Source organism: Dendrobates tinctorius, unplaced genomic scaffold (genome assembly GCF_039654945.1).
Source record: "Dendrobates tinctorius isolate UK_male_01 unplaced genomic scaffold, ASM3965494v1 ptg000011l, whole genome shotgun sequence".
Lineage (NCBI taxonomy): Eukaryota > Metazoa > Chordata > Amphibia > Anura > Dendrobatidae > Dendrobates > Dendrobates tinctorius.
In genome coordinates this window covers 97,968,219-98,112,397 of record NW_027361679.1, presented here as the reverse complement: position 1 = coordinate 98,112,397, position 144,179 = coordinate 97,968,219, and the positions used below count along the sequence as shown (strand labels likewise).

Here is a 144,179-nt window from a genome sequence, read left to right as displayed (position 1 = left end):
ATCCCCTGAGGAAGAAGTGTAAACTTCGAAACGCGTTGGGAAATTAAAGTACAATTAACACAATCTGGAAGGAGTGATCTGTCAAGCAGCGCATGTGTACTCCATAAACCTTCTCCTTTGTAATCTGATGATTCGTGGTCACGGAGTGGCCCTTTGGATGTGCAGCAGCCTGACTTTCTGCTCCTATATGTCTGAATCTCCCCTGCATAAGGTGAGTTTAATGATTTGATTTATATCAATCTCCACTAGGGTAAGACCCTATTGCGCTTTCTCTCTTTTAGCTGTCTGACTACTTTTTTAACTGAGCTTGGATAGTGTTTTTTTCACTTTTTGACAAATAGAACATAACAGCTAGTCACAGATAAAAAAAAATTCCTACAGTTATAGTTTATGATTATCATTAGCCCAGGCTAAATTACACCAGATGATTTAATGTGGAAGTCAGTGAAGGAAAGAAATTTCAGTCATAACTAAATCAGACGATTTGGCAAGTCAACTTCTCCGAAAAAAGACAATAATGTGTCCCCAGTACATCAATAAATCATTGACATTTAAAAATGTCACTTTTTGATGGCAATAGCACGAAATACCACGGCACTCACTGTCCTTTCTATTTCTTGCTTGCTGACTGTCATGATTCCTCAGTTCAGTGTGTCTTGGACGCAATGACAGCTCAGTTGTCCAGTCTAGTGCAGGGGTGTGCTAAACTAGGTATTTTGGTCAGCCATCCAATCTGAGACTGTGAGGTGCTGAGCTTCCTTCAGGTGCTCCCTATTCTAAGTCATTACCCAGCTATTTAGCTAAGCTTTCACTCCGAGATTTCTGCCATTCATAGCATTTGCTCGGTAGTGCATGCTTGCCTGAATTCCTGTGCTCTGTTGGTTGATCTATTACTGCCTGACCTTGGACCTAGTTCTGACAATCTGTTTGCCTAGCCACTTTGGTGTGATCTGCTATCTGGTATTCTGACATCAGACCATGACCTGACTAAGCCTTTGGCTTTCCTCTTTAGTTTACAGTCTGAATGCACTAACCCTGGAAGGTTTAACTACCCTCATGGCTTGTTTGTGAGTAGTGATTATCGTCACACTGACTTCCTAAAAAAACATAAATCTTAACTGCATATCTGATTGAGTGCCATGGTATTTCACACTATTGTTTGACGGAACATCCCCTACCATGGAACATCACTGTCTCCAAGTCTATGAGTGTCAACCAGAATTCCAAGAATCCCAGTTCTATTAAACAGATCTTTATAGGATTCTTTGGTGATCTAAATTTAGTTCAGTAGAACCACAGAAGGTCCAGTTTTACATACGTAATATTTAGGTGAAAAAAAGCACCAGTATTGTAGCTGGCTGAAAAAGTCCTTGTCATGAAGTCATTAAGAACTGTCGTTTATTGAACATTAATGCGTATATGCTTTTGAGGTTCAGGGGTTAATAATGGAGTCAGAATTTATTCTCCTGAAGGTTTTAGATGTTATCTATCCAAGAATCTTGGAATCTTGCCCAGATTCCTCTATTCTAAAGAAAAAAAAATTCTAACTGTTTCAATATGTGGGAGCATCTGGAGAACATAGACGGGTCCAGCAATGAGATAAATACAATCTAAACTACAGTTATATGTAGAACTGTAGTACATTCCCATAAAAGTTGCAGTCACTTGTAAAATGAATACAGATTTTAATGAACTGTTTTATTATTGTTTTAATAATTTGAAATACTACAATTTAATGCTATACAACGAAAGAACATGAGTAAATTACATTGTAGCAGGAATATGCTTCAAACAAAAGTAGAGTTTATACACTTATACTGTTGACAATTTTGCATGTAATAGTAGGCTTGAACTAAGTTCAGATATATGATATAGAAGATTCATAAATCACTTACTTGAAGCATCATACAACTAGCAAAGCAATATACACAGAGTCATTATGGTGGCACATGCAGTCCATAGAATTCCTCTTACTTTGAGTCAATACCCATGTTACTATCCTTAGATTTTTCTGACAATAGTAGTCTACGAAACTGATACTTGTGCCACCTGAGTATGGCTGATCATGAAAGCAGGTTGAGCTGTTGCATGTGGTATTAGGGCTCCCAGCACAGCAGGTCTACACCGATCCCTCACCCACTTCATCTTAGGCCTGTTTCACACATCCGTTTTTTCCCTTCAGTCAAAATCCGCCAAATTTGTAAAAAAAAAAGGATCCGCCAAAAAAAGGGGCGGATCCTTTTTTTTCCCCCCATAGACTTACATTATTGGCGGATCTTGACTGACGGTCGTCCGTCCCACCCGTTTTTGTACGGATCCGCCAAGATTTTAGCGGCTCCCGGGCGGATGAAACGGACCCTGCAACGTTTCTTTGCTTTGACGGTCTGCTAATTTCAGCATTAACCCATAAATGCCTCTCCGGGAGCCGATAAAATCTCTCTCTCTCTCTCCCCTCACCCGTCCCTCCTGCGATATCACGCTCCTCCAACTCACCCGTCCCTCCCGCGATATCGCGCTCCTCCAACTCACCCGTCCCTCCCGCGATATCGCGCTCCTCCACCTCCCGCGATATCGCGCTCCTCCACTTCACACGATCTACATGCAATTCGCGACCGCGGTCGCTTTAAATTTGGCCGCATCACTTCTCCCACGGATCCTTCATCCTACGTGCTCTGCTGACATCCATCCATCACGGATCCGCTGGTTTCAACCTTTGGCGGATTTCAACTGACCGCCGATGACGGAGGTATGAAACAGGCCTTAATTTAAAGTTCAATTGAAAGCTGTAAATGCTGGCCCAGACCCCGATGCCTCATGCCTGGCTGATTGCTGCAGTGCCATGCTACAATTTATACTGTGAGTGAATTGAGGCCACTTTCCTGGTGTTTGTCCCTCATTTGATTTGTTTTGGCAGCTTTTGGGCCCGTTTGAAGGTGTTGTGTATGCGTTTGTTTTTGCCTCCTATTGACTATAATGGCATTCTGTTATGTTTGGTGAATATTCGACAAATAAATTGGCAAATATTGCAAATTCGGCATTCGTAATCCAAACTGAGCATTGAAATATTCACTCATCTCTAGTCAGGAGCAGCTGTGAGATGGAGCTGTATGTCTCTAACCAGAAAAAATAAAACTACCAAGTTTGAAAAGGAGGTCAATGGAGTGACCAAGCAAAATAGTTGGGAATAAAACAGAATAAAAAGAAGGATAATATTAAAAATACCTTTATTAAAAAGTGTGGCACATAAAGAAAAAATGCAAAAAATGTCTACAAATAAAATTAATGACAAATAATGAAATATATATCAAAAAATATAACCTCAAGGGGCCGCAGCACAGAATGAATAAAAATACTTGCAAATGATTGTATGTAATAAATTAGTAAAATGTAATATAGCACCACCTAGTGGATGAAACCATACGGTGGTATAATAATACAAAATAAAAATAAATACATCCAAAGTTAGCTAAATAGAAACTAATGAATAAACCAGGTGAGAAAAATGGACACAGCCGTGATAGTAGTGAAAAATAGTAGAAATGGATTTAAATAAATCAATAATCACAAGGCAAATGTATGAGTCCAAACTGGGCAAGTGTATAAAGCCAAAAGGGAGAAACCTAATCAAACACGATTACCTGGAATGTTTGTGACGGTCAATTGTGGAGCAGAACACGCCCCAACGTGCGTTTCAGATTGATATCCTTCGTCAGGGGGTGACGAAGGATATCAATATCGGATTGACACCCTGACGAAGGATATCAATCGGAAACGCGCGTCTTTCAAGATGCTGCAAGTTCAGTCAACAAAGTTAACCCCTGATATCCCTAAGTCTACAACAGTACACACAATGGGGGAGGAATACAGGAACATTACCCAGGACATGGCAGACACAGCACAACAATACATAACACCGTGCAATGCAACAGTAACATATTTCACAGTACACGTATGTTGTTCATAGGTACTCCATCCGGGTACCACACAGGGGAGAGATGGAGAGGGGTAGCAATGAGGTTCTCCGCCACCTCCTTACATGATCAGGCCATGTTCCTGCACGGTCAGACACAGCCATTACACAGTACACAGCAGGGGCACATTCATAAGATTATCCCAGCAGTGGAACATTTTTTTAACACATCCAATTGTGGAAATTATTTTTATTCCAAGATCTATTGACTAAAATGTACTTTGCTTGTGGGACAATCCCTTTAATGACTGCAATACATACAAAATTGCTGAATTTAGTTAATGCCCAGTGCATTAATGGTCAGTAAAGAATAAATATAGACAGCAGCAAAGTTTTACTTGCTACATTATTTACAATATTCAAAAACAGTACATATAGAATCAGGATGTCAGCGAAACAATAAGCTCCATGGTAACCCTGGTCATTTGTCTATGCACATAATAAAAGTAAAACTGGAATGAAGTACTAAAAATGGGCATTTTCTTCCTCACTTACTAATTAAACCCATGTGGTAAAGTACTGAAGATGTATAATATTTCAGAGGTTTGAAATGGTTTGAATGCTGTAAAGAAAATATGTGCTAACTTCCAGGTTAACAAATAGTTATTATCATGGAATATGGTACTGTGGTTAGATTTGGAACACTTGTTTGTTATAGCTTTTTAGAAATGCCAAGAATCTAGAGGTAGATTTTTCCAAGGGGTATAATGTAGAAAAGTATTCTTAGTCTAAGGCCTCACTTTATCAAAATACAAGATCACAACCAGATTTTTTTTAGTTTAAGCCACAAAAGAGGAAGACAGAAAGTCATCATGGTCTGCACAGCATTCATTTTTCGAATTGTAACCAATAACGAAGTATACTATGCTTCCACCTTCCGGGATTATATACATCTGCGCGAAAAACGGACTAGTACAATCCGATAAAAAATTGGATTGGATTCTGACTAATGTTATTCTATGATTCTCTACTCATCTGGGATTTTTCTCTCAGCATGCTGCAATTGGACAAGTATGTCAAACAAGACTCACCAATGCAAGTCAAGGGGTGAGAGAAAAAAAAATCGCACGACACATGGACCATTCATGTGCTGTCCAATTTTTATGCAACCATCTCCTAGAAAACCCGATATTTAACTGTGTGACTCCTCAGAATATAATTGATAGAATAGATATATACATTTGTGAGGGTGATCCCTTAAACTGAGATCTATATGATTGCTTGTACCTGACCAAATATAAGCTGAGTGCCAGCTTAGAGGCAAAAAAATGTATCGGATACACAGAGACAGATACAGACTTCCTCTGTCAGCAAGAGATGGCACACAACTGGACTTTAATTTCTCAGAGCAAAGAGGCAGGAAATGGGTGTTGCAAAACTTCTGAACAGCCAGTGTAAGTCTATGATAGGGCCATTGCAACTTCACTTCCATATATGGCATCTTGATGTATCTTGATTCCTTCCAGGGTGTTTCCAGGACATAATCGCGATCTTGATACACCTTATCTGAACTGACTTATATAAGATTTAATAATTGATTTCATTAGCCATTCTTTCCTTCACACATTGAATAGATAGATAAAAATATGTCAGTGACACCAGCAAAGGTTAGTGTTATGGACTGACATGGGTTGGAGTAGTGGTATTGAAAGCAATAGGGGCAGCACCAGCAGGTAGTCTAGTCAGGAATAGCTAGGGGGTCAGTACACAGGAACAGCAATGTAGCTAAAGCATCAGTCGTAGCGTAATCAGGAATAGCCAGGGGTCATCACACATGAAACTGCAGTATAATATTGGAATGAAAGTGCTCAATAATCTTGCAAAAAAGGAAGTGCAATGCCAGGTTAAAGTAGGATGTTCAGTCAGTGTGGAGCCAATCAAGAACTCAGAGTGGAGACAATCAGAAATAACACAGGTACTAGTATCTGGGTTAGAATGAAACTGTCCAGTGAGCTGAATAGCTCATAGGAAAGAGCTGCAGCCTGGTGCACAAGAGCTGCTGGGTTCGAGTCCTGACAGCTACAGGCTATTAATAGGCTAGGAAAGGGTCATGCATATTGGCCCCCTCCCAGACTAAAGTTCTCAGCCCCAAATGCCCCAATTCTGAAGTTTAGCCTCCGTACTTGCCCTGGTGCAGTGGCAAGTGAGATAAAAGTATTGGGATTGATGTCAGTTTTGTATTGGCAGCTAACATCAAGCCAGGGGTTAATAATGGAGAGGCGTCTATGAAATGCCCCATTACTAATGCCATAGTCAAACTGTAAAAAAATCTGAATAAAGTACTTAATTTGAAACAAACACCCCCTTTTACCCATTTATTTTAAAAAATGAAAAATAAAAAAGCAATGTTATACTCACCTGTCCAACGAGAAGATAGTCCATCCATGTCCATGTCTTCTGTAAAAGACAAAAAAATAATAAAAAAAAATATTCCTCCACTGTCTGACAAGAAGATAATCCATTTGGCCAGCGATAAGTCTACCTCTGCTACATCTAGATGCCATGTCAAATGTTGGCATAATGAGAGTCTTCAGCCTGGTATTCGGCAGAGGCATTGATATTTGTTGTATATACAGCAGTTCCAGTGTCTCCTATGTGATGTATAAACTCCAGCCCCAGTGTCTCCTATTTCATGTATATGCTTCAGCCCCAATGTATCCTTTGTGATGTATACAGCAATCTCAGTGTCTCTTTTTGTGATTAATATGCTCCTCCTATGTGTTGTGTATACAGCAGTCTTGGTGTCTCCTAGCTGATGTATTTACAGCAGTCTTGGTGCCTCCTATGTTATGTATACAGCAAGCATAACACTGCTTGAGTTCTATAAATGGGAACAGTGATGAATTTCCCACTGTGAGTTCATTAAGAAACTTATCATCAGAAAGAGATGACTGTGCTCTAAACTGACGCAGACCTGGCACTGTAGTTCTGAGTAGCAACATGATCGATCCCACCTAACAATTAGATGGGAAGGAGAAAAAGGACCAATGCCTATGGGCTGCACACACCTAATGTATGAGAGCAAAGAATAAAATTTTATTAACACCAAAAGAACACACATTGAATAAAAACATTAAAAAGAAGGTAGCAACAATATAACACCACTATGTCCAAATAGGCCTGAGTGTCAAGATATAGGTACAGATACGATAAGGAGAAATGAATACAGCACTCAGTAAATATCTAGTATAACCATCAGGCAAGACTGTCTCAAAATAATAGCTGGTTGTGTCTGTGCAGAGCACATGAGGAAAATAAACAGCCAAGATTGGGCATCCCCAAAATTGGTATTGACAACACATAGGGTGTAGTGGGTCCTAATTCGCAACTCCTATAGCACATGCATATATAGAGTAACTAATATAGGAAAGTACCAGGTAGATGTTAGTGGTATGGTATGAACCACAAGAGGCGGCATAGGTGGAGGGACCTGTGGTGGAATTGCCAGTTGTAGAAAGGTTAGATAAGAGAAACCAAGCAGTTGACAAGGAAGACAGTATAAATACCACAAGTTGCAAAAAATATATCACCGTGAGAGACAGTCAAGTCATCAGACCAAATAGTCAGAGGCTACCATGGTAAGCAGTCATCTCAGAGACCAGTGGTGGGTGGGAAGCCACACACATATTGCTGCCAGTGCAGCTTCGTCAGGGGAAGTATGTGTCAGGAACAAAGGACCTTTGGCCAGTACACGGCTATCACATGTGCAGGGGGCTTATCTTAGTTATCCCTCCGCTGCCACCAAATGTGATGAAAAACAGCAAACAGTCTATTGACCTATCAATTTACCGCAGGGGCTTATTGTAGTTATCCCACTGCTGCCAGCAATATGTCACGAACTTCAGGAATTTATGTATATCCCACTTTCTAGTTCTGCTTTGGAACTTGCAGCTCTCCGGCGCCCCCCCCTTACCCTCAGGTCAGTTAGAGAACTGCACCTAGGATAATGAGTCACTGGTCGGGCCTCTTGGACGTGTACTGGCTATTAGGCACGCTGCGGCGAGGGAATTATAAATGCTCTGGCCGCAGCCAGACAATAAGCTTATAAAACCCGTTCCGTCACTGCCAGCATTACCCAACTAACCTAGAACACACTTCACTGCCACCAGCTCCGATTTCTCTATTAATATTTCTAAATTAATAAGAGGACCGAAGCCAACCCAAATTAGTAGCGTAATTCACTTCAGGCACGTGCAAATTCGGTATAGAGCAAGGAGAAAATGAAACTAGTTGTTTTTTGTTTTTTTCTTTCTTTGTATTTAAGTAATTTTATAGTTTACTCCAAAAAGGTTGGTAGTGTTTACAGAAGCTATAAAAAGATTTTACCATATGAGACAATTAAAGTATGTACAAGGCAATTGCAAAAATAACAGGGATTAAAGAAGAAAAAACACTTGCAATTGCTTAGATCATCTCAGGCAGATCAGGCTGGTGTGAGGAGCCATACATCGCAATGCATCACAGAGTGGCTCTGTATCCCAGTTTTCCCAGACAAGACTGACTGCGGATTGAGTGGCATTAACTTATACTTCTGGGTCATGACATCAATAAAGGGGCTGAGTTACTGGTATCCTTCCCTTTTCTCTGAGTTGCAACTTTGTTAAGAAAACTTCTTGGCTACATAACTGGGCTGGAGAACCTAGCAGAATAACTCCAGAACCATCACTCATCTTGTCTTGGAAATAGCTTCCTTTAATAATATTAATAATAATAATAATAATCTTTATCTATATAGTGCCAACATATTCCGCAGCGCTTTACAGTTTAACAGTTTCAAAACACAAGTCATAAGTATCAACTTTAACAATACAGTCATGGCCAAAAGTTTTGAGAATGACACAAATATTAATTTTTACAAAGTCTACTGCTTCATTTTTTCTAATGGCAATTTGCATATACTCCAGAATGTTATAAAGAGTGATCAGCTTAACAGCAATTACTTGTAATGTCAATATTTGCCTAGAAAATTAACTTTATCCCCCAAAACACATTTCAACATCATTGCAGCCCTGCCTTAAAAGGACCAGCTAACATCGTTTCAGTGATTGCTCCATTAACACAGGTGTGGGTGTTGATGAGGACAGGGCTGGAGATCAATCTGTCATTATTAAGTAAGAATGACACCACTGGACACTTTAAAAGGAGGCTGGTGCTTGGAATCATTGTTTCTCTTCTGTTAACCATGGTTATCTCTAAAGAAACACATGCAGTCGTCATTGCACTGCACAAAAATGGCCTAACAGGGAAGAGTATCACAGCTAGAAAGGTTGCACCTCAGTCAACAATCTATCGCATCATCAAGAACTTCAAGGAGAGAGGTTTCCTTGTTGCCAAAAAGGCTCCAGGACGCCCAAGAAAGACCAGCAAGCGCCAGGACCGTCTCTTAAAAGTGTTTCAGCTGCGAGATCGGGATACCACCAGTGCAGAGCTTGCTCAGGAATGGCAGCAGGCAGGTGTGAGTGCATCTGCACGCACTGTGAGGCGGAGACTCTTGGAGCAAGACCTGGTCTCAAGGAGGGCAGCAAAGAAGCCACTTCTCTCCAGAAAAAACATCATGGACAGACTGATATTCTGCAAGAGGTACAGGGAGTGGACTGCTGAGGACTGGGGTAAAGTCATTTTCTCTGATGAATCCCCTTTTCGATTGTGTGGGACATCTGGAAAACGGCTTATTCGGAGAAGACCAGGTGAGCGCTACCACCAGTCTTGTCTCTTGCCAACTGTCCAGCATCCTGAAACCATTCATGTGTGGGGTGGCTTCTCAGCCAAGGGAATGGGCTCTCTCTCAGTCTTGCCTAAAAACACAGCCATGAATAAAGAATGGTACCAGAATGTCCTCCAAGAGCAACTTCTCCCAACTGTCCAAGAGCAGTTTGGCGCTCAACAATGCCTTTTTCAACATGATGGATCACCTTGCCATAAAGCAAAGGTGATAACTAAATGGCTCAGGGAACAAAACATAGAGATTTTGGGACCATGGCCTGGAAACTCCCCAGATCTTAATCCCATTGAGAACTTGTGGTCAATCATCAAGAGACGGGTGGACAAACAAAAACCTTCAAATTCAGACAAAATAAAAGTATTGATTTTGCAAGAATGGACTGCTATCAGTCAGGATTTGATAAAGAAGTTGATTGAGAGCATGCCAGGGAGAATTGCTGAGGTCCTGAAGAAGAAGGGTCAACACTGCAAATATTGACTTGCTGCATTAACTCATTCTGTCAATATAACCTTTTGTTACTCATAATATGATTGCAATTATATTTCTGTATGTGATAAGAACATCTGACAAACACACATAAAAACCAGAGGGCAGCAGATTATGTGAAAATATAATATTTGTGTCATTCTCAAAACTTTTGGCCATGACTGTACAATAATTACAGCAAAATAAGACGACCCTGCTCGTGAGAGCTTACAATCTACTTTAAACATGGCGTGCCTATTCAACTCGGTTCAGGAGGAATCTGTTTCTCATATTCTGCTGAAGCTGGAGCCTGGAAAAACACAGGCTAAGAGGCTCTGTCGAAGCACGTCCCAAATATGTAATTTTCATATTTATAACATAAACTGGTGTCGAGTTATGGCCTAATGGTTAGATTCTAAATCTATGCTATCTGAAATCCAAAGCACATGATGGGAGAAAAAGGATTGTATTCTGCTAATGACTACATTCCTGAGGGAGGAGGGAGAAGGGAGTATAGTGTTATAGGCTGCGATTGAAGAAGCTCCTTGGGTGCAGGGGGGTCACAGCCACAGCTGCTGACAAGGGGGAAGGAAGGAATCTCTCCGTGCCGCAGATCTCCAGACTGTAGTGGAGGTGTGCGTCGTTCCTATCGCTGATTCTGTCGGCCCCAGCCGCCCGCGACCAATCAGCAACGCAGGATTTCCGTTACAGAGAGAATTAGATGATTATATTATATATATAATATATATATATATATATTATATATAATATAATCATTCCTAACAATCATAATCGCTCATTCCTAATATATATATATATATATATACAGTTGTGGCCAAAAGTATTGACACCCCTGCAATTCTGTCAGATAATGCTCAGTTTCTTCCTGAAAATGATTGCAAACACAAATTCTTTGGTATTATTATCTTCATTTAATTTGTCTTAAATGAAAAAACACAAAAAGAATTGTCCTAAAGCCAAATTGGATATAATTCCACACCAAACATAAAAAAGAGGGTGGACAAAAGTATTGGCACTGTTCAAAAAATCATGTGATGCTTCTCTAATTTGTGTAATTAACAGCACCTGTAACTTACCTGTGGCACCTAACAGGTGTTGGCAATAACTAAATCACACTTGCAGCCAGTTGACATGGATTAAAGTTGACTCAACCTCTGCCTGTGTCCTTGTGTGTACCACATTGAGCATGGAGAAAAGAAAGAAGACCAAAGAACTGTCTGAGGACATGAGAAACCAAATTGTGAGGAAGCATGAGCAATCTCAAGGCTACAAGTCCATCTCCAAAGACCTGAATGTTCCTGTGTCTACCGTGCGCAGTGTCATCAAGAAGTTGCCCATGGCACTGTGGCTAACCTCCCTAGATGTGGACGGAAAAGAAAAATTGACAAGAGATTTCAACGCAAGATTGTGCGGATGTTGGATAAAGAACCTCGACTAACATCCAAGCAACTTCAAGCTGCCCTGCAGTCCGAGGGTACAACAGTGTCAACCCGTACTATCCGTCGGCGTCTGAATGAAAAGGGACTGTATGGTAGGAGACCCAGGAAGCCTCACTTCTTACCCCGAGACATAAAAAAGCCAGGCTGGAGTTTGCCAAAACTTACCTGAAAAATCCTAAAACGTTTTGGAAGAATGTTCTCTGGTCAGATGAGACAAAAGGAGAGCTTTTTGGGCAAAGGCATCAACATAGAGTTTACAGGAGAAAAAAAGAGGCATTCAAAGAAAAGAACACGGTCCCTACAGTCAAACATGGCGGAGGTTCCCTGATGTTTTGGGGTTGCTTTGCTGCCTCTGGCACTGGACTGCTTGACCATGTGCATGGCATTATGAAGTCAGAAGACTACCAACAAATATTGCAGCATAATGTAGGGCCCAGCGTGAGAAAACTGGGTCTCCCTCAGAGGTCATGGGTCTTCCAGCAGGACAATGACCCAAAACACACTTCAAAAAGCACTAGAAAATGGTTTGAGAGAAAGCACTGGAGACTTCTAAGGTGGCCAGCAATGAGTCCAGACCTGAATCCCATAGAACACCTGTGGAGAGATCTAAAAATGGCAGTTTGGAGAAGGCACCCTTCAAATATCAGGGACCTGGAGCAGTTTGCCAAAGAAGAATGGTCTAAAATTCCAGCAGAGCATTGTAAGAAACTCATTGATGGTTACCGGAAGCGGTTGGTCGCAGTTATTTTGGCTTAAGGTTGTGCAACCAAGTATTAGACTGAGGGTGCCAATACTTTTGTCTGGCCTATTTTTGGAGTTTTGTGTGAAATGATCAATGTTTTGCTTTTTGCTTCATTCTCGTTTGTGTTTTTTCATTTAAGACAAATTAAATGAAGATAATAATACCAAGGAATTTGTGTTTGCAATCATTTTCAGGAAGAAACTGAGTATTATCTGACAGAATTGCAGGGGTGTCAATACTTTTGGCCACAACTGTAATATTAAGAATGAGCGAGCACTAAAATGCTCGGATGCTGATTACTCGAGCCAAGCAATTCCTGCTGCTCAAATACTCTTTTGAGTAACAAGTATAATGGAAGTCAATGGGAAATCCAAGTATTTTTACAGCAAACCTTACAAGGAGGTCTGTCGGGCAGGGAGAATGTTGAAATGGATGGAGAAAATGCTGAATGGAAGAACAGTATGGGGAAGACCCCCTGGAATCATCTCTGACTCCCAGATCGCTGCTGAGAACAATGATGTCACACTTTTACTCCCCTTTAAGGACAGATAATTAAGTAGTCAAAGAAAAATTGGAGTTAATATGAAAAAAAAATCTTAATATTGTTTCCTATATAATGACTTGAATATAAGGCAAAATTGAAACAGAATTTAAAAATAAAAAAAAAAATTTAAGTAAACCAACATTGAAATGTAATAATTGTACAGCGGCACTGACGCTTGGCACGCAATTAGATCCCCAGCTGCCTGTTTGGATAGCAATAGCCACATGTTGCTAGGAATGAAGAAAATCTAAAAATGAAAAGCAGATTCTAAATGGCGCTATGGAAAGAATACACAGGAGTTATATTTACAAACTGTTATGTGTATTGTCTAGATACAGTATATTAATGCACAGTATTAAGGTGACTATGGTGCATAAATAAATAAATAAATTCAAATGAATATTTAACAATGAGTAGGGAGAAAAACGTCTTAATAGATGTACGACCACATACAAAGAGAACAATAGTGGTGGAGGATTAGTTTGCTCAGAATTTCTAGGTAAGTATAAAAGTCTTTCATATACAGTATGGTGATACATTAGTACGCGCTGACAATTGTAGTGTCAGTTCTAATACTGGCAGCTAATTGTCTCCATGGCAATGTACGTCGAAGTAGTCAATGGATACAATAGTTCATATGTAGGGATGAGCGAGTATACTCGTCAGGATTCGGTATTCGGCGAGTAATGTGGTACTCGCGGTACTCAAATCCTGGCGAGTATTTCACTTCTCGCCTCGCAATATTCGGCACAGCCCGCACAGTCCCCGCACAGCCCAGTACAGTTCCCTCACAGTCCCCACACAGCCCAGTACAGTCCCACACAGCCCTGCACAGTCCCCGCACAGCCAAGCACAGTCCTGCACAGCCCTGCCCAGTCCCGCACAGCTCGGCACAGTCCCTGCACAGCCCTGCACAGTCCCTGCACAGCCCAGCACAGTCTCGCACAGCCCTGCACAGTCCCGCACAGTACCTGCACAGCCCTGCACAGTCCTGCACAGTCCAGCACAGTCCCGCACAGTCCCCGCACAGCCTGGCACAGTCCCGCACAGTACCTGCACAGCCCAGCACAGTCCCGCACAGACCAGCACAGCCCATCACAGTCCCGCCCAGCACAGTCCCCGCACAGTACCTGCACAGCCCAGCACAGTCCCGGACAGGCCAGCACAGTCCCGCACAGCCCGGCACAGTCTTCTCACAGTCCCCGCCCAGCACACACACAGCCCATTTTTTGCATTTCCCATTGACTTACATTGGACTCACTACTCGTTACGAGTACCCGTTTATTAGGAGGTACTCGAAACGAGTACAGCAAGTCCGAGTATTTCACTACTCTCTCATCCCTATTCATATGAGGTCTGACATTGTTTTCATATCCAAAGTCTCGGTGATTCTTCCTGCTCTATGGGTATAGTAGATGCTACTGTATCGGAGAATGATTGTTCAAGATCCGGACGTTATGGATTTGTTCAAAAGTACTGTATTCACTACTTTCTTAGACAAAATTTGCTGTTCCCCACCATCATCTTCTTGTGACCATGGCTCCTCTAAGTTTTGTGCATCACTAAGCAGCATGTCCTCCTGTTCCTCTTGGAAAATGCAGAGTGAGAGGCCACAGTCAAGAAATGATTATGTAAAGGGCTCCTTGGAATGCCCTAGTGAGGGATCACTGGACTCCTGGGCCTCAACATGGTGGGGGGAAGGAGGATCAGGGTGAGGATTGAGTGATCCAGAATCTAGGCTGGTGAGACTGGACCGTGTGGAAGACTAGGTGATGCTGGCAAGCATTCTGGAAGCATTATCTGCTATCCAACCAACCACGTGTTTGCACTGGTGTGGATTGAGAAGTGGTGTCCTGTGCCTCTCTGCAAAGTGGGACAGGAAGCTATATGTCGGGGATGAATGTGTTTCTTGTGCTCCAGCAACATGCATAGTTGTACCTGCCCCACGTTATTGCTGTCTGCATGCACCATCATCAGCACTTCCACTTCCCTGTCTCTTACCGCATGCCTTTCACATTTTCTAATTGCTAGGTTTCTGGAAACCAAGTTTATTTTTAATTTAAAAAACATTGGTCACCTGCCACAGGCAAAGAGTTTTTTTTAGTTTTAATATACCACTGTAATGAAACATAACGCACATTAAACTGTATGGATGACTAATTCAACCCATAATTTTTTTTTTACTTTTTTTTGGAGTTTAATGTACCACCTTAGTGTAATACTAAAAACACAAAACTGTATGGGTGACAAATTCAATCCAGAAACAAATTTGTAACTATTTTTGGAGTTGTATATACCACCATGATGTCACAGTAAGCATGTTAAACTGTATGGATGACAATATAGTCAATATTTACACCCCCAAAAAGAATGTGGCCACCTGCAGCAGCTATATATTTAGCAAAAGACTGCCAAGCCCTAAGCCCTGCCTAAAGGCTGTATTCAGCCACTCTCCCTGCTCCTGCAGCTATTCCTAGGCTAAATTAAGAATCTCTCTCATACAAACAGCAAAGCACATGCTTAGCCCTTAGAAGGACTAGAAGCATGATATTCAGCATCAGCACCAGTATCTCCACTAGAGGACTCTGATTCGTTAATCTATGTACACACAGGCCTGGACAACTACTCTCTTTCTCTCTTTAATCTGAACTGTCTCTGAGCTGTGGAATGGCATCAATGTGCCAAGCGTGGCAGCACCAGTCCTTTTATAACCTGTGATGAGATAATTCAGCCAGTCAATCACAGTAATGCCACTACCACAGCATTACAGTGACTGGCAGTGCCCCTGAATGTTTGCTTACTGTGTAACAGATGCCAAACATGGGGGGGGGCAGGGGATGTGAGTGATATCCAAGTATTACAGTATATTTATTGTGTATAAATTGCTACACCTTTTTGCTACGGATTCACATTTAGCTAAATTAACATAGGTGATAGAATCTCTGGCACTCAAAGAGCTAATTTACCACCTTGATAAAGTCCCCAGCCAGGAATTAAGCACCTGGAGAGGCCACAACTCGCTAAAGAAATACAGTGAAAAAGAAAAGTATTTAGTCAGCCACCAATTGTGCAAGTTCTCCCACTTAAAAAAGATGAGAAAGGCCTGTAATTGACATCATTGGTAGACCACAACTATGAGAGTCAAAATGAGAAAATAAATCCAGAAAATCACCTTGTCTGATTTGGCAAGATTTATTTTGCAAATTATGGTGGTAAATAAGTATTTGGTCATTAACAAAAGTTCATCTCAATATTTTGTTACATATCCTTGGTTGGCAATGACAGAGGTCAAACGTTTTCTGTAAGTCTTCACAAGGCTGGCACACACTGTTGGTGGTATGTTGGCCCATTCCTCCATGCAGATCTTCTCTAGATCAGTGATGTTTTGGGCCTGTCGCTGGGCAACATGGACTTTCAAATCCCTCCAAAGGTTTTCTATGGGGTTGAGATCTGGAGACTGGCTAGGCCACGCCAGGACCTTCATATGCTTCTTATGAAGCCACTCCTTCGTTGCCCTGGTGGTGTGCTTGGGATCATTATCATACTGAAAGACCCATCTACGTTTCATCTTCAATGTCCTTGTTGATGGAAGGAAGTTTGCACTCAAAAGCTCACGATACATGGCCCTATTAATTCTTTCATGTACACGGATCAGTCGTCCTGGTCCCTTTGCAGAGAAGCAGCTGTAAAGCATGATGTTGCCATCCCATTAGGTATGGTGTTCTTTGGATGCAACTCAGCATTCTGTCTCCTCCAAACACGACAATTTTTTTTCTACAAAACAGTTCTACTTTGTTTTCATCAAATTATATGACATTCTCCCAATACTCTTCTGGATAATCAAAATGCTCTCTAACAAACTCCACATGGGCCCGGACATGTACTGGCTTAAGCTGGGGGACATGTCTGGTACTGCAGGATCTGAGTTCCTGGTGGTGTAGTGTGTTACTGATGGTAACCTTTGCTACGGTGGTCCCAGCTCTATGCAAGTCATTCACTAGGTCTCCCCGTGTGGTTCTGGGATTTTTGCTCACCGTTCTTGTGATCATTTTGACCCCACAGGGAGAGATCTTGCGTGGAGCCCCAGATCGAGGGAGAATATCAGTGGTCTTGTATGTCTTCCATTTTATTACTATTGCTCCCACAGTTGATTTCATCACACCAAGCTGCTTGCCTATTGCAGCTTCAGTCTTCCTAGCCTGGCACAGAGCTACAATTTTGTTTCTGGTGTCCTTCGACAGCTCTTTGGTCTTCACCATAGTGGAGTTTGGAGTGTGACTGTTTGAGGTTGTGGACAGTTATCTTTTATACTGATAACAAGTTTAAACAGGTGCCATTACTACAGTTAATAAGTGGAGGACAGAGAAGCCTCTTAAAGAAGAAGTTACAGGTCTGTGAGAGCCAGAAATCTTGCATGTTTTTGGGTGACCAAATATTTATTTTCCACCATAATTTGCAAAATAAATCTTGTCAAATCAGACAAGGTGATTTTCTGGATTTGTTTTCTCATTTGACTCTCATAGTTGTGGTCCACCTATTATGTGAATTACAGGCCTCTCCTCTTTTTAAGTGGGAGAACTTGCACAATTGGTGGCTGTCTAATTACTTTTTTCCCCACTGTATATAGAAAAGAAAATTATATCTGTGGGATTACGTCTAAAAAAAAGTTCCGACATTTTTTCTGAGGAATTTTTTTCTTAATGGAATACTATTCTTTCCCAGTGTGGAGCTTAGTGTTTCCTTGAAGAACAAAAATTAAATAAGTTAAATACGGATATTGAACAATCTAACATTTCCTGATTTAAATACAGTGACTCCCCAGATCACGCTGCATTTAACCAAATAATTAATGACAATATGAATATCTTGGATGACTTTATTCTCAAGATCAAAAAATGAAATTCCATAAGGGCTCCATAGACTACAAAAATGAAATTTTATGATTGGAAAACAAAGACCCCTCACTTAAGCAGGACTAAACCCATTCTTAAATATCGCAGTCCTGGATATTCACATTGATGAGATGATGGACAATCTAATATCAAAAGAGTTTATTTTTCTTCCTCAGAATATGAGTCTTCAGATTATGGAATGGATGCGTCAAATTACAGCTCTGAATGGAGGAATGAAAGTCCCCATTCCGTCTCACAAACCACATCTGGAAGAAGAGAGGTAGGAGAACTAGAGGGAGAACCTTTATCCTGTTAGAGACAGGAAGAGAAGCTATCATCCCTAGAAAAAAATCTTAATGGTGTTTTAACACCTTCAGCCCCAAGTCTGTATTCACTGCCATGACCAGGCCAAATTTTACAATCCTGACCAGTGTCACTTTATGAGGTAATAATTCTGGAATGCTTCTGTCATGACTCAGTTTCGGAAGTCGATCTGGTTACCTTTTGTTGTGTGGTCTGTTTCCCTTTCTATTGAGCCGTAGCCCAATTCACCTATATCCACTGTCGATGGTTCTTTTGTCCTTGCATTCCTTTTCTTGGTTTGTTTCATTTGATGTGTTTTCCATTTTCTGTTTTGGTTCTGCCCTATCACATTTTGGGATGTGCTTTATATAATCACATCTTACTGACTTTTCTTTGCTGGCTATACTTCTATGTAGGTGGTGCTAGGAGTTCTAGTTCTTCAACTGGGGATTATCTTGCTTAACTAACCCCAGTTGATTTTCCTGTAGTTTAACTGTGATTCCCCCTCCCCAACACCCTTCCGTTTCTTTTACGTTTTGGGGCATAGGAGGTTTTTCACTTAGTTTATTTTTTGGTTGTCTGTATTTTTCCCTGTATATCCTGTGTGAATGTATTTAGTTTCTTACCCTGGGTTCTTGTGTCACCCTATATGCTCTCTTTATCCTTTTGTCAGATTTGTGTTGTGGCCTCCCCTCTGGTTCCTCAGGAGATACGAGAAACACCTTGACGGTAGAGTTGAGCGACTTTTGGTTTTTTATGGTCGAGTTTCGTTTCGTGAAACCCGACTTTTCCAAAAGTCGGGTCGAGCAAGATCGGCCGATTATAGGGAAAAGTCGGGGTTGTCCCGAAACACGAAACCCAATGTAAGTCAATGGGGAATAAAAGTCGGCAGTGAGAGGAGGACAGGAAACACACCTACAGTGCTCATTTGAATGCCAAAAGCATCAATTCTTCTTACTTAAGCTGGTCAACCTTAATTAACTTCATAATACAAGTTACGCACTGAAAAATGGGGGTTATTTGGCTAAAGTTGTGGGGGGGTAGGGCTGGCTCCAGGTTTTCATGTGCCCTGGTCAAAAGAGCTCCCCTTTAACACATAATACCACAACTCATCATGCTCCGATACGGCAGAGAAATAGCGGTATAGTACAATGAAAAATACTTCACTTTTTACATCTCATGACGAGGCCCATCTATTTCTCCATACAGAATCATTGGTCCCATATAATGTTTGAAACAGTATATGATGAGCTCCACATAATGCTACAGTATATGTTGGTCCCCATGGATGAAGCTCCACTGTCTTATGGGCCCAAATAATGCTCCAAACATAATGGGCCCCATTTCTAATGCTCTAGTGTATAATGGGCCCTGTAAATGCTGCTCCAGTGTCTGATGTCCACCTTTGGAATGTTCCAGTGTATGGTGGGCCCCATCTATCATTCTCCAGAGTATAGTGCTCCCCAAAAATTGCTGTCCCAACATTGAAAACAATGAAATAAGTCTCCTCGCTAGGGAATCCCTGTACTAGTCTGGACTCCTCGTCGTCCCCATCTTCCATCTCACTGCACAGTATTTCAACCTTGCAAGTGCTGTGATCCTGAGCAAGCAGGGGGGGCCCACTCGTTGGCGACGGCACTGGCACAGGGCCCCTGATAGTACGGTGGTGTGTCTGACGGCGGGTGGGCCAAACCTGCACTTTCATCTGCAGCTTCCTCTTTGTCACCGTGTAAGATGGAACTGTATATGGGAAGGGTAACCTGAGTTTCATCAGGGTCAGATTCAGGCCGGGTAGCGTGCGAGGGGAATGTAGTGGTCTGGGTCAATGTACCAGCAGATTCATCGAGCAGTGGCTGGGCATCAGTGCACTTGTGTCGCCCCCAGGAGTACGGTCGCCACAGTGGCATTACCTTCCTCCTAGGGAGTGTGATGTCATGCTTGGGAGCAACGAAGGATCTCTCTAGCAGGTTAACTGATTGGGCGGCGTTATTCCCATGAGTCATGACCCTCCAAACAGCGTTCATGAAGGCAAAGTGTTTGTTTTACGTGGGCAGTATGGTTGCAAAGCTGAACCTTAAAGGAATGTCCAGAAGGGCACCACCAGGAGTGGAGCCTATGGCGTAATTTGACTCAACACGGACAACCGCAACCATGCCAGCTACAGAACAGATGCACACATTGCAAGCTTAATTCCGTTAACGAACGAGACTCCGTCATGCCCCGCGGTCCGAGTCCGGCTTACTAGAGGGACACGTGAGGCTCTGGCACATGAGATTGGCCAATAACTGGTGTGTCATGCCCTTACATGTCCGTGGCTGCATGTGCGCTACACTGAAAAGGCCAGCGTTTGTGGCTTACAGGTGCAGATAACCCGCTGAACAACATTAGTGATGGGGATCACTGATTACAATTATTACTCGCGAACGATGATTTCCCAGTAAGTGCAGGTCAACCGCAGTTCCGGAATTAGGCCTAACCGTCATTCCTGAAAAAAATGAAAAACTTACGTGTGCAAACCACAGGTGCAGTAGCTTGCTTAACAGCTCGCCAGCCGTTCTCACGCCCAGTATGGGTTACACGTGATTGCACAAAGGTGAGAAAGGGTACCGTATCCCCAGATAACATGTATGGATAGCGTACACATTCAAAAGATATGTCTATACATCAGGAGGCAGGCTACGACGGTGTTAGGCCCAGTATGGCTTGCACGTGATTGCACAAAGGTGAGAAAGGGTACCGTATCCCCGGATAACATGTATGGATAGCATACACATTCAAAAGATATGTCTATACATCAGGAGGCAGGCTCAGACGGTGGTAGGCCCAGTATGGCTTGCATGTGATTGCACAAAGGTGAGAAAGGGTACCGTATCACCGGATAACATGTATGGATAGCGTACACATTCAAAAGATATGTCTATACATCAGGAGGCAGGCTCAGACGGTGTCAGGCCCAGTATGGCTTGCAAGTGATTGCACAAAGGTGAGAAAGGGTAACGTATCCCCGGATAACATGTATGGATAGAATACACATTCAAAAGATATGTCTATACATCAGGAGGCAGGCTCAGACGGTGTAAGGCCCAGTATGGCTTGCAAGTGATTGCACAAAGGTGAGAAAGGGTACCGTATCCCCGGATAACATGTATGGATAGCGTACACATTCAAAAGATATGTCTATACATCAGGAGGCAGGCTCAGACGGTGTAAGGCCCAGTATGGCTTGCAAGTGATTGCACAAAGGTGAGAAAGGGTACCGTATCCCTGGATAGCATGTATGGATAGCGTACACATTCAAAAGATATGTCTATACATCAGGAGGCAGGCTCAGACGGTGTAAGGCCCAGTATGGCTTGCAAGTGATTGCACAAAGGTGAGAAAGGGTACCGTATCCCCGGATAACATGTATGGATAGCGTACACATTCAAAAGATATGTCTATACATCAGGAGGCAGGCTCAGACGGTGTAAGGCCCAGTATGGCTTGCAAGTGATTGCACAAAGGTGAGAAAGGGTACCGTATCCCCGGATAACATGTATGGATAGCGTACACATTCAAAAGATATGTCTATACATCAGGAGGCAGGCTCAGACGGTGTAAGACCCAGTATGGCTTGCAAGTGATTGCACAAAGGTGAGAAAGGGTACCGTATCCCCGGATAACATGTATGGATAGCGTACACATTCAAAAGATATGTCTATACATCAGGAGGCAGGCTCAGACGGTGTCAGGCACAGTATGGATTTGGCGGCCCAGACTACACAGCGGAGGAGCAGGGAGAGGTAAAGATTGCAAATACTGGGGCCATGCCCAAGCAAGGGGGGCCCACTCGTGGGCGTCGGTACTGGCACTGGGCCCCTCATAGTACGGCGGTGTGTCTGACGGCGGGTGTGCACCACCACCGTCAGAGACACTTGATTGCACTATGAGGGACCCTGTGCCAGTGCCCGCGCCCAAGAGTCGGCCTACCCACCTGTCCAGGGCAACGGCACTCGCACGGTGTCGTGCGCTAGGTGGTGACCCCGGCCATGGGGGGGAGGCAGCACAGTTAGGGAGTTTTAGAAAGTGGCATATGTTGATGTTGGACATTCAGCTGATGCAAAAGGCGAAATAGGTCAAGTCCCAGGAAGAGGTGGACCAAAGCAAGCCATTTTTCTGTCACCCTATGTGTCATCTGGGGAAGGTGGGACAAAATCCTTGGAAACCCATGCATGGTTCATTTTAATGAAGGTTAGATCATCCACATTTTGGGTTGACAGACGGGTCCTTTTTTCTGTCAGGATTGATCCAGCTGCACTGAAGACTCTTTCCGATAGCACACTTGCAGCTGGGCAAGCAAGCTCCTGTAAGGCATATTGTGCCAATTCAGGCCAGGTGTCCAGTTTAGCAGCCCAATAGACAAAGGGGAATGACCTGTGTGGGAGAACATCGATATGGGAGGAAAAGTAGCTTGTAACCATAGTTGACAACTGCTGTCTCCTGTCACTTTACATCGATGCTGTATTACCAGTTGTGTGAGCGGTACTTGAAAAATCAGTCCACAACATTGTCATGAAACCCCTGTCTCCAACGCCACTTCTGCTGTGTGCACCATGAACACCTCTGCCAAGCTGCCCCCGGCCCGTACGGCTCGTGTGAGAACCATCACCGCTGCTGTGTGCTGGGAATGCCTCAAGCAACCGATTTACCAGAGTTGCTTGTTTATTAGCCAATATTAGGTCAAGGTTCTCCTGTGGCATGATGTTTTGTAATTTGCCTTTATAGCGTGGATCCAGGATGCTGGCCAACCAGTAGTCGTCATCGTTCATCATTTTGGCAATGCGGGGGTCCCTTTTTAGCATCTGCAAGGCATAATCTGACATGTGGGCCAATGTTCCCGGTGTCAATGATGCACTGTGAGTGCTGGTTGGAGGAGCACTTTCTGGCAAATCCACATCCCTCCAGTCACGCACAAACCCTGTACCAAACCTTGCCACGCCAACATTTTCACTTGCCCCACGAGATGCATCCTCCTCCCCTAAGTAATCATCCCCATCATCATCCTCCTCCTCCTCTTCTTCCTCCAACTCGTCCAGGAGAGGTCCCTGAGCAGACAATGGCTGAATGTCATCAAGGATTCCCTCCACCTCTTCCTCCTCGTCAACATTGGCTGCAGACGCCTGCTCCTTAAGGTGCGTCAAAGTTTGCATGAGCAGACGCATAAGTGGGATGCTCATGCTTAGGATGGCGTCGTCTGCGCTTACCAGCCGTGTGCATTCCTCAAAACACTGAAGGACTTTACAGAGGTCTTTCAGCTTCGACCACTGCACACCTGTCAACTCCATGTCTGCTCTCAAAGTGCCTGGCCGTGTATCCTCCCACAAATGCATTATGGCCTGCCTCTGCTCGCACAGCCGCTCCACCATGTGCAGGGTGGAGTTCCACCTTGTTGCAATGTCGATAATGAGGCGGTGGTTGGGAAGGTGGAGCAATCGCTGCAGCTTCTGCATACGAACGGAGTGTACAGGCGACCGGCGGATGTGCGCGCACAGTCTTCGCACCTTATGGAGCAGGGCTGTTAACTCCGGATAATTTTTGAGGAAGCACTGCACCACCAGGTTCAAGGTATGAGCCAAGCAAGGCATGTGGCTGAGTTTTGAAAGGGCTATGGCTGCCACAAAATTACTGCCGTTATCACTAGTGTTGAGCATTCCGATACCGCAAGTATCGGGTATCGGCCGATACTTGCTGTATCGGAATTCCGATACCGACTTCCGATATTTTTTCAATATCGGAATTCGGCATCGGAATCGGAAGTTCAGTTGATTGACGGCCTGACGTCATCATGATGCGCGGTGTGTGCGCATCATGATGCGCCGTCATTTCGGGCCTTCCGGGGGTCTCTGCCGGCCTGCCGGGGGGCTGTGCCGGCCTGCCGGGGGGCTGTGTGGACTGCCCGGGGTCTCTGCCGGCCTGCCGGGGGGCTGTGCCGGCCTGCCGGGGGGCTGTGCACCCTGTGGGGGTCTGTACCGGCCTGCCGGGGGGCTGTGCCGGCCTGCCGGGGGGCTGTGCTGATGTCCGGGGGTCTGTGCAAGCATCGTCCGATGGGACTACAAGTCCCATCGGGCGATGCCTGCTACCATGACAGTGATTGACACATTAGCCAATGATGGGACAGTAGTAGTCCCATCATCCGGCTAATTAAATGTTAAAAAAAAAAAAAAAAAAAAATACTACATACATACTACATGCTACATACATACTACATATATACTACATACATACTACATACATACTACATACATACTACATACATACTACATGCATGCTACATACATACTACATATATACTACATACATACTGCATGCTACATACATACTACATACATACTACATACATACTACATGCATGCTACATATATACTACATGCTACATACATACCACATACATACTACATGCATGCTACATATATACTACATGCATGCTACATACATACTACATATATACTACATGCATGCTACATACATACTACATGCTACATGCATGCTACATACATACTACATACATGCTACATATATACTACATACATACTACATATATACTACATGCATGCTACATATATACTACATACATACTACATATATACTACATGCATGCTACATATATACTACATACATACTACATATATACTACATACATGCTACATATATACTACATACATACTACATATATACTACATACATGCTACATACATACTACATACATACTACATATATACTACATGCATGCTACATATATACTACATGCTACATACATACCACATACATACTACATACATGCTACATATATACTACATGCATGCTACATACATACTACATATATACTACATGCATGCTACATACATACTACATGCTACATGCATGCTACATACATACTACATACATACTACATGCTACATACATACCACATATATACTACATACATACAATACATTCATACAATACATACATAGACATACAGTACATATAACATAGAGTAACATACTTACCAATACTTGTCACATTGTTCCCCGAAGCCATTGTCTTTCCGGAATAAATATTAACATAACAAACCACAAAAATACTCACCCACGATCCGAAGCAGTCCACGAGTGTGTCCCACGACGATCTTGGGTAGAGAACTGCAGCATCAGATGATGCTGCCGTTCTCTACGGGCTGCAGGAATCCAATGACGGAAGGTAGGTATCCTTCCGCACTGTATTCCTCCGCCACTTAAAAAAAAAAAAGTCCCTAGTCTCACTTTATGCCATTGCTGTGTGGGAATTTCCCACACAGCAATGGCATAAAGTGAGACTAGGGACTTTTTTTTTTTTAAGTGGCGGAGGAATACAGTGCGGAAGGATACCTACCTTCCGTCATTGGATTCCTGCAGCCCGTAGAGAACGGCAGCATCATCTGATGCTGCAGTTCTCTACCCAAGATCGTCGTGGGACACACTCGTGGACTGCTTCGGATCGTGGGTGAGTATTTTTGTGGTTTGTTATGTTAATATTTATTCCGTAGACGACAATGGCTTCGGGGAACAATGTGACAAGTATTGGTAAGTATGTTACTCTATGTTATATGTACTGTATGTCTATGTATGTATTGTATGAATGTATTGTATGTATGTAGTATATATGTGGTATGTATGTAGCATGTAGTATGTATGTAGCATGCATGTAGCATGTAGTATGTATGTAGCATGCATGTAGTATATATGTAGTATGTATGTAGCATGCATGTAGTATATATGTAGCATGCATGTAGTATGTATGTGGTATGTATGTAGTATATATGTAGTATGTATGTAGTATATATGTAGCATGTATGTAGTATGTATGTAGCATGCATGTAGCATGTAGTATGTATGTAGCATGCATGTAGTATATATGTAGTATGTATGTAGCATGCATGTAGTATATATGTAGTATGTATGTAGTATATATGTAGCATGTATGTAGTATATATGTAGTATGTATGTAGTATATATGTAGCATGTATGTAGTATATATGTAGCATGCATGTAGCATGTAGTATGTATGTAGCATGCATGTAGTATATATGTAGTATGTATGTAGCATGCATGTAGTATATATGTAGCATGCATGTAGTATATATGTAGTATGTATGTAGTATATATGTAGCATGTATGTAGTATGTATGTAGCATGCATGTAGCATGTAGTATGTATGTAGCATGCATGTAGCATGTAGTATGTATGTAGCATGCATGTAGTATATATGTAGTATGTATGTAGCATGCATGTAGTATATATGTAGTATGTATCATGTAGTATGTATGTAGCATGCATGTAGTATATATGTAGCATGCATGTAGTATATATGTAGTATGTATGTTGCATGTAGTATGAATGTAGCATGTATGTAGTATGTAGTATGAATGTAGCATGTATGTAGTATGAATGTAGCATGTAATTTTTTTTTTTTTTTTTTTTTTACATTTAACACATTAGCCGGATGATGGGACTACTACTGTCCCATCATTGGCTAATGTGTCAATCACTGTCATGGTAGCAGGCATCGCCAGATGGGACTTGTAGTCCCATCGGACGATGCCTGCACAGACCCCCGGAGCCTGCACAGACCACCGGCAGGCCGGCACAGCCCCCCGGCAGGCCGGCACAGCCCCCCGGAGCCTGCACAGACCACCGGCAGGCCGGCACAGACCACCGGAGCCTGCACAGACCCCCCGGCAGGCCGGCACAGCCCCCCGGCAGGCCGGCACAGCCCCCCGGCAGGCCGGCACAGCCCCCCGGAGCCTGCACAGACCACCGGCAGGCCGGCACAGACCACCGGAGCCTGCACAGACCCCCTGGCAGGCCGGCACAGCCCCCCGAAAGGCCCGTACAGACCCCAGAGAGGCTGTACAAGGGCAGGAAAGGGTTTTTCTTATTCCGATACCGGAAGTCCCATAGACTTGAATGGGACTTCCGGTATCGGAATCGGCGATACCGATACTTTTTTTAAAGATCGGCCGATACCATCCGATACGATACTTTGAAGTATCGGATGGTATCGCTCAACTCTAGTTATCACTAACTACCCTGCCTGCCTCAAGATGTACACTGCCCAGCCATGACTCAGTTTGTCGCTTCAAGTACTCGGCCAGCACCTCGGCGGTGTGTCTGTCGCCCAAACACATCATCTGCAACACAGCCTGCTGACGCTTTCCACTAGCTGCTCGATAGGGGGACACCTCGTGTGCAACAGTGGCAGCTGCAGATGGCGTGCTCGTACGACTGCGCTCTGTGGACGAGCTTTCGCTTCTGGAGGAGGAGGAGGAGGGTGGAACGCCTACAGCCAACTGTTTCCTATACTGTGGGCTAGGCAGCACTGTCCCACCACCGCTGTCCCCTGTGGACCCTGCATCCACCACATTAACCCAGTGCGCAGTGATGGACACGTAACGGCCCTGGCCATGCCGACTGGACCATGCATCAGTTGTGAGGTGCACCTTTCCACTCACTGACTGCTTGAGTGCATGGACAATGCGGTCTTTCACATGATGGTGGAGGGCTGGGATGGCTTTGCGAGAGAAGAAGTGGCGACTGGGTAGGTCATAGCGTGGTACTGCATAGGCCATGAGTTCGCGGAAAGCTGCGCTTTCCACCAACCGATAGGGCATCATGTCAAACGAGATTAGTTTGGCAATGTGGGCGTTCAAACCCAGTGTACGCGGATGAAAGACTGAGTACTTTCTTGACCTACTCATAGTGTCTGGGAGGGTGAGCTGGACTTGAGAGCTGCATATGGTGGAAGTAGCGGTGGACAGGGCGGAATGAGAGAGGGTTGATGATGGTGATGGAGTTGGTGTTCTTTCTGATGGCCTAGATTCAGTATTTCGTTGATATAACAGTGGGATTCCCTGACTGCTGTGGCCTTGCAACGACACCTCAACATTTGCTGCTGTGCTAACCGGTGGGCTTACAGTGGGGGAAACAATGTAGCATTGCTGACTACCTTCGTTGTGATCAGTTGCACATGTGGCACTTGAGGTTTGGTGTTGTGTCCACGCTTGCAAGTGCATGCTGGTTAAATGTCTAAGCATGCAACTGGTATTCAAATTTTTCAGATTTTTCCCTCGGCTAAAGGTCTTTGCGCACTTCTTACAGATAACCTTGGCCTGATCATGAGGATTTTGTTCAAAAAAGTGCCACACTGCGCCCTTCCTACTTTGGCAGACATTTTGCGGCCTAGCACGCTGTGATGTTTTGACCCTCTGGACAAGCTGTCCAGCAACTCTTTTGATTTTTGGAACCTGTCTTTGGAGTGCTCCGGGCCTGCCAGATAACAGCTGTTGTGATGTTGATGTCTGCTGTGGATGCTCCTCATCTGAGCTATTGGAAGCAGCACCCTCTTCCCCCAATGGATGCCAATCTGGGTCAACAACTGGGTCATCCATCACCTCCTCTTCTATGTCATGTGCACCTTCCTCTGTGTCACCGTGTATGGTGGTATAGTGTGCGGGAAGGGGCACCTGAGTCTCATCAGGGTCAGAATCTGGCTCTGTACACTGCGAGGACAATGTAGTGCTCTGAGTGAATGTACCAGCAGAATCATCTATCAGCGGCTGTGCATCAGTGCACTCCATGTCAGATTCATCTTGGCCTGGGTAATTCACCATTTCACTTGATAATCCAGGCATGGTATGTGAAAACAGCTCCATGGAGTAATCAGTAGTATGGCCTGAGTCATCCTTCAATCTTGGTTGTGGTGAAGGACACAAGGAAAGGTGTGGTTCATGAACATGAGCCTCCAATGACGACTCAGTGCTTTTACTTTTTACAACTTCAGAAGAGGAGGCGATAGAGCTGGAGGCTGAGTCAGCAATGTAAGACAAAACTTTTTCCTGATGCTCTGGCGTTAAAAGCGGTTTGCCAACTCCTAGAAAACTAAGCCTTTGAAGCCTTATGGAGCCAGACGATGACGCAGGCTCAACACATCCTGCATTCGGTCCTATTTTGCTTTTGCAACTACCATCAGATCCACCACCAACACCATCATTACCAGCTGCCAACCCCCGCCCAATTCCACGGCCTCTTCCACCAGCCTTCCTCATTTTTGGTAGAAATGTAGACAAAATCCTACAAACTATATAGTAATGTAAAACAAGGTACAAGGTGTCTATAGGACAGGGGAGATTTAGATTTTCTGCAGACACTTGTGGACACTGGACACTTGGATTGTGTGAGGCCCACTGAATATCACAGCGCTATGTCACAGGCTCGATGGCACAGGTGTGAAAAAAGTGACTACAGGATAAGGGAGATTTTGAATTTCTGGGAGATTTTTAATTTCTGCAGACACTTGTGGACACTGGACACTTGGATTGTGTGAGGCCCACTGACTATCACAGCGCTATGTCACAGGCTCGATGGCACAGGTGTGAAAAAAGTGACTACAGGATAAGGGAGATTTTGATTTTCTGGGAGATTTTGAATTTCTGCAGACACTTGTGGACACTGGACACTTGGATTGTGTGAGGCCCACTGAATATCACAGCGCTATGTCACAGGCTCGATGGCACAGGTGTGAAAAAAGTGACTACAGGATAAGGGAGATTTTGAATTTCTGCAGACACTTGTGGACACTGGACACTTGGATTGTGTGAGGCCCACTGAATATCACAGTGCTATGTCACAGGCTCGATGGCACAGGTGTGAAAAAAGTGACTACAGGATAAGGGAGATTTTGAATTTCTGCAGACACTTGTGGACACTGGACACTTGGATTGTGTGAGGCCCACTGAATATCACAGTGCTATGTCACAGGCTCGATGGCACAGGTGTGAAAAAAGTGACTACAGGATAAGGGAGATTTTGAATTTCTGCAGACACTTGTGGACACTGGACACTTGGATTGTGTGAGGCCCACTGAATATCACAGCGCTATGTCACAGGCTCGATGGCACAGGTGTGAAAAAAGTGACTACAGGATAAGGGAGATTTTGAATTTCTGGGAGATTTTGAATTTCTGCAGACACTTGTGGACACTGGACACTTGGATTGTGTGAGGCCCACTGAATATCACAGTGCTATGTCACAGGCTCGATGGCACAGGTGTGAAAAAAGTGACTACAGGATAAGGGAGATTTTGAATTTCTGCAGACACTTGTGGACACTGGACACTTGGATTGTGTGAGGCCCACTGAATATCACAGCGCTATGTCACAGGCTCGATGGCACAGGTGTAAAAAAATTGACTACAGGATAAGGGAGATTTTGAATTTCTGCAGACACTTGTGGACACTGGACACTTGGATTGTGTGAGGCCCACTGAATATCACAGTGCTATGTCACAGGCTCGATGGCACAGGTGTGAAAAAAGTGACTACAGGATAAGGGAGATTTTGAATTTCTGGGAGATTTTGAATTTCTGCAGACACTTGTGGACACTGGACACTTGGATTGTGTGAGGCCCACTGAATATCACAGCGCTATGTCACAGGCTCGACGGCACAGGTGTGAAAAAAGTGAGTACAGGATAAGGGAGATTTTAAATTTCTGCAGACACTTGTGGACACTGGACACTTGGATTGTGTGAGGCCCACTGAATATCACAGCGCTATGTCACAGGCTCGATGGCACAGGTGTGAAAAAAGTGACTACAGGATAAGGGAGATTTTGAATTTCTGCAGACACTTGTGGACACTGGACACTTTTGGATTGTGTGAGGCCCAATGAATATCAGAGCGCTATGTCACAGGCTCGATGCAGCAGGTGTGAAAAAAGTGACTACAGGATGAGGGAGATTTTGAATTTCTGCAGACACTGGACACTTTTGGATTGTGTGAGGCCCAATGAATATCAGAGCGCTATGTCACAGGCTCGATGGCACAGGTGTGAAAAAAGTGACTACAGGATAAGGGAGATTTTGAATTTCTGCAGACACTTGTGGACACTGGACACTTTTGGATTGTGTGAGGCCCACTGAATATCAGAGCGCTATGTCACAGGCTCGATGGCACAGGTGTGAAAAAAGTGAATTGTAGAATTGGGCAGAATAGGAATCTCCCTAGAGTGTAGGTCTGTAAGAACGGAACAAGTCCTCCACTTATCCTTCCACAGTGACACACAGATAGCTTCACTGTGGCTGTGATAACAGCCGTTACACGGTACTGTGTGAGGAGCGTACACCGCTGTATGGTGTGAATAAATGCACGCTCAGTACCTTAGCAGGACAAAAAAAAAATTGGGATTGCTTTTAAAAAAGCAGTTTGCAGAGCAGTGTGGAAACAGCAATGCAGCTGTCAGGAAGCCTTAGAAGGCAGCCTAACAACCAACACCGCTGATCCACCACAATATAGCCTCCCCTTGCACTGCACACACAGTGACTGGTGTGTTGCACAGGCAAAATCGCTAGCAGCAGAAGCAGTTTTTTTGTCTTCTTCCCTGCCTAACGCTCTCCCTACAGAATCAGCAACCTCTCCCTATGCTAAGATCGGCAGAAGTAAGATGGCGGTCGGCGTGCACGCCCTTTTATAACCCCTGTGACGCCCACCAAAGCAAGCCAATCACTTGCATGCCCTTCTGAAAGATAGTGGCAACCCCTGCCTATGTCATCACGTTGCCCACAGTGTCCGTGGATCCTGATTGGCTGAAAAAGAGAGCTAAACAAACTTTTGAAACGCGACTTTGGCGCGTAAGTCGCCGACCTCGTGGCCGACCTCATCCTAGGGTCGGGTTTCGTTTCATGAAACCCGACTTTGCCAAAAGTCGGCGACTTTTGAAATTGTTCGACCCGTTTCGCTCAACTCTACTTGACGGCCTTTTTAGGGTGCCTGGAAGCATTTTTTAATTGTGTGGTTAAGGTATTTCCTAGTCTGGACAGAGACCAGTTTGGTGCAGGTATGGCATCTCTCTTTGTAAGGCCTTTCCTTCTACCATTACCTGTGTCAGTGTCTGAACATGTTCATAACAGCTTAATCTTATCCCAATGATTCTGAGACTGTTTTTATTTTGTACTTCATGTTAGTGGTAAATTTCCATCAATATGATTTACGTTTATTTCTTAAAATATAAAATTATAACTCTCACTGACAAAGCGCTTCCCATTAGCATCCACCTTCATCTCCTCCCTCATCTCAGTCTACTGTAAGATAGAGCAGGAATGCGGGATGCAGTGAAAAGCAGGAGGCAGAGCAAGAGTTAACGTGTTTATTACAGGGGATACTCCACGCAGGGAGAGTATGTGGGGGGTATAAAGGATAATGCTCAGTATAGTAACAGATATATGTTATATGAACATTATATCTGTAATATATGAATTTATCAGTCTGATGTTTCTAGATGATGAAGGCTTGAAATCCCACGGTGGTGCCGCAAATTATGAGTGAAGTCTCTGGCCTGTTCCTGGAGGAAAATGAGGCACTGTCCCCTGATGGCAGGGACATATCCTGACTTCCCTAGGCGCAGCTGCGTGGTCTCGGGCAGACGCTCACGATGTTGAGTAATCTGTGGCACCGCCGAAGAATGTCTAGGTTCAGAGGAGGGGGCCAGGATTCTGCTACCTGGCTCTGCATGTTCCTCCCAGTCAGAACTAAAGAGCGTGCCAGCAATTGTCAGCAGAACGGCATGGGACATCTTCTCCATATCAAAGGTGAGAGGGCAGACAGTCACAAGTTGTTCACAGTCAGTAGGCACAGAATATAAGAATATTTTACCATTTACCTTTCTTCACAGTCAGTAGGCACAGAATATAAGAATATTTTACCATTTACGGTACCTTTCGTGTCTCCCTTATTTCCCCATAGATTGTAAGCTTGCGAGCAGGGCCCTCACTCATTTTAGTATCCGAGTTATGTTTATTTTGTAATGTCCTTATTGTCTGTACAAATCCCCTGTAAAATTGTAAAATGCTGCGGAATATGTTGGTGCTATAAAAATAAAAATAATTATTATTAATAGAGTGAAAATTTGACAAAAAATTTAGCAATTTTCAAACTTTGAACTTTTATGCCCTTAAACCAAATAGTTATACACAAAATAGTTTCCAAATAACATTTCCCATATGTCTACTTTACATCAGCATAATTTTTTTAAATTTTTTTTCCTTAGGAAGTTAAAAGGGTTAAAAGTTCATCAATTCATTTTTTCAAAATATTCACAAAAAACATTCTTTTTAGGAATTACCGTATATACACGTGTATAAGCCAAGATTTTCAGCCCATTTTTGGGCTGAAAGTCCCCCTCTCGGCTTATACACGAGTCATATACCGGGGGGAGGGAGGGGGAGCGGGGGTGTCAGAGATCATACTCACCTCTCCTTGCACTTCTCTGCAGCCTCTGCGTCTCCCTCTGCCGTCTGCTTCCTGCATTCAGCGGTCACGTGGTACCGCTCATTAAACTCATGAGTATGTGCATATTTATGAGTTTAATGAGCGGTACCACGTGACCAGCTGAATGCAGGAAGCAGACGGCAGAGGGAGAAGCAGGGGCTGCGGCTGCAGAGAAGACCTTGCGCTAGGAGGGGTGAGTATGATGGGGGCAGAGTGATATTCACCTGTCCCCGTTCCAAGCCATGCACCGCTGTGTCTCCGGGTCCTCCTGCTGTGACGGCAGAGGGCGCGTTGACGTAGTCAGTGCGCGCCCTCTGCTGTCAATGCAGAGATCCGGGAGACACAGCGGTGCATGGCTTGGAATTGGGACAGGTGAATATCACCACTGCCAGGGGCTCAGGACACCGGCACGTGGCCCCCAGTGACGGAGAGGTGAGTATGCCATTCTTTTTTATTGCAGCAGCAGCAGCAAATAAGGGGTATTTATGGAACATCTTATGGGGCAGCATTAACCCTTGTGGAGCAGCATATGAGGGGTATTTTTGGGGCAGCATTAACCCTTGTGGAGCAGCATATGGGGGGTATTTATGGGGCAGCATTAACCCTTGTGGAGCAGCATATGGGTGGTATATATGGGGCAGCATTAACCCTTGTGGAGCAGCATATGGGGTATTTATGGGGCAGCATTAACCCTTGTGCAGCAGCATATGGGGGTATTTATGGAGCATCTTCTTGGGCCAGCATTAACCCTTGTGGAGAAGCATATGGGGGTATTTATGGGGCAGCATTAACCCTTGTGCAGCAGCATGGGGGGGTATTTATGGAGCATCTTCTTGGGCCAGCATTAATCCTTGTGGAGCAGCATATGGGGGTATTTATGGGTCAGCATTAACCCTTGTGCAGCAGCATATGGGGGGGTTTATCTATGGAGCATCTTCTTGGACCACCATTTACCCCTAGGCTTATATGCGAGTCAATAAGTTTTCCCATTTTTTGTGGCAAAATTAGGGGGGTCAGCTTATACACAGGTCGGCTTATACACGAGTATATACGGTATATCATATTTGAAGTGACTTTGAGGGGTCTATGCGACAGAAAATACCCAAAAGTGATACCATTTTAAAAACCGCACCCCTCAAAGTGCTGAAAACCGCTGACACCACCCCTTGCTGTGATTGCCAGAGCTCGTCTATCGCTTAAGGGCCCCGTCACACATAGCAACACACCAGCAATCCCGACAACTATATGAACTTGTCAGGATTGCTGGTGTGTCACTACATGATCGCTGGTGAGCTGCCAAATAGGCTGCATCACAAGCGATCAGCACCAGCGACGATTAGCGCTCGTGTTGCTGTGTACCTTAGATACCAGCGCGCTGGTGCAGGGAGCTGATAACCAAGGTAAACAGCAGGTTTCTAAGTGCCGCTCCAGCTCACTGATCGCTGGTCTCCCGCCCGCCACACGCAGCGATGCGTGCTGGCCAGCGGGAGACCAACGATCGAAAAAATGTCCAAGGCTTTCCACAACGATCAGCGATACCCGGCAGGGGGGCCGGTCGCTGATAGGTGTCACACACAGCGATCTCGCTGGTGAGATCGCTGTTGCATCACAAAACTTGTGACTCAGCAGCGATCTCGCTAGTGAGATCGCTTTGTGTGACGGGGGCTTAAGTCGAGCTCCCGGCAGCGATCATGCAGGCTCCACTCCTGTATCCTCACGATCGCCAGGACGTATCAGTACGTCCATTTACAGGGAAGTACTGCAAATTAAGATGATTATGTCATCCAATGTAGGAAAGGGGTTGTCTCCCATTTAGATTAAAGTTATGGCTTAGTGACTTAATTGTGTTCCAAGCCAGAACTTTAACTTTTTTTACACCATCAGTGATGTAAATAAATTTAACCGGTTACTTTTTTTCAGATCTTACATCTGAGCTCGAAATTCAGGAAACTAAACAATGTCATCCTCCGGGAAATCCCATCACAGACTGGGGCGGCTTTGGTGCTCTGAGTTTCCTGGGGGTTCTGCTGATATTTTGCTACACATTCGGCGGTAGAGCAGCAGGGCTCCAAAGGCATTTTGCGACGGGTGCAGTGGTGGTGCTCTTTGGTGCAGCGGGGCTCCGCTGGCATTTTGTGAAAGCCCGGAGGCCCCCACAGATCCATTATTGTGATGCGGTGGCCTCCAGGAAAATGGCCGCAGGGGGCGGCGCATTCTCAGATTGAGATCTCGGCAACGAGATCTCGGCCCGAGATCTCATCTATTGAGATCTCAGGACGAGATATCGTTGCCGAGATCTCAATCTGCTGCGATGCGGTGGCCTCCGGGAAAATAGCCGCTGAGGGTGGCACATGCTCAAATTCAGATCTCGGCAATGAAATCTCGTCCCATAGAGCACCACTGCCGCACCACAGAGCACCACCATTGCACCAGCCTGGAAAGGGAGGCTGCATCGCCCTGCAGCATCGGACCGGGACCGCCACCACAGTATTTTAAAAGTATATTCCGACTATAATACGCATCCCCATTTTCCCCAAAAAAATTTTGGGGAAAAAGTGCGTTTTATAGTCCGAAAAATACGGTATTCTTTTTTTTGCTAAAGAACAACCTGTGCTTCTTACAGTGCAATAGTTACAGAATGCAAGCAACAGGGAATTTCACCTTACGGACAGTGATATTACCATTGCTTAAAAAAAGAAAACAACTATTATTACTCTTTACAGTGCAGGGTACCGGCCTTCAATCTGATTTATACATTAGGTGAATGAGATCTTAAAATATTGCATGAGCAAACCAATAATCAACCTTTTCATAGGAATTTAAGCAGGGATCAATTTTAGGCTATTAATGATTTGCACAATAGACGCAATGTAAGCATTCGACCATCAGATAAAGCAGGTTGTCTAGTATTTGCATACCTGAAGCAGGCTTGGTCTTTTCTACGCAATAATTCCACTTATAAATTATTAACATTTGACCCAACTTTGACTTTTAAATGTACACTCTGCGACTGTCTTAATTTGATAATTAATACTAAATCCAAGGACCATACTATCATTCCTATATTTTATGGGTTATCCAAAATTCATAAAGTAATCTTTCTCCGTCCTTTATGCCCTATAATTTCTGATATTGGGTGTTTCAATGACGGGTTAAGTGAGTGGGTTGACAAATATCTGCATCCTTTAGCACTATAATTCCTGTTTATCTGAAAGATACATCTTTTATTCTAAAAATTCAACTGGAAAGATGATTTCTCGTTTATCAGCTATTTTTAATTTACAGTCATGGCCAAAAGTTTTGAGAATGACACAAATATTATATTTTCACATGATCTGCTGCCCTCTGGTTTTTATGTGTGTTTGTCAGATGTTTTTATCACATACAGAAATATAATTGCAATCATATTATGAGTAACAAAAGGTTATATTGACAGTTAGAATGAGTTAATGCAGCAAGTCAATATTTGCAGTGTTGACCCTTCTTCTTCAGGACCTCAGCAATTCTCCCTGGCATGCTCTCAATCAACTTCTTTATCAAATCCTGACTGATAGCAGTCCATTCTTGCAAAATCAATGCTTTTATTTTGTCTGAATTTGAAGGTTTTTGTTTGTCCACACGTATCTTGATGATTGACCAAAAGTTCTCAATGGGATTAAGATCTGGGGAGTTTCCAGGCCATGGTCCCAAAATCTCTATGTTTTGTTCCCTGAGCCATTTAGTTATCACCTTTGCTTTATGACAAGGTGCTCCATCATGTTGAAAAAGACATTGTTGATCGCCAAACTGCTCTTGGACGGTTGGGAGAAGTTGCTCTTGGAGGACATTCTGGTACCATTGTTTATTCATGGCTGTGTTTTTAGGCAAGACTGAGAGAGAGCCCATTCCCTTGGCTGAGAAGCAACCCCACACATGAATGGTTTCAGGATGCTTGACAGTTGGCATGAGACAAGACTGGTGGTAGTGCTCACCTGGTCTTCTCCGAATAAGCCGTTTTCCAGATGTCCCAAACATTCGAAAAGGGGATTCATCAGAGAAAATGACTTTACCCCAGTCCTCAGCAGTCCACTCCCTGTACCTCTTGCAGAATATCAGTCTGTCCATGATGTTTTTTCTGGAGAGAAGTGGCTTCTTTGCTGCCCTCCTTGAGACCAGGCCTTGCTCCAAGAGTCTCCGCCTCACAGTGCGTGCAGATGCACTCACACCTGCTTGCAGCCATTCCTGAGCAAGCTCTGCACTGCTGGTAGCCCGATCCCGCAGCTGAAACACTTTTAAGAGACGGTCCTGGCGCTTGCTGGTCTTTCTTGGGCGCCCTGGAGCCTTTTTGGCAACAAGGAAACCTCTCTCCTTGAAGTTCTTGATGATGCGATAGATTGTTGACTGAGGTGCAATCTTTCTAGCTGCGATACTCTTCCCTGTTAGGCCATTTTTGTGCAGTGCAATGACGACTGCACGTGTTTCTTTAGAGATAACCATGGTTAACAGAAGAGAAACAATGATTCCAAGCACCAGCCTCCTTTTAAAGTGTCCAGTGGTGTCATTCTTACTTAATCATGACAGATTGATCTCCAGCCCTGTCCTCATCAACACCCACACCTGTGTTAATGGAGCAATCACTGAAACGATGTTAGCTGGTCCTTTTAAGGCAGGGCTGCAATGATGTTGAAATGTGTTTTGGGGGATAAAGTTAATTTTTTAGGCAAATATTGACTTTGCAAGTAATTGCTGTTAAGCTGATCACTCTTTATAACATTCTGGAGTACATGCAAATTGCCATTAGAAAAAATGAAGCAGTAGACTTTGTAAAAATTAATATTTGTGTCATTCTCAAAACTTTTGGCCATGACTGTACATTCAGTTATTCCCCATTTTTTAGCTATTTTAGCCATGCAACATTGTTTAGATGGCTATAACTGGTTTTCTTCTGAGTTGAAATAATTTATTCTCACAGCTTTAGATTATCTTTTTGGGTCATAATTATTTTATGATTTTTTTCTACATTTTTTCCTTCTTTAGCTATTCTTTTTATGGCATGCTGGGAGCAAGTTTTTAATTTTAACACTCACAATCCATTTTTTTCTCATATAGTCTCATACGACCAATATATATACAGTCATATGTTAATTTTATTACATTGTTCCAGGTTGGGACACTACATTTGCATAGGACTGTGTCACATCAGCAATCTGATAGGCAGTGTAGGAGGCTTGCCGGCGCCTGCTCTCAGCAGGCGCTGTCAAGCTACATCACTGAAGGATCCGGAAGTACCCTGCAGCCATCTTGGAGCTGGGGGTCTCCATGGAGACCACAGGAACAACGCAATCGCATCATGTTGTTCCAATGGGAGAGCACAGGGAGCCCTGTTATGATTGAGTCACCGTAGGAGGCAAAAACAGAAATGCTAGCTAAGTCCAGAAAACCAGAGAAGTTGGCAGCTATCGGATTGCAGACCCCTGAACTTATCAACACAACTAGCAGTAGCCGTGGGGGGTTCCTACGATGCCCTAGACCCCTCGATCACAGCCGGAGAATTAAATAGGCCTAAAGAAAGAAAGGGGAAATCTAAACTGCCCCAGAGCAGACCCCAAAGCAATAGGCAGCCCCCAACATATAATGACGGTGAAGCAAGATGAAAACACTAACACAGACAGAAAGATAGACTGAGCAAAGACGGGGCCCAAGCTAACTACATAGGAAAGGACAGGAAGGCTGCTGTCTGCAATCCATGAAAAACCCTATGAAAATAAGAGCCAACAGACTGACAGTGAAAAAGGCCCTGAAGATGCTAGGCTTCAAAAAGCTATGTCAGTACTCAGGAATATTCTGAAGACAGAGCAACAGGCAAAAGGAGATTCAGCTCACCCCAGCAGGGAATGGCAGAATCCAGAAAAGCAAGGAAAACAAAAACAAAACACAAATGCAACAGGCAAAGTAAAAAACTTAGCTTTAGGGGAGAAGGAATCAGACTGGTGTCCTAGAAGTCCACAGAGAAATCACCCGCAGGGCAGAAGGGCGTCGGCAGCCTTATATTCAGTCCGTGACTCCACTCAGCCAGTCATCCTCATTAGACTCAGGTGCCTGATAATCAGGCTCATTACTTTCCTTTACCAGAATAGGGAGTTCACAAGACCTCAGTGACGAAGGGGAAAATGAACTCACAACAGAGCCCCCTCCCTGTGCGATTGTTCTCTATGCTGCTGTCAGTACTGACAGGGGCATCAGAGGGGTTAGATGCTCACGATCGGTGCTAGCACTGATCGTAGGCATTGGTGCGAGGTGTCAACTGTCACATACAACAGACACCCGCACCCGATCAAGCGGGGCTCAGCCTGAGGCCGCAGTGCTCATACCGCTGTACTAGTACTACTGTGGTCGGAAATGCAGTTCCCACAGAGCAGTACTAGTATGGCGAGGGTCAGGAAGGGGTTAAAGGTTGAATTATAGCGTGTGGGCAGGTCACAAATCAGTCCGTGTAGAGGCAAAGCTAGTCCACCGAAAGATGACTTTTGTGCGCTGACATGACGTACCTTGGCAAGTAGGTCTAGCAACTCAGGATATGTTTTTGAATAATGCTGTACAACCAAGTTCAGCATGTGGGCCATGCATGGAACGTGTTTACCAGCTTTAAAGCCGTCACACCCAATATCGCACACAACCAGACCTGGCTGGAGTTTCAGCAGGGAGAGCTACTGTGTTAGGAACGGCAGAACGCACTTAATAAAAATAATAATAAAGTGCGTTCGCCGCTCGGGGTCCACCGTGCAGTAGGTGGTATAACCGCTGCTTAGTGGTGGCAGAAGCAATATGGCGGTATTGTGAACAGGGTTAACCGTCACCCAAGTACACAGAGCAATCTCTGTTAAATCACAGAGATGACTATCAACATAAACAAAAGAGCTGAGCCTGTTAAGGTCACAAGTACTCAGAGTAGTTACACACACGGTATAAGGTCACAGGAGTAGCCAAAGATGGCGGTACTAAGTCCTTCTAGACCTACCGTGTGTGTAGCGTCGCAGCCGCAAACTCTTAAGTGGGCTGCTACTGCAGGGCGGCGAAGGACACTGCCGCTATATGACAATGCTAGACGCAAGCGCAATGTCGGACGCTAGCAGCTGTGGACAATGAAGCAGAGGCGCACTGGCGCTGGCGCTGGTACTGAACTCAATCCCTCACACAAGTGTAATATCAAAGGGTAGGGGTTTCCAATGAGTCATTCACCAGAATCGTGCATCCATCCTCATTCACACAGCAGTGAGTATGACTATACTAGCGCATGGCGGAACAGCCATGCGCGCCTTTTATAGCAGCAGGGACCTTCTGGAAGCTTCCAGATCTCCGAGATGGACCAATGAGATCTGGAGCGGGACCTGAGCACATGACTCCCGATCTCCAATGGGAGATCATCTCATGAGCATGCTCAGAAGGTGGATGGAAGAACTTAGCAGGAGACTGCAGAATGTGAGGGTCTGGATTCCTGCATAGCGACCGCAGAAACCTGACTCCTAACATACTGATCGGTCTGTTCTTTTATCACCTTCAACAGGTTCGCTGCATTGTGAGCTTTATCACCTAAATAGATGCGCTTTAGCAGAGCCTGCTGCCGCTTTGCCATGGCAGTGTTGCAGACCTCCAAGCTGGGGAGTGATGGGGAGGCTACTTTTGGTGAGGAGGAGGAGAGACAGGAACTGTAATCCAAGAAGACTGAAACCCTCATGGAAGTTGGGCCTACTATTCTTGGTGTGAGTAAGATGTGTGATGTCCCAGCCTCTGACTCTGTCCCAGACTCCCCCAGGTTCAGCCAGTGTGCCATAAGGGAAATGTAGAGTCCCTGTCTACAAGAACTTGTCCATGTGTCTGTGGTAAGGTAGACATTCCCTGTGACTGTGCTGGCTAGAGCAAGGCTGATATTGTGTAACACGTGCTTATGTAATGCGCTGTTGGCACACCGGGAAAAATAGTGTCGGATGGTAATTGAATATCGTGGGGCTGCCACCGCCAAGAGGTCACGGAAAGACTCAGTTCCCACAAGTCTAAATGACAACAATTCCAGGGCTACCAAACTGGCTATCTGGGTGTTTAACGTTTTGGCCTGTGGGTGGGTCGATATTTCTACTTTGTGTTGAACACTTCGCTGGAATAACGAAATGGCTGTTGTTGCTGACTGTTGTGTCTGTTGTGAGAATCATGTGGGAATAGTGGATGAGGGCAGGTATATCTCACCCAGATTCCTTTCCTATGTGGCCTAGTCTGGTCAGTATCGCACCTGCTTACTAATGGATAATGGGAGGTGGATATAAAAGGATGCAAGGTGGTTGTGTGAGTGTCTCAGCCTGGGAACACAGAGAGCCTGTCTGTGTGAGAGACACACGTGAGTGGAAGCAGTGCCCACTGCAACTGTGGTTTGGCTGGACGGGAGAAGCCCGCCAGTTGGTAGTTAGGTTGTCCATTGTTTAGTTAGTGCCGGACAGGCAAGGATTTGTTTTATGTTTTATTTCCTTTTGCATTGCTTTCACCGTTAATAAACCTGACCCAGGGTCAGTTATACACGAATCCCAGCTCTGCGCCTGAGTTTCATGCTGAACGCACGTGACCTTTGACCCCAGCAAAGGCGATCCCGGAGTGTTTTATCACATTGTGCAATGGCATGTTGTGGGCAGGAGGCATCAGCACCTGCTTCATGGACAGTAGATTGGGAAGGCTGTAACACAGGGGAAAGGGCAGTGGTTTCACCATCATTGTATTGTCCGGTGACATCAAGCCCATGGCTTAGTAATGGAGAGGCGTCTATAAGACACCTATCCATTACTAATCCTATAGTTTTATGGTAAATAAAGACACAGTCAGAATAAAGTCATTTATTGGAAATAAGACTAAACAACGTTTTCCATTTTTAATGACACCTAATTCCATCAAAGCCCTCGTTCTCCTGTAATGAAAGTAAAATAAAAAAACAATATAACAAACCTGTCTGTTGTTTTGTCCTACGCCGTAATCCATGTCTGGGGGACGCTGCCAAGATGCGTTTGTCCAGGCTGAAAACCACTGGTGACTGAGCGACTGCAAGCACAGCTTCAGAGAGCAGTGGTGACATCATAGAGGTTGAGTCCGGTCACTGAGGCTCCATTCCCAGCCGGGCTGAACTGCCGTGACCTCAGTGACATCCCCGTTAGCACCGTAAGAATTTTTCTGGCATTTTAATTTTTTTTCTAAAAAAAAAATAAAAACCCCACCATTTACACTATTTCATGTTTTGATAGATCGGATCACTGAAATTTTTAGGGGAATGTCAAAAATGTATTTTTGCACATTTTGAGTAGTTTGGTGACTATTCTCACGTTAACAGATGAAAATAAATAATTGGAATGGGAAAATTAACATTTCTCTTTCAGTTACATAATAAATCTGAATAGTAATAGCTGCACACACAAAGATTGTCCTAAAAAGACGAAACCTCACTTTTACGTTCTTAAATATTCAGGTTTTCAGGTTTATTAACCTTTTGGGTTGACAAACAGCATTGTAGTTGTTCAATAATAATATTAAAGTGGTGGTCCTCTACATTGTATAATGTCCCCATTGATTTACAACTCGTAACTATTTAAAAAAAATAAAAATTGCCATTATGCATGCAGTGTATTATATTACTACAGTTTGTACAGTTTTATCCATAGTTCACCAGATGAGATAATTAATGACCCGGCATACAATTTAATTTTTATTTCCTAGAGATGTCAGGTAATTATGGCAACACGTAGGACAATTTATACTATATTAGTAACTAACGCTTTATAGTTTACATTACTAATTACTTTTGTTAAGTCCTTTTATGACTGTTTCACAAAGCACCACTCCATTACTTGGTGTTCCATAGATCTCTTAGGGAAACACATAGGTAAAATATAACTTTTATTGTCTGTTATTGGACCACACATTATGGAAAGTTTAGAAATGTACACATTGTCATTACTGTTCTTGGATTAACTAGACTTTTTTGCATGATTTGTGCAGATTCTGGCAAAATTATAACGATAACCCTTTAAAGGTTTAAACGCAATCCGCTATTGAAATGGAAATGGATGAGTGATGTTTTTATGGCTGGTATTTAGCAAAGCTCCTGCTTAGGAAAAGCTTTCAGGCTTTGAGGCTGATTTTGAAATGATATCAATATCACAACTAGGAACAGACCCAGTGAAAAGTCTAGTACATGGAAAGGCAGACAGGGCATTCACAGGTCAGTTATACAGACATACGCTACAGCCAAAGCAAGTACAACATTGGCTATTTATTAAGACATACTATTTAAACCAGAACAGCTGGACACTTAATACATTTGACAAGTCTAGTGCAAGTTCAATTATTCTGCTTGTAGTTTGAAATTTTCCAAGTTCAAATTTACAAAATGAGGGGAATTTGTGACAATTAGCTGATCTGGGTAAGGTGCACATTACTGTGCGTTTTAGGCAGGTGTTAAAAAAACGAATGCTTTCAAAAATACAAATTTTAAAGGGTTTTATCTGGGACTATTTTATTTTTTCACAAGGGGTTAAGGTAATTACTAATTACTTAGCTGTTCTGTCCAGCACCGCCCTCTACCGATTCAGAGAGATCACAAATTGCGCCTTCTGGTGATTCTGCGTCTTCCGCTGACGTATGATAGACCTCCGGCTATGGACTAAATGTGGATCAGGGAGCCAGTGGCTCTCTGATCTGCAATAGCTTTCATGGGGCCCATCACAGTTGCACCCATGAAACCTTGATCATTATGCCCTTGGAAGTCAGGAGTAGCAAAAGATTATCTGGAACCTGACTGCAGCTTGAACTAAGTAACTTCAAACAAGCACATAATTGCTGAGTAGAGATGAGCGAACCTTAAAGATTCAATTCAGTTTGATTCGCCGAACAGTTCGACCAACATACCCCAACTCAATGGCAAGCCAAACCAAACATATACGCAACACCTTAAGAGTTGACAAAAAGCTTCCCAAATAAATAAAATTAGTGGCAACACCATGAAAAGAGGTATCAAGTGACAGACAGTAGGAATTTGCAAATGGCACAGCAGCAGTCAGTCGTTGGCCATACATGAAGTATCAGGGTCTGGGCCAGCATTTAACAGCTTTAAATCGAAGATTTAATGAGGACCTGGTGGTTAAGGGAGCGGTGTAAACCTTTTTATCTGTATGCCCTGATACCTCATGCAACACCTCCAATTTTTTATTTTTTTTTCCAGCCACACTCAGATGGTACAAACATCAGTCTCGTACAGTACCATTAGTAGAAAAATGTAAGGAAAGTAACAAAGGTAGTTGAATGATCAATTGACCCACACTAGAACCTTTTATAATGGCACAGAAGAAATCAGCCATGGGTCATGCATGAGGTATCAAAGTCTGGACCAGCATTTACAGCTTTGAATTGAAGTTTCAATGAGGACCTGGTGGTTAAAAGAGCAGTGTAAGCCTTTTTACCTAGGATCCAAGGTACAGTTTGGTTGGAATTCAGAGAACAGACCAATGTTCGCCGAACGATTTGTCAAAAGTATCCGAGCCTCATTAAATTCAATGGGAGGCAAAACCAAATGCACAGACAACACCTTTTGGGAGAGGGAGGTAAAAAGCTTCCCAAAAAGCTCATATTAGGGGCAGACACCCAGAAAAGTGGCATCAATTGACCTACAGTACAAATTTGATAATGGCACAGCAAAAGTCAGCCATGGGCCATGCATGAAGTATCAGGGTCTGGTTCAGCATTTACAGCTTTGAATTTAAGTTTAAATTAAGACGAGGTACGCGAGGGACCGGTGTAAGCCTGATCTGCTGGGAACCCTGATATCTCATGCAACAGTTTAAACGTGATTTTTGATTAGCCACACTCAGCTGGCATAAATATCAACTTGGTATACCACAAATGTGATAAAAAAATTAAGGATATTAAAACAGGTAGAAAGTAATTGCAGGCCTGCTATCTGGGAGCCTTACTGCTACAGGCAACGCAACACACATGAAGGAGACCCAACTTACATGTGCAAACATTTCACAAAATTATTGACACACACCACTAAAGTGTCATCAATTTCCCAGAGTAGAAATATTATCCCACAATTGTTCAGTTTTTTAAAACTTCAGTAAATGTATGGTCTATTCGACTCCCTTTCTTTGGCAGTCGCACAGCGGTATTATTATTATTTATTGTTAGAGCACTATTTTTAGGAAAAGGAGTATACATAATAAAAACAAGTACAATAATTTTAAACAATACAAGTCACCAATTGCTACTGGAGGAGAGAGGACCCTGCCCGTGAGTGATCACAATCTACAAAGGATAAGTGAGGATACAATAGGTAAAGGTAGAGCTGCTTGTACAGGCCGATGGTGGAGGGATGCTTACTATAAGTTGTAGGCTTGTCAGAAGAGGTATTTGTTCAGGTTCCTTTTGAAGCTTCCCATGGTAGGCGAGAGTATGATATGTTGGGGTACACAGTTCCAGAGTAGAGGGGATCTATGTCAGAAATCTAGTATGTGATTGTGGGAAGAGGAGATAAAAGGGGAGTAGAGAAGGGGATCTTATGACGATCAAAGGCTGGGTCCAGGTAAGTACCAGGAGACTAGATCACAGATGTATGGAGGAAACAGGTTTTGGATATATTTGTATGCCAAACTTAGTATTTTGAACAGGAGTCTCTGAGGAAAGGGGAGCCAGTTCAGGGATTGACAGAGGAGAGAAGCCATAGTGGTGTGACAGAGGTTAGGAAAGATTGGATGGGTGCTATATTGTTAGAAGGGATGAAACAGAGCAGGAAGTTGCAGTAGTTGAGGTAGGAGATGATGAAGGCATGGCACTAGTGTTTTTGCAGACTCATGGTTTTACAGACCCCTCTGCGGATTCGGGAGTTATTTTAAAGTTGGAGTCGGCCGGAAGTGGAAAGGTTTTGGATCTCAGATTTGAAGAAGAGATCAGAGTCAAGCCATTGATTTTGATGGATAGGTCAGTTGAGGTGGTTGAATGAGATGGTGGAAAGATGATGAATTCGGTTTTATCCATGTTAAGTTTTAGAAATGTAGCAGAAAAGACAGATGAAAAAGATCACTGACATTGTGGGATTCTGGTTAGTAAGGAGGTGATATAAGATCCATGTGGTTAATCACATCAGAGCGATGGCGTCTAATCCGGACTTTTAATGGACATGTCATACAACCTGTATATTGAATTTTACATTTAGTGCACTCTATTAAATATACAACATTTGTTGTGCTGCAATTAATAAAATCATGAATTGAAAAAAAGGATGAATTATGATAAGAATGAAAAAATTCAGTTTGTTGTACATACAGTATTCATATGTTTTGCAGTGGTACGCTCCACACTTAAAAAAACTTTTATATTGAACCATGTTCCTTGGTTATGTGAATTGCCTGTATTGCTATCAAAAAGGCTCGGAGACTATATTGAGCCCAAGGTGGGTGCTCTTTTAGCTGCAAAGCGTATATCATTTTTTAGTATATGTTTTAATTTGTCATCTTGGTTGAGAAAGGGTGTGTATTTTTTACAATTGAAATAATGTTTTTGTATTGGGGACAATAGTTTGTGGTGAATGCAACTGTAGAGTTATTGATTTTCTCTTCTTCACTATTCTTTTCTTTCGGTTTTGTACCCCAATAGGTTTCTGCGATCTATGTTTGATACAGTTTTGTGTGCTTTTTTAAGGGCCACTTAGGATATCCTCATTGAGAGAGTCTTTGACAAGTGTTTTCTGATTCTTCCAAAAATGTGTGTTCATCTGAACAGTTTTTCTTAATCCTAATTAATTCACCAAATGGGATATTATTTATAATATGAGGTGGATGACATGATTTTGCTGTCAGAATAGTGTTGCTGGCTGTAAGTTTTCTATAGCTCATTATTTTTACTCCATGGTTGACGTAGTCCACAATGAGTTTAAAAAATGAATACTATCTTTTTGGAAAGAATAGGTAAATTTAAGATTAAAGTTGTTGTCTCCTCTTTGCCCCCACTCCACACCAGGAAGAGATCGTCAATGAAACATCCATACCAGATAATATTTTTACTGTAAATGTTGTCATTATACAAAAAGAGCTCTTCCCTCCTTGACATGACAATATGTGTCAAAGATGGTGAGAATTTAGCACCCATGCTTAGTCCAGTTTTTTGCAGGAAATATCTGTCAAAACTAAAATGGCTATGGTTAAGAAGAAAATCTACAGCAGAAATTATAAACTCTTTTGTTTCAATGTTGTAAGTACTGAAGGTGTCTAAGTCGTATGACAAACATGTGAGGGCAATGGAATGTGGGATGCACGAATAAAGCCCTACTACATCGCAAGAAAGCCATGCATAATTTCCTAACCAAGTAAAATTATCAAAGACAGTACTAACAAATTTTGTATACTTGATGTAACTAGAGGTGTCCTGGACTAGAGGTTGTAGGTAGTGATCCACCCAAGCACCTATTCTTTCTCCTATAGATCTTATACTCACTACTGGATTTTAATACAGGAAAGATGTATATCTTTGTACCATGTTAGCCAGTAGATAGAAAAATATTCAGAATTGAGAGTCCTCAGTGGTTGATACCTTTTAATGGCTAACTGAAAAGATAGTAAAACATTGCAAGCTTTCGAGACTACTCAGGTCTCTTCATCAGGCATAGACTAATACAAAATCTGAAGAGTCATATATTTATGCACAATACAGCACAGAAAAAATGCAATAGATGAGACAACTGACGTGAAGCAGAACTATCATTATGGGAGAGGGAGAAACATAAATATTGCTCCAGTTCATAGATAAGGGCAAAACATTTTTGTACGCCTCATCACAGCAACATGGATATGAAATTACTGGTATTGAAAGTTAACTTCACATCTCAGAGAGAGAGAAGAGTCTGTGAGTATAAATTTATGACGTCCTTTGACACTCTCAATGCTGGAGTGAATGTGTCGCATGGATTTATGTCTTTTTACATCAATTAAGGAATTTGCTCCTAAGACCGTGTGGGGGCATCACAACACATTAGGAGACCTGAATCAGAGGACAATAAAACATCCGGACACCTTATCTATGAACTGGAGCAATATTTATGTTTCTCCCTCTCCCATAATGATAGTTCTGCTTCACATCACTTGTCTCATCTATTGCATTTTTTCTGTGCTGTATTGTGCATAAATATGTGACTCTTCAGATTTTGTATTAGTCTATGCCTGATGAAGAGACCTGTGTAGTCTCGAAAGCTTACCATCTTTTCAGTTAGCTATTAAAAGGTATCAACCACTGAGGACTCTCAATTCTAAATATTTTTCTACTGGATTTTAGGAAGTGAGTTTATATATGGGTGTAACTTGATGTTCTGTATAAATATATTACGGTAAGCCAATTTTTTATTTATGGCTCCCTTGTGTACTCCTTCCTGTATAAGATTATTTAAAATGGAGTTCTATTTATTAGTGGGATATGCAATTCACTATAGACGTCCACGTTTTCCAAATCAATAAGCTTAAGTTTTTTAGAAAATCCAGCATTTAAGATGACAATAGTGCCGCCTTTATCGGCTGGACGTACTATAAGATCATGGTTGTTCTTGATTTTCATAAGTGCATTTTTTTCCGCATGCGTCAAATTTGAGTCCTGTTTTTTTTCCGCAAGGTTTGTCTTTTTAATTCTGCTAGTTCCTCTTCTATCAAATCCTGGAAACTATCCAGTACTGGAGGCCGTGACTGCAGAGGATGAAAGAAGTGGTTACCCATAGTAAATTGTTTGTTTAGAGACACTGTGACTTCAAGTGACTCTGTTTCAGTTAGTTTAAGATTTAATAATGTATGTTGTTCTTCAAATGTTCTGACAGTATTAGGCCTGTTTCACATTTCCATATCTTGACGGAAGGCCAAATCCGCCAGAGCTGATAAAAACAGATCCGCTGCCGTTGTGGGCCAAACGGTCGTCACTGGATCCGTGTTGTGTACGGATCCGCTGGAGTCGGCATGTGGGTGAAATTTAAAGGAACCACGGTCCGGAAAAAGGAGAGAGAGGGAGAGATTTTTCAGCGCTTCCAGACCGGTATTTAGGGTTAATATGCTCGTCAGGGGAAATCTGCCGGGCATGCGTACTATAAAATAGCGGACCGTCGCTGCAAAAAAAGTTGCATCGTCCGTCTCTTCCGCACGGGAGACGCTAAAATTTTCACGGATCTGTCAAAAAACGGATCTGACGGACGAACATCAGTCAAAATCCGCCGCTAATGCAAGGCTAAAAGTGGCGGATTTTGACTGACGTCAAAAAACTCAAGTGTGAAACAGGCCTTAGATGTTGTGCCAACGTTTGTTATCGATGTTGCAATATTCTCATTTTTCATTTTTGGGTGTAGAAATTGATGGTAAGGTTACGTGCTAATTTATTAACATCCAAGACAGATAGAAAAATATCAAATTCGCTGGTAGGTGAGAAACCCAGTCCTTTATTTAGTAGAGAAATTTGTTCTTCTGAAACAATATAGCCAGATGGATTCCATATAGGTGTTTCTAATAGCGACGATTTTTGTTGCGCGTTTGATATCTATTTCCTCCTATGCTTTCTGCCTGCCTACCTCCTCCGTTTTTTTTATATGACTCCTGATTGATTGAAGGTAGTATTTTTCTTGTGTTGTGGACATATTATACTGTTGGTCGAGCCTAATGAAGAATCGGAATAGTCATCTGAGGTGGAAAAAGCAGGAGTGTCCAATAGCTTATCCATGTGTTTGAAGCTAACTTTCCCTGATGTATGTCAGCGTTTATGGTAGCATTTTTTCAAAATAGAATGTGGTTTTCTGTTCCAATCATATACTCTGTTCAGGGTGTATTCTTCAGTACCTCATTTAAATTTGTTTTTTTTATATATATATCTATTATGAAGTTTTCCAGTTTAGCTAAGTTAGATTTCAATCTGTCATTATAAAAATTAAAATCTTTATACAAAGTGTGTTCCACCAGAGAGTGTTGTAAGGATGTAATTTCTTGTCGGACTTTAACCCATTTGAGACAAAGCCTGTTTTCACCTTAATGACCAGGCCAATTTTTACAATTCTGACCACTGTGAATTTATAAGGTCATAACTCTGGAACGCTTCAATGGATCCCGGAGTTTCTGAGATTGTTTTCTTGTGACATATTGTACTTTACGATAGTGGTGAAAATTTATTTGATATGACCAGCGCTTATTTGTGATAAAAACGGAAATTTGGTGAAAATTTTGCAGTTTTTAAACTTTTAATTTTTATGTTCATGAGTCATATCGGACAAAATAGTTAATAAATAACATTTCCCACATGTCAACTTTACATCAGCATAATTTTGGAACCAAAATTTTTTTTTGATAGGAAGTTAAAAGGGTTAAAAGTTGACCAGCGACTTCTCATTTTTACAACAAAATTTGCAAAACCACTTTTTAGGGACCACATCACATTTGAAGTGACTTTGAGGGGCTTATATGATAGAAAATACCCAAAAGTGACACAATTCTACAAACTGCACCCCTCAAGGTACTCAATACCACATTCAAGAAGTTTATTAACCCTTCAGGTGCTTCATAGGAATTTTTGGAATGTGGAGGAAAAAATAAACATTTACTTTTCTTTCACAAAAAATTTCCTTTAGACCTAATTTTTTTTACTTTTGCAAGGGCAACAAGAGAAAATGGACCATATATTATGTTGTGCAATTTCTCCTGAGCATGTCGATACCCCATATGTAGGGATAATTTACTGTTTGGGTGCACGGCAGGGCTCGGAAGGAAAGGAGCGCCATTTCACTTTTTGATGGTAAATTATGCTGGAATAATTAGCGGTTGCCATGTCGCGTTTGGAGAGCCCCTGATGTGCCTAAACAGTGGAAACCACCCACAAGTGACACCACTTTGGAAACTAGACCCCTTAGGGAACTTATCTAGATGTGCATTGAGTTTTCCAGAAACAAGCAGTAGTGGATGCTGCTGAGTGAAAATTGCAAACTGCTGTTGTAGTGACCAGTACGTTATGCCCAGTTCATGGAGACATGTACCTGTAAATTAGGCGGGCTCTCATCACTACAAAGAAGCCAAACATGTGCGCGCTAAATGTTGTTTAGGCACACTGGGGCTCAGAAGGGAGGGGGGCATTTAGAATAGGGAGCGCAGAATTTGCTCAACTTCTTTGGGGAGCGTGAAGCCATTTCGCTTTTCCAGAGCGCTTGTGCTACCAGTAATGTGTATGCCCCCTATATTTCCGTTAACAGATGATGGACCTGAGTGGGGACTTGCTTTTTTTGTGGATTGAGTGGAAGATTTTATTGGGAACATTTTACATAACATCTGGGATCACAGTTATCCGGCACTCTACGCTGAGCACTTACTTTGAGGTTTCCATCTAAATCTCTGAGTGACGTGACATATGAAACCCCCAAGGGATCTATTCACTATAATGAGGCAGCAGGTTTACTCTGGACTCTGTCTGGCTTCTGTTCAGCGGTGTCCTTTTCAGAAGTGCACAAAACTGTGGCCTTTTATGCAATCCTAAAAGACGAACACCACCAGAACACAGGACCTATGGCGCCCACAGTGCCTCCATCTGCCTCATTATAGGGAATTTTCCACCAGGGATTTTGTCTGAATCAAGTATTTCAGAGATTTACACAGAAACCCAGGTGTAAGCGCTCAGTGTAGAACACAGAATAAATGTGCACTGAGCCTTACTGCGATTTTTGGGAGGCAGAATTTTAAAAAAATCAACAGCATGTGAAGAGTTGGTTTTATTTATTTTTTACACCTTTCCTCGTGCGGGATAAGTGATTGGGCAATTTTATTCTTCGGGTAGGTGCGATTATAGCGATACCAGATTTTATATTGGGATTTTATGCTAAAAGACGTTTTTTATTGCTTTTGCATCACCATATTTTGAGTGCTATAATTTTTTCATATTTCGGCCAACAGAGTCATTTTATGACTTGTCTTTTGCGGGACGAGCTGACCTTTTTATTGGTTACCATTTTAGGACACATGCCATTTTTTGATTGCTTTCTATTCTGATTTTCGGGGGACAGAATGAACAAAAAACAGCAGTTCAGCAATTGCTTTTTTTATACCGTTCTGCGTGTGGTAAAATTGGTAAGACAGCTTTATTCTTCGGGTCAGTAGGATTACAGCGATACCTCATATCTTTTTTTTATGTTTTGGTGCTTTTACACAATAAAAACTATTTTTTAGAAAAAAATATTTTCACATTGCTTTATTCTGAAAGCTATAACTTTTTTATTTTTCTGCTTGTTTTCTGTGGGACGAGATTACATTTTCAGCGGTACCATTTTTATTTACATACATCTTTTTGATCTCGTTTTATTGCACTTTTTGTTCGGCGTTATGATGATAAAAGCATTGTTTTTTGCCTAGTTTTTTTCTTTACGGTGTTCACTGAAGGGGTTAACTAGTGCGATAGTTTTATAGAGCGGGTCGTTATGGACGCAGCGATATCAAATATGTATACTTTTATTGTTTTTTCTATTTACATAAAGAAATGTATTTATTGGAAAAATATTTATATTTTTTTTCTTTATTTAGGAATTTTTGCAAAAATATTTTTACACATGCTAAATTTTTTTTTTTTTTACTTTTTTACATTGTCCCAGTATGGGACATCACTATATAAAGTCAGATCACTGATCTGACACTTTGCACCCCCTTAAACTACCATTTCTTCTTCGGTGTTACTATGAGTCAAGAGTGGGAGAAGAGGGTTGCATTGACAATCCAACACAATGGGCAGCACTTTGAACACATTTTATAAGTGGTCATAAACTTGTAAATAACTCATGAAAGAATAAAGTTATGTTAAAACCAAGCACACCATTGTTTTTCTTCTGACATTCTCAATAAGTTTGATGTGTCACATGACCCTCTTCCCATTGGAAAAACTAAAGGTGGATCCAAAATGGCCAACTTCAAAATGGCCGTCATGGTCAACACCCATCTTGAAAAGTTTAGCCCCTTACATATAATAATGTTTCACAAACAGGAAGTTGATATCAATTGATATCAGCCATTCCCATTTTATTTAGGTGTATCCATACAAATGGCCCACCCTGTGCACTTCCCCCAGTGATGTGATATAAGACCCTGCTCTTTGACAGGAGCTGACACTTCTACTCCAGCACCAGCACAGCCCTGCATCTGACTCCTCCTCCCAAGCATGTGACTGGTCACATGGTTGTGACAAATTCACAGGTCCTTTAGCTGCCCAGGATCTCGCATCTTCCGAGAGTTCAGGCAGAGAAGAGAGGAAAAAAGCAGCAGCAGGCGACGTGGGGCGGTGCCAATCTCTCCGGCAACAGTGACGGACCCTATCCGGAGTTTTACTCTGTCTGCGCTGCTCGCCACCGTCAATGTGCTGATTGGGACTTAAACCCCAGAAAATCTATGGACCCAGGATTAGATCTGTGCACCAGCTGCTGGCCTGGCAGGAAGGAGGAAAGAAGAAACCCATCACACACAGGCAGAACCCCCGCTGTCATTCTGCAGTGGAAAAGAGCAGCGATATGAACACCAACATCATGTACGCCAGCAGGAAGAGGCGCAAACCTGTACAGAAGGTGAAAGTCACACCCATGCCCAGCTACAGGTCCCTGCAGGCCTAATAGGGGTTAACTGGAATGACCTGAGAGTGGCGGAGGGCCACTGCTGGCATGAAGGGGGGGCAGTGCTGGCATGGAGGGGACAGGGCAGTGCTGGCATGGAGGGGAAGGGGCAGTGGTAGCATGGAGGGGACAGAACAGTTCTGGCATGTAGGGGATGGTGCAGTGCTGACATGGAGGGGATGGGGCAGTGCTGGCATGGAGGGGAAGGGGCAGTGGTGGCATGGAGGGGACAGTGCAGTGCTGGCATGGAGGGGATGGTGCAGTGCTGGCATGGAGGGGATGGGGCAGTGCTGGCATGGAGCGGAAGGGTCAGTGGTGGCATGGAGGGGACAGAGCAGTGCTGGCATGGAGGGGATGGTGCAGTGCTGACATGGAGGGGATGGGGCAGTGCAGCCATGGAGGGGATGGGGCAGTGCTGGCATGGAGGGAAAGGGGCAGTGGTGGCATGGAGGGATGGTGCAGTGCTGACATGGAGGGGATGGGGCAGTGCTGGCATGGAGGGGATGGGGCAGTGCTGGCATGGAGGGAAAGGGGCAATGGTGGCATGGAGGGACAGAGCAGTGCTGGCATGGAGGGGATGGTGCAGTGCTGGCATGGAGGGACGGCGCAGTGCTGGAATGGAGGGATGGAGCAGTGCTGGCATGGAGGGAAAGGTGCAGTGGTGGCATGGAGGGACAGAGCAGTGCTGGCATGGAGGGGATGGTGCAGTGCTGGCATGGAGGGACGGTGCAGTGCTGGAATGGAGGGATGGAGCAGTGGTGGCATGGAGGGGACGGGGCAGTGCTGGCATGATGGGGACGGGGCAGTGCTGGCATGGAGGGGATGGAGCAGTGCTGGCATGGAGGGGACGGGGCAGCACTATCTGCCCGGTGTCACTGCCTGCCACTGTGTGTATATAAAAGCTGTGCTGCAGAAAAATGCTGTGTATAAAGGAGGAGCGTGAGGTGCAGGAGGAATAAGGCCCCTTAACTGCAACCGTTATTTGTTATAACTAACCACAGTTAGTTATTATGCCCAGATAACGCCGGGCTCTTCAACTAGTAGCATAATATAATTGTGAAGACAAGGGGGTCAGCACGTGCCCTAATCTGTTAGCTGAAACCACATGGACCAGGGATTATCCCACTAAACGCTCGCTTTCCTTTTACCATGGACGTAATACAACTCAGACACCACAGGGTGAGGGTAAAACATTGTGGCAATACTTGTAATACTTCATTGAACCACAAAACAGGCAAATAACACATAGAGCAGTCCCAGCAAAATACCCAAGATTGTGCAAATTACAGAATCTCACCCTTGCACTGACTCACTGGGATAAGAGCAGCTGTGACTTCAGAGCTTCCAGGGTCGACGACCCCCACCTGTCCCAGCAGATCTGTATTTCTTCAGTTGGAACCATGATGCAATGGCTACTGTAAAGTAGAGTTTCTCTGAACATTGGCAGATCCTTTTTTATAGTTCACAACTTCTCATTCAGGCATTTCTCCACAGGCTTGGAGAGAAGGTGTAAGGAGGTCACCCCCCAGTGCTGGAGTGTTCAAACAACATGCATAGATTGTCCTTCATATTTGCAGAGCACCAATGGGTCATCATCAACATATTAACAAACATTGTTAAATTACCATGTACCTTTGTTTTCCAAGGAGAGTAGAACAATACTAAGACAGCAATACTAGGATAGATACAATAGCTAATGAGCAGCTATTCAACAAATAACAGCCATTGAACATTAATTCAATTGACAAGAAGAGTCAACATTCATTTTCACATGAATATAACACATGTCCCTGGGCCACCTGAAATAATACATCTGGATAATTAAGAATAAATTATGTATCATCACAATAATTTTATTACCTTCAAGAAAATATATAATATAAGATTGAACCTTTATGTGTTTCCAGTCTAATAAGTGAAACATCTCTGAGGAGAAACATAGGATGTTAACATATATAAGTAGCTTTTCACAAATATTGTAAAATAATATGCTGCTCTTGGAAGAGTCTAGAATCACATTAAGTCCATGCTCACACATTCTGTATTTAATCAGCAGTGGAACAGGGGTGGAACAATCAGAAGAAAAGTATAATAGAAACACGTGACCACTTCTGCATTTTTCACCCAGTCTTGATTTTGGCTTACAAATACTGAGGTAAAATGCTGACCAAATACTGAACCTGTGAACGTGGCCTTAGACTAGGGCTACAAGGTGGTTTGGCCAACGGTGGAGATGTCACAAAAATTACTAGTTTTTGGAGCAGAAATTAAGCAGAAATATTAAGGAGTTTTGAGATTTTGAGAATTATTTGAAAAGTTTTCCCTAGTTTCTCTTCAGTTTCTCCCCCAAAAACTCTTGTGTACAAAAAAATATTCAAAAACTTTTGGAAAACTGTTTAGATTCATTTCTATGGGAAATACACTTTGCTGTTTGGATGAGTTTTTGGAGTTCTTTTTTCCTGAAGACATTTTGAAAAACACCTGGATGTCTATTCTTTGAGGGTATGTGTACATGACGTCTTTTCTGCCTTGGATCCACTTGAAAATGTACTGCAAAAGCAACGCAAAACATAAACATAATGCACAGCAATATCAATATTTGAATGTACAGAGCAAAAATGTCGGTGGTGGAGGAGCCATACCAAAAACTATTGAAAAGACACTGGCAAATATGTTTCAAGAACCAACCTCTGGTATTTACTTGATATGTTTTCATCTTGGAAAATTCAGTGGTTTCACCAGCATCTTGGCGTCTTAGAGACAATGTGTGCACATACCCTGAAGCAGTTTCTGAAGGAAACCTCTCCAATGCAAACAATGTCCAATCAAAAGGCTGCTAAAAGCTCTTCAGGAAAGCAAACTCTTCAAATCTCTTTAAACCAGAAACAGAAAAATGAAAACTCCTCAAAAACCTCCCTAAAGATAATGTGCACATGGTGTCCTTTAGATGATGGCATAGCAGCCGAGATTTCCCAGGTGACACCACTTAATGAAAATGCCGGCGGTCGTTCTACTGAAGTGGCTTTGCCATCGTTCCTGTGGTGGCTCTACTGCCATCATCTTTTCCTGTACACTTTCAGAAGAATGAGCATGTTACTTCTTTCCAAATCGTGAAATGGTTAAAAGATTTGACATGAGATGGATCATGTGCGCAAAAATATCATTTAGACATTGCTGTGCATTTTGTTCATTTTATGGGTTGCTTTTGCAATGTTTTTTTCTAGCAGATTCTGTATGAAATCCACCAGAAAAAGAATCCATGTGCACATAGCTAAAAATGTAGAAATTGCTGAAGCAGCTTCCACTTTAAAAACTTATAGTTTTAGAATGCATAAAAAATATCATGTAAACATAGCCTTAGATTGTGGTCACACTGAGCATTTTTGCTGAGTTTTTTTTAAGTTTTTGAAAAGCTCTTGCAGTTTATATGTTCATTCTTTTTGACTTTCTCAAAAACTCAGAAATCCACAAAAATATGGAGTACAAAAAACTCAATGTCATCATACTTTTAGGGTATGTGCACATGGTGTCTTTTTTAAGTATGTCCATTCTGGAACCTCACTCTGGAATGAAGATATATGCATTGCAATGTCAAAAGCTCTTGCAGTTTATATATTCAGTCTTTTTGAGCTTCTTTTAAGTGCTTCAGGCATCGAAAGCATTGAAGTGACTATAAGAAGTGACCTGATTACTCAACAAGCAGCTTCCATTTGGAAGCCACGCATTACTTAATCTATATAGTTAATAAAAATCCACAGGCAGTCTAAGTTGCTGCAAAAACTACCAAAAAACTCAACCTCTGCTTCAAAAACTCAGTAGGTATGCAGACATCTAAAAGATGCCAAATCCTCCTCAAAAACTCTCAACCCCTCAAAATTTGAAGTTTCTGCCCCCCAAAATTTGAGTTGAATGGATTCTTTGCTATATCATATTTTCAGCAATAGAAATGGGCAAAATTAAAGGGGTTTGGATGATACATAGCACCCATCCTTCATTCTAGATATTAGTGGTAATACCAGATCACAGATTTTACTAATGTGATCTTTTCATATGTGATCTAATATAATCTGCTCGCAAATAATTTTGACTGTCCCCCTATTAAGGCCTAATATCACAATGTCTCATGCTTACACAGCCTCTTATGGGCAACGGACAGGGGAGCTTTACATCTGTTACCTGACAAATATCCAGGTATGGATCAAACAAGACAATATTAGGAATATCATGAGTTATACAAGCTCTTCTCTGTCCAAGTAAGTAAATACGGCCATTTGTAGAACAGCATCCCATAAAGAACTTGCGGTTGAGGCATTCTTCTTCTATTATTGACCACATTTCAGTGCGAAAGTCAAAGCGGAGAGCCTTCCCACCAATGGTGTATAGAATTCCATTAAGTACAGTAGCGCACAGGTCATACCTTAAAAAATAGTAAAATTATTTTAATTCATGTTTATTGCAAGTAGTGTATATTCTAAATGATCATGGCAGAATATGGAATATTATGGACACAGGTTGCCAATACAACATTGGTCACCTACAGCAGATCAATAAGAACCCCAGACACTGCTAGATTGTGTGAGTATTGAAGCTCTGCACAGATAGAGGAGATTTTACGGTTTACTTAGGTGCCCACACAAAACACTTTCAACTAGAGTTATTTCCTTATAGAGGCTGCAACTGCTGCCCTTTCAAGCTATGTTCACTATGGGCAAGAGCTTCACCATGCATCAAGTAAGTTCTTAAAAGCTTAAAAATGTTATGCCTAGGCACTTTGGAATCTGTCAGAGGGAATCTGTCAGAGGTGTCAACCTTCCTAAGCTGTCAATGTGGTCATAGCTGAAGCTGAAAAAAATGATAGCTAGATATTTACGATCCGATGTCTTATTATAGAGAAATCCACGTTTTTCTTATATGTAAATGAGCTGCTCAGGACTATCATCTGGACACTGATCTGCGTGAGAATTTGCCTACAGAACTTATTTTAATATAAGGGGGAGTTACAAGTGTGAAACATGTAATGACTGCTCTCCTGATCTCACTGCAGAGATCTGTGTGACTATACCTGAAACATTTGAAGGTTCCTCTCAGTACTTCAGCTTCCATCTCATAGGCAGACAGTGTTATACAGCAGAGCTGTGAGAGCTGCAACTGTTAATATGCTGTATTTGTTATGAGACACAGTTCAATTCTACTGTTCTATGTTAGTTACATGTCTCACAATGGTAATGCTTCCTTTCATTTAAAATATTCTCTGGAGACAGAGTCATATGAAGATCACTCATACACTCCCCCTAACCACTTCTGTAATTTGTTTTATTATACAATACCCTACACTTTTCTTTAGCTAATCCCTAAGTGTGTTTTTTTACTGTATTTCTTGTGACATTTCACAAGAAACGACATTGACGTTGCAAGTAGAGATGAGCGAACCTTTCAAGGTTCGATTCGGATTCCCCAAACAGACCTCCATTCACCAAACATACCTGAACCTCATAGGATTCAATGGGAGGCAAAACAAAACGCATAGACAACACCTTAAGGGGTGACAAAAAAATTAGGGGCAGACACCAAACACCAGGAAAAGTGGCATCAATTTACCCACAGTAGAAATTTGCATATGGCACAGCAGCAAACAGGTATGGCCCATGTATGAGGCATCAGGGCCTGGTCCACCACTTACAGCTTGAAATTGAAGTTTCAATGAGGACCTGGTAGTACAGGGAGCAGTGTAAGCCTTCTTAGCTGGGAGACCTCATACCTTATGCAACGCCTACCGTTTTTTTTATTCCAGCCACACTCAGATGGCACAAATATCCGTCTCATAGACTGCTTTTGATAGAAAAATGTAAGAATACTAACACAGGTAGTTCACTGAAAATTTGCTCTACAGTAGAACCTGTTATAATGACACAAAATCAGTCAGCCATTGGCCATGTATGAGATATCAGGGCCTGGCCCAGCATTTACAGCTTGGAATTGAACTTTTAATGAGGACCTGGTGGTTAAGGGAGCAGTGTAAGCCTTCTTAGCTGGGAGAAATCACACCTCATGCAACATCTCCATTTTTTTTTATTCCAGCCATACTCAGATGGCAGAAAACATTAGTTTTATAGACTGCTATTCACAGAAAAATGTAAGAATAGTAACACAGGTAGTTGACTGATCAATTGATCCACAGTAGAACCTGTTATAATGGCACATAAGCAATCAGCCATGGCTCATGCATAATGTATCAGGATCTGGCCCAGAATTTACTGCTTGGAATTGAAGCTACAATTAGGACGAGTTGGGTTAGGAACCGATATAAGCCTGCTGTGCTGAGAGCCCTGATACCTCATGCAACATCAAGCGTGATTTCCAAAAATTATTGACACACACCACTAAAGTGTCATGAATTTCACAGGATAACAATATTATAATTGTGTAGTTTATTTTAAAACTTCAGTTACTGTACAATCTACTAGACTCCCTTTCTTTGGCAGCCGCATAGTGGTATTATTATTATTTATTGTTATAGTGCCATTCATGAAAAAAGATTTTACAGAATAAAAACAAGTACAATAATCTTAAACAATACAAGTCACTGACTGCTACTATAAGAGAGATGACCCTGCTCATGAGGGATCACAGTCTACAAAGGATGAATGAGGATTCAATAGGTGAGAGTAGAGCTGCTTGCGCAGCGGTATGGTGAAATGATGGTTATTGTAGTTTGTAGGCTTGTCAGAAGAGGTATTTATTCAGGTTTCTTTTGAAGGTTCCCATGGTAGGCGAGAGTATGATATGTTGAGGGACACAGTTCCAGAGTAGAGGCGATCTATGGGACAAGCGATTGTGGGAAGAGGAGATAACAGGGAAATAGAAAAGGAGATCTTGTGACACTCGGAGATTGCATGCAGGTAAGTACCAGGAGACTAGGTCACAGATGTATGGAGGAGACAGGTGTTGGATCATTTTGTATGCCAAACTTAGGGTAAGCGTCTCTTGGCAATGGGGATCCAGTGCAGGGATTGATAGAGGGGAGAAGCCGAGGAATAGAGGGTTGACAGATGGATTAGTCGGGCAGCAGAGTTTAAGACAGATTGGATGAGTGTGATAGTGTTACAAGGGAGGCCACAGAGCAGGACGTTGCAGTAGTCGAAGTGGGAGATGATGAGGAAACTAGTGTTTTTGAAGATTCATGGTTGAGGAATCTGCGGATTCAGGAGATTTTTGAGTTGGACTTGGCAGGAAGAGGAAAGAGTTTCAATCTTAGATTTGAAGGAAAGATCATACTCAAGCCATTGATTTTGATAGATAAATAAGTTGGGGGGGGTTGAATGAGATGGTGGAAAGATGACAAATTCGTTTTTTTCCATATTAAGTTTTAGAAACCTAGCAGAGAAGAAAGATGAAATAGAGGATTGATATTGTGGGATTCTGGTAAGTAAGGAGGTGATATCAGGTCCAGAGAGATACATGTGTGTCATCAGCATAGAGGTGATACTGAAAGCCATGAGACTCTGTGAGCTGTCCCAGGCCGAAAGTGTAGATGGAGTAAAGCAGGGGTCCTAAAACTGAACCTTGTGGAGCACTGAAAAATAGGGGTGAGACAAGGAGGTGGTGTGTGAGTGGGAGACACTGAATGTCTGTTAGGTATGATGAAACCCAAGATAGGGCTAAGTCTGTGATACAAAGAGATGAGAGAATCTGTAGTAATAGGGAGTGGTCCACTGTGTCAAAGGCAGATGACAGGTGCAGGAAGAGGAGAACAAAGTAGTGTCGCTTGGATTTGATAGTTAGTAGTTTCAATGAAATGATGCGGTCGAAAGCCAGATTGTAAGCGGTTAAAGAGGGAGCAGGAGGATGTAGGTGATCCATTCATGGTGCGACTCAGATACCTGAGGCGCACATGGATTGTACTTTGCTATCAGGGGAGGAATAAGAGTATGGTGATTATCAGGGCAAGGAATGGGAAAACAAGCGAGGTGGATAATTAGGTTGTAGATCCCACGCAGTGTGAACCCAGAGGCATGCAGGTAAGTAGCTCATCTGAGCAGGTGGAAGAGGAGGAAGTCGAGTAAGTTACATTACAGCTTCACACACAAACAGTGTGTGATGCAACCACAACAAGCACTGCATTCTCAGTCACAACTTCGGCTTTGGCAAGGAGTGGTCTCAGGTCTGAATTTCGCAGGGGCGCAAGGGTTGGCTAGCTTAGCCCTATTATGAGACCACAAAGGATGACTCAACTCATGTTTTCTGCCAACTTTGTAAAAAACTACTAAGTAGAGGCTAAAAATCCAATAATTTGCCTATTACATACAGGCTTGCAGGGTGCTTGGGGGTGGAGAACTAAACCACTACTCACCATAAGAAAGATAACTAAACTACTATATAACAGGGTGTGGCAAAATAAACTACTAAACACCTAAAGTTGGATAAGTAAAACAATACACACAAGGAGATGAAGAACTAAACTATTAGACAACAGGGCTTGGAGAAATAAAGTACTAAACACCTAAAGTTGGATAACTAAAACAATACACACCAGAAGATGGAGAACTAAACTACTAGACAGGAGAGGTTGGAGAACTAAACTACTAAACACCTAGTTTTGGAGCTCTAAACCACTACAAACTAAGGCATGATAAAGTAGAACACTAGACACCAAGGTGTCACTAGACAGCAAATCTTAGAATCCCCAAGGCTTACAGGACAAACCTCTCTATGTAGCCCTTCCCCTACTGCTTCTGCCTTCTCCACCTCCTATACGCACTCTACCTGTGCCCTCAACCTCTCCCTTAATGAGACACTTTTCAAAAGTGCAGAGAATATCCCCCACCACAATACTATGCAGCCAGGAAAAACAGCAATCAGGAAGTGTTTAAATTCAAATGCCTTGGAGAATGCAGTCACACAGCTCAAGCGATGTGGACAGCTATCCAGTCTGAGTTAGAGCAATGGCTGTCTCCACTGAACCTGGAGTCAGTGAAGGCCATGTGCAATAATGGTGCGAACCTGGTGGCGGACCTATGCTGGGCAACCTCACACACGTGCCATGTATGGTTCACACCCTCAACCTGGTGGTAAAGCAATATCCCAGGCAGTGTGTGCTCATTTCTGGCATCAGCACCACTCATGGTCATCGCCTTACCTTGCTACAGAGGTCTTTCGAGCTGCCGGTTAACTGGTTGATATGCTCTATACTGTGGAATTAAATTACACTGTGCACATGTTGCAGTGACTGTGGCAGCAGGGATGACCCCTGGTAAAGTATGACATTTTGCAGAATCTGCCCCAATGCAGTACAAATGTGTAACAAATCATGCTTGCAGAGTGGGCTCAGATGAAGGAACTATGCACACTTCTGCACAGTTTTGAAATAGCTAATAAGATGGCTAATGGTGATGTTACCATCATCAGCATCACTATTCTGGTCATCTACATGGTGGGGCATACTTTGAATAGTTTGCAGGAGGAAGTGGTGCTGGCAGAAGAAGAGGAGGAAGCAGAAGAGGATGAGGAAGTGATAATATCTCTAACTTTTGGACTGTCCTCGCACAGACGAGTGCCATGGGAGGGGGGCTCAATGTACCAGACAAACTATTCATAAAGGCGCAGGAGCCGAGGAACAAATGGAGGAGAACGAGGAGGAAGAGGTGACGGGCACGCAGCAGTCAGGAGATGAAGAGGATAATGAATATCTTTCTGTTGTCCATGGTTGTCGGGAGAGGAAGAAAGAAGCAAGCTTAAGTCTTTCCTTACCACCAACGCATCATGTACTTGGACCTCATGGATGTGGCCGACACATGAGCGCCTTCTTGCTGCACTATCTGCAACATGATAGTTGGCCATATTATTAGGATTAGAAATAGTGTTGATTACTGGGTTGCCACTTTGTTAGATCTGCGAAACAAGAGTAAATTTCACAAGATGCTTCACCCCCTCAAAAAGGAAGCGCGCATGCTCCAGTATCGAGACACATTTGTAGACAATCTTAACAGTGATTTTTTACATGACAGCAGTAAGGCACACTGTGCATCGCAGTTATATAACGGTAAAGTATAGTCATCAACGCAAAAACATTGTGGTCTTTCCTAATGAAGAAGTCTTTTTTACTTTAAAAAGCATAGAATAAGCTACTATCCATTTGATAATCTGAGATAAACTTTTCTTTCATGGATAATGCAAAATCATTAGCAGCAGCAGTGTAAGTGGCAGAGGCAGCACGGTGGCTTAATGGTTATCACTGCAGCCTTGCAGCAATGGGATCTTGGGTTAAAACCCCACCAAGTTCAACATCTGCAAGGAGTTTGTATGTTTTCCCCATGTGAGCGTGGGTTTCCTCCGGTTACTCTGGATTTCTTCCACACACCTAAGATATACTGATAGGAAATTTAGATTGTGAGCCCCAATGGGGACAGTGCCAAAAATGTGTGTGAAGCGCCGTGTAATTAATGGTGCTATATACATGAGTAAAATAACTAAAAATTAAAATAATCAATTTCTGTGCGTCGTTTCACACATTTTTAGACCAGCAGAACCGAGTACAAGTCTGACACGTAATGAATGACTGGAGAAAAAGGTGAAGGCATATTTCAAGCTCAATATCAATGCCATCGGGGGGGGGGGGGGTTCAACCCTTTGTATTTTGGTCTTCAAAAATGGAATAGTGGCCTGAGCTTGCCTGTCACACCCTGGAGGTTTTGTCATGAACAGCAGACAGCGTTCTCTCAGAATGTGTTTTCATCACTACTGGTGGTGTCCTGACAGATAAATCTACTGTATCTGCCTGTGACCTGAAAGTGTAGACCGCCTAATTTTCACGTTTGGTATCACCGTGTCCGGAATGACCTGCCGCATAAAACTGTCACGCTATTTAACCTCTTAAGTGAACACGTAAAATAAAAAAAAGAGCAGGGCAAAAAACTATCATTTTTCATCATACCGCCGAACAAAATGTGCAATGAAAAGCGATCAACAGGCGAATGTAAATAAAAATGGTAGCGATGAAAACATCATCTTGTCCCGCAAAAAACAAGCTGCCATAAAGCTCCAACAGCGGGAAAAAAAAAGGTATAACTCTCAGAATAAAGTGAATGAAAAATAGTAATTTTTTCTATAAAATAGTTTTTATTGAGTAAACACGCCAGAACATTCAAAAAGATATAAATGTGGTATTGTAGTGACCCAGTCCAGAGTGTGTCTGTCCCTGTATTGTGAGTAGCTTCTGTACACTACAGCTCACTCTCTAACTGCCCCTCTACATTATCCCTTGCATTCGTGAACTGTAATTCTCCATTTCTAGTCACCTACATTTTAGATGCAATGCATTTCTCATTTGCTGTGTTCTGGCACCATCTAATGGTGAAAGTGTACAATGACTCATAATTATTGTTTTGTAAGGATCTGAGTTGTGAATTTGGTGTCCTATTGAGCAGCTCCTAGTCACATGGTCAATAGGAGGAGCTGTTTTCCAGGCAAGTCTAGAGTGTTCTTTAGTCTGAGGGATGCCTTCAGGGAGAGCAGAACACACGTGGAGGCTGTTATCACTACAAGATCTTCTGCAGGCCTAAGAGCCTGGGTTCCCTCTCTAACCTGTACAGACATCAATCTAAAGCAGGGGTCTCAAACATGCGGCTCACGAGCTGCATGCGGCCCCTGAGGCAGGCATCTGCGGCCCACGGTGCACCACATGTCTCACTCCCTAAGGCAGGGGGAAGGCACGCATTCAGGAGCCAGCGGCGATGGCATTGGCTGTTCTGTGTGCACACACTGCACAGGACCTGTGATGAGGTCACAGGAGGGGGAGAAGTCAGGGGTCACATGATCAGGGGCCTCAGTGTGTTCAGAATAGACGCTGCTGTCTGTGTACTGGTTGTCATGGTATTGGATGAAGGTAAGTTTATGCCTGGGGTCAGGAGGGGTTTACATGGTGGATGGAGCAGAGCCCTGTGTGTTCAAGGTGTGCGGAGCCCTGTGTGTTCGAGGTGTATGGAGCGGAGCCCTGTGAGTACGAGGTGTGCGGAGCGGACCTCTGTGTGTACGTGGTGTACGGAGCGGAGCCCTGTGTGTACGTGGTGTACGGAGCGGAGCCGTGTGTGTACGAGGTGTATGGAGTGGAGCCCTGTGTGTACGAGGTGTATGGAGCAGAGCCCTGTGTGTACGAGGTGTATGGACCCCTGTGTGTACGAGGTGTATGGACCCCTGTGTGTATGAGGTGTATGGAGCAGAGCCCTGTGTGTATGAGGTGTATGGAGCGGAGCCCTGTGTGTACGAGGTGTACGGAGCCCTGTGTGTATGAGGTGTATGGAGCGGAGCCCTGTGTGTACGAGGTGTACGGAGCCCTGTGTGTATGAGGTGTATGGAGCGGAGCCCTGTGTGTACGAGGTGTACGGAGCGGAGCCGTGTGTGTACGAGGTGTACGAAGCGGAGCCCTGTGTGTACGAGGTGTACGGAGCGGAGCCCTGTGTGTACGAGGTGTACGGAGCCGTGTGTGTACGGGGTGTAAGGAGCAGAGCCCTGTGTGTACGAGGTGTACAGAGCGGAGCCCTGTGTGTACGAGGTGTATGGAGCGGAGCCATGTGTGTACAAGGTGTACGGAGCTGTGTGTGTACGGGGTGTATGGAACGGAGCCCTGTGTGTACGAGGTGTACGGAGTGGAGCCCTGTGTGTACGAGGTGTACGGAGTGGAGCCCTGTGTGTACAAGGTGTACGGAGCCGTGTGTGTACGGGGTGTAAGGAGCGGAGCCCTGTGTGTACGAGGTGTATGGAGCGGAGCCCTATGTGTACGAGGTGTACGGAGCAGAGCCCTGTGTGTACGAGGTGTATGGAGCGGAGCCATGTGTCTATGAGGTGTACGGAGCCCTGTGTGTATGAGGTGTATGGAGCGGAGCCCTGTGTGTATGAGGTGTATGGAGCGGAGCCCTGTGTGTACGAGGTGTATGGAGCGGAGCCATGTGTGTATGAGGTGTACGGAGCCCTGTGTGTACGAGGTGTACGGAGCGGAGCCCTGTGTGTACGAGGTGTACGGGGCGGAGCCCTGTGTGTACGAGGTGTATGGAGCCCTGTGTGTATGAGGTGTACGGAGCGGAGCCCTGTGTGTTCGAGGTGTACGGAGTGGAGCCCTGTGTGTATGGAGTGGAGCCCTGTGTGTATGAGGTGTGCGGAGCCGCGCGTGTACGGGGTGTATTAAGTTTGAAAGGAATTTTTTTTGTGTGTGGCCCATTTACTCTACCGAGTTTGAGACCCCTGATCTAAAGTCTTTCTGACTGTGTTCACCATAGTTTTTACATTCACCTATAAGTACTTGTGCACTTGAGTTAAACTCGTGTACAGGTCTGTAACTTCTAATTGCTGCGTCTACCTCCTTCTGTAAACTACCAAAAGGCACTGTCCAGTGCAGGCATCGGGAGAGGTCTGGCACCTGCGCACTGCAGTATTCTGCTCTGCCCTCAACAGGGCAGAGCAGTGCACCTGTGCCGGAGCTACTACAGGAAGGGAAGAAGGACGGCATTGTATGAAGATGAAAGGCGTCGGACCGGACCGCGACACCCATCGGGCCGGACCTCCCCCTCCGGTGAGTGTAATCTAACATGTTTTTCTTATCTTTCAGGTTACATCGGGGGCTTATCTACAGCATTACAGAATGCTGTAGATAAGCCCCTAATGTCAATGCCGGCAGCTCATAGGGCAAAAAAAAGGTGACAGATTCCCTTTAAAGCTCCAGACCCCAATCACATCTAAGTGTGAACTGTAGTTGCCGTGGACTACCCATGAGAGACTGTTCCTTATTTGTTCCAAGTTATAATTCCCATTCCTGCTGAAGTAAAAGCAACTGTTATCCCCGAAACCAGTGTGTGTCATAATTCCTTCAGCTGCGGACACCGTGTGGGCGTGGCTAGCAGGGAGCGTTCGGCCTGGCCATTACAAGTGTTACTGTAATCAAACTCACCCGAAGAATAAAGTGGTAATATTCATTTTACCACATACGAAATGGATTAAAAAAATACAAAAAAATCCTAAATAGCCAATTTCTTTTCATTCCGCTTCCCAAAATTCAGAATAGAAAGTGATCAAAAAATGTCAAGTACCCGAAAATGCTACCAATAAAAACATTAGCTCATCCCACAAAAAACAAGACCTTCACATGACTCAAAATATGGAAAAATTATAGCTGTCCAATATGGCAATGATTGCAGTAAAAAGCACTTTTTAGTGTGTGACAGCAGCCAAACATAAAAAACGGATATAAATGTGGTATCGCTGTAATCGCACCGACCCAAAGAATAAAGTCGCCTAATCACTTGTACCCCACGAGGAATGGTGTAAAAAATAAATAAAACCAATTCTTCACCAGCTGTTCCTTTTTCATTCTGCCTCCCAAAGATCAGAGTAAGGCTGGTTTCACATTTGCGATTTTTGCGCTGCGTTTTTGCGCATACGTGTGCATGCACTTTTTTACCCTATATTTAATATGGGTGCGCATACGTGCGCGTTGGCATGCACACGAATGTGTTTTTTGTGCGCTGCGTTTTTTTTAAGGTGTGCGTCCATAAAGTCCAGACGCTACATGTTGCATTTTTTGGTCCACCCGACAGCTTAAAAAAAACGCATGCGCACGTACGCTCACTTTTTTGCCAAAAAATTAACATTACAGTCTATGGGTGCGCATACGTGCGCGCTGGCATGCGCACGTATGCGTTTTTTTAAGCATGCGTTTTTTAAGTCAACATTAGGGATGAGCTTTACTATATTGACTACTAACCCTAAACCATAACCCTAACCCTACTAAACATAACCATAACCCCTAACCCTACTAACCCTAACCCTACTAACCCTAACCCTACCCCTAACTCTACTAACCCTAACCCTACCCCTAACCCTACTAACCCTAACACTAACCCTACTAACCCTAAGCATAACCCTACTAACCCTAACCCTACTAAACATAACCATAACTCCTAACCCTACCCCTAACCCTTACCCTACTAACCTAACCCTACCCCTATTCCTAACCCTACCCCTAACCTTTACCCTACTAACCCTAACCCTACCCCTAACCCTTACCCTAACCCTACCCCTAACCCTTACCCTACTAACCCTAACCCTATCCCTAACCCTTACCCTACCCCTAACCCTTACCCTACTAACCATAAACCCTAACCCTACCCCAAATCCTTTTTTGGGTGAAGACAAACAATGTGGAAAAAAACGCAAACGCACTAAAAACGCATACAAACGCATAAAAATGCTGCGTTTTTTCCTGCATGCTCATAAAAATGCTTGAAAAAAATGCAGCGTTTGTATGCGTTTTTTCCATGCTTTTTTTTGCGCAAAAAACGCGCTGCAAAAAAAAGCAAGTGTGAAAGTAGCCTAAGGCTTAGCTCACATTTGTCCTACGCTGAGCACTTACACTGGGGTGGCCGTGTAATTCTCTGAAATAAGTGATTCAGACAGAATTCCTGGCGGAGGGTTCCCTATAATGAGGCAGATGGAGGCACTGAGCATGCCGTCTGGCCTATGATCTAACAGTGTCTGTCTTTTTAGGATTGCATAAAAGTGACGTCAACGACAGTGTTATGCACCTTGGAAAAGGACACCGCTGAACCGAGGTCAGAAGGAGTTCTGAGTAAATTTGCTGCCTCATTATAGTGAATGGATCCCTTAGAGATTCATCTGAATCACGTAATTCAAAGACTTAACTAGAAACCCCAAAGTAAGTGCTCAGCATAGAACGCAGAATAAATTTGATCCAAAATGTTTTGTACATTTTTCCCAACAAAAGCTTCAAATCAATCCACAAAAAAAGCAAGTCCACACTGAGGTCCATCATCTGTTAGTGGAAATTTAGGGGGCTTCCATGGTACTGGTAGTACGAAGGCAGTGGAAAAGCAAAATGGCTCCTTGCCCCCCAAAAGAAATTCAGCAAATCCAAATGCCCCTCTCTCTTCTAAGCCCCAGTGTGCCTAATCCAAATATAGCGTCCACATGTTTGACATTTCTGTAGAGATGAGAGCCCGCTTAATTTACAGGTGTGTCTCCAGAAGTATGAGCTAGGCATAACATACTGGTCACTACAACGTACTGGGCACTACAACGGCAGTTTGCAATTTTCACTCAGGAACATCCACTCCTGCTTGTTTCTAAAAAAAATACCCACGGAGACAAAAAAGTTATAACACCTGTAGATAAATTCCCAAAGGGGTATAATTTCCAAAACGGGGTCACTTGAGGAGGGAATTCTGCTCTTATAGCACTTGGGGGTTCTGTATATGGAGTCCGCAAACTATTGTAGGAAAACCTGCGCTCCAGGAGGCAAATAGCGCTCTGCTCCTCCCAAGTCTCTCCATATAGCTAAGCAGTACTGTACAGACAGAAACAAAATTTTGGTACTAAAAATGTAGTTATTTTTTGTTCACTGCCCAGTGGTATAGAAAAATAGTACATACTGTCATATTGTGAGTTTGTAAAGACAAATGCAGACACTGTTATTTTTTGGAACAGCCCAATGTGCATTTTTTGTTATTTTCTGTAAAGCAGTTAAAAATTATTTTCATTTCTCTTGATGTTTTGAATTAGAAAACAGTGTGCAATGTTCCCAATGCATGGAAATAAAAACCAATGTAAAGATTTTGCGATTAACTCATGTTTATGAACACACTGCTATTATTTTGAACACTACTGTATGTGGATAACACATGTGCCACATGAGTCCTGTTCATGAGTTCAGAGTGAATGTAACTTGTAGCTTATGTGTGCGGCTAGTCCATGGTGTATATGCAGCACTTGTGCACCATCTGTCCAGTGTATGTCATGTGTAGTATGTATCCGATTGTGATGCATATACAGTTGTGGCCAAAAGTATTGACACCCCTGCAATTATGTCAGATAATACTCAGTTTCTTCCTGAAAATGATTGCAAACACAAATTCTTTGGTATTATTATCTTCATTTAATTTGTCTTAAATGAAAAAACACAAAAGAGAATGAAGCAAAAAGCAAAACATTGATCATTTCACACAAAACTCCAAAAGTGGGCCAGACAAAAGTATTGGCACCCTCAGCCTAATACTTGCTTACATAACCTTTAGCCAAAATAACCGACCAACCGCTTCCGGTAACCATCAATGAGTTTCTTACAATGCTCTGCTGGAATTTTAGACCATTCTTCTTTGGCAAACTGCTCCAGGTCCCTGATATTTGAAGGGTGCCTTCTCCAAACTGCCATTTTTAGATCTCTCTACAGGCGTTCTCTGGGATTCAGGTCTGGACTCATTGCTGGCCACCTTAGAAGTCTCCAGTGCTTTCTCTCAAACCATTTTCTAGTGCTTTTTGAAGTGTGTTTTGGGTCATTGTCCTGCTGGAAGACCCATGACCTCTGAGGGAGACCCAGCTTTCTCACACTGGGCCCTACATTATGCTGCAAAATTTGTTGGTAGTCTTCAGACTTCATAATGCCATTCACACGGACAAGCAGTCCAGTGCCAGAGGCAGCAAAGCAACTCCAAAACATCAGGGAACCTCCGCCATGTTTGGCTGTAGGGACCGTGTTCTTTTCTTTGAATGCCTCTTTTTTTCTCCTGTAAACTCTATGTTCATGCCTTTGCCCAAAAAGCTCTACTTTTGTGTCATCTGACCAGAGAACATTCTTCCAAAACGTTTTAGGCTTTTTCAGGTAAGTTTTGGCAAACTCCATCCTGGCTTTTTTATGTCTCGGGGTAAGAAGTGGGGTCTTCCTGGGTCTCCTACCATACAGTCCCTTTTCATTCAGACGCCGACGGATAGTACAGGTTGACACTGTTGTACCCTCGGACTGCAGGACAGCTTGAACTTGTTTGGATGTTAGTCGAGGTTCTTTATCCAACATCCGCACAATCTTGCCTTGAAATCTCTTGTCAATTTTCCTTTTCCGTCCACATCTAGGGAGGTTAGCCACAGTGCCATGGGCTTTAAACTTCTTGATGACACTGCGCACGGTAGACACAGGAACATTCAGGTCTTTGGAGATGGACTTGTAGCCATGAGATTGCTCATGCTTCCTCACAATTTGGTTTCTCGAGTCCTCAGACAGTTCTTTGGTCGTCTTTCTTTTCTCCATGCTCAATGTGGTACACACAAAGACACAGGACAGAGGTTGAGTCAACTTTAATCCATGTCAACTGGCTGCAAGTGTGATTTAGTTATTGCCAACACCTGTTAGGTGCCACAGGTAAGTTACAGGTGCTGTTAATTACACAAATTAGAGAAGCATCACATGATTTTTCGAACAGTGCCAATACTTTTGTCCACCCTCTTTTTTAGGTTTGGTGTGGAATTATATCCAATTTGGCTTTAGGACAATTATTTTTGTGTTTTTTCATTTAAGACAAATTAAATGAAGATAATAATACCAAAGAATTTGTGTTTGCAATCATTTTCAGGAAGAAACTGAGTATTATCTGACAGAATTGCAGGGGTGTCAATACTATTGGCCACAACTGTATGGCTTGTGCCCAGTGTATGAACGGGATGTGTGGGTATTGTGCCCTATATGTGAATAGCACATGAACAGCAAGTGTACAGTGTGTTTTATATGTCAGTGAACCTTATGTGTATGTATCTGTCTGTCATGTGAGTGATCCATGAGTGGCATATGTCCTATGAGTATCGCTTTGTATGTATCACTTTGTAGTGGATGTGGATGGAGGAATTCTGGAACTTGTAACAACTTAAGTAGTGGAATAGCTGCAATTATTTTTTTCACTAATGGGGGACACTGTATGTTGCAATTAAAACACAATTAGATGTCGCACTCTTTGTAAACAGGGTAGCTGTATACATTTCTTAGCAGTTTCCCTCTGTATAAGAAAGCACAGTTTGCTGTGCTTGCTTATACAGCTAAATAAATGGTATACAGGTGCAGACCGGCTAGATAGAGGCTGAAAGAATAAACTTTCAGCCTGTGCCTGATGAATGGGGGCCTATAATAGGGAAAATCTCAAACCACGGAGTACAATTTTCTTAACTTCTGAAAAAATGCAAAGTTATTAATATTGCTTTTATACTGTACCTAGGCATAGGAGAGTAAGTGATTACATCCCACACATCAGTTTCGGTGTTTAGCCTCTGTATCCCACTGTAGACGTCCCCATTCTCATCACGGCCACATATAACGTACAGTTTGCAATCAATACTGACTGCTGCTGCTCTTTCAACAGGTCTAACGAGAGGGTTCTGGCTCTCCCATGTCATCTCTGCTAGATCTAACTTTTCTACATCTGCAATGACACCCTCATCTGTGCTTCCACCAATGACATAGAGGTACAGTCCTATTCCCACAGCACAATGGCAGTTTCTAGAAATCTTCATAGGTGGCCCATCTCTCCAACTGTTATCAAAAGAATCATAAATGAGGACCCAGTCTATGCTGTACCATACAAAATCTCCACGGAAATATCCACCAGTCACAATCACCAGGTTTCCTGTAATGAAAAAAAAATGAAAAATTAAATTATTACTTTTTAATTTACCTACGATTGTATTCTGTTATTGCACTGATAGATTGTATTCTTTAATATGACTTCCCTTATGGGAATAAAGCATAAACCCCTTCCTGACAAAACCCCATTTTTAAAATTTGACCTTGAGCTTTATGGGGTAATAACGCTGGAATGGTTCCCCCAATTACAGTGGTTCAGAAATTGTTTCTTCATGACACTTTATACTTTATGCTAGTTGTAAATTTAAGGTAAATTTAGTTAAGATTTGCGTTTTTAAAAATATTGGAAGTTGGTGAAAATTTTGAAAAATTTGTAGTCATACCACATATGCATATTGGAATTCAATTTTTAGTGGAATAAATTCTGGATGACATGTTGTGATGTGACATTTACAGTGCCACCAAGATGCCAAAACATAAACATGTGACCCCATTTAGGAAACTATGTAATATCCCTGAGCGAGGTAGTCGTGGGCGAGCTGCTGCTTCTGCTTGCTCTTGCACCCTACAGACAAAACATGTCCCAGTCCTGGTGTGCTGCTTTGAGTAGTGTGCACCACACTTTCTTGTGGCCAATAGGTCTCCACTGGCACCAGGGACACAGAATTCATTAAAACAGTCAAACTTTTACTTGGCAGCTTTCAGTTATTACAATCAGGCATATGGGATAGGGCCCAACGGGATACAGTCTTTCCCACAGGTACCGTACTTAGCTTCAGGCCCAGTTCTCGGTATGGGTAGAGCATTCCTAACTCATTGTTAACTCCTCTAGTACTAGGAATTCTTCTTCACCACAAGCAGTGCACCCAGATTCCATCACCTTCCACCTCTGAGAGTTTGAATTCATGTTTCCCTGCAGCTCCGCAGGCTTAGTGTGCCAAAAGGCCCCGATATTTATCTCGAGGTTACCAGGACGACAGACGAACTTGCATGGAATGGTTCTTTGGCAATCCACTGCCTTGAGTAACAGGCTCATGCTGTCCCTAGCAGCCTATTGTCTGTGACTGCTGCTGTCACTTCACCACACTCCCTCCAACTAACTTGTCACTTCCTGAACTTGGCAATAACTCTCAGCTCCCCCTTCCTAATCTGGGCCAGCCATTACAGTTGACCCTGTCTAGGCTAAACTGCAGCCACAGAGGATTTTACTTATTAGATAACAAATATTACTATAAAACACATTTAACTAGAGTTGAGCGACTTTTGGTTTTTTAGGGTCGCGTTTCGTTTCGTGAAACCCGACTTTTCCAAAAGTCGGGTCGAGCAAGATCGTCCGATTATAGGGAAAAGTCGGGGTCGTCCCGAAACACGAAACCCAATGTAAGTCAATGGGGAATAAAAGTCGGCAGTGAGAGGAGGACAGGAAACACACCTACAGTGCCCATTTGAATGCCAAAAGCATCAATTCTTCTTACTTAAGCTTGTCAACCTTAATTAACTTCATAATATAAGTTACGAACTGAAAAATGGGCCCCATTTCTAATGCTCTAGTGTATAATGGGCCCTGTAAATGCTGCTCCAGTGTCTGATGTCCACCTTTGGAATGTTCCAGTGTATGGTGGGCCCCATCTATCATTCTCCAGAGTATAGTGCTCCCCAAAAATTGCTGTCCCAACATTGAAAACAATCAAATAAGTCTCCTCGCTAGGGAATCCATGTACTTGTCTGGACAGGTGCTGTAGCTTGCTTAACAGCTCGCCAGCCGTTCTCACGCCCAGTATGGATTGCACGTGATTGCACAAAGGTTAGAAAGGGTACCGTATCCCCGGATAACATGTATGGATAGCGTACACATTCAAAATATATGTCTCAGGAGGCAGGCTCAGACGGTGTTAGGCCCAGTATGGATTGCACGTGATTGCACAAAGGTTAGAAAGGGTACCGTATCCCCGGATAACATGTATGGATAGCGTACACATTCAAAATATATGTCTCAGGAGGCAGGCTCAGACGGTGTTAGGCCCAGTATGGATTGCACGTGATTGCACAAAGGTTAGAAAGGGTACCGTATCCCCGGATAACATGTATGGATAGCGTACACATTCAAAATATATGTCTCAGGAGGCAGGCTCAGACGGTGTTAGGCCCAGTATGGATTGCACGTGATTGCACAAAGGTTAGAAAGGGTACCGTATCCCCGGATAACATGTATGGATAGCGTACACATTCAAAATATATGTCTCAGGAGGCAGGCTCAGACGGTGTTAGGCCCAGTATTGATTGCACGTGATTGCACAAAGGTTAGAAAGGGTACCGTATCCCCGGATAACATGTATGGATAGCGTACAAATTCAAAATATGTCTCAGGAGGCAGGCTCAGACGGTGTTAGGCCCAGTATGGATTGCACGTGATTGCACAAAGGTTAGAAAGGGTACCGTATCCCCGGATAAAATGTATGGATAGCGTACACATTCAAAATATATGTCTCAGGAGGCAGGCTCAGACGGTGTTAGGCCCAGTATGGATTGCACGTGATTGCACAAAGGTTAGAAAGGGTACCGTATCCCCGGATAACATGTATGGATAGCGTACACATTCAAAATATATGTCTCAGGAGGCAGGCTCAGACGGTGTTAGGCCCAGTATGGATTGCACGTGATTGCACAAAGGTTAGAAAGGGTACCGTATCCCCGGATAACATGTATGGATAGCGTACACATTCAAAATATGTGTCTCAGGAGGCAGGCTCAGACGGTGTTAGGCCCAGTATGGATTGCACGTGATTGCACAAAGGTTAGAAAGGGTACCGTATCCCCGAATAACATGTATGGATAGCGTACACATTCAAAATATATGTCTCAGGAGGCAGGCTCAGACGGTGTCAGGCACAGAATGGATTTGACGGCCCAGATTACACAGCGGAGGAGCAGGGAGAGGTAAAGATTGCAAATGCTGGGGCCCTGCCCAAGCAAGGGGGGCCCACTCGTGGGCGTCGGTACTGGCACTGGGCCCCTCATAGTACAGCGGTGTGTCTGACGGCGGGTGTGCACCACCACCGTCAGAGACACTTGATTGCACTATGAGGGACCCTGTGCCAGTGCCCGCGCCCAAGAGTCGGCCTACCCACCTGTCCAGGGCAACGGCACTCGCATGGTGTCGTGCGCTAGGTGGTGACCCCGGCCATGGGGGGGGGAGGCAGCACAGTTAGGGAGTTTTAGAAAGTGGCATATGTTGATGTTGGACATTCAGCTGATGCAAAAGGCGAAATAGGTGAAGTACCAGGAAGAGGTGGACCAAAGCAAGCCATTTTTCTGTCACCCTATGTGTCATCAGGGGAAGGTGGGACAAAATCCTTGGAAACCCATGCGTGGTTCATTTTAATGAAGGTTAGATCATCCACATTTTGGGTTGACAGACGGGTCCTTTTTTCTGTCAGGATTGATCCAGCTGCACTGAAGACTCTTTCCGATAGCACACTTGCAGCTGGGCAAGCGAGCTCCTGTAAGGCATATTGGGCCAATTCAGGCCAGGTGTCCAGTTTAGCGGCCCAATAGTCAAAGGGGAATGACGTGTGTGGGAGAACATCGATATGGGAGGAAAAGTAGTTTGTAACCATAGTTGACAACTGCTGTCTCCTGTCACTTTCCATCGATGCAGTATTACCAGTTGTGTGAGCGGTATTTGAAAAATCAGTCCACAACATTGTCATGAAACCCCTGTCTCCAACGCCACTTCTGCTGTGTGCACTACGAACACCTCTGCCAAGCTGCCCCCGGCCCGTACGGCTCGTGTGAGAACCATCACCGCTGCTGTGTGCTGGGAATGCCTCAAGCAACCGATTTACCAGAGTTGCTTGTTTATTAGCCAATATTAGGTCAAGGTTCTCCTGTGGCATGATGTTTTGTAATTTGCCTTTATAGCGTGGATCCAGGATGCTGGCCAACCAGTAGTCGTCATCGTTCATCATTTTGGCAATGCGGGGGTCCCTTTTTAGGATCCGCAAGGCATAATCTGACATGTGGGCCAATGTTCCCGGTGTCAATGATGCACTGCGAGTGCTGGGTGGAGGAGCACTTTCTGGCAAATCCACATCCCTCCAGTCACGCACAAACCCTGTACCAGACCTTGCCACGCCAACATTTTCACTTGCCCCACGAGATGCATCCTCCTCCCCTAAGTAATCATCCCCATCATCATCCTCCTCCTCCTCTTCTTCCTCCACCTCGTCCAGGAGAGGTCCCTGAGCAGACAATGGCTGAATGTCATCAAGGATTCCCTCTTCCTCTTCCTCCTCATCAACATTGGCTGCAGACGCCTGCTCCTTAAGGTGCGTCAAAGTTTGCATGAGCAGACGCATAAGTGGGATGCTCATGCTTAGGATGGCGTCATCTGCGCTTGCCAGCCGTGTGCATTCCTCAAAACACTGAAGGACTTTACAAAGGTCTTTCAGCTTCGACCACTGCACGCCTGTCAACTCCATGTCTGCTCTCAAAGTGCCTGGCCGTGTATCCTCCCACAAATGCATTATGGCCTGCCTCTGCTCGCACAGCCGCTCCACCATGTGCAGGGTGGAGTTCCACCTTGTTGCAATGTCGATAATGAGGCGGTGGTTGGGAAGGTGGAGCAATCGCTGCAGCTTCTGCATACGAACGGAGTGTACAGGCGACCGGCGGATGTGCGCGCACAGTCTTCGCACCTTCTGGAGCAGGGCTGTTAACTCCGGATAATTTTTGAGGAAGCACTGCACCACCAGGTTCAAGGTGTGAGCCAAGCAAGGTATGTGGCTGAGTTTTGAAAGGGCTATGGCTGCCACAAAATTACGCCCGTTATCACTAACTACCTTGCCTGCCTCAAGATGTACACTGCCCAGCCATGACTCAGTTTGTCGCTTCAAGTACTCGGCCAGCACCTCGGCGGTGTGTCTGTCGCCCAAACACATCATCTGCAACACAGCCTGCTGACGCTTTCCACTAGCTGCTCGATAGGGGGACACATCGTGTGCAACAGTGGCAGCTGCAGATGGAGTGCTCGTACGACTGCGCTCTGTGGACGAGCTTTCGCTTCTGGAGGAGGAGGAGCAGGGTCGAACACCTACAGCCAACTGTTTCCTATACCGTGGGCTAGGCAGCACTGTCCCACCACCGCTGTCCCCTGTGGACCCTGCATCCACCACATTAACCCAGTGCGCAGTGATGGACACGTAACGGCCCTGGCCATGCCGACTGGACCATGCATCAGTTGTGAGGTGCACCTTTCCGCTCACTGACTGCTTGAGTGCATGGACAATGAGGTCTTTCACATGATGGTGGAGGGCTGGGATGGCTTTGCGAGAGAAGAAGTGGCGACTGGGTAGGTCATAGCGTGGTACTGCATAGGCCATGAGTTCGCGGAAAGCTGTGCTTTCCACCAACCGAAAGGGCATCATCTCAAACGAGATTAGTTTGGCAATGTGGGCGTTCAAACCCAGTGTACGCGGATGAGAGACTGAGTACTTTCTTGACCTACTCATAGTGTCTGGGAGGGTGAGCTGGACTTGAGAGCTGCATATGGTGGAAGTAGCGGTGGACAGGGCGGACTGAGAGAGGGTTGATGATGGTGATGGAGTTGGTGTTCTTTCTGATGGCCTAGAATCAGTCTTTCGTTGATATAACAGTGGGATTCCCTGACTGCTGTGGCCTTGCAACGACACCTCAACATTTGCTGCTGTGCTAACCGGTGGGCTTACAGTGGGGGAAACAATGTAGCGTTGCTGACTACCTTCGTTGTGATCAGTTGCACATGTGGCACTTGAGGTTTGGTGTTGTGTCCACGCTTGCAAGTGCATGCTGGTTAAATGTCTAAGCATGCAACTGGTATTCAAATTTTTCAGATTTTTCCCTCGGCTAAAGGTCTTTGCGCACTTCTTACAGATAACCTTGGCCTGATCATGAGGATTTTGTTCAAAAAAGTGCCACACTGCACTCTTCCTAATTTGGCAGACATTTTGCGGCCTAGCACGCTGTGATCTTTTGACCCTCTGGACAAGCTGTCCAGCAACTCTTTTGATGATTGGAACCTGTCTTTGGAGTGCTCCGGGCCTGCCAGATAACAGCTGTTGCGATGTCGATGTCTGCTGTGGATGCTCCTCATCTGAGCTATTGGAAGCAGCACCCTCTTCCCCCAATGGATGCCAATCTGGGTCAACAACTGGGTCATCCATCACCTCCTCTTCTATGTCATGTGCACCTTTCTCTGTGTCACCGTGTATGGTGGTATAGTGTGCGGGAAGGGGCACCTGAGTCTCATCAGGGTCAAAATCTGGCTCTGTACACTGCGAGGACAATGTAGTGCTCTGAGTGAATGTACCAGCAGAATCATCCATCAGCGGCTGTGCATCAGTGCACTCCATGTCAGATTCATCTTGGCCTGGGTAATTCACCATTTGACTTGATAATCCAGGCATGGTATGTGAAAACAGCTCCATGGAGTAATCAGTAGTATGGCCTGCGTCATCCTTCAATCTTGGTTGGGGTGAAGGACACAAGGAAAGGTGTGGTTCATGAACATGAGCCTCCAATGACGACTCAGTGCTTTTACTTTTTACAACTGAAGAAGAGGAGGCGATAGAGCTGGAGGCTGAGTCAGCAATGTAAGACAAAACTTTTTCCTGATGCTCTGCCTTTAAAAGCGGTTTGCCAACTCCTAGAAAACTAAGCGTTCGAGGCCTTATGTAGACAGACGATGACGCAGGGTCAGCACCTCCTGCATTCGGTCCTATTTTGCTCTTGCCACTACCATCAGATCCACCACCAACACCATCATTACCAGCTGCCAACCCCCGCCCAATTCCACGGCCTCTTCCACCAGCCTTCCTCATTTTTGGTAGAAATGTAGACAAAATCCAACAAACTATATAGTAATGTAAAACAAGGTACAAGGTGTCTATAGGACAGGGGAGATTTAGAATTTCTGCACACACTTGTGGACAGTGGACACTTTTGGATTGTGTGAGGCCCACTGATATCTGAGCGCTATGTGACACGCTCGATGGCACAGCTGCCTGTGACCAAAGTGACGAGAGGATAATGGAGATTTTGAATCTCTGCGCACACTTTTGGACACTGGACACTTGTGGATTGTGTGAGGCCCACTGATATCTGAGCGCTATGTGACAGGCTCGATGGCACAGCTGCCTGTGACCAAAGTGACGAGAGGATAATGGAGATTTTGAATCTCTGCGCACACTTTTGGACACTGGACACTTGTGGATTGTGTGAGGCCCACTGATATCTGAGCGCTATGTGACACGCTCGATGGCACAGCTGCCTGTGACCAAAGTGACGAGAGGATAATGGAGATTTTGAATCTCTGCGCACACTTTTGGACACTGGACACTTGTGGATTGTGTGAGGCCCACTGATATCTGAGCGCTATGTGACACGCTCGATGGCACAGCTGCCTGTGACCAAAGTGACGAGAGGATAATGGAGATTTTGAATCTCTGCGCACACTTTTGGACACTGGACACTTGTGGATTGTGTGAGGCCCACTGATATCTGAGCGCTATGTGACACGCTCGATGGCACAGCTGTGACAAAAGTGACTAGAGGATAAGAGAGATTGGATTGCTTTTAAAAAAGCAGTTTGCGGAGCAGTGGGTAAACAGCAATGCCAGCATGTCAGGAAGCCTTAAAAGGCAGCCCAACAACCAACACCACTGATACACCACTATATAGCCTCCCCTTGCACTGCACACACAGTGACTTGTGTGTTGTGCAGGCCAAATCGCTAGCAGCAGAAGCAGTTTTTTTGTCTTCTTCCCTGCCTAACGCTCTCCCTACAGAATCAGCAGCAACCTCTCCCTATACTAAGATCGGCAGAAGTAAGATGGCGGTCGGCGTGCACGCCCTTTTATACCCCCTGTGACGCCCACCAAAGCAAGCCAATCACTTGCATGCCCTTCTGAAAGATGGTGGTGACCCGTGCCTAGGTCATCACGTTGCCCACAGTGTCCGTGGATCCTGATTGGCTGAAAAAGAGCGCAAAACAAACTTTTGAAACGCGACTTTGGCGCGTAAGTCGCCGACCTCGTGGCCGACCTCATCCTAGGGTCGGGTTTCGTTTCATGAAACCCGACTTTGCCAAAAGTCGGCGACTTTTGAATTTTTTCGACCCGTTTCGCTCAACTCTACATTTAACCATTTGGGGTGTCAGAGGGTAGAACATCATCTCCACCAAACCTACAACTGCACCCCTCAAGAAATCCATCCAGGGATGTTGTGACCTCTTTGGACTACAGGTGCTTCACAACAATTTATAACATTGGGAATATCTGGCAGAGAGGGATGCTGGTGTAGATATTATCATCGAAGAGGTGGTAACCCTCATCCAGCAGTGGGTGCACCAATTCCAGCACAATTTAAAACTCACTCTCAGAACAGGTGGGTATTGGAGGATTTAATCCAGGTAGTCCTTCCCCTCACTGACCCTACATCTGTGGGTGTAGTGAGACAGAGCTTATAATAAAAAGCTTGATACAAAAAGCTGAAACAAAATGAAAATCTTCCCAAGATCTTTCCAAAATTTTAGCGGAGTATTCAAGGTACAGTAAAAGAAATTTAACCTTTGTTGTCTTAAATACTAAGTGTTGCATTTGACTCACTGCTTGTGACAGCATTTAAATGCTGAACTATCATTAACAAATAATACTTTAGGAATTATAAAATATCCTTTTATTAAAACTCACTCTACAAAACATGATTGTCAAGTGACACACACCATCTAAAAAATATCTCAAAATTGTTTCTATAGTGGGGAAAATAAGTATTTGATACAATGTCGATTTTGCAAGTTTTCCAACCTACAAAGAAAGGAGAGGTCTGTAAGTTTTATCATAGGTACACTTCAACTGTGAAAGACAGAATTTAAAAACAAAAAAACGGAAAATCACATTGTATGATTTTTAAATAATTAAATTGCATTGTATTGCATGAAATACCGTAAGTATTTGATCACCTACCAAGCAGCATGAATTCTGGCTCTCACAGACCTGTTGTTTTTCTTTAATAAACCCTAGTACTCTGCACACATTACCTGTATTAATAGCATTTGTTTGAACTTGTTACCTGTCCACACACACACACAATCAATTACAATCCAACCTCTCCAACATGGCCAAGACCAAAGAGCTGTCTAAGGATAAAAGGGACAGAATTGTAGACTTGCACAAGGCTGTACAGCTACAGGTGCTTCTCACAAAATTAGAATATCATCAAAAAGTTAATTTATTTCAGTTCTTCAATACAAAAAGTGAAAATCATATTATATAGTCATTACAAACTGAGTGATCTATTTCAAGTGTTTATTTCTGTTAATGTTGATGATTATGGCTTACAGCCAATGAAAACTCAAAAGTCATTATCTCAATTAATTAGAATAATTGACAAAAAACACCTGCAAAGGCTTCATAAGCATGTAAAAATGTCTCTTAGTCTGTTTCGATAGGCTCCACAATCAAGAGGAAGGCTTCTGACTTGACAGATGTCCAGAAGGCAGTCATTGACACACTCCATAAGGAGGGTAAGGCACAAAAGGTCATTGTTAAAGAAGCTGGATGTTCAGAGAGTGCTGTATCCGAGCATATTACTAGAAAGTTGAGTTAAAGGAAAAAGTGTGGTAGAAAAAGGTGCACAAGCAACCGGGATAACCACAGCCTTGAAAGGATTGTTAAGAAAAGGCCATTCAAAATTTTGGGGGAGATTCACAATGAGTGGACTGCTGCTGGAATCATTGCTTCAAGAGCCACCACACACAGACATATCCAGGACATGGGCTACAAGTGTCGCAATCCTTGTGTTAAGCTACTCATGACTAATAGACAGCGCCAGAAGCGTCTTACCTGGACCAAGGAGAAAAAGAACAGGACTGTTGCTCAGAAGTCCAAGGTGTTGTTTTCAGATTAAAGTAAATTTTGCATATCATTTGGAAATCAAGGTACCAGAGTCTGGAGGAAGAGTGGTGAGGCACACAATCCAAGCTGCTTGAGGTCTAGTGTGAAGTTTCCACAACCAGTGTTGGTTTGGGGAGCCATGTCATCTGCTGGTGTAGCTCCACTTTGTTTTATTAAGACCAAAGTAAGCACAGCTGTCTACCAGGAAATTTTAGAGCACTTAGGCCGGTTTCACACTAGCGCATTTTCAACGCGCGCACGGCCGGGGGTAGCTCCGCCCCCGAGCCGGCTCTCTGCCCGGCGTGCCCGCCCCTTCCTTGTAGCGCCGCCTCCTAGCGGACAGCGGCGCCTGCGATCGGCGCACCCTATCTTTAGCATAGGGTGCGCCGATCGTGCGCAGGCCGTGCGCTAGTTGCGCTTTGACCTGCGCTGCGCACTTTTGACGGTGCGCCGTGCGCGCCAAAATCCGAAAAGTTTGATTTTGGCGCGCACGGCGCACCGTCAAAAGTGCGCAGCGCAGGTCAAAGCGCAACTAGCGCACGGCCTGCGCACGATCGGCGCACCCTATGCTAAAGATAGGGTGCGCCGATCGCAGGCGCCGCTGTCCGCTAGGTGGCGGCGCTACAAGGAAGGGGCGGGCACGCCGGGCAGAGAGCCGGCTCGGGGGCGGAGCTACCCCCGGCCGTGCGCGCGCTGAAAAAGCGCTAATGTGAAACCGGCCTTAAAGGGAATCTGTCACCCCTTTTTTGAGATATCATATAATGATATCATTCAATTGTGTGTCACATAAGGATTCTCTTAGTACTTTTGCTTCCCCCTGACCCCGCACCTTTCATGCATAAATACCTTTTTAATATCGGTTCAGATGTATGTAAACTGCCGCTGTCCGGTCCAATGGGCGGGGCTTATTCAACTGCTCCCCCCTCCCTGTCTTGCTCTACACAAGAAGAAATGCGTAGAGCAAGACAGGGAGGGGAGGAGCAGGTGAATAAGCCCCGCCCAGCGGACCGGACAGCGGCAGTTTACATACATCTGAACCGATATAAAAAAAGGTATTTATGCATGAAAGGTGCGGGGTCAGGGGGAAGCAAAAGTACTAAGAGAATCCTTATGTGACACACAATTGAATGATATCATTATATGATATCTCAAAAAAGGGGTGACAGATTCCCTTTAATGCTTCTCTCTGCCGACAAGCTTTTTGGAGATGGAAATTTCATTCTCCAGCAGGACTTGGCATCTGTTCACACTCCCAAAAGTACCAATACCTGGTTTAAAAACAGCAGTATCTCTGTGTTTGATTGGCCAGCAAACTTGCCTGACTTTATTATTGGTATTATTGGTATTATCAAGAGGAAGATGAGAGACACCAGACCCAACAATGCAGACGAGCTGAAAGCTTCTATCAAAGCAACCTGGGCTTCCATAACACCTCAGCAGTACCACAGGCTGATCGCCTCCATGCCACGCTGCATTGATGCAGTAATTGATGCCAAAGGAGACTTGATCAAGTATTGAGTGCATTTACTGAACATACATTTCAGTAGGCCAATATTTCGGATTTTAAAATCATTTTTCAAGCTGGTGTTATAAAGTATTCTAATTTACTGAGATAATGACTTTTGGATTTTCATTGGCTATAAGCCATAATCATCAACATTAATAGAAATAAACACTTGAAATAGATCACTCTATTTGTAATGACTCTATATAATATATGAGTTTAACTTTTTGTATTGAAAAACTGAAATAAATTAACTTTTTGATGATATTCTAATTTAGTGAGAAGCTCTTGAAAGTACTGCAGATTCACCCTTATTCATTCAAAATGTATTACCTAACAGCAGTCATTACAGAGTTCATGGAGCTGTGCTGCTCTGCAACTGTCAACATCTTGCTGCCGCCGGCACTAAAAACAGCTGATCAGTGGGGGTGCCAGGTGCTAGAACCCCACCACATGAATACCACAAAACTTTAATTGCTCATTACATAAGAACCACAAAAAATATTTTTTCACCACAGCTATCAATTTAAGGCCGGCGTCACACTACCATAGAATACGGCAGAGTGCTATGCGAGAAAACATCGCATAGCACTCGGCCCAGGGTTAATTTATGGAGCAGCTCACATCAGGGTTTTTTTTTCTCAGGTATATTCGACGTTCGTAAAAAATCACCGCAGGCTGCGATTGACAGTGAGACTCGGCTGAGAATCACCAATGCAAGCCTGTGGGTGCGAGAAAAAAAAAAATTGCGCAGCACTTGGACCATGCGAATCCTGTCTGATTTTTATGCACCGATCTCTTTTGAAAAGTCGGCAATTCATGTGCCGCATACAGTAACATCACGCTGACAGGTTAGAATAGAATATATAGAATAGATATTTACTGTACACATAGAATACATAGATCTATAGATGTCAGTGACACACACATATATATGTATATACTAGCTGAAGAGCCTGGCGCTGCCCGGGCATAGTAACTAACTACGGTTAGCTATAACAAATTATAATGACTATATCTATATATATATATAAAGCTGAGTGTAGAGCCCCTCCCATTTCGCATAGCCACATTCACTATAATATCCCACATCATCCCATCAGCCAGAGCTACCGGACTACTACCCCTAATATCCCACATCATCCCGTCAGCCAGAGCCACTGGACTACTACCCCTAATATCCCACATCATCCCGTCAGCCAGAGCCACCGGACTACTACCCCTAATATCCCACATCATCCCGTCAGCCAGAGCCACCGGACTACTACCACTAATATCCCACATCATCCCATCAGCAAGAGCCACCGGACAACTACCACTAATATCCCACATCATCCCGTCAGCCAGAGCCACTGGACTACTACCCCTAATATCCCACATCATCCCATCAGCAAGAGCCACCGGACAACTACCACTAATATCCCAAATCATCCCGTCAGCCAGAGCTATTGGACTACTACCCATTATATCCCACATCGCCCCATCAGCCAGAGCCACCGGACTACTACCACTAATATCCCACATCATCCCATCAGCCAGAGCTACCGGACTACTACCCATAATATCCCACATCATCCCGTCAGCCAGAGCCACTGGACTACTACAAATATCCCACATCATCCCATCACCCAGAGCCACCAGACAACTACCACTAATATCCCACATCATCCCATCAGCCTGGAGTCAGAACCAGAGCACTGAGTGGAACGGTCCTAACTTCCATACTGGGGATCCCTTTAAAGAGAGGCCTGGCGTCAGAACCAGAGCGCTGAGTGGATTTGCCCTGACTTCCATACCAATGATCCCATTAATAGAAGCCTGATGTGAGAATCAGAGCGCTGAGGGATATACCCTAACTTCCATACCGGAGATCCCTTTAAGAGAGGCCTGGGGTCAGTACCAAAGCGCAGAGCGGATTTTCCCTCACTTCCATACCGAGGATCCCTTTAAGAGGAGACTTGGGTCAAAACCAGAGCGCTGAGTGGATTTGCCCTAACTTCCATACCGAGGATCCCTTTAAGAGAGCCTGGGGTCAGTACCAGAGCATTTGAAGGCAATTGCCCTGACTTCCATACCGGGGATCCCTTTAAGAGAGGCCTGGGGTCAGAATTAAAGTGCTGAATGGATTTGCCCTGACTTCCATACCAGAGAAACCTTTAAGAGAGGCCTGGGGTCAGTACCAAAGCGCAGAGTGGATTTGCACTAAATTCCATACCAATGATCCCTTTAAGAGACCCTGGAGTCAGTACCAAAGCGCTGGATGGATTTGCTCTGACTTCCATACCAATGATCCCTATAAGAGGGAAGATGTGCCTACGGGATGGAGGATATGTGATGGGGATATAGGCACGGGAGGGGGGATTTATATCTGTCATGTGCTCTCTGCTCCTTTCAGGGGGGCAGACAATGGCTGGGAGCTTATGTTCCCAGGGATGCTATATTTCTCTCATCATGTCAGTGTCTGCTGACGTGTTGTCAAGTGGGAAAACTGTTGGTCATAGCAACCAATCACAGCTCAGCTACTTTTAACCAGCTCTGGTGAAATGAGAGATGCTTAGTGATTGGTTGGTGATACACACACACACACACACACATTCATTTTTAAATATAGAGATATTAGACATAAAAGGCGTATCTCTAAGATGTGCCAATTCTGGCACTTAACCTCGCTCATCCCACTTCTTGCTATAAATATCGCCCAACAGCCTTCTGCATAGCCTTTGCTGGTTATTTATTATAGGGGTACCCTACGTAATTTTTTTTTTGGGGGGGTCTCCCATTTTAATAGCCAGTAAAGGCTAAGTATACAGCTCTGAGCTGATATTAATATCTTGGGAAGCTCCATGGATATTATCCCATTTCCAGGCTATAGACATTAGCGTCCAGCCATCGGGATCCCACCCCATTTTTTTCAGAAAAATAAACTTTTGATAATTAAATACATGTACAGTAAGCTGCACACGTACTGTACTAATTGTATATGTCACTGACATCTATCTATTCTATGTGTATATATTATGCAGTATGTAATTCATCTATTGTATCCTGTCGGGTCCTGCTGTATTTGACTGCTTAATTGCCGGCTTTTATTCTATCTGTCCATTATACATATATATATATATATATATATATATATATATATACACACACATATACACACACACACATACATACATTATGTGGTGTAGTAACCACTTAGTCCGCTAGGGGGCACTGTGTGGATGTCCCAGGAGAAAGGATGAATGGCAGAATACGGAATGGCCGTTATGTATCCCAAAGTGGGTGGCTTTGGGATGGAGACTTATGTGTTGTTCAACAATGATATTGCTGAGGTGTTGCTTCAATGTATAAGGGAGAAGTCTCCAGGTAACTAGAGAGATGGGCGAGCCTGGTTACCTACAAACCCACCCAGGGGTGTGTTTAAGAGTGTCATAATAAAGTATATGTGTGGCTTTGTGTAATAGGACCTTTAGTGAGGTCATAGCCATGTGATCACCTGTGGGTGTGGTTATGGACCATATAAGGTACCTGAGGTCCGGTCACATGAGAGAGAGCGCATGGATCTGTTTGGGCCATGTGGAAGGTCCCGGCAGGCCTATGTGGAGGAAGGTGTGCTACCTTCCTGAAGACCACGTGCTGAGGCTGCTGACCCGGTGAGGCCTGTGGATATTGGCTGTATGTGAGGACGGATAAGCCTCCTGTGTTTGCTGAGGCTCCAGGACTGAGCCTGAAACAATGGACACTTATGCTTGTTTTCGCCTGAGCTAAAGGCTATTCCTTATGTTATGTGCTGGTTTATGGGTTATGGAGCAATAAACCCTATGAACTTTTAAAGGAACGTGCCTCCTGATTGTCTCCCGTTGCTCCTGAGCAAGTTGAATAGCTACAATTGGTGACAGACTGCGGGCAGCAGTTCCAAGAAGCACATGTTGCCGTACTGGCGGCTCTGAGCCTGGAGAGCAGACGGTCTGGAAAATCGTGAGTAATACTGACCGGGGTCAGAAAAGTGACTGTATTGATATTTGTGGGATACCTCGAGGAGAAGAGGCGTCCGGGAACCTGTGTGGCCGTCACCAACAGGTAACAGACAGGAGTCTGTGGTATACTGACCTGGGTCAGTGGGAAAGATTGTGTACCTAGAGGGTTCAGTGAGCAAGGTCCTGGAGGGTAAGTGTTGGGAGGTTCTAGGAGAAGAGTCGGATCCCTGGAGCACGTGGTATGACCTTGGACCTGGTGAGGCGTGAGTGTTGTCAGTCTCAGGCGGAGACGGATGTCCTGAAGAGCACACGCTGAGCCCCTTGACCTGGTGAGGCCGGAGTGTGGGGAGACCCTGGGAGGAGGGTCGGCTCCCTGAATAGCACCCGGTGCGCCCTGTGTGTTGGACGATCTCAGGTGGAGACGGTATGTCCTGAATAGCACACAGACAGGACCCGTGAGTTTTTTTGTGGTGTTTTTTTTCTCTTCTGTTCTTGACTCAGCCTGCGGTGGCTCAGTGGGAGTCAAGAAGGTGACAAGCGCCTTCCTGTAACTCAGCGGGGTTACGAAGGGGACAAGCGGCTTCCTGTAACTCGGCGGGGTTACGAAGAGGACACCGGCCGCTGTGTGTGAACAGCAGTTGGTGGTGTCGGTGATTTGTGACAGCAGGAGTTGTGGCAGCGCCAGAAGGAACTGGTGTGGTGTCGTGCTTAAAGGGCCAGTACCAGCCCAAAAAGACAAACTGTACTGTGTGAACTGTGGCATAAGAAGTTCTGCAGAACGGACATGAGGAAATCCCGAAAGGGGGCGGTGGCCCAAATCGTGGTGGTGGCCCAAAAGGGGGTGGAGTCCAAGAAGGGGGCGGTGACCTTTATCTGGGTGGTAGCCCAAAAGGGGGTGGAGTCCAAAAAGGGGGCTGTGACCCAAATTGGGGTGCTAACCCAAAAGGGGGTGGAGTCCCAAAAGGGGGTGGTGACCCAAATTGGGGTAGTAACCCAAAAAGGGGTGGAGTCTCAGGAGGGGGCAGCAACCCAAATTGGGATGGTTCAGGAAATGATGGCACTGGTTGCCTCAGTGGGTATGTCTGGGGAACCGCAGTGTGTCTGTATGGGTTTTGAGGAGTGCGGCATGTATTTTCCGGATAACGATGGGCCACAGGTGTGTACCGTGATGCTGCAGTTGGCTGGACTCAAAGAGTCAGGTGACTGACAGGAACTCCTCTCGTTTTATCTCTGACCGAGAAAAACGTCAGGGTTCGCTGCGACCATGGGGTCATTGTGAATTATACGGTCGACAGAGTTATGATTGAGATGACAAAGGGGAAGTGTTAGGAGTTCATTTTCCCCTTCACCATTGAAGTCTGATGAACTCCCTCTTCTGGTGAAGGAAGGTAGTGAGGCTGATTACCAAGCACCTGAGCTGGGAGAGGATGACTGGGCGACGGGGATCTCTGACTGGATATAAGGCAGCTGACGCCCTTCTGCCTCGCTGGTGATTTCTCTGTGGAATTCTAGGAGACCAGTCTGATTCCTGCTCCTCAAAAGCTAAGTTTTCTGCTTTGCCTTTTTGCATTTGTGTTTTGGTTTTAGTTTGCCTTGCTTTTCTGGATTCTGCCATTCCCTGCTGGGGTGAGCTGAATTCCTTTTTGTCGGTTTGCTCTGTCTTCAGAAAATACCTGAGTACTGACAGTCTTTTTGAAGCCAAGCGTCTTCAGGGCCTTTTTCCCTGTCAGTCTGTTGGCTCTTATTTTGATAGGGTTTTTCGCGGATTGCAGACAGCAGCCTTCCTATCCTGTCTTATCTAGTTAGCTTGGGCCCCATCATTTGCTCAGTCTATCTTTCTGTGTTAGTGTTTTTTCTTCTTGCTTCACCGTCATTATATGTTGGGGGCTGCCTATTGCTTTGGGGTTTGCTCTGGGGCAGTTTAGATTTCCCTTTCTGTCTTTAGGCTAGGCAGTTCTCCAGCTGTGATCGAGGGGTCTAGGGCATCGTAGGAACCCCCCACGGCTACTGCTAGTTGTTGTTGATAGGTTCAGGGGTCTGCAATCCGATAGCTGCCAACTTCTCTGGTTTTCTGGACTTAGCTAGCATTTCTGTTTTTGCCTCCTACGGTGACTCATTCATAACAGAATCACCAGCCTTACGCAGATCCTAGGGTACTCAATAGCAGGAAAGAATTTAAAAAAAAAAAAAAAAAAAAGTGTGTATATTTTTTCCTCTATATCTCTGAGGCCGTAGGGGGAATTTTTTTTTTCTCTCAATGGAGATAAAGCAATTGTCTGATCGTGTGGAGCAGCTCGCTGCGGAAGTGTGGGGAATTTCCGCCTACCTTGCTCATTCACATGCTGCTGAACCAAAGAACCCTACTCCTGATGTGTTTTTTGGGGATCGGTCTAAATTTTTGAATTTCAAAAATAATTGTAAATTATTTTTTGCCTTGAAGCCTAACTCGTCAGGGAGCTCCACGCAGCAGGTTAAAATTGTCATCTCTTTGCTGCGTGGCGATCCCCAGGATTGGGCGTTTTCTTTGAAACCTGATGATCCAAGTCTGACTAATGTGAACGCATTTTTTCAAGCCTTGGGGTTGTTGTATGACGAACCTAATGCTATTGATCAGGCTGAAAAGACCCTGTTGGCATTGAGCCAGGGTCGAGATTCTGCAGAATTGTACTGTCAAAAAATCCGAAAGTGGGCGGTCCTTACTGCCTGGAATGATAATGCCTTGGCAGCTCTCATTCGGAATGGTTTGTCAGAATCCGTAAAAGATACTATGGTGGGATTTCCTGCTCCCTCTGGTCTGGACGATTCTATGTCATTAGCCATTCAGGTTGATCGGCGTTTACGTGAACGCAGGACTGCACGAGAGGTGTGGCCACCTGTTGAACAAGTGTCTGAACCTATGCAATTTGATAGAATTTTGTCCAGGGAGCAACGTCAGGAGTTCAGAAAGCGTAATAAGCTGTGTTTTTTTTGTTGAGATGCCTCGCATATTATTTCTGTCTGTCCTAAACGAGAGAAACGTTTTGCACACACGTTTTCTGTGGGTGGTGTTCAACCTAAGTTTCTTCTGGCAATTACTCTGATCTGCTCCCTGTCCACATTTTCCGCCAAGGCTTTTGTGGATTCGGGAGCAGCCCTGAACCTAATGGACTTGGATTTTGCTAAACGTTGTGGATTTCCTATGACACCTCTGCGGACGCCTATCCCTTTGAGGGGGATTGATGCTACTCCTTTGGTGAAAAATAAACCTCAGTTTTGGACCCAGGTGGTAATGCGGGTCGCCCCAAACCATCAAGAAAATTGCAGATTTTTGGTGTTGCATAATTTGCATGATACCATTGTTCTGGGGTTTCCCTGGTTGCAAATTCATAATCCAGTTTTGGATTGGAAATCTGTGTCTGTGGTGAGTTGGGGTTGTCGGTGTGCCCTTAGTGAGGCTCCGGTTTTTTCCACCTCTCCTCAGTCGCATGATGTTCCTGACTATTTGGCGGACTTTTATGATGTATTTAGTGAGAATGAGTCTGCGTCTTTGCCTCCTCATTGGAGCTATGACTGTGCAATTGAACTGAGCCCGGGGTGTAAATTTCCCAAGGGTCGGCTCTTCAATTTATCTGTACCCGAGCACGAGGCTATGCGATCCTATATTAAGGAGGCATTGGAGATGGGTCATATTAGACCATCCTCTTCACCATTAGGTGCTGGGTTTTTTTTCGTGGCCAAAAAGGATGGTTCATTAAGGCCTTGTATTGATTATCGTGCCCTCAACAAAATTACTATTAAATATCAGTATCCGTTACCCCTGATTGCGGATCTATTCTCCAGAGTTAAAGGTGCTTGCTGGTTTACCAAGCTTGACCTCAGGGGGGGCGTATAATCTTATCCACATTAAGCATGGGGATGAATGGAAGACGGCGTTTAATACTCCAGAGGGACATTTTGAGTACCTGGTGATGCCTTTTGGGCTCACTAATGCCCCTTCTGTCTTCCAGTGCTTCATGAACGACATTTTCCGAGACTTTGTGGATAAATTTTTAATTATCTATCTGGATAATATTTTGATCTTCTCCAAGGATTGGGATTCTCATGTGGAACATGTTCGGACAGTGTTCCGGATCTTGAGGGAGAATTCCCTGTATGTCAAAGGATCGAAATGCCTTTTTGGGGTACAGAGGATTTCATTTTTGGGATTTATTTTGTCTCTGTCAATTATTGAAATGGATCCGGCCAAGGTACAGGCCATTTATGATTGGGTTCAGCCCACTTCTTTGAAGGCCCTTCAGAAGTTTTTGGGTTTTGCTAATTCTTATCGGAAATTTATAGCAAAATTTTCTAGTATTGCCAAGCCATTGACTGATCTGACTAAGAAGGGTGCTGATGTGTTGAATTGGTCTCCGGAGGCTGTTTCTTCCTTTCAGGAGCTGAAGCGAAGATTCACTTCTGCCCCGGTTTTGCAGTGACCTGATGTCTCACTCCCGTTCCAGGTAGAGGTGGACGCTTCTGAGATTGGTGCAGGAGCTGTTTTGTCCCAGAAGGATCCTGTAACATCTAAAATGAATCCCTGTGCTTTCTTTTCCCGAAATTTCTCCCCATCTGAACGTAACTATGATGTGGGGAATCGGGAACTGTTGGCCATGAAATGGGCATTTGAGGAGTGGAGACATTGGTTGGAGGGAGCTAAACATCAAGTCGTGGTCCTCACCGACCACAAGAATTTGATTTACCTGGAGTCGGCCAAACGCTTGAACCCTAGACAGGCTAGATGGGCCTTGTTTTTTACACGTTTTGATTTTGTGGTCTCTTTTCTTCCTGGCACTAAGAATGTCAAGGCTGACGCTCTTTCTAGGAGCTTCTTTGCTGATTCTCCTGTGGTGACCAAGCCTGCTACCATCTTAGGTAAAGGGGTAGTTCTTTCTGCCATCTCACCCGATTTGAGACGTGCTCTGGAAGAGTTCCAGGAGGACAAACCTGAGCGTTGTCCCAGTGGATAGTTGTATGTTCCTGACCAGTGGAAGAAGAGAGTGATGTCTGAAGTTCATTGCTCTGCATTGGCTGGTCATCCAGGTATTTTTGGTACTAGAGATCTGGTGAGTCGGTCTTTTTGGTGGCCCGCCTTGTCTCGTGATGTCAGGAATTTTGTGCAGTCCTGTGGGACTTGCTCCCGGTCTAAACCTTATTCTCGCTCTAGTGGGTTGTTGATGCCTTTGCCGGTCCCCAGGAGGCCATGGACCCATATTTCAATGGATTTCATCTCTGATATGCCTGTCTCTCAGAGAATGACTGTTATTTGGGTGATTTGTGATAGGTTCTCTAAGATGGTTCATCTTGTACCACTCGCTAAGTTGCCATCTTCTTCTGAGTTGGTGTCCCTGTTTTTGCAACAGGTGGTTCGCTTGCACGGGATTCCTGAGAACATTGTATCTGACAGAGGAGTTCAGTTTGTGTCTAGATTTTGGAGGACGTTCTGTTCCAAGCTGGGAATTCAGTTGTCCTTCTCCTCTGCGTTTCACCCTCAGACCAATGGGCAGACAGAGAGAACAAACCAGACCTTGGAGTCGTATTTGAGATGTTTTATTTCCGCTGATCAGGATGATTGGGTTTCATTTTTGCCCTTGGCCGAATTTGCTTTAAATAATAGAGCTAGTTCTGCCACTTTGATGTCACCTTTTTTTTGTAACTTTGGGTTTCATCCTCGATTTTCTTCAGGGCAGGTGGAGCCTTCTGCCTGCCCAGGTGTTGACACTGTGGTGGAGAGAATGCACCAGATCTGGGACCAAGTGGTGGATAAGTTATCTCTCTCCCAGGAAAAGGCCCAGCGGTTTTCCAACCGACATAGGACCGTTGGTCCCCAGTTTAAGGTGGGTGATATGGATTGGTTATCATCAAAAAATATCGCTATGAAGGTAGCTTCTCCTAAGTTTAAGCCTAGATTTATAGGGCCTTACAAGATTTTGGAGATCATTAATCCGGTCTCTTTTCGGTTGGCTCTTCCTGTCACATTTAAAATCCATAATGTGTTTCATAAGTCCTTGTTGAAGAGGTTTATTGAACCAGTAGTTCCTGGGGTGGAACCTCCGGACCCTGTATTGGTTGAAGGTAACATGGAATATGAGGTAGAGAAGATACTGGATTCCCGTCTGGCTAGACGGAGACTCCAGTATTTGGTTAAGTGGAAGGGTTATGGTCAGGAGGATAATTCCTGGGTCTCTACCTCTGATATTCATGCCAAAAGATTGGTGCGTGCCTTTCATCGGGCTCACCCTGATCGCCCTGGTGGCGTGGTTGAGGGTTCGGTGACCCCTCCTCAAGGGGGAGGTACTGTTATGAGTTCATTTTCCCCTTCACCATTGAGGTCTGATGAACTCCCTCTTCTGGTGAAGGAAGGTAGTGAGGCTGATTACCAAGCACCTGAGCTGGGAGAGGATGACTGGGCGACGGGGATCTCTGACTGGATATAAGGCAGCCGACGCCCTTCTGCCTCGCTGGTGATTTCTCTGTGGAATTCTAGGAGACCAGTCTGATTCCTGCTCCTCAAAAGCTAAGTTTTCTGCTTTGCCTTTTTGCATTTGTGTTTTTGTTTTAGTTTGCCTTGCTTTTCTGGATTCTGCCATTCCCTGCTGGGGTGAGCTGAATTCCTTTTTGTCGGTTTGCTCTGTCTTCAGAAAATACCTGAGTACTGACAAAGTCTTTTTGAAGCCTAGCGTCTTCAGGGCCTTTTTCCCTGTCAGTCTGTTGGCTCTTATTTTGATAGGGTTTTTCGCGGATTGCAGACAGCAGCCTTCCTATCCTGTCCTATCTAGTTAGCTTGGGCCCCATCATTTGCTCAGTCTATCTTTCTATCTGTGTTAGTGTTTTTTCTTCTTGCTTCACCGTCATTATATGTTGGGGGCTGCCTATTGCTTTGGGGTCTGCTCTGGGGCAGTTTAGATTTCCCTTTCTGTCTTTAGGCTAGGCAGTTCTCCGGCTGTGATTGAGGGGTCTAGGGCATCGTAGGAACCCCCACGGCTACTGCTAGTTGTTGTTGATAGGTTCAGGGGTCTGCAATCCGATAGCTGCCAACTTCTCTGGTTTTCTGGACTTAGCTAGCATTTCTGTTTTTGCCTCCTACGGTGACTCATTCATAACAGGGAAGTGTCAAGGTGGTAGTATGCCACCAGACTTAGTCTATGCCTTGGAGAGGGGCCGGGACTTTGTGTTGTTTGATGACATATGGTCGGACCATGGAGATGTTTCGACTGTGGGGCCAGCAGACGCTGAGACAGTGACGCCTCCTAAAGTGGACAGGTCAGAAGTAGAACTGACCGGGAAAAGAAGTACATCTACCCAACTGACGGACCTGACGTCTCATCGTGACAAGACAGATGGTGGGCTGCGAGATGAGGTGACTGGAGTGAACACACGGTCAGAGGGTAACTGGAGGGTTGACTCGGATGATCGGCGTGACTCAGACTCTAGGGGTGACTGTGGCTCTGAGAGAGAAAGGGAGCACAGACTGGATGAGCTAGAGAAAGAATTCTTCGAGCTCAAGGTCACCTGGCATCGTGGCAAGGTCTGAATAAGTCCCTCAGAGAAGAGGTAGGAGTACTAACAGAAACTGTAAGAGGTCTTCTGCAGGAGAAGAAGTGGGATGAAGACTTACAGTGGCCAGGCCCGAGTGAGGAACAGTGTGAAGACAAAAAGAAACTGAAAAGTATGGAAGCAGAGGTGATTCGCTTGCAGATGGAGCTTGCTGCTGCAGAGTGTGCTAAAAGACAAGCACAGCAGGAAAAAGATGAACTGGCTGATGTGATTGCCAACAACAGAGGTGAAAGTGCTCTGGCTTTGGAAGAAAAGAGGCGGTTAGAGTCTCGCATTATTCAGCTTGAAGAAGAAGTGGAGGAAGAACACGGCAACGTTGAATTAGCCAATGACAAGCTGAGAAATGCCACAGGTTGACCAGATGGATGCTGATCTGAAGACAGAACGTAGTAACGCTCAGAAGAATGAGAATGCCCGTCAGCAATTAGTTCGCCAGAATAAGGACATAGAAGCAAAGGTTGCACTACTGGAGGAACAGCTTAATGCAGAAATTAAAGTGCGACAAACTGCTAGCAAACAACTATGTTGTACGGAGAAAAAACTGAAGGTTGTACTAAGGCAAATGGATGATGAAAGGTGTAATTCTGAGCAGTACCAAGACCTGGCGGAGGGAAATGATGTGCGTCTGAAACAGTTGAAACGCCAGGTGGAAGAAGCAGAGAAAGAGGCTCAACGTGCCAATACGTTGCACCGTAGATTACAGTGTGAACTGGAGGTTGCTACAGAGACAGCAGATGCAAAGAACTGTGAGGTTAATGCACTGAAAAGTAAACTTAGATGTGGTGGGGTACCATTTGTTACAAGACGCGTAGATATAGAAAGGATGGTGACTAACCAGTATCTGACGATGCAGACAGACCGTGACTGGAGGGTCAAAGCCAATGACCGGTATTCTGACCACTGGAGGCGGGGGAGGTCTAACGTAGGAATGAGGCCGTATGACAGATGGAGACGGTTCTCTCGACCTGTGGGGCAAGGTGTAGTGAGTGCCCGGTCGCGAGACCCTGGTGTAATGTTGTGTGTTCAACCCCACAAGTTTGAAAAGAGGGGGGGAGTATGTGGTGTAGTAACCACTGTGTCTGCTAGGGGGCGCTGTGTGGATGTCCCAGGAGAAAGCATGAATGGCAGAATACGGAATGGCCGTTATGTATCCCAAAGTGGGTGGCTTTGGGATGGAGACTTAGGCTAAGTGCACACGTACCGGAACTCTCGCGGAAATTACCGCGAGAATTCCGGAATTCCATTCCGCGGGAAAATCGTATTTTAAATTCCCGCGATTTTCCCGCGGAAAAACTAGCATTTTGCAAGCGTAATTAGCTTGCAGAATGCTAGCGATTTCCAAGCGATCTGTAGCATCGCTTGGAGAACTGATTGACAGGTTGGTCACACTCGTCAAACATAGTGTTTGACGAGTGTGACCAACTTTTTACTACTGAGGCCGCCTATGCAGCATCAGTAGTAAAAGATAGAATGTAAAAAAAAAAAAATAAAAAACGGTGTTGTTCTCACCCTCCGACGTCCCGCGCATCCGTTCCCAGTAATCCTTTGCGAAAATGCTCGCGATGACGTCAGTTCTCGCGGGATCGCGACGTCTCGCGGTTATTCGCGATGACGTCGCGCGAATGACCGCGAGACTTCGCGATCCTGCGAGAAGGGACGTCATCGCGAGCATTTTCGCAAAGGACTACTGGGAACGAGAGCGTGAAGAGAAGCGGGAAGACTGCGCGGGATGTCGGAGGGTGAGAATAACAATATTTTTTATTTTAAATTCTATTTTTTACAGGGATATGGCACCCAAAGCCCGGAGGACAGTCTCCTCTCCTCCGGACCGTGGGTACCATCCGCAATTGTTCTGCTTACTTTCCGCATGGTGTGCACAGCCACATGCGGGAAATAAGCGGAACAATGCATTCCTATGGGTGCGGGATAGCCGCGATTCCGCAAATTAATGAGCATGCTGCGGTTTTTACCGCGAAGCGATTCCGCCGCGGTAAAAACCGCAGCATTAGCACAGCATTGCGGAATCCCATAGGAATGCATGGGATGCTTATTTTTCGCGTTTTCGCGGCAAAATCGCGCGGTTAAAACCGCCGCGGAAACGCGAAAAAAACGCCACATGTGAACTCAGCCTTATGTGTTGTTCAGCAATGATATTGCTGAGTTGTTGCTTCAATGTATAAGGGAGAAGTCTCCAGGAAACTACAGAGATGGGCGAGCCTGGTTACCTACAAACCCACCCAGGGGTGTGTTTAAGAGTGTCATAATAAAGTATATGTGTGGCTGTGTGTAATAGGACCTTTAGTGAGGGCATAGCCATGTGATCACCTGTGGGTGTGGTTATGGACAATATAAGGTACCTGAGGTCCGGTCACATGAGAGAGAGCGCATGGATCTGTTTGGGCCATGTGGAAGGTCCCGGCAGGCCTACGTGGAAGATGGTGTGCTACCTTCCTGAAGACCACGTGCTGAGGCTGCTGACCCGGTGAGGCCTGCGGATATTGGCTGTATGTGAGGACGGATAAGCCTCCTGTGTTTGCTGAGGCTCCAGGACTGAGCCTGAAACAACGGACACTTATGCTTGTTTTCGCCTGAGCTAAAGGCTATTCCTTATGTTATGTGCTGGTTTATGGGTCATGGAGCAATAAACCCTATGAACTTTTAAAGGAACGTGCCTCCTGTTTGTCTCCCGTTGCTCCTGAGCGAGTTGAATCCCTACTATATATATATATGTGTGTGTGTGTGTGTGTGTGTGTGTGTGTGTGTGTGTGTGTGTGTGTGTGTGTGTGTGTGTGTTTAGAAGAATATTTCCTTTGAAAATGATGTGTAAATGATATAGGGAATTGCTCTATGTAAAAGCTCATGTTAAAATTGCATTGCAGTCGGATAGCAATCACACTGCATTCGGATGTAAATCGGGATGCTAAGTGTGAAAAATCGGATTGCACTTGCGCGACACTTGCATTACACTCGTGCGACTCTCGGCAGTGAGAATCGGACCGATTTTTTAAATATTTAGTGTGACTCCAACCTAATCAGTATTATAGCACTAATATGGCACTGACTGTAGTTTACTGAGCAAAACGGTTCCAATTTCATATATTCAATGTTTACATACTATAAGCTTTCAGAATTTTAGAACAGCACCGGCGTGCCTGCACGAGTCCCCTCCCTTCTCCCAGCAAGGACGCCGGCGTGTTCACTTACTAGCCTGTGGCCCCTATAACATCTGTTTCCTCCAACATCACATTTGAGAGGCCTATGTGACAGAAAATACCCAAAATTGACACCATTCTAAAAACTTCACCCCTCACGGTGCTCAAATTGACATTCAATAACTTTATTAACCCTTCATGTGCTTCACAGGAAGTGAAGCAATATAGAAGGAAAAAAATGAACATTTAACTTTTTTCACAATGTTACTTTAGACACGGTGAAGATATGGGGGTTAGCGGGTACTCTAGTCCGCTGGCTCAAGGCTGCATGGACTAGGGATCATCCCATTGAACACCCGCTCTCCTCTTACCATGGGCATAATACTACTAAGACAACATAGGAAGGAGGGTAAAACAGTATGGCAAAAATTTATTGAACCACCAACAAACAATAACATATAGAACAGTACCAGCAAATAGTGCACATTACAGAGTCTCACCCTTCCGCTGGCTCACCAGGATTAGAGCAGCTGCAATTTTGGAGCTTCCAGGGCCGACTAGTCCCGCAGAGGCACCCTGCTTTTGTCGGACACCCACCAAGAGAAGGTAACAACAAGCTTAGGAAGCGAACAGTCCATTGATGAACAAGGCTAGGTAACTTGATTGTCCCAACCTGGATTCTCAAAAAGTCAATGAGGGTTCAGTGATGATCTGTATTTCTTCAGTTTTAGCCATAATACCATGGCTACTGTAATGTAGAGTCTCTCTAAACATAGTCAGAGCCTCCTTTTTTATAGTTCACAACTTCTCATTCAGGCATTCCTCCACAGGCTTGGGGGAAGGTGGAAGAGGTTATCCCTGACTGCTGGGGTGTTCAAACAACATGCATAGCTTGTCCTTCATATTTGCAGGACACCAATGGGTCATCACATATTAAGAAACATTGTTAAATTTGTTGTGCCTTTGTTTCCCAAAGATAGTAGAACAATACTAGGACTGCAATATTAGGACAGATACAATAACTAATCAGCAGCCATTTAACACATCGCAGCCATTGAACATTAATTCAATTAACAATAAGAGTCAACATTCATTCTCACATGAACATAGCTCATGTTCCTGAGCCCACTGAAATAATACGTCTGTATAATTAAGAATAAATGCTGTGTCATCACAGACTCAATTTTTTCTTTTACTTTCACAATGGTAACAGGAGAAAATGTACCCCAAGAATTGTTGTGCAATTTCTCCTGAGCACACCGATAACCGATATGTGGGGGAAAACTGCTATTTGTGCGCAAGGCAGGGTTCGGAAGGGATGGATGTAAAGGAGAGAGGTTCGTTGGATGCAGTTTCAAGCCAGAGACAGAGAAGGGGTTAACAGGATTTACTGAACAGGCAATTGAACAAGGAATACTCCACGTAGTGAGCAAGACTAATTTCAGCAATGACGATGGGAATTGCACACAAACACAATGCACAGGAGAAAGATATACTAAAACAAGGTAACTTATCGCTTGCAGTTCTTGTAGGGGAAAGGCTGGAAAATCTCCCGTCGGCATCGCAAATCGTGGACAAAGTCTCTGGCTCTATTGTGGAGCAATGAGAAGCACTGTGTCATGTGTACCCGTCCTGTGCGACACGACTCTCAGGCCGGTAACTAAAACAACAGGACGCGGCACGTGATACTGTCCTGTGTGACACAGCTCGCAGGCCGGTAACTAAAACAACAAGACAAGGGGTAGGGAAACAGTTACAACGGTGGGCCCTGCGATAGGGAAAGGGGACGTGGAGACTTCCTGCAGTCCCCTGAGACAGTGTCCCTAACGCTCCTAACGTTCCCTATGCCGGTTCCGCACCGGGCGCCGATCACAAACCTGTCGCCCTAGCACACCCTACACCTATCCCTTGCTAGGGAACTGGGTGCCACAGGCACTGGCCTCACCACTGTACTAATACACACTAAGGAGAAAATACAAATGAGGAAACACAACTTAGCTTTACTCTGTTGCACTTGCTCCTGGCAACAGAGTCCACCACCAGCATGCAGCTCTCCTCCTGAATCGCTGCCACCAAGCTCAGTCAGAGCTAAGGAAATCCCCTATGACTCCTTTCACACCAGGCTCTGTCAGAGCTGCTCTCCAGCTCCGTCCTCCACCAAGGATGGTTGAAATGAACACTATCACCAACACTGATTGCAACACCTGTGACTCTTTTATAGCAGCCAGCAATCACACCTGTATTATAATCATGTGCACTAAACAAAAGAAACTAGAGTGCAATGATGCTCACCACCACCGGGGGGAAAACTTAGAACAAACGACACACAGTGCAATAATCCTAATGGCCACCGGGGGGCAAAAACACCTTAAGCACAGCTTAGGGGGAAAAAAAAAAGGTTACCTGTGCTTTATATCAGTCATGATCCAGCATGGATCATGACACACTGTTTCCCGATGGTGCTGATGTATCCGGTTTGGCTTGGCTTGAGTGCGCTGGAATGAGGAAACAGTCCTTTGTGTAGATTCCTTAGGAATGGCGCCAGACGAGAACCGTGGGCACGCTCACAGACCACGGCAGCCGGCGGTCTTCTGGAGTAGTCTCTTGGAACGGAGCAGGTCAGCTTATCTGTAACTGCAGACAGGACGGGGCTGTCCAAAAGAACAGGATCAGATGATAACTCAGTAACGTCAAAGTCAATCTTAGAGTCAGTACTGTTATGATTGAGTCACCGTAGGAGGCAAAAATAGAAATGCTAGCTAAGTCCAGAAAACCAGAGAAGTTGGCAGCTATCGGATTGCAGACCCCTGAACCTATCAACACAACTAGCAGTAGCCGTGGGGGGCTCCTACGAAGCCCTAGGCCCCTCGATCACAGCCGGAGGACTACATAGCCTAAAGACAGAAAGGGAAATCTAAACTGCCCCAGAGCAGACCCCAAAGCAAAAGGCAGCCCCCCACATATAATGACGGTGAAGCAAGAAGAAAGAACAAAACACAGACAGAAAGATAGACTGAGCAAAGATGGGGCCCAAGCTAGCTTAGATAGGAAAGGACAGGAAGGCTGTTGTCTGCAATCCGTGAAAAACCCTATGAAAATAAGAGCCAGCAAACTGACAGTGAAAAAGGCCTTGAAGGCGCTAGGCTTCAAAAAAGGCTATGTCAGTACTCAGGAATATTCTGAAGACAGAGCAACAGGCAAAAGGAGATTCAGCTCACCCCAGCAGGGAATGGCAGAATCCAGAAAAGCAAGGAAAACAAAACACTAATGCAAAAAGGCAAAGCAGAAATCTTAGCTTTAGATGAGCAGGAATCAGACTGGTTTCCTAGAAGTCCACAGAGAAATCACCCGCAGGCCAGAAGGGCGTCGGCAGCCTTATATCCAGTCATTAACTCCACTCAGCCAGTCATCATCATCAGCCCCAGGTGTTTGACAATCAGGCTCACTACCTTTATTCACCAGAAGAGGGAGTTCCTCGGGCCTCAGTAGTGAAGGGGAAAATGAACTCACAACACAGTACGCTGAGGGATGAATGGCATGGAGTTGTCAGTCGGAACAGCGGAGAGGGAGTCAACCTTCTCCTGTCGCTTTCCCTCCAAGTCTGACCCGTTCCCGCACTCAGTCCTACTTTTATTCACTGCGCCCCCTGCTGTCCAGTGTGAAGGTCCTTACCTCCCAGAAGAAGCCTCCCCCAGCAACAGTGGTGACAGTCCCGATAGTTCTGGCCTTAAAGGGCACTGGAAACCGCTGACTCTGTCTCTGCTCATCTTCTTACAGGAGCACTGTTTGACTTTTTGAATGTAAAATTGGCTGGAATCAATAGTTGACACCATGACACATTTGTGGCACCCCTGATGTGCCTAAACAGTGGAAACTCCCCACAAGTGATGCTATTTGGGAATCTAGACCCCTCAAGGAACTAGATCTAGATGTGTGGTGAGCAGCTTGAACCCCCTGGTGCTTCACATAAATTTATAACGTTGAGCTGTGAAAGTAATGTGGCACCCCTGAGGCTTCAGTCGCCACAGAGGTACTGCACCTTCTCCTAAGGTGTAGTGTCCCACCATCCAGGTAAGGTGGGAGCTCCTGACCATGCTCCACACCTGCATTCCACACACAGGATAATTCAGTGGGGTTATCTAACAGCTTCATGCTGGGGGTTAGCAGAGCACCCCTCGTTGAACCCTGCTTCGTAACACGAGATGTGCTGGGAGGTGGGTGGAGTAAGATGATACAAAAGAGTGGGAAGAGTGAAAGTTATTAGTTAGTTGGTTAGAGGAGAGAGAAGAGAGAAGATGGGTGTCTGAGGGACGTGCTGCAGCAGGTCCCAGTGATCTGGGCTGCTGGCACAAGAAAGACCAGAGAACGAGACTGATAAGATTGATAACCTAACCTTCCATAAGAGAGAGAGAGAACAGATCGGAATGAAGGAGAATAGAAGGACGGTGGGAAGCAGGTTGAGAAAGGGAGAGAACCCTTCCAGTCCAGAGAGCGCAAAGGCCAGGGCCCGGTCCCCGAGGTTGATTGGATCTTTATGTCCGGCAATAGACACCGGAGGAGTAGTGAGCCGCTAACGCCTTGCTCCCATCATAGACTTGGGACACAACAGCAACTGAATAGAGAGCCGGGACGCAGAGTGGAGTCCCCGAAGCAGGCTACAGCTGTCTGTCATACAAGTAAAGACTAGGAACACCTAGAGAGAGGCATTCCAGGGTAACTAAGTACTGGAGTGCTTCGCACCTAAAGGCGCATTGGAGGAGTCGTTCAGTAAGGTACATGTACATGTTGGCGGAGTGTGGAAGGGAGAATCCTATCCTGCCTGGAGGTTGGCTGGAGCCCTGACCTGGAGAACACAGTACGGAGGCAGGCAGTTGTGTGAACTGCAAACAGTGAGTAAAGCTTTGGAACCGCATACTCTGGTGTCCTCCAGTTATTCCCGCACCACTACACCTGGGTACCAGCCTCCATACCATTCTGCGCCTCTCCTCATCCATTGCACCTACACTGCCCTGGGATTACAGCTCCACCTGTGGGGAGCTATACCATCTCTGCTGCACCACACCATCAGTCCCAGCGGATCTGTATGCAGCGTTGGCTTACCATCTTACTTGCCAAACACCACGGGTGGCATCACGAACTATTCATATAAACTTCAACACCATTAACATCACCGCCATTGATATTGGGCGCCCAGGGCCACGGACCGGGTCACCGCTGCTGTGACACATTCCCGCCTTGACACCGGCCCGGTACCGAGTACCCCGCTGCCCTGGGTGAGCGAGGGCGACCCAGTAAAACATCACATTTTTCCCAATGTTTCTTTAGCCCCAATTTTCTCATTTTCACAAGGGCAACAGGAGGCATTGCACCAATTATGTGGTCAAAATCTACTTTTGAGACACAGTGCAAAGCTCAGAAGGGAAGAAGTGCTATATTGGAGTTTAGATTTTGCTGGAATGGTTTGAGGGTGTCATGTCACATTGGCAGAGCCCCTGAGGTGCCAGAACAGCAGAAACCCCCCATAAGTGATGTCATTTTACAAACTACACCTCTGAATGAATTAATCTAAGGGTGCAGTGAGCATGTTGATAAGTGCCTAACAGAAATTTATATCATTGGGTGGTGAAGAAAAAATAATTAAATTTTTGCAGCTAAAATTTTAAGTTAGCCGCAGATTTTTAATTTTTATAAGGTTGAGTGCAGACGGACTTTTTTGCCCTGCGGATTTTTCCGCGCAGAATGGAAGAAATCCGCAGGTCAAATGACCTGCATTTTTCCTGCGGATTTCTTCCATTTTTAATGAGGTTTTCCTGCGGTTTTTGTGCGGTTTTCCACTGCGGATTCCCCCCTGCGGATTTGGAGACAGGGGAGGTGGAAAACTGCACAAAAGAAGTAACATGTTGTGGATTTTGTACCACAGGAAAACCGTGCAGAAAAAACCACAGCGTCTGCACAGCGTTTTTTTTTTTCATTGAATTTAAGGCTACTGTACATCACAATGCGGTCGATGGCAACTTTATGCACGCCAAAAAAGATGGACACAGCTGCCTGATCATAGGCCTGACAGCGTCCACAATGTCTCAATCTGCCTCATTATAGGGAACCTTCCACCAGGGGTTCTGTCTGAATCACGTATTTCAGAGATTTACACGGAAACCCCAGTTTAAGAGCTTAGCGCAGAGTGCAGGATATGTTTGAGCCAAGTCTTAAGTCAATCTTTGGGAGGCAGAATGAATAAATCAAGAGCAGGTCAAGAATTAGTCTTATTTATTTTTTTAAGCTGTTCCTCGTGCAGTATAAGTGATTAGACAACTTTATTCTTCAGGTCGGTGCGATTACAGCATGTGAAGCAGTGACCAGTCCTACAAGCGAGGGTCGCTATGTAACCCCCAGGATCATGGGCGGACATACCGCCGGTTCAACAGGTTCGACTGCACCGGGGCCCAGAGCCTCCAGGGGGCCCTTCAAGGCGGCTAATGATGAGGGCAATCTGGCCATTTTCTCCGGCCCCGAGGCTCCGGGGGCCCCTGGCCAGATTGCCCTCATGTGTAGAGGCGGGCAGGGAGCGATCCAAGCAGCTCCGCTGCCTGCAAGAGAAAATAGCAGGAGCGGGAGCTGCAAGGATCCATCCTGCTTCCTGCCCGCCACCCGCGCTTCCTGTCTCTGACAGAGAGGAACATGGCGCTGAATGACGTCATCATTCAGCGTCCGCTGCTGTGTCAGAGTGAGGAAGCGCGGGCGATACCGCGGACAGGTGAGAGGTGGCTTGTGTGTGTGTATGTATGTGTGTGTGTGTGTGTGTGTGTGTGTGTGTGTGTGTGTGTGTGTGTGTGTGTATGTATGTGTGTATGTATGTATGTGTATGTCTGTGTGTATGTATGTGTGTATGTCTGTCTGTGTGTCTGTGTGTGTAGGTGGAGCCTGGCCCTGGAAGAGATGGGGACATGAGGAAGAAGACCGTGATGGGGAGAGAAGGCCATGATGCCTGGGGAGAAGGCCATGAGGGGGTAATGGGAGAAGGCCATGAGGGGGTAATGGGAGAAGGCCATGAGGGGGGTGATGGAAAGAAGGCATTGATGGGATCAAGGCAATGATGGGAGTGATGGGGTGATGGAGAAGGCAATGATGGGAATGATGGGGAGAAGGCAATGATGGGAGTGATGGGGTGATGGAGCAGGCAATGATGGGGGTGATGGGGAGAAGGCAATGATAGGAGTGATGGAGCGATGGAGCAGGCAATGATGGGGTGATGGAGCAGGCAATGATGGGAGTGATGGGGTGATGGAGCAGGCAATGATGGGAGTGATGGGGAGAAGGCAATGATGGGAGTGATGGGGTGATGGAGCAGGCAATGATGGGAGTGATGGGGGTGATGGAGCAGGCAATGATGGGAGTGATGGGGGTGATGGAGCAGGCAATGATGGGAGTGATGGGGAGAAGGCAATGATGGGAGTGATGGGGTGATGGAGCAGGCAATGATGGGAGTAGGCAGTGATGGGGTGATGGAGAAGGCAATGATGGGAGTGATGGGGTGATGGAGCAGGCAATGATGGGAGTGATTGGGAGAAGGCAATGATGGGGTGATGGAGAAGGCAATGATGGGGGTGATGAGGAGAAGGCAATGATGGGGGTGATGGGGAGAAGGCAATGATGGGGTGATGGGGAAAAAGAAATGATGGGGTGGTGGGAGAGAATGCACTGATGGTGGTGGTGGAAAGGGCAATAATGGGGGAGGATGGGAGTGATGGGGAGAAGGCAATGATGGGAGTGATGGGGTGATGAAGCAGGCAATGATGGGTGTGATGGCATGATGGAGCAGGCAATGATGGGGGTGATGGAGCAGGCAATGATGGGAGTGATGGGGAGAAGGCAATGATGGGAGTCATGGGGTGATGGAGCAGGCAATGATGTGGTGATGGAGCAGGCAATGATGGGAGTGATGGGGTGATGGAGCAGGCAATGATGGGAGTGATGGGATCATGGAGCAGGCAATGATGGGAGTGATGGAGCAGGCAATTATGGGAGTGATGGGGAGAAGGCAATGATGGGAGTGATGGGGTGATGAAGCAGGCAATGATGGGGTTATCGAGCAGGCAATGATGGGAGTGATGGGGTGATGGAGCAGGCAATGATGGGAGTGATGGGGAGAAGGCAATGATGGGAGTGATGGAGCGATGGAGCAGGCAATGATGGGGTGATGGAGCAGGCAATAATGGGAGTGATGGGGTGATGGAGCAGGCAATGATGGGAGTGATGGGGAGAAGGCAATGATGGGAGTGATGGGGTGATGGAGCAGGCAATGATGGGAGTGATGGGGTGATGGAGCAGGCAATGATGGAATGATGGAGCAGGCAATGATGGGAGTGATGGGGAGAAGGCAATGATGGGAGTGATGGGGTGATGGAGCAGACAATGATGGGAGTAGGCAGTGATGGGGTGATGGAGAAGGCAATGATGGGAGTGATGGGGAGAAGGCAATGATGGGAGTGATGGGGTGATGGAGCAGGCAATGATGGGAGTGATTGGGAGAAGGCAATGATGGGGTGATGAAGCAGGCAATGATGGGTGTGATGGCATGATGGAGCAGGCAATGATGGGGGTGATGGAGCAGGCAATGATGGGAGTGATGGGGAGAAGGCAATGATGGGAGTCATGGGGTGATGGAGCAGGCAATGATGTGGTGATGGAGCAGGCAATGATGGGAGTGATGGGGTGATGGAGCAGGCAATGATGGGAGTGATGGGATCATGGAGCAGGCAATGATGGGGGTGATGGAGCAGGCAATTATGGGAGTGATGGGGAGAAGGCAATGATGGGAGTGATGGGGTGATGAAGCAGGCAATGATGGGGTTATCGAGCAGGCAATGATGGGAGTGATGGGGTGATGGAGCAGGCAATGATGGGAGTGATGGGGAGAAGGCAATGATGGGAGTGATGGGGTGATGGAGCAGGCAATGATGGGAGTGATGGGGGTGATGGAGCAGGCAATGATGGGAGTGATGGGGGTGATGGAGCAGGCAATGATGGGAGTGATGGGGTGATGGAGCAGGCAATGATGGGAGTGATGGGGAGAAGGCAATGATGGGAGTGATGGGGTGATGGAGCAGGCAATGATGGGAGTAGGCAGTGATGGGGTGATGGAGAAGGCAATGATGGGAGTGATGGGGTGATGGAGCAGGCAATGATGGGAGTGATTGGGAGAAGGCAATGATGGGGTGATGGAGAAGGCAATGATGGGGGTGATGAGGAGAAGGCAATGATGGGGGTGATGGGGAGAAGGCAATGATGGGGGTGATGGGGAAAAAGAAATGATGGGGTGGTGGGAGAGAATGCACTGATGGTGGTGGTGGAAAGGGCAATAATGGGGGAGGATGGGAGTGATGGGGAGAAGGCAATGATGGGAGTGATGGGGTGATGAAGCAGGCAATGATGGGTGTGATGGCATGATGGAGCAGGCAATGATGGGGGTGATGGAGCAGGCAATGATGGGAGTGATGGGGAGAAGGCAATGATGGGAGTCATGGGGTGATGGAGCAGGCAATGATGTGGTGATGGAGCAGGCAATGATGGGAGTGATGGAGCAGGCAATGATGGGAGTGATGGGATCATGGAGCAGGCAATGATGGGGGTGATGGAGCAGGCAATTATGGGAGTGATGGGGAGAAGGCAATGATGGGAGTGATGGGGTGATGAAGCAGGCAATGATGGGGTTATCGAGCAGGCAATGATGGGAGTGATGGGGTGATGGAGCAGGCAATGATGGGAGTGATGGGGAGAAGGCAATGATGGGAGTGATGGGGTGATGGAGCAGGCAATGATGGGAGTGATGGGGTGATGGAGCAGGCAATGATGGAATGATGGAGCAGGCAATGATGGGAGTGATGGGGAGAAGGCAATGATGGGAGTGATGGGGTGATGGAGCAGGCAATGATGGGAGTAGGCAGTGATGGGGTGATGGAGCAGGCAATGATGTGGTGATGGAGCAGGCAATGATGGGAGTGATGGGGTGATGGAGCAGGCAATGATGGGAGTGATGGGATCATGGAGCAGGCAATGATGGGGGTGATGGAGCAGGCAATTATGGGAGTGATGGGGAGAAGGCAATGATGGGAGTGATGGGGTGATGAAGCAGGCAATGATGGGGTTATCGAGCAGGCAATGATGGGAGTGATGGGGTGATGGAGCAGGCAATGATGGGAGTGATGGGGAGAAGGCAATGATGGGAGTGATGGAGCGATGGAGCAGGCAATGATGGGGTGATGGAGCAGGCAATAATGGGAGTGATGGGGTGATGGAGCAGGCAATGATGGGAGTGATGGGGAGAAGGCAATGATGGGAGTGATGGGGTGATGGAGCAGGCAATGATGGGAGTGATGGGGTGATGGAGCAGGCAATGATGGAATGATGGAGCAGGCAATGATGGGAGTGATGGGGAGAAGGCAATGATGGGAGTGATGGGGTGATGGAGCAGGCAATGATGGGAGTAGGCAGTGATGGGGTGATGGAGAAGGCAATGATGGGAGTGATGGGGAGAAGGCAATGATGGGAGTGATGGGGTGATGGAGCAGGCAATGATGGGAGTGATTGGGAGAAGGCAATGATGGGGTGATGAAGCAGGCAATGATGGGTGTGATGGCATGATGGAGCAGGCAATGATGGGGGTGATGGAGCAGGCAATGATGGGAGTGATGGGGAGAAGGCAATGATGGGAGTCATGGGGTGATGGAGCAGGCAATGATGTGGTGATGGAGCAGGCAATGATGGGAGTGATGGGGTGATGGAGCAGGCAATGATGGGAGTGATGGGATCATGGAGCAGGCAATGATGGGGGTGATGGAGCAGGCAATTATGGGAGTGATGGGGAGAAGGCAATGATGGGAGTGATGGGGTGATGAAGCAGGCAATGATGGGGTTATCGAGCAGGCAATGATGGGAGTGATGGGGTGATGGAGCAGGCAATGATGGGAGTGATGGGGAGAAGGCAATGATGGGAGTGATGGGGTGATGGAGCAGGCAATGATGGGAGTGATGGGGTGATGGAGCAGGCAATGATGGGAGTGATGGGGGTGATGGAGCAGGCAATGATGGGAGTGATGGGGGTGATGGAGCAGGCAATGATGGGAGTGATGGGGAGAAGGCAATGATGGGAGTGATGGGGTGATGGAGCAGGCAATGATGGGAGTAGGCAGTGATGGGGTGATGGAGAAGGCAATGATGGGAGTGATGGGGTGATGGAGCAGGCAATGATGGGAGTGATTGGGGAAAAAGAAATGATGGGGTGGTGGGAGAGAATGCACTGATGGTGGTGGTGGAAAGGGCAATAATGGGGGAGGATGGGAGTGATGGGGAGAAGGCAATGATGGGAGTGATGGGGTGATGAAGCAGGCAATGATGGGTGTGATGGCATGATGGAGCAGGCAATGATGGGGGTGATGGAGCAGGCAATGATGGGAGTGATGGGGAGAAGGCAATGATGGGAGTCATGGGGTGATGGAGCAGGCAATGATGTGGTGATGGAGCAGGCAATGATGGGAGTGATGGGGTGATGGAGCAGGCAATGATGGGAGTGATGGGATCATGGAGCAGGCAATGATGGGAGTGATGGAGCAGGCAATTATGGGAGTGATGGGGAGAAGGCAATGATGGGAGTGATGGGGTGATGAAGCAGGCAATGATGGGGTTATCGAGCAGGCAATGATGGGAGTGATGGGGTGATGGAGCAGGCAATGATGGGAGTGATGGGGAGAAGGCAATGATGGGAGTGATGGAGCGATGGAGCAGGCAATGATGGGGTGATGGAGCAGGCAATAATGGGAGTGATGGGGTGATGGAGCAGGCAATGATGGGAGTCATGGGGAGAAGGCAATGATGGGAGTGATGGGGTGATGGAGCAGGCAATGATGGGAGTGATGGGGTGATGGAGCAGGCAATGATGGAATGATGGAGCAGGCAATGATGGGAGTGATGGGGAGAAGGCAATGATGGGAGTGATGGGGTGATGGAGAAGGCAATGATGGGAGTAGGCAGTGATGGGGTGATGGAGAAGGCAATGATGGGAGTGATGGGGAGAAGGCAATGATGGGAGTGATGGGGTGATGGAGCAGGCAATGATGGGAGTGATTGGGAGAAGGCAATGATGGGGTGATGAAGCAGGCAATGATGGGTGTGATGGCATGATGGAGCAGGCAATGATGGGGGTGATGGAGCAGGCAATGATGGGAGTGATGGGGAGAAGGCAATGATGGGAGTCATGGGGTGATGGAGCAGGCAATGATGTGGTGATGGAGCAGGCAATGATGGGAGTGATGGGGTGATGGAGCAGGCAATGATGGGAGTGATGGGATCATGGAGCAGGCAATGATGGGGGTGATGGAGCAGGCAATTATGGGAGTGATGGGGAGAAGGCAATGATGGGAGTGATGGGGAGAAGGCAATGATGGGAGTGATGGAGTGATGGAGCAGGCAATGATGGGGTGATGGAGCAGGCAATAATGGGAGTGATGGGGTGATGGAGCAGGCAATGATGGGAGTGATGGGGAGAAGGCAATGATGGGAGTGATGGGGTGATGGAGCAGGCAATGATGGGAGTGATGGGGTGATGGAGCAGGCAATGATGGAATGATGGAGCAGGCAATGATGGGAGTGATGGGGAGAAGGCAATGATGGGAGTGATGGGGTGATGGAGCAGGCAATGATGGGAGTAGGCAGTGATGGGGTGATGGAGAAGGCAATGATGGGAGTGATGGGGAGAAGGCAATGATGGGAGTGATGGGGTGATGGAGCAGGCAATGATGGGAGTGATTGGGAGAAGGCAATGATGGAGTGATGGAGAAGGCAATGATGGGGGTGATGGAGAGGGCAATGATGGGGTGGTGGGGAAAAAGAAATGATGATGGGGTGGTGGGAGAGAATGCACTGATGGTGGTGGTGGAAAGGGCAATAATGGGGGAGGAGGAGGAAATGATGGAGGTGGTGGAAAGGGCAATGATGGGAGTGGTGGGGGAGAAAGCAAAGATAGTGGTGAGGGAGAAGAAAATGATGGAGGTAGTGAAGAGGGCAATGATGGGGTGGGGGAGAGGACAATAATGGGATGCCAGGGGAGGAGGACAATGAGGGGTGTTGGGTATTGGGATGGGAGGAAGGGGGACTTATAATGGCCTTAGGAACAGGGAGAGGCAGAGGAACACATTATTATCGCTTATTATGTCTAACACAGTCCCTTAGTTATAGTGTACTCACTAATTCTGTATAACACCATCCTTAGTTACACAGTTCCCTCTTTTATTATGTAGAACACTTCCCTTATTACGTACCATCCTCTCTTGTTATATATGGTGCCGTCCCTTATTATGTAGCTTTCTCTGCTGTTATGTATAGTGCTGTCTCTTACATAGTGTATTCTTGTTAATTTTGTTATTTACAGTGCCCTCTTTTATTACATAGTCCCCTCTTTTTTTTTAGATATAAAATGACTGCTGATCGAGGAGCCGGTGATCAAACTATCAGCCATCAGCTCCTGCATTAGAAAGGAAGCTTTCTCATGCTCCATCAGCCATCTTTGCATTATACAGCTAACAAGACAGGACGATATGTAATAAAAAAAGCAGGGTTCTATATAATTCAATATGTAAGGGACGGTACTGTACATAAGAGAGGGCACTGTGTAAGGGACAGCAATATACATAATAAAGGAGACTATGTGATATATATACATGTATGTGTGTGTGGCTATATAATATCTATATATATATATATATAATCTATATATACACACATGTAGCTTTGACGCTATAAAAGGAGGGGGGCCCAGACACATCTCTTGCACAGAAGCCCCAAGCTGTCAGCATCCGCCCCTGCCCAGGATGCATACAGAAGCGTATTGAGGCCATGGAAGTACATTGCAGTCACAGACATAGCTGTGATTGCAATGCAAAATAAAAGTAAGTCTGCATAATAAAGAGAAAAAAGGGTGGCACTCACCATTTCTAAAATCCAGTCTTTATTGTGACAAATTAAAACATCTTCAGCAGGGAGGGTAGAATGGAAAGAAAAAGTCGAACAACAGCCGTTTTGCACTCCCTTGCACTTCTACGGGTCCTGTTGGTAATGGGAAATGACGAGGCAGAGCAAATACCCTATAGCAAATAAGGTCCTCCCCATTTTTTTCTCTCTCCTCCACCTCACTCAAAAATACCTATGAAATGCCTAATACAACGATATATACATTTTCACATTTAAAATATCATGATCCAATACACCAAACATCAAAGAACCAAAGCTTATATATTTTACAAAGAAATCTATAGAAACATTTTTTGCAAAAAAAAATAAAAAATTTCACAAAAAAACAGACGTCTTAGGCCTCTTTCACACATCTGTCTGTCACCATCAGTCAAAATCCACCGTTTTGCAAAAAAAAACGGATCTGCCATTTTTCTTGGCGGATACGTTTTTATTCCCATTGACTTGCATTATCGGCGGATCTTGACGGATGGTCATCCGTAGGATCCGTTTTTTCACGGATCTGCCAAAATTTGGGCATCTGCTGACATGACTGGACGGACACTGAAATGTTTTTTTGCTGGCCGGATCCGCATTTTCCAGGAAGAATTGCCTTTGCCGGAAATTTAACCCTAAATCCCATTCTGGCGGCTGAGAAATTCTCTTTCCCTCTCCCTCTCCCTCCCTCTCTCTCTCTCCCTCCCTCTCTCTCTCTCTCTCCCTCCCTCTCTCTCTCTCCCTCCCTCTCTCTCTCCCTCTCTCTCTCTCCCTCCCTCTCTCTCTCTCCCTCCCTCCCTCTCTCCTTTTCCCAGGCACGGGTTCCTTTAAAATTCAACCTTACACGGATCCGTCAAAACAACGGTCCGATGCCACCCGTTTCTTTAAATCCGCCTACGTATCCGTTTTCCGCCATTTTAGCGGATTTCGACTGAGCTGAAAAGCGGACGTGTGAAACAGGCCTTAGGGTGTGTGCACACGCTGCGGATTCTGCTGCGGATCCGCAGCAGTTTTTGCTGCGGTGTACAGTACCATTATAACCTATGGTTTCAAATCCGCAGCATGTCACTTCTTTCTGTGGAATCCGCAGTGGTTTCACACCTTCTCCATTGTAGAGGTGTGAAACTGCAGGGGTAAACCGCAGGCTAATCCGCAGGTAAACCTCAGGTCTTTTGACCTGCAGATTTTGCTAAATCCGCACGGAAAATTCCGCAGGTGAATCCAGCATGTGCACACAACCTAATTTGTCATTGAAGCCCGTGGCTTCTAAAGCCCGTGTAGTCATTATCCACCTGGCTTCTCTTCTCAGGAGAAATTTGTGTAAATCCCCCTTGTGGTGGTAAAGTAACCCCTCCCAAACCTGCAAAAGTAGGACACCTGAATGAATCCCCTTCATGTTGTTCTCTAATATGTTTAATGAGTCGTGGAACTCCTTTACATCTACGTATTGAATTCACATGTTCCCGAAATCTAATAAATAAAGGACGAATAGTTTTCCCAATGTAAAAAAACCTGCATGGGCAAAATAAAGCATAAACCACATAATTGGTCCTGCATGAGATGAAATCCCGTACAACATGATTAATATAGCCTCTTTGTAAAGAATGACCTACAAGGTGTTGAGGACAAATAAAAGGAACAGTGGCCGCATTTAAAATTACCCTTAGGGGTACCTATCCCTAGCCAATCTTTTATATCAGCTCTCATGCGATTATGAACAAGTACATCTCGCAGACTCGTAGTTCTCTTACAAGTAATTAATGGTCCCCTGGTGGACATTTCCGATATATATCAATCTCATTCTAAGATATGTCAGTTTTCTCTAATAGTTGCACAAATCTGTCTATCCATTGGACCATACTTGAAGCAAAATTCAAATCTCCTATCACCGGAATTTTTCTTTTTTCTCTTAGTGTCATTTGTTAAATCCCCCAAATTCTCTGATCTTTCTAAGGCTGTGTCTAATAATTGTTTGGGATACCCCCTTTCCCTAAACCTAACCTGTAATATAACTCAGTAGATTGTTTTTTAAAACCTTCAACATTACTATTGACCCTCTTGAGTCTAGGAAACTGACTAAGGCTGTTTGCACACACTGCGGATTCACCTGCGCATTTTTCCGTGCAAATTTAGCAAAATCCGCAGGTAAATCCGGAGGTCAAAAGACCTGTGGGTTTTTTGCGGATTAGCCTGTGGTTTTCCCCTGCAGTTTCACACCTTTACAATGGAGCAGGTGTAAAACTGCTGCGGTTTTGAAACCGCAGCAAATCCGTGCTGAAAAATCCGCACCGTGTGCACTGTGGTTTTTGTTTTCCATTGAATATAAAGGTACTGTACACTGCAGCAAAAACTGCTGCGGATCCACAGGGCCAAATCCGCTGCGGATCCGCAGCGGAATCCACAGTGTGTGCACACACCCTTAGGCTATGTGCACACGGTGCGGATTCTGCTGCGGATCCGCAGCGGATTTGGCCCTGCGGATTCGCAGCAGAACTGCATGTGATGTACAGTAGCATTAAATGCTATGTAAAGCAAAATCCACAGTGCACATGCTGCGCTTTTTTCCGTGCAGATTTGCTGCGGATTGAAAAAAGCAGCATGTCACTTCTTTTGTGCAGTTTTGCTGCAGTTTTCCACCTGCTCCATTCTAAAAATCCGCAGGGGAAAACCGCACAAAACATGCAGTAAAACTGTACAAAAAATGCACTAAATCCGCAGGAAAAATGCAGGTCATTTGACCTGCGGATTTAGTAAAATCTGCGTGGTAAATTCCACAGCATATTCCGCACCGTGTGCACATAGCCTAAAGGGTTTACATGCAGGGGATGCGCACTATTATATTGTAAAAGGGAGTTCGTCGAGGTAGACTTGCGATAAACTTCCGTAATTGACGAACTCCCTTTTACATTATAATAGTGCGCATCCCCTGCATGTAAAAAGTCTTTACCAGGGGACCATTAATTACTTGTAAGAGAAATACGAGTCTGCAAGATGTACTTGTTCATAATCGCATGAGAACTGATAAAAAAGATCGGCTAGGGATTGTTCATATGGATTGGCACCCGTGAATCCATAAGGGCGGTATTTTGACGAGGAGATCACACGTAGTGGTTATTTGGGCTCAGGTGTAGCAGCGGTGCAGGATTTTTTTCTCTGAAATAAAAGTAAGTGTTGGTCTTGGGTAACCTATTTTTCCAAGGCAGATTTAAGAAAACCTGCCGTGGGCTTTATTTTTTAAATGAACTACAGGATGGTAGTGGGGCGGTCTGTTTCCTTCCTGGCCGGGTCTTCCACGTGGCCTACGGCCACAGGTTCTTTGTGAAAACCCTGCAGCAGAGGGTTGAATGTGTCAGTTTTGGTTTGCAAGCATGCAGAGCAGGAGGCTCTGCAGAGCTCAGCCTGTGTAAACCAACACAGAGCCAAGCAGAGCCAAAAGGCCTGGCACACCTCCGCGTACATAGCAGTGCAGTTGCCCGTGGCAACAGGTCTCAGATGCAGACTGTCTGGTTTCCTGGCTGCGATCCAGAGGATACTATTTTGCTTTCTGATCACTGAGAAGGGAATACAGTAACTGGCTTTATATTTGGTGCAGTTTTGATAGAATGCCTGTTTTCTCTGCTGTAGATGTAGCAGTGGTCAGAATGCTGAGCTGTGTGTAACCCTGCTTCCTATGTAAACAGTATACAGTACACTGTCAGTTAGCTGCTTATCAGTGATGGGGAGGGGTTATACAGATTGGCTGGGAGACCTAGTCAAGCAGTGATACTTTCCTGCTGATAAATCACTAATTGTGTTGCAATAGTAATTGTATTTAAACTCCAACTAGCTGATGAGCTGAGTGGCATCCCTGAAATCAGGGTTTCTGCCCATACATTATGTTTCTTTCAGAGTATATAGCAAAAACCTCATGACAGATACCCTTTAAAATATGTCTATGCTGGCTGACCGTGACCATATAAACACTAAATAAAAGTGTTTCTGAAAAAGACTTCAGAAATAGCAATATAATATTATTATTAATTTTTTTTTAATTCAAATCAGTGCGACCTCTCCACTGTGTATTGCTGGGCCAGATGTTAACAGTATATGTATGAGACTCTAGAAGAGTTAGTAGTCTCTAAAGCACAGTATAACAGGCTTATAGCTAGCATGTTCATTTTCTAGATATAGATTTTTTTTTCTTAATAAAAATGATAACCAGTGATGATCATGACTATATACATTAGATATCAGTGCCAGCATTATACCATAAGATGACTGTCACAATGACATAAAAAAATAGTACTACACAATAGAAATGATGTTTACATTTTTCATAGTTACCTACTGTGGCCACTGCATACTGAGTAAGGTTTTTACGTTGTAAAGGGGAGCATGCTCTCCATGTATTGGATCTAGGCTGGTAGATATACAGTTCTTGCTCTTCTTTCTCATGTTTTCCACCAAGAATGTATAAGGTGTCATACGTTCTGCTGGTTGACATCACTTCACCCATGGTGCGCCATGTAATAGGTGGGTTGCTATTCAAGGTTTCTAAAAGATTGAAATAAGTATCTTGGCCTTTTGCTCTTTGAATTCGCTTGACGAGAACATCAAGGAAGGTGAGGCTAAGAAATGCCGGTCTCACCAGCGCAACTAACTCCTCGAAATTTTTCTCTCTTGTAGTGTCCACCATGACCCATTTCATTACAGCATCAAACACGAGATCTTCACTGGATACGTACAAATCATCAGTTTGTAGTAACGTTTCTAGAGTTGCCTTGTCCAGCTGAGTGAATTCATCTTCATAGTCATGCATAAGCTCAGATAAGTGTGTAACAGCTACACTGACTGCGGATTCATACAGTTCTATACATCCATATTGCTGGGAGTAGGACATCATACCCAAGCAGTTGGACACTTTTAATTCACGGACAAGAAATGCAATGCAGAACTGCTTAGCTTTCCGCAAATCAAGAAAATCTGCAGTTTCCAAGAGATCCGTGACATTTCCTCGGTTCAGTTCCATACTCCCATTTTTTACGAAGTCCAGTAGAGTCTGAAAACATTCCTTGCTTAAACCATTAAGATTTATTTTATGTAACCTACTCTCTTTAAATCCTCCATAAAACATTATTTGGAAATAGCTACTTTCTGCCGCTAATACAGATTTCTCCACATGGAAGAGTTTCCGATCAACTTCAAGAATGACGTCGTCCACCTCGTCCATTTTTAGCTGATGCTTATGACATCCTACTGAACTGGAAAACTAGATAATATAATTAGAAGATTAAAAATGAAGGAAATCTGCACACAACTCACTGCTCAACCCACAGCCATATATTCGCTTGTTGAGAACGTTTTCTGTGCCGTGTCCTACTTTTCCTGAAGATTTCCAAAACACCGTGACTCGTAAATTCTGAAGACACATGTAGTCTGTGGCAAAGCTTGAACCTTGACAAGGCTGCTGTTCCAAATATAGCTTGCTATTCTGTAACTTCTGCTCCTGTCTTTCAATTTCTAAAAGAATCATTTGAAGGGAGAGGCCTCCTGAGTTTAGGACTAAAATCAATGTAATGAATAAATTAAACTATCATTTCAATTATCAATATTTTTACCTAGCAAGAAACCAAAGTATTCCTGCATGTATAGAATCTATTTATTCCAAGTAGCCAAAACGACTGTTTTCCAAACCCGTTTGTATCAGAAAGCTGGTCCGAATTTTGGATTAAATTCCCACGATGAATATTTCATGTTGCAGTTTTCTGCGCCATTTCTACACCTGTTAGGTAAATTAGGTAACTAGTGTTTTTTCATTGAGTGCGGGTACTCATTTTTTTTCTGCTGCGGATTTTGTCTCTTTTTGGTATGTCGTCTTATAATTAAAGCTAATTTGTTTTGAAAACGTTCTTTTTTTACTTAACTTTGATAACATTTTACTGATAAAAACATTAATAGTATTTCCGCTTTAGAAATTCTATGAAAACGTAGTTGTGGGTTTTTTTTAACTTGTGGTTTTTCCTCATCTCATTTAAGTTTTTGAAAAAAAAATCTACAAATGAAACACATATATACTGTAGATAAATAGATATGGGATAGATAGATAGATAGATAGATAGAATACATAGATATATCCATAGATATATCCATAGATATATAGCCATAGATATATCCATGGCTATATATCTATGGCTATACTGTATATCTATGAAAATATATATCTATGGATATATCTATGGATATATCTATGGCTATATATCTATGGCTATACTGTATATCTATGGAAATATATATCTATGGCTATATATCTATGGCTATATATATATGGCTATACTGTATATCTATGGAAATATATATCTATGGATATATCTATGGCTATATATCTATGGCTATATATCTATGGATATATCTATGGCTATATATCTATGGCTATATAACCATAGATATATATATATATATATATATATATACACTAGCTGAAGAGCCCGGCGCTGCCCGGACATAGTAACTAACTGTGGTTAGTTATAGCAAATTATAATTATCCTCCATCCCATAGTCCTGTGCCCATATACCCATCACACATCCTCCATCCCATAGGCCCGTGCCCATATACCCATCATACATATCCTCCATCCCATAGTCGAGTGCCCATATACCCATCACACATCCTCCATCCCATAGTCCCGTGCCCATATACCCATCACACATCCTCCATCCCATAGTCCCATGCCCCTATACCCATCATACATATCCGCCATCCCATAGTCGAGTGCCCATATACCCATCACACATCCTCCATCCCATAGTCCTATGCCCATATACCCGTCATACATATCCTCCATCCCATAGTCCAGTGCCCATATACCCATCACACATCCTCATCCCATAGTCCCGTGCCCATATACCCGTCATACATATCCTCCATCCCATAGTCCAGTGCCCATATACCCATCACACATCCTCCATCCCATAGTCCTGTGCCCATATACCCATCATACATATCCTCCATCCCATAGTCGAGTGCCCATATACCCATCACACATCCTCCATCCCATAGTCCCATGCCCATATACCCATCACACATCCTCCATCCCATAGTCCCATGCCCATATACCCATCATACATATCCTCCATCCCATAGTCGAGTGCCCATATACCCATCATACATATCCGCCATCCCATAGTCCCGTGCCCATATACCCGTCATACATATCCTCCATCCCATAGTCCAGTGCCCATATACCCATCACACATCCTCCATTCCATAGTCCCGTGCCCATATACCCGTCATACATATCCTCCATCCCATAGTCCAGTGCCCATATACCCATCACACATCCTCCATCCCATAGTCCCGTGCCCATATACCCATCATACATATCCTCCATCCCATAGTCGAGTGCCCATATACCCATCACACATCCTCCATCCCATAGTCCCATGCCCATATACCCATCACACATCCTCCATCCCATAGTCCCATGCCCATATACCCATCATACATATTCGCCATCCCATAGTCGAGTGCCCATATACCCGTCATACATATCCACCATCCCATAGTCCAGTGCCCATATACCCATCATACATATCCGCCATCCCATAGTCCCGTGCCCATATACCCGTCATACATATCCTCCATCCCATAGTCCAGTGCCCATATACCCATCATACATATCCGCCATCCCATAGTCCCGTGCCCATATACCCGTCATACATATCCTCCATCTCATAGTCCAGTGCCCATATACCCATTACACATTACATACTACATACATACTACATGCTACATACATACTACATACATACTACATACATACTACATATATTCTACATGCATGCAACATACATATATACTACATATATACCACATGCATGCAACATGCATACTACATATATACTACATGCAACATGCATACTACATATATACTACATGCATGCAACATACATACACACAATATATATACTACATGCATGCAACATGCATATATACAACATATATACTACATGCAACATACATACTACATATATAAAACATGCATGCAACATACATACTACATATATACTACATGCATGCAACATACATACTACATATATACTACATGCATGCAACATGCATACTACATATACTGTATACCACATATATACTACATGCATGCAACATACATATATACTACATATATGCTACATGCAACATGCATACTACATATACAGTGGGGAAAAAAAGTATTTAGTCAGTCAGCAATAGTGCAAGTTCCACCACTTAAAAAGATGAGAGGCGTCTGTAATTTACATCATAGGTAGACCTCAACTATGGGAGACAAACTGAGAAAAAAAAATCCAGAAAATCACATTGTCTGTTTTGTTTTCATTTTATTTGCATATTATGGTGGAAAATAAGTATTTGGTCAGAAACAAAATTTCATCTCAATACTTTGTGATATATCCTTTGTTGGCAATGACAGAGGTCAAACGTTTTCTGTAAGTCTTCACAAGGTTGCCACACACTGTTGTTGGTATGTTGGCCCATTCCTCCATGCAGATCTCCTCTAGAGCAGTGATGTTTTTGGCTTTTCGCTTGGCAACACGGACTTTCAACTCCCTCCAAAGGTTTTCTATAGGGTTGAGATCTGGAGACTGGCTAGGCCACTCCAGGACCTTGAAATGCTTCTTAAGAAGCCACTCCTTCGTTGCCCTGGCGGTGTGCTTTGGATCATTGTCATCTTGAAAGACCCAGCCACGTTTCATCTTCAATGCCCTTGCTGATGGAAGGAGGTTTGCACTCAAAATCTCACGATACATGGCCCCATTCATTCTTTCATGTACCCGGATCAGTCATCCTGGCCACTTTGCAGAGAAACAGCCCCAAAGCATGATGTTTCCACCACCATGCTTTACAGTAGGTATGGTGTTTGATGGATGCAACTCAGTATTCTTTTTCCTCCAAACACGACAAGTTGTGTTTCTATCAAACAGTTCCAGTTTGGTTTCATCAGACCATAGGACATGCTCCCAAAACTCCTCTGGATCATCCAAATGCTCTCTAGCAAACTTCAGACGGGCCCAGACATGTACAGGCTTAAGCAGTGGGACACGTCTGGCACTGCAGGATCTGAGTCCATGGTGGCGTAGTGTGTTACTTATGGTAGGCCTTGTTACATTGGTCCCAGCTCTCTGCAGTTCATTCACTAGGTCCCCCCGCGTGGTTCTGGGATTTTTGCTCACCGTTCTTGTGATCATTCTGACCCCATGGGGTGGGATTTTGCGTGGAGCACCAGATCGAGGGAGATTATCAGTGGTCTTGTATGTCTTCCATTTTCTAATTATTGCTCCCACAGTTGATTTCTTCACTCCAAGCTGGTTGGCTATTGCAGATTCAGTCTTCCCAGCCTGGTGCAGGGCTACAATTTTGTTTCTGGTGTCCTTTGACAGCTCTTTGGTCTTCACCATAGTGGAGTTTGGAGTCAGACTGTTTGAGGGTGTGCACAGGTGTCTTTTTATACTGATAACAAGTTTAAACAGGTGCCATTACTACAGGTAATGAGTGGAGGAAAGAGGAGACTCTTAAAGAAGAAGTTACAGGTCTGTGAGAGCCAGAAATCTTGATTGCTTGTTTCTGACCAAATACTTATTTTCCACCATAATATGCAAATACAATGAAAACAAAACAGACAATGTGATTTTCTGGATTTTTTTTTCTCAGTTTGTCTCCCATAGTTGAGGTCTGCCTATGATGTAAATTACAGACGCCTCTCATCTTTTTAAGTGGTGGAACTTGCACTATTGCTGACTGACTAAATACTTTTTTTCCCCACTGTATACTACATGCATGCAACATACATACTACATATATACCACATGCATGCAACATGCATACTACATATATACCGCATATAGACTACATGCATGCAACATACAGTGGGGAAAAAAAGTATTTAGTCAGTCAGCAATAGTGCAAGTTCCACCACTTAAAAAGATGAGAGGCGTCTGTAATTTACATCATAGGTAGACCTCAACTATGGGAGACAAACTGAGAAAAAAAAATCCAGAAAATCACATTGTCTGTTTTTTTTTCATTTTATTTGCATATTATGGTGGAAAATAAGTATTTGGTCAGAAACAAGCAATCAAGATTTCTGGCTCTCACAGACCTGTAACTTCTTCTTTAAGAGTCTCCTCTTTCCTCCACTCATTACCTGTAGTAATGGCACCTGTTTAAACTTGTTATCAGTATAAAAAGACACCTGTGCACACCCTGAAACAGTCTGACTCCAAACTCCACTATGGTGAAGACCAAAGAGCTGTCAAAGGACACCAGAAACAAAATTGTAGCCCTGCACCCGGCTGGGAAGACAGAATCTGCAATAGCCAACCAGCTTGGAGTGAAGAAATCAACTGTGGGAGCAATAATTAGAAAATGGAAGACATACAAGACCACTGATAATCTCCCTCGATCTGGTGCTCCACGCAAAATCCCACCCCGTGGGGTCAGAATGATCACAAGAACGGTGAGCAAAAATCCCAGAACCATGCGGGGGGACCTAGTGAATGAACTGCAGAGAGCTGGGACCAATGTAACAAGGCCTACCATAAGTAACACATTACGCCACCATGGACTCAGATCCTGCAGTGCCAGACGTGTCCCACTGCTTAAGCCTGTACATGTCCGGGCCCGTCTGAAGTTTGCTAGAGAGCATTTGGATGATCCAGAGGAGTTTTGGGAGAATGTCCTATGGTCTGATGAAACCAAACTGGAACTGTTTGGTAGAAACACAACTTGTCGTGTTTGGAGGAAAAAGAATACTGAGTTGCATCCATCAAACACCATACCTACTGTAAAGCATGGTGGTGGAAACATCATGCTTTGGGGCTGTTTCTCTGCAAAGGGGCCAGGACGACTGATCCGGGTACATGAAAGAATGAATGGGGCCATGTATCGTGAGATTTTGAGTGCAAACCTCCTTCCATCAGCAAGGGCATTGAAGATGAAACGTGGCTGGGTCTTTCAACATGACAATGATCCAAAGCACACCGCCAGGGCAACGAAGGAGTGGCTTCGTAAGAAGCATTTCAAGGTCCTTGAGTGGCCTAGCCAGTCTCCAGATCTCAACCCTATAGAAAACCTTTGGAGGGAGTTGAAAGTCCGTGTTGCCAAGCGAAAAGCCAAAAACATCTCTGCTCTAGAGGAGATCTGCATGGAGGAATGGGCCAACATACCAACAACAGTGTGTGGCAACCTTGTGAAGACTTACAGAAAACGTTTGACCTCTGTCATTGCCAACAAAGGATATATCACAAAGTATTGAGATGAAATTTTGTTTCTGACCAAATACTTATTTTCCACCATAATATACAAATAAAATGAAAAAAAAAACAGACAATGTGATTTTCTGGATTTTTTTTTCTCAGTTTGTCTCCCATAGTTGAGGTCTACCTATGATGTAAATTACAGACGCCTCTCATCTTTTTAAGTGGTGGAACTTGCACTATTGCTGACTGACTAAATACTTTTTTTCCCCACTGTACATATATACTACATGCATGCAACATACATATATACTACATATATACTACATGCAACATGCATACTACATGCATGCAACATACATACATACTACATATATACCACATGCATGCAACATGCATACTACATATATACAACATATATACTACATGCATACTACATATATACCACATGTATGCAACATACATACATACTACTAGTGTTGAACATTCCGATACTGCAAATATCGGGTATCGGCCGATATTCGCTGTATCGGAATTCCGATACCGAGTACCGATATTTTTTCAATATCGGATATCGGAATCGGAAGCTCCCATAATGCAAAGAGCCACTGCTGTGGCTCTGATTGGCTGCCGAAATGATGTCATCATGATGCGCCATCAGTTCGGGCATTCCGGGGGGTCTATGTCGACTGCCCAGGGGTCTGTACCGGCCTGCCGGGGGGTCTGTGCTGACTGCCCGGGGCTCTGTACCGGCCTGCCGGGGGTCTGTGCCGACTGCCCGGGGGTCTGTGCCAACTGCCCGGGGGTCTGTGCGGACTGCCGAGGGTCTGTACCGGCCTGCCGGGGGGCTGTGCCGGCCTGCCGGTGGTCTGTACCGACTGTCCGGGGGTCTGTGCAGGCTGCGGGGGTGTGTACCGGCCGGCCGGGGGGCTGTGCCGGCCTGCCGGTGGTCTGTACCGACTGTCCGGGGGTGTGAGCGGACTGCCGGGGGTCTGTACCGGCCTGCCGGGCGACTGTGCCGACTGTCCGGGGGTCTGTGCAGGCTGCGGGGGTCTGTACCGGCCTGCCGAGGGGCTGTGCCGGCCTGCGGGTGGTCTGTACCGACTGTCCGGGGGTCTGAGCGGACTGCCGGGGGTTTGTACCAGCCTGCCGGGGGGCTGTGCCGGCCTGCCGGTGGTCTGTACCGACTGTCCGGGGGTCTGTGCAGGCTGCGGGGGTGTGTACCGGCCTGCCGGGGGGCTGTGTCGGCCTGCCGGTGGTCTGTACCGACTGTCCGGGGGTGTGAGCGGACTGCCGGGGGTCTGTACCGGCCTGCCGGGCGACTGTGCCGACTGTCCGGGGGTCTGTGCAGGCTGCGGGGGTCTGTACCGGCCTGCCAAGGGGCTGTGCCGGCCTGCCGGTGGTCTGTACCGACTGTCCGGGGGTCTGAGCGGACTGCCGGGGGTTTGTACCAGCCTGCCGTGGGGCTGTGCCGGCCTGCAGGTGGTCTGTACCGACTGTCCGGGGGTCTGAGCGGACTGCCGGGGGTCTGTACCGGCCTGCCGGGGGGCTGTGCCGGCCAGCCGGGGGGCTGTGCCGACTGTCCGGGGGTCTGTTCAGGCTGCGGGGGTCTGTGCAGGCATCGTCTACAAGTCCCATCGGGCGATGCCTGCCACCATGACGGTGATTGACACATTAGCCAATGATTGGACAGTAGTAGTCCCATCATCCGGCCTATGTGTTGAATGTAAAAAAAAAAAAATACATACTACATACATGCTACATGCTACATACATACTACATGCATGCAACATACATTCATACTACATATATACCACATGCATGCAACATACATACAACATATATACTACATGCATGCAACATATATACTACATGCATGCAACATGCATACTACATATATGCTGCATGCAACATACATATATACTACATGCAGCATGCATACTACATACAGTATATACTACATGCATGCAACATACATACATACTACATACAGTGGGGAAAAAAAGTATTTAGTCAGTCAGCAATAGTGCAAGTTCCACCACTTAAAAAGATGAGAGGCGTCTGTAATTTACATCATAGGTAGACCTCAACTATGGGAGACAAACTGAGAAAAAAAAATCCAGAAAATCACATTGTCTGTTTTTTTTTCATTTTATTTGCATATTATGGTGGAAAATAAGTATTTGGTCAGAAACAAAATTTCATCTCAATACTTTGTGATATATCCTTTGTTGGCAATGACAGAGGTCAAACGTTTTCTGTAAGTCTTCACAAGGTTGCCACACACTGTTGTTGGTATGTTGGCCCATTCCTCCATGCAGATCTCCTCTAGAGCAGTGATGTTTTTGGCTTTTCGCTTGGCAACACAGACTTTCAACTCCCTCCAAAGGTTTTCTATAGGGTTGAGATCTGGAGACTGGCTAGGCCACTCCAGGACCTTGAAATGCTTCTTACGAAGCCACTCCTTCGTTGCCCTGGCGGTGTGCTTTGGATCATTGTCATGTTGAAAGACCCAGCCACGTTTCATCTTCAATGCCCTTGCTGATGGAAGGAGGTTTGCACTCAAAATCTCACGATACATGGCCCCATTCATTCTTTCATGTACCCGGATCAGTCGTCCTGGCCCCTTTGCAGAGAAATAGCCCCAAAGCATGATGTTTTCACCACCATGCTTTACAGTAGGTATGGTGTTTGATGGATGCAACTCAGTATTCTTTTTCCTCCAAACACGACAAGTTGTGTTTCTACCAAACAGTTCCAGTTTGGTTTCATCAGACCATAGGACATTCTCCCAAAACTCCTCTGGATCATCCAAATGCTCTCTAGCAAACTTCAGACGGGCCCGGACATGTACAGGCTTAAGCAGTGGGACACGTCTGGCACTGCAGGATCTGAGTCCATGGTGGCGTAGTGTGTTACTTATGGTAGGCCTTGTTACATTGGTCCCAGCTCTCTGCAGTTCATTCACTAGGTCCCCCCGCGTGGTTCTGGGATTTTTGCTCACCGTTCTTGTGATCATTCTGACCCCACGGGGTGGGATTTTGCGTGGAGCACCAGATCGAGGGAGATTATCAGTGGTCTTGTATGTCTTCCATTTTCTAATTATTGCTCCCACAGTTGATTTCTTCACTCCAAGCTGGTTGGCTATTGCAGATTCAGTCTTCCCAGCCTGGTGCAGGGCTACAATTTTGTTTCTGGTGTCCTTTGACAGCTCTTTGGTCTTCACCATAGTGGAGTTTGGAGTCAGACTGTTTGAGGGTGTGCACAGGTGTCTTTTTATACTGATAACAAGTTTAAACAGGTGCCATTACTACAGGTAATGAGTGGAGGAAAGAGGAGACTCTTAAAGAAGAAGTTACAGGTCTGTGAGAGCCAGAAATCTTGATTGCTTGTTTCTGACCAAATACTTATTTTCCACCATAATATGCAAATAAAATGAAAAAAAAAAACAGACAATGTGATTTTCTGGATTTTTTTTTCTCAATTTGTCTCCCATAGTTGAGGTCTACCTATGATGTAAATTACAGACGCCTCTCATCTTTTTAAGTGGTGGAACTTGCACTATTGCTGACTGACTAAATACTTTTTTTCCCCACTGTATATACCACATGCATGCAACATGCAAACTACAAATATACCACATATATACTACATGCATGCTACATATATACCACATGCATGCAACATACATATATACAACATATATACTACATGCAACATACATACTACATATATACTACATGCATGCAACATACATACAACATATATACTACATGCATACTACATATATACTACATGCATGCAACATACATATATACTACATGCAACATGCCTACTACATATATACTACATGCATGCAACATACATACATACTACATATATACCACATGCATGCAACATGCAAACTACATATATACCACATATATACTACATATATACCACATGTGTGCAACATACATATAAACAACATATATACTACATGCAACATACATACTACATATATACTACATGCATGCAACATACATATATACTACATGCAACATGCATACTACATATATACTACATGCATGCAACATATATACCACATGCTTGCAACATGCATACTACATATATACCACATATATACTACATGCATGCAACATACATATATACTACATACAATACATTCATACAATACATACAAGCCATTGTCATATGTGGAAAAAATAGTAAAATAACAAAGCACCAATATACTTAACCCTGATCCGCAGAAGTCCACGAGTGTCCCACGACGATCTTTTTTTTTTTTTTTTACAGTGGCGGAGGAATACAGGGCGGAAGGATACCTACCTCCCGACACTGGTTTCCTGGAGCCCGTAGAGAACGGTAGCATCAGCTGATGCTGCTGCTCTCCACGCAAGATCGTCGTGGGACACTCGTGGACTTCAGCGGATCAGGGGTAAGTATATTGGTGCTTTGTTATTTTAATATTTATTCCATAGATGACAATGGCTTCGGGGATCAAAGTGACAAGTGATGGTGAGTATGTACTCTATGTTATATGTACTGTATGTCTATATGTATGTATTGTATGAATGTATTGTATGTAGTATATATGTATGTTGCATGCATGTAGTATATATGTAGTATGAATGTTGCATGCATGTGGTATATATGTAGTATGTATGTTGCATGTAGTATATATGTATTATAAATGTATGTTGCATGCATGTAGTATATATGTGGTATATATGTAGTATATATGTATGTTGCATGCATGTAGTATATATGTGGTATGTATGTAGTATGCATGTGGTATATATGTAGTATGTATGTTGCATACATGTAGTATATATGTTGTATGTATGTTGCATGCATGTAGTATATATGTGGTATATATGTATGTTGCATGCATGTGGTATATATGTAGTATGCATGTAGTATATATGTAGTATGTATGTTGCATGCATGTAGTATATATGTAGTATGTATGTTGCATGTAGTATATATGTTGCATATATGTATGTTGCATGCATGTAGTATGTATGTTGCATGTAGTATGTATGTTGCATATATGTATGTTGCATGCATGTGGTATGTATGTAGTATGCATGTTGCATGCATGTAGTATATATGTTGTATGTATGTTGCATGCATGTAGTATATATGTGGTATATATGTAGTATGTAGTATGTATGTAGCATGTATGTAGTATGTATGTAGCATGTAGTATGCATGTAGTATGTATTTTTTTTTTTTTACATTCAACACATAGGCCGGATGATGGGCCTACTACTGTCCCATCATTGGCTAATGTGTCAATCACCGTCATGGTAGCAGGCATCGCCCGATGGGACTTGTAGTCCCATCGGACGATGCCTGCACAGACCCCCGGACAGTCGGCACAGCCCCCCGGCAGGCCGGCACAGCCCCCCGGCAGGCCGGTACAGACCCCTGGCAGTCCGCTCAGACCCCCGGACAGTCGGTACAGACCACCGGCAGGCCGGTACAGACCCCCGCAGCCTGCACAGACCCCCGGACAGTCGGCACAGCCCCCTGGCAGGCCGGTACAGACCCCCGGCAGTCTGCTCAGACCCCCGGACAGTCGGTACAGACCACTGGCAGGCCGGTACAGACCCCCCCGCAGCCTGCACAGACCCCCAGACAGTCGGCACAGCCCCCCGGCAGGCCGGCACAGCCCCCCGACAGGCTGGTACAGACCCCCGGCAGTCCGCACAGAACCCCGGGCTGTCGGCACAGACCCCCAGGCAGTCGGCACAGACCACCGGCAGGCCGGCACAGCCCCCCGGGAGGCCGGTACGTACCCCCCGGTAGTCAGCACATACCCCCGGGCAGTCGGCACAGACCCCCGGCAGGCCGGTACAGAACCCCGGGCAGTCGGCATAGACCCCCCGGAAGGCCCGAACTGACGGCGCATCATGATGCGCACTGACCGCGCATCATGATGACGTCATTTCGGCAGCCAATCAGAGCCACAGCAGTGGCTCTTTGCATTATGGGAACTTCCGATTCCGATATCCGATATTGAAAAAATATTGGTACTCGGTATCGGAATTCCGATACAGCGAATATCGGCCGATACCCGATATTTGCAGTATCGGAATGCTCAACACTACCCGTCATACATATCCTCCATCCCATAGTCAAGTGCCCATATACCCATCACACATCCTCCATCCCATAGGCCCGTGCCCATATACCCATCATACACATCCTCCATCCCATAGTCCCTTGCCCATATATACCCACCATACATATCCTCCATCCCATAGTAGAGTGCCTATATACCCATCATACACATCCTCCATTCCATAGTCCCGTGCCCATATACCCATCACACATCCTCCATCCCATAGTCCAGTGCCCATATACCCATCACACATCCTCATCCCATAGTCCCGTGCCCATATACATATCCGCCTTCCCATAGTCCAGTGCCCATATACCCGTCAAACATATCCTCCATCCCATAGTCAAGTGCCCATATACCCATCACACATCCTCCATCCCATAGTCCTGTGCCCATATACATATCCGCCATCCCATAGTCCCGTGCCCATATACCCGTCATACATATCCTCCATCCCATAGTCCAGTGCCCATATACCCATCACACATCCTCCATCCCATAGTCAATCATTATGACATCATAATGAGCGGCGGCGGGGCTTGCAACCTATGATGACATCAGCGTCGCCATGGCAACCATTGTGACATCATAATGAGGGGCGGGGCTTGATACGCACACACTGTTTCCCCAGTATGTAGATAGGGGCATTATGACATCATAATGAGGGACGGGGCTTGACGCGCACACACTTTTTCCCCAGTATGTAGATAGGGGCAAAAATTGTTTGGTGAATTGGAACGCGCGGGGTTAAAATTTCGCCTCAAAACATAGCTTAGGACGCTCTCGGGGTCCAGACGTGCAACTGTGCCAAATTTTGTGGCTGTAGCTTCGACGGTGCGGATGCCTATCCCGGACATACACACATACACACATACATACAAACATACTCACTTTGAGCTTTATATATTAGATATTTAAAAACGGGAACTAAATGGCGTGGGCTCCAGCACAATTTTCTGCGCCAGAGGGGGAAAGCAAACAGCCGGGGGCCAATATTTGTAGCCTGGGAAGGGGGTAATGCCAGTGGCCCCTTCCCAGGCTATGAATATCAGCCCGCAGCTGTCTGCATAGCCTTTACTGGCTATTAAAATAGGGGGACCCCCCAAAAAAAATGACGTGGGGTCCCCCTATATTTTATAGCCAGAAAGGCTATGCAGACAGCTGCGGGCTAATATTCATAGCCTAGGAAGGGGCCATGGATATTGCCCCCCCCCCCGGTTACAAATACCAGCCCACAGCCGCCCCAGAAATGGCGCATCTATAAAATGTTCCAATTCTGGCACTTAGCCCCTCTCTTCCCACTGCCGTGTAGTCGTGGCATATGGGGTAATAAGGGGTTAATGTCACCTTGCTATTGGCTATCATTGGCTAATGTGTCAATCACTGTCACTGTAGCAGGCAAAGCTCGATGGGACTTGTAGTCCCATCAAACAATGCCTGCATACACAAACACACACACAAACCCCGCACAGACCCCTGCATACCCCCACACAGATCCCCACACAGCCCCGCATACCCCCACACAGACTCCCACACAGCCCTGCATACCTCCGCACAGACCCCTGCATACCCCCACACAGCCCCCCGCACAGACCCGCATACCCCCGCACAGACCCGCATACCCCCGCACAGACCCGCATACCCCTGCACAGACTCCCGTACAGACCCGCACAGCCCCACGTACAGCCCCGCATACCTCCTCCACACATACGCACACACATAGCCCGCACACACCATACACGCACAGTGTCGGAGCATGTGCAGTTTAAAAAACAGAATCCGTTGCCGGATTCTGTCATTTGTATAACAGCGATGGATCCTGCGCCCATAGGCTTCCATGCTAGCAAAAATTGGACAGCGACGGATTTGTCGCTTTCCGATTTTTCGACAGACACAAAAAATGTTGCTCTGTGCATTGTGTCCAGCTGCTGGACAAAGAATTTCCGACAGATCCGGCGAACGACGGACGAAACGTGAGGCCATCCGTCGCTAATACAAGTCTATGAGAAAAAAATGGATCCAGCGGCATCGGTCGCCGGATCCGTTTTTTAAAAAAACGACGGATTGTGACTGATGGCAAAAAACTGATATGTGAAAGGGGCCTTAAGGGCATGGGGAAAGGCTTTGATAGTGTCAAGGGACTGTGAGACCTACACAATCCCTCAAACTAGGGGTGACCTAGTCTGTCCCTGTCCCTCGGATTACTCAAAAAGGTGGAGATGCCGGGTTCTTGTACCTATCTATGCTCCTAACCTAAACCTTATTTGATTCCTCCCACACCAAGGCTGGTGAGGGGTTGAAGTGTATAGGAAAACACTAACCAGACTGATAGGGTTAACAGACTGGGAATAAAAGAAAACTACAATCATGCAAATACACTCACAAAACAGCAGAGTGGGAAACAGAGGAGGTATAGGAAAGGGAAACTATATGTAAGAGGATAAGAAACAACGAGCATATCAACTCCATGCAGCAATCTCCAGAACTCTCCAAACACTGAGATTTCTACTTCACCACCAAATTAATAAGTAGAACTATCACTGGCAACTCCCAAGTGCCAGTTGCCAGCAGATATACTCGAAGGGAGTGGCCAACACTGAACAGCTGAGACAATTCAGGATGGAGAGCTCCAGGAGATCAACTGAACTGATTAACCCTTGCCATGACAGCAAGGAAACCTGTACAGTTTAATCGGATGTTGAAGCAGTTCTAATACCTGCAGGAGTTCGTGTAACGAGATGCCACAATCTTCTGGACTCTCTCTGTCATGGTATCTCTGTGACAGATCTACTCTGTTACTGGCTTGAGACTTCTGATCAGAGCCAGCAAGAGCGCATTGTCACTGTGCACTGAAAATATTGCTCAGTGATTGAACTCTACTGAGAATCCGTCGGAATTGGCAACCGATGCATGCTCAGTAGAAGAGGACCTAATCTAGCCCCTGAAACGGAGGTCCCTGATGGTGCTTCGTTTCATAGAGGCAGCGGAGCTCTAAGTCCGTGTAGGTTCAGAATGCTATTAACTTACAGAATTTCCCCATATCTGCACCTTAATAAATTTACCACTTGTATCACGTGGTAAATTCCTGATGAAGAGAATAAACCACCATATTTAACTCATCTCGCCTGGATTGGAATTTTATTTAGCAACGCAGGTAATATCCACAATATTCCTTTCATTCCTAGCTTCATATGGTCACCTGCTGACCTGTGGATCTGCTGCAGCTGCCATTTCCCTGACAATTTTCGCTCTAATAATGCATATATCAGATTAGGATAATATAAGCAGAAGTATATCCACCGGACAAGATCCAATTTAGCGCTGATTTTTTTCCCATAGCTTCGCAGTTGGTTTTTCATCTGAGTACAGCCTTTTTCTTCTTCATCATGTCAAATCTTCATGTCGACGTCCACTGGGAATTGGTCACTGCAGTGATTGCTACATTGATCACCACGTCCTTAAAAATATATATATACACTACTGTTCAAAAGTTTGGCGTCACCCAGACAATTTTGTTTTCCATGAAAATTCATACTTTTATTAATCAAATGAGCTGCCAAATTAATTTAAAATCTAGTCCAGACATTGACAAGGTTCAAAAAAAAGATTTTTATTTGAAATAATAATTTTCTCCTTCAAACTTTGCTTCTGTCAAAGAATGCTCCCTTTGCAGCAATTACAGCATTGCAGACCTTTGGCATTCTAGCAGTTAATTTGCTGAGGTAATCTGGAGAAATTTCACCCCATGCTTCTAGAAGCCCCTCCCACAAGTTGGTTTGGCTTTATGGGCATTCTTTGCGTACCATACGGTCAAGCTGCTCCCACAACAGCTCAATGGGGTTGAGATGTGGTGACTGAACTGGCCACTCCATTACAGATAGAATACCAGCTGCCTGATTCTTCCCTAAATGGTGCTTGCATAATTTGGAGGTGTGCTTTGGGTCATTGTCCTGTTGTAGGATGAAATTGGCTCCATTCAAGCTGTGTCCACAGGGTATGGCATGGCTTTGCAAAATGAAGTGATAGCCTTCCTTATTCAAAATCCCTTTTACCTTGTACAAATCTCCCACTTTACCAGCACCAAAGCAACCCCAGACTATCACATTACCTCCACCATGCTTGACAGATGGCGTCAGGCACTCTTCCAGCATCTTTTCAGTTGTTCTGCATCTCACAAATGTTCTTCTGTGTGATCCAGACACGTCAAAGTTTGATTCGTCTGTCCATAACACTTTTTTTCCAATCTTTGTCTGTCCAAAGTCTGTCTTTTTTTGCCCATATTAATCTTTTCTTTTTATTAGCCAGTCTCAGATATGGCTTTTTCTTTGCTATTCTGCCCTGAAGGCCAGCATCCCAGAGTCGCCTCTTCACTGTAGACGTTGACACTGACGTTTTGCGTGTACTATTTAATGAAGCTGCCAGTTGAGGATCTGTGAGATGTCGATTTCTCAAACTACAGACTCTAATGTACTTGTCTTGTTGCTCAGTTGTGCAGCGGGGCCTCCCACTTCTCTTTCTACTCTGGTTAGAGCCTGTTTGTGCTCTCCTCTGAAGGGAGTAGTACACACCTTTGTAGGAAACCTTCAGTTTCTTGGCAATTTCTCGCATGGAATAGCCTTCATTTCTAAGAACAAGAATAGACTGTCGTGTTTCATATGAAAGTTCTCGAACACTGGAGTGATGGTTGTTGGAAATGGGCCTCTATACACCTATGAAGATATTGCATTACAAACCAGACGTTTGCAACTAGAATTGTCATTTACCACATTAACAATGCATGTAGTGTATTTCTGAATCATTTAATGTTAGCTTCACTGGAAAAAAATGCTTTTCTTTCAAAAATAAAATTTCTAAGTGACAAAAAACTTTTGAACGGCAGTATATATATGTATACACATTTGTTTCTAGAGTAAGAAATCCTCCATACTGGCGTCATTTCGCCATCTCCAGCTGAAGCATATCACAAAAAAGGCGATGGAAGCTCACCTGGAGCTGCACTGCCATTCTGTATTACTGGCAGTGGAGCTCCAGAAATGCTCCCTGCCTAGAGATGTGTGCAACCGATGGTGACTCACAAGATATTATAATGTGGGAAATCTGGCTATGCACCCCAGGTGGTAGCCCAAATTTCCCTCATCATAATTCACTTAAGATTCTCCCACAGCCTTTTACTGAGTATTAAGAACCCCACAGCTAACCCCCCCACTTAATATGATGGCCCACAATGCCAGACCGCCCACTCAGTATGATCCTCCAAATTCCAGCCCCCAACTCAATATGATGTCCCCACAGTCTCCACTCAGTAAGATGTCCTCACAGCCCCCACTCAGCATGATGTACCCCACAACTCACCCCCACTCTGTATGATGTCCCCTACCATCCCCACTTAGCATGTCCCCCACATGCCACCCACCATTCTTTGCAGTGTGAGTACTGAGGCTTACCTACTGCAGAATGCAGTGAACGGAGTCTCAGACTCACAGGCAGAGGTTGAATGGTGTCTTCGGCTCTCTGATCCACCATTTTACTCAGCAGTAAACAGTAGCTTGAGGATGCGGAAGCCACTGAAATTGTGATGATGGCTCAGGAGCTGAACACATACAGTACTTTAAGTATGCATTAATGTATTTCTAATGTTTATACTTTTTTTAATTTTGTGCCATTTTGAATAGCATATAGGAAAAAAATCAGTAAAAAAGACACCTAAAACTTGCTTCATATTTATTTTAAAACACTTAAAAACACAATGCTGTGATTGAAGAATTAATACTGCAATTTGATACTCCTGGTAAACCATCAAGTTTGTTAAATAATACTAAATGCTAAACTTTCATGTTACATTTTATTTCTTTTTAGTTTGGCATTCTGTTCTATCCAATGGTGAAGACGAAGGTAACAAGTCACATTGCAGCATGAATAAAAAACAACATAAATAAAATAGAGCGGCAATAAAATGATCAGGAAAGGGTAGATTAACCCTTAACCTAAATCGCTATCCATTCATTATTTGCACAATCGATGTATATATTAATAATTACTTTACTACACTGTCTGTTTTATGTTTTATAATAATTGCCCTACAAATACTCCACCTTCCTCGATTCTAGATTGGAGTTTCAGATCATTTTTCCCCATCAGAGAGAATTACATAACGCAAACTGGTAATAATAATCACAAGTATAACATTTTTTATTCAAAAAAATTAAAAAATAAAATTAGTTAGGGTAGTAGATAACTTTATTAATAAAAAATAATTCTAAATCAGATCTCAACTGGATAGAGGAAAGAGGTTATTTTTTTCACTAACCCCTTTACCCCCAAGGGTGGTTTGCATGTTAATGAAAAGGCCAATTTTTACAATTCTGACCACTGTCCCTTTATGAGGTAATAACTCTGGAACACTTCCATGAATCCTGGTGATTCTGACAATGTTTTCTTGTGACATATTTTACTTCATGATAGTGGTAAAATTTCTTTGTTATGACTTGTGTTTCTTTGTGTAAAAAATGAAAATTTGGCAAAAATTTTGAAAATTTTGCAATTTTCCAACTTTAAATTTTCATGCCCTTAAAACAGAAAAATATGTCACACAAAATAGTTAATAAATAACATTTCTCACATGTCTACTTTACATCAGCACAATTTTGGAACCAGCTTTTTTTTTTGTTAGGAAGCTATAAGGGTTAAAAGTTGACAAGCGATTTCTCATTTTTACAACACCATTTTTTTTAGGGACCACATCACATTTGAAGTCACTTTGAGGGGTCTATGTCATAGAAAATAACCAAAATTGACACCATTCTAAAAACTGCACCCCTGAAGGTGCTCAAAACCACATTCAAGAAGTTTACTAACCATTCAGGTGTTTCACAGGAATTTTTGGAATGGTAAAAAAAATTAACATTTAACTTTTTTCACAAAAAATTTACTTCAGATCCAATTTGGTTTATTTTACCAAGGGTAACAGGAGAAATTGGACCCCAAAAGTTGTACAGTTTGTCCTGAGTACACTGATACCCCATATATGCAGGTAAACAACTGGTTGGGCGCACGGCAGAGCTCAGAAAGGAAGGAGCGCCATTTGACTTTTCAATGCAAAATTGGCTGAAATTGAGATCGGACGCCATGTCGCGTTTGGATAGCCCCTGATGTGCCTAAACAGTGGAAAGCCCCCACAAGTGACACCATTTTGGAAAGTAAACCCCCTAAGGAACTTATCCAGATGTGTGGTGAGCACTTTGAACCCCCAAGTGCTTCACAGAAGTTTATAATGTAGAGCTGTAAAAATAAGCAATCTTATTTTTTTCACAAAAATGATTTTTTTGCCCCCAATATTTTATTTTCCCAAGGGTAACAGGAGAAATTGGACCCCAAAAGTTTTTGTGCAATTTGTCCTGAGTATGCTGATACCCCATATATGGGTGTAAACCACTGTTTGGGTGCATGGCAGAGCTCGGAAGGGAAGAAGCACAATTTGACTTTTTCAACGCAGAATTGGCTGGAATTGAGATCAGACGCATGTCGCGTTTGGAGAGCCCCTGATGTGCCTAAACAGTGGAAACCCCCCAATTCTAACTCCAACCTTAACCCCAACACACTCCTAACCCTAATCCCAACCCTAACCATAACCCTAACCACAAACCTAACCCTAACACACCCCTAACCCTAACTTTAGAAACAGATCAGAGAGGCGTCTAGAGAACAGGTGCTGGGAAGGCCCTGGGATGACTGCGACTTCAACAGACAGATAAGGAAATTGTCCAGCTGCGACAGTGGGTGGCCCTAAAGCAACTTTCCAGCCGGTGAGAGACGCTCTGTCTCCAGCAACTCTGCGGATTCTGAGACAGTAGGAGAGGCTCCAGTTGGAAGATGGGTTGCTATACTGGAGACACAGCTACTGCGAGAAATGGGGGTCACTTGGCAAGTAGTGCTCCCAGAAAAGTTGATCAGTGTAGTGGCTATGGAGGCCCTTAAGAGAGGAGCTCACGTCGGTCCAGAGAAGACATTTCAGTGGTTGCAGAAGTTGGTGTATCATCCATGATTGAGGGCTGTGGTGGAAGAGGCCTGCTAAAAATGTTGGAGCTGTGAACTAGCCAAACCTCCAGAACAGAGGTCCCCGATACAGACCATCGTAACCTCTGCCCCCTTGGAGGTACTGATGATCGATTGCTTGACTGTAGGCTTGGCGCATCTCAAGTATGAACATTGGTAATGATAATGACTGATCATTTCACAAAGTTTGCTGGAGTGACTCCAATCCGAGACCAGATTGCTAAATCAGCTGCGCAGGCCATCTGTCAGAATTTCATCCGGGTGTACAGTTGCCCAAAAAGGATCCACTCCGACCGAGGCGGCCACTTCCAAGACCAAATGATGGAAGAGTTGCACCATTTATACCAGATGGAGAAGCCCAGAACTACTCCTTACCACCCTCAGGGGAATGGGGTTGGTGAGTGCTTCAATCAGACGCTGATCCAGATGTTTCGAACATTAGAGGAAAATCAGAAGATATGATGGCCTGAGTTCGTGGCTGAGTTAGTATGGATATATAACAATTGAGTGCACAGTACGACAGTGTTCACTCTGTATACCTTGTTGTTCAGGTGAAAGGGGTGAGCGATCACCGAGTTGGACCCTGCGGAGGACTACCCATGAGAGCATCAACATCGACTGCAGACCCTCCACCGGTTGGTTCAGATGAAGTTTCAAAGAAGTCAAGCATCATGAGGCATCACCTGGGCCCTGGGCAAAAGAGTCTCAGTGGGCCCCTTTAACACATACCAGAATTCATGATGCACAGATACGGCAGAGAAATATAGATACAGTACAATGCCAAAGATTTTATTACTTCTTACATTACATGAATGATATCTATTGTAAATTCTACAATAGCTCAGAAACAGTACATAGATTGCTCCATACAGTGTTATGGGCACCACATAGTGCTTCATACAAAATAAGTGTCCCTATGTAATGCCCCATACAGTATAATGAGCCACATACACTCACTGGCCACTTTATTAGGTACACCTGTCCAACTGTGTGTTAAGACTTAATTTCTAATCAGCCAATCACATGGCGGCAACTCAGTGCATTTAGGCATGTAGACATGGTCAAGACAATCTCCTGCAGTTCAAACCGAGCATCAGTATGGGGAAGAAAGGTGATTTGAGTGCCTTTGAACGTGGCATGATTGTTGGTGCCAGAAGGGCTGGTCTGAGTATTTCAGAAACTGCTGATCTACTGGGATTTTCACGCACAACCATCTCTAGGGTTTACAGAGAATGGTCCGAAAAAGAAAAAAAATCCAGTGAGCGGCAGTTCTGTGGCCGGAAATGCCTTGTTGATGCCAGAGGTCAGAGGAGAATGGGCAGACTGGTTCGAGCTGATAGAAAGGCAACAGTGACTCAAATTGCCACCCGTTACAACCAAGGTAGGCAGAAGAGCATCTCTGAACGCACAGTGCGTCGAACTTTGAGGCAGATGGGCTACAGCAGCAGAAGACCACACCGGGTACCACTCCTCTCAGCTAAGAACAGGAAACTGAGGCTACAATTTGCACAAGCTCATCGAAATTGGACAGTAGAAGATTGGAAAAACGTTGCCTGGTCTGATGAGTCTCGATTTCTGCTGCGACATTCGGATGGTAGGGTCAGAATTTGGCGTAAACAACATGAAAGCATGGATCCATCCTGCCTTGTATCAACGGTTCAGGCTGGTGGTGGTGGTGTCATGGTGTGGGGAATTTTTTCTTGGCACTCTTTGGGCCTCTTGGTACCAATTGAGCTTCGTTGCAACGCCACAGCCTACCTGAGTATTGTTGCTGACCATGTCCATCCCTTTATGACCACAATGTACCCAACATCTGATGGCTACTTTCAGCAGGATAATGCGCCATGTCATAAAGCTCGAATCATCTCAGATTGGTTTCTTGAACATGACAATGAGTTCACTGTACTCAAATGGCCTCCTCAGTCACCAGATCTCAATCCAATAGAGCATCTTTGGGATGTGGTGGAACGGGAGATTCGCATCAGGGATGTGCAGCCGACAAATCTGCGCCAACTGTGTGATGCCATCATGTCAATATGGTCCAAAATCTCTGAGGAATGCTTCCAGCACCTTGTTGAATCTCTGCCACGAAGAATTGAGGCAGTTCTGAAGGCAAAAGGGGGTCCAACCCGTTACTAGCATGGTGTACCTAATAAAGTGGCCAGTGAGTGTATATTGCTCCATACGGTATAGCGAGCCCCATATATTGCCCATTTCAGTATTATGGGCACCACATAGCGTTCCATTCAGAATAATGAGTCCCATAGATTGCTCTGTACAGTATTATAGGCACCACATAGTGCTCCATACAAAATAATAGACCCCATATAATGTTTCATACAGTATAAAGTACCACATATATTGCTGGCCCCATATATTGCTCTATACAGAAAATGGACCCCATATAATGCTCCATACAGTATATAACAGGTCCCATATATTCCCCCATACAGTATAATGAGCCTTATATATTGCTCCATACTGTATACCCATATAATGCTCCATAAAGAATGAGCCCCATGTAATGTTCCATGCAGTATAGGATGGGCCCCACAGAGTATGTTACACTCGGTCCCCAACCTGGCGCTGCGCCCAGGTCTGTCGCTGTTACACCTGGCCCCCATCCTGGTGCTGTGTCCAGGCCTGCTGCTGCTTTCCGTTCAGGGCACTTACCTCGAGCCTCACATAGGCAGCAGCCGGCCTCCTCTGGAACTCATGCTGCTGCTCAGCATTCTGTCCTCCCTCCTGCCTCCTCCTCCTGGCACCCTGTGAAGAGATCTGTAGCTAAAGGCCCTTTTACATTTAGCGATGCACCAGCGATCCGACCAGCGATACGACCCGGTCAGGATCGCTGGTGCATCGCTAAATGATCGCTAGTGAGCTTTCATACAAAGACCTCACAGCGATGCAGCAGCGACGCAGCGCACGATACTCACCTTTCACACACAGCGATCCTGACGTCCTCCCGCCCGCCTCCACGCGTCGCTCGTCGTCACAGCAGGAAGTCTCAGCAGGAAGCGCCCGACGAGAAATGGAGACGGACATTCTTGCGCGATCAGCGATGGACAGCGGGGGAGCCGGTCGCTGGTAAGTATCACACATAGCGATATCGCTAGCAATATCGCTATAACGTCACAAAACCAGTGACGTTTTAGCGATATTGCTAGCGATATCGCTTAGTGTAAAACCCCCTTAAGACTATTAGGGCACGCCCGCCCGCTCTCTTGCCTTCTTAAAGGGGCGGCACACATTATTCAAAAAATACAATTAACCAATGGCAGCTCAATGGCTGCTATTTCTGGCCTCTCCTCCATAGGGAGAGCGCCGAAGCAAGGAGTATCTATCATTGCTACATCTGGTTCTCATGCTATCCTGTCTGCGCTGCATCTGCAGTCTCTGTGCATTGTCTAATGCTCTCTGTTTCCACAGCATATCAGTATCCTGTGTTACCTGGTTATATCAGCAACCATCTGGGCCTAAGCCATCCCGTTCCGCCTACAGCCATCCGAGTCCAAGGACTGTGTGAAGGTCACTGGAACCGATTCCTTACCACCTAACCGGATCCAGGATCCAGCGCATTACGGACTCTGCTGTAACTTTTGTTATCCCTTTTGGTCCCGCTGGGACAGCTGCCACGTGTTCGGGGTCTAACTGGGGGTAGCACCTGTGTCCTCCGGGTATTCCATTCTGGCCCTGCCTGAGGGGCTTTACTACGGGTACCCGGGGCTCACTAGTCACGCCCCCTTCGGAGCCCCCCAGACCGTGGTCCCGAGGTTCCACTTAAAAAATAAAAACGAATGTGAACTTCACCATCTGCCTCCGCTTCCGTTCGTTACAGATTGCTCCGGCCATGGAATCCGCTGGACCCCAGAGGCCTCCGACGTTGGAGTTGTGCCAAGAGGTGACCCGTTTAAGAGATCAACAGGATAAGATCACGACGTATCTACGTAACCTGTCCACCCGCATGGATTCCCTGCAGAACCCAGCTGCTCCTGATTCATCTAGCAACACCCAGGTACCTGCTGTCATGACAAGCAAGGGCCCTCTTCTGGCGGCTCTTACCCGCTTCCATGGTGATCCCACTCAGTGTTGGGGTTTTCTCAATCTGTGTACCCTGCACTTCGAAATCTTGGGGCATATGTTTACTTCTGACCGTGCCAAAGTGGGCTTCATTATGTCACATCTAGCAGGAGAGGCTCTTGCCTGGTTGAATCCGTTATGGGAAAGAGGAGACCCGCTGGTTAATGATCTTCAATCTTTCCTAGAGACTTTTCGCAGGACCTTTGATGAACCCGGCCGGGTCTCGTCGACCGCTTCTGCCCTGCTTCGCTTACGCCAAGGAACCCTCACGGTGGCTCAGTATGCTGTTCAGTTCCGCCCCTCTCGTCTGAGCTATCCTGGAACGATGAGGCCTTGCTGGCTACCTTCTGGGAGGGCCTATCTGGGAAAATTAAGGATGATCTGGTGGGACGGGACAGGCCTACCATCTTGGATGACCTGATTTCCTTGGCGACCCAGATTGACCTGCGTTTTCAGGAGCGTTCCATGGAGATTAAGCGTGACAGGAGGTCCTACCACCTGGATTCTAATTCTTCCAAAACGTCTACCTCATCCTCTTCTCCTGAGGCTATGGAGGTAGATCGAGTAAGTCTGGCCAACCGCCGCCAGGAGGCGCGTCGCAAAGACGGAAGCTGTCTGTACTGTGGTAGTTCCGAACACCTGATCTGCTCCTGTCCAAAGAAGTCGGAAAACTCCTGTGCCTAGGCTCGGTAGGAGAGGCTACCCTAGGTAGAAAACGTTCCTCTCCTTCGTTGCAGATCTCAGTCTCCGTGACCTGCGGAGCAATAAAATTTTCTGGACTCTGTCTGTTGGACTCCGGAGCCACCGGAAACTTTATCCAGCAGACGCTTGTGGATCGCTACCACTTACCAGTTCAGGCTCTTCCCAACCCATTGCGAGTAACCGCTGTTGATGGCCAGCCTCTGACTGAACCCGTCCAATTCCAGACTGAGCCAGTGGAACTCCGGGCAGGTCTTATGCATTCTGAAAGAATCTGTTTTTATGTGTACCCTGGTTTGTCTCACCCATTGTTTCTAGGTTTGCCTTGGTTTCAGAAACATGAACCAGTCCTTAATTGGAGAACAGGCGAAATTCTACGTTGGGGAGATTC

At 44.9% G+C, this 144,179-nt stretch overlaps 1 protein-coding gene across 1 annotated transcript; it reads right to left on the bottom strand.

Moving 5' to 3' along the window:
* Window positions 1–55,899: 55,899 nt before the first annotated feature.
* On the bottom strand, window positions 55,900–119,419 carry LOC141100176 (kelch-like protein 23). The gene is made up of 3 exons (XM_073588469.1): window positions 117,925–119,419; window positions 73,101–73,512; window positions 55,900–58,484 (listed from the first exon to the last, which is right to left on the bottom strand). The coding sequence occupies exons 1-3, from the start codon at window positions 118,808–118,810 to the stop codon at window positions 58,166–58,168; spliced, it is 1,617 nt and encodes a 538-aa protein (XP_073444570.1). The 5' UTR covers window positions 118,811–119,419; the 3' UTR covers window positions 55,900–58,165.
* Between the last annotated feature and the right edge of the window lie 24,760 nt (window positions 119,420–144,179).

Coding starts and splice junctions, on each gene's coding strand:
- LOC141100176 (XM_073588469.1), bottom strand. CDS start 118,810: ATGGACGAGGTGGACGACGTCATTCTTGAAGTTGATCGGAAACTCTTC. Junction 73,513..117,924: donor GTATGCAGTGGCCACAGTAG/GTAACTATGAAA, acceptor TTTTCATTACAG/GAAACCTGGTGATTGTGACT. Junction 58,485..73,100: donor ACTTACTCTCCTATGCCTAG/GTACAGTATAAA, acceptor CTATTTTTTAAG/GTATGACCTGTGCGCTACTG.